The sequence below is a fragment of the Lepeophtheirus salmonis genome, chromosome 14, assembly GCF_016086655.4.
Source record: "Lepeophtheirus salmonis chromosome 14, UVic_Lsal_1.4, whole genome shotgun sequence".
Taxonomy (NCBI): Eukaryota; Metazoa; Arthropoda; class Copepoda; order Siphonostomatoida; family Caligidae; genus Lepeophtheirus; species Lepeophtheirus salmonis.
Genome location: NC_052144.2, coordinates 36,294,862 through 36,416,757, shown reverse-complemented (window position 1 = coordinate 36,416,757; position 121,896 = coordinate 36,294,862). Strand labels below are relative to the sequence as shown.

Sequence of the window (121,896 nt, the reverse complement as noted above, 5' to 3'; positions counted from 1 at the left end):
GCAGAGAACTCTTGGCACTTGGTGTACGTGTAAGAGGGGAATAGTCCTGAGTCCACACGTAGTTACCCTTTAGGTAGTTGGTCTTCAACCATGGCAAGATGGTGTACCTAAGCACCTTATAGTAGGTCTCATGGGCGATTTTCTACCCAGTCTTGAAAAAGAACGGAGGAATCTTCTTTCCATCAGAGACCAATTTGTTTGAACCGGATATTTTGTATGATAAATCCCTTGGACCTCTTCTTTTGTTTCCGCAAGCTAACAGTCGTTCCGATGGTTGTGGAATTGATCAACTGTGGAAATCTTCTTGTCCAAATTTTTTTTCACAATTCATCCATTTGCCTTGATCCATGTGAGGATTTTCTTGTAATAACTTTTTTTTAAAGATAAAAGTATTTAGGTAATACTTCAAACATTGAATATTCAGTCCCATCCACTTATTAAAATTCTTTATTAATGGAAAATAAAACTTGCATTCGTACCTATATGGTCTATCTCTCAATATATTATTCACTAATAATCACAATTGTTGTAACAGCTATTAACAGCGCTAACATTTTTTTTAAATAAAATGAAAGCGGTTTGAGATATCGACGAGTTCTTTATTTGCCGTTAAAATACATTCAAGTTAATTTATGAATGAAATTCGATGTTGTTTGAATGACCACCACGTGCACGTTTTACGAAGTCAAATCCTTGAACCCAATTTTCGACTACTTTTCCGCATAAATTGGCTGAAACTGCAGCAATTTCGCGTTGAATATTTGTTCTGAGCTCTTCTAACGTCGACGGATTATTGGTGTAGACCAGGGCTTTCACGTGACCCTAAAGAAAATAGGCTAGAGACGTTAAATCGCACGAGCAAGGCGGCCAATTGACTGGTCCATTTCTGGAGAGAAGACGCTCACCAAACTTACTCTTCAATAAATGGATTGTAAAATTTGTTGTGTGTGAAGTGGCACCGCACCGTCTTGTTGAAACCACACATCGTCCAAGTCCATATCTTCCAATTCAGGCCAAAAAAAATCGGTTATTATGGCGTGGTAGCGATTTCCATTCACAGTAACGTGGCGATTGTCATCGTTGACGAAAAAGTTGACACCACCAGCATGCAATCCACACCAAACAGTAATTTTTTCGGGCCACATAGCGCATATTTTGCTTGTTAACAAAGCCATTGAGCCAAAAATGTGCCCTCATCGCTGAAGATGATTTTACGTTGAAAATCAGGATCATTTTCGAATTTTCCTTCAGCCCATTGTACGAATTCCCGACGTTTGAAGTGGTCAAGGGGATTCAGTTCTTGTGTCAACTTGATCTTATACGGTGTAAGCCAATATCTTTTCGCAAAATTCGCCACAACGATGTCACAGAGATGCCCAATGATTGAGAACGACGCGTAAGAGACAAATTTGGGTCATCTTAAGTTGGTGCGCTTGCGGCAGCAATATTTTTTACACTTCGTGCATTTCTTTATCTCACTGGCACAGGAACATTATGTAGCGTGCATATGGACTCAAATGTTTTCACCAAACGTTGAATTGTTGATTTTTCAGATCGAGCACGTTGACCATAAATTAGCGTTAACGCTCTTAAAGTTTGGATCATAGACTCACCCCTTTTGTAATGAATTTTAATCATTTGCAAGCGTTGCTCGAGTGTGTACTGCTTCATGATGAAACTAAAACTATTTTTGAGCACAGCTGTCAAAGAAACAATAACAAATATGACGTCGTTTTCGAAACCTATCAACGTAAAATGTGTGCGTCTTTGTTGAAAACCCCTTTATATCCTAAGTATTTTTTTACGTGTGAGCGTATGCACGCTTTAAAAACAATATTTTTTGTTTTGTTAAAAATGTTCCCAAAATTTTAAAAAGCTGTTTCATATATATTGATGTAGTTATTTATTAATTTTGAGAGTAATAAAATTTTTCATCTCAAATTTTCCATTATTTTATTGGCTTAAAAAAAAGTTAGAGTTGAAATAAGTGGACAAAAACTCCAAATTTAAAGAATTTTTATCAAATCAAAAGTATAGTACTGCATTATCATTAAAGAATCTTAAATTTCCAATTAGAAATATCAAGATAAAAAAATAGAATATCTATTTTGTTTCTATTTTCTGGGTTAAATTAACTGTTTTGTTAAAAAGTAAATTTATTTATAAAATACAATGAAGTCAAATTCATTTTTTGAAAAAATAAATTTTGGAGAACTACACATAATATGTTATAATTATCTTTTACATAATCCCGCGGAAAAGGGGTTCTCACTATTCAAAAAAATGATAATTAATAATAATGCAAACGCTTTACGGTACCGCTTATAGCACGCATTAACAGCACAATTCTCGAATTAGTGAAAAATTGAAAATAAGTTATTGTTCCAATATAAATTAAAATTCATCTTTTTTAAATATCGAAAATTTTAAGACATTGAAAAAATTGTTTTTCTTGGGAATGGCCAAATCGATTTCCAATTGGTATATTTTCATAGCTCCGCACATTTACTTTTTTTTCTCTTTATATTTTATATATGTAACTGAGAACATTCCAAAAAAGCGTGTCTAATGTTACATAATAATTTATAACAATATTTTTATGGAGTGCTGAACCCATACCCATGGGACATACTTCATGTGGTAATTTGAAATTGAGATGTGAATGTTCTCATATCAGCTATTCGGGAACATAACCCTCTGCATCCAATCACTGGATAGATTTAATTTCCCAATCCATATTTTACCCCTTGACATTGCATTCCTTTGAACTAATAAAATTCATTTTCAAATGCCAAGGAATGGGCACATAGTATAGTTTAGCATGGATTTTATGTGAAAAGTAAACTTCCTGGTAAACAAAAAAAAAAAAAAAGTCAACACAAATATCATATGTTTTTAGCTGATTTTTTATGAGTGCCTCCCATTCCAAATTCACAGGGTCACACAAATATGTATAAAAAGCTTGATTTCGAAGATTTTTCGGGTAATATCAACGGTGGTCCACGATAGGAAGTGGGAGTCGCTTTCCAAAGAGCCCTTGGTGTTCCAGCAAGAGAAGAAATGTATTTGATACATCTATTTATAAGATATGTTCAAATCATAAATATTCATTGTAGGCACATAACGTTATCACATATATCCACTCTATGTTGTAATCATTGAGGATTTAACTAATGTCTATGATTGAAAAAAACACGAACTACATTTCAAATTATTTCATAATATAAATTAGTTTCATGATGCAATTTTTTCACAAATTCAAACAGCAAATTCTCCATTAGAATCTACAGAGTTTGAATTTTAAACTTCAACAAGATATAACTTATTAATTAACAATATAATTTAATTAAATATAATTAATACTGTCAATAGATGTGTGTCTGAGAACTCTTAATCATTAATGAAGCCGACCTAAGCAGCAATGAAGTAGTCCTCTGTCATGGCGTCATAGTACTATCTGACAGTGGATTTGATGGCCTCGGTGTTTGGATGAAGTACACACTGAGTGTCATCCCCAAGACATAAACCCAAAATGTGTAGTCAAGTTGGTTGACATTAGGGTTGTAAGAGGGCCAAAAGTGTCTTTAAAAAAGTTCAAAAGCCTCATTCAAAAGTTTCTTGCAACAGAGGAGATGGATTTCTGTCATGTTGGTGTCAAAAGTGGCCTCTCTACCCTCAGATAGTTCTACCCCAATTAATGTTAATAAGTTATCGTTAAAGCAAAGATCTTAAACAAGTAGTAGTTAAACCACAGAAAAAACTTAATTAGAAGCATTTTACCAACTACAAATTAATCGGCAAAGTGGAAAAACTTTGGATAGCCACCGATTAATCCGCGCATCCCTCATTAAAATCCCACTTCTAATATCTGGTATCAGAGTAATATTCTCTTTATTAATCTAGAAAAGTTGCATCATACATATATAAATACATTTTTTATTTTAAAATTACTTTCCTCGAAAAAAAGAACCACAAAATACTACAATGCACTCCAATACACGAGTTTAAAATAATGACTAACAAATAAGCCAAGAACAAGTGTCTGAAAGTTTAAAAAGTAACCATTAAATTAACAAAAAATGACTAGAATAATGAAGAAAGTAAACAAGCAAACGACTATTTCGAACTAATAGATTTGAACTTTTTAAAATTGCGAATAACCTTACACAAAACCCTCATGTATCTTGCTAAGAATGAAGGATGAAATTTAATTATTAGGTCATTACTTTTTTCTTTGCTCATTTTCTTTGAAAGACAAACAACTATACTTCCAACATGAGGTGGCTTTCGGTTTTTAATGCAAAGTGCAGCCTCAGTAAAATTGCTCTTCATTAAATTATTTTAATTTTATCTTTTTCTACTTTAAATATCATTCTAAAGGGCGGGAATTCTATTAAAAGAACAAAAGGTAATGATGGTGAAGTTTATTAAGTATGTTTATTTGGTTAACAACTTTTTAAATCATTTTCATATTGTTTATATATGTGCCTGTTTACGCACACACACACACACAAAATAACACAATAAGTTTGGAGGGATTCAACTATGTAAACACTTGAATCATCATTGTTGTTTAAAACTACGTACCTTTACTGACAAGCCTTATAATGATAATAACAGACATTATAATAATAATAATGGAAGCAATTAATTATGTGGCGCGTCAACATATAAGCAACTTTGAAGAAAAATAAAGAAAGTGAGACAAATAGAGGCTTTGACTTTAAATTTCTAGTATAATTTAAAATATCCAAGACTTTTAACTGTAGTTTAGAACCTTTATTTGATTTAAGTGACTTTTATTCGGCCCGATATGACCTATAACAAATGTATCAATTATGGCTACTTTAAGTACAATTTGTGACACACCCAAAATAATTGTAGAATTAAATTGATGATAATTTGTTGAAGGGTACAAAATGTATTTATTCTACACTCTATTCTGAGAATTATCATTCTAGCTTGCTTTTGTGTACACGGCCAACCAATTATAAAGTACTCAAAATATGTATAAGATCAAGTTCATTAAGCTATTTCAAACCATTAGCAAAGCGTTTATAATGGTGAAAAAAAAATATTCAGTAAATAATTAGCAGATTGTTTGCACAGTTCTTGCAAGGAGCATTCTATATTTTCGAAAAATCATAGTAAATTGACTGCATCCATATTTTTTATGTTTGTGAGAGCTCTAAAGATCATACGAATCTATAGCTTTCTGGATTATTTACTGTAAAAAGTAAAATAATTTCTTATAAAGGAGATAAAAAATTAAGGAAATACTCATAGTGCATGAAAGAAAACTAATATTTTTTCTTATCTTTTATGAATATGCCTAACAGTTTCACTCGACATGATATTTTCTCTTTCTATCTCAAAATTGGAGACAGCATAAGCACAAAGTTGAAATTCAATCATTGTAAAACTTTAATAATAGGTGAAGCAACGCTAATTATATGTTAGTTAGTTGTTTCTTTTTTTGATAATTATTACTTTAGAGGATCTTGAAAGTAGATGGAAGATCTCATTATGTATAGGTGGTTTTCAGTTTTCCATCTTATTGAGTATTCCTGGGAAGGGGGACTTGGAGTCGTTCTTTGACCTGAAATGACCCCGGAGACGAAGTGTATCGCCTATCATTACCTTGTATTCATCGTTTAAAGTGGGGGGCACCAACTTTCTTAATGCTGAAGGCTACCTTAAGATCCCTACCAGCTCAAAAAAGATGTATAAACGAATTAAAAGCATACACTATTTTTCGAACAAGTCCAACAGGTGACTAAGAAGAAGAAAACGGGAGACCGGGGGCCTGAGAGCATAGGGTGGGTGACCGATGGTTTATATATTAGTCTCTTTATTGTATCTATAATAAACCATGAGAATATAATTACTTTTATGAAACACTTCTATGGGAATTTGCTTTTCCTTAGACGTTGTCATTATTATTTAATTCTGAGTAGTAAACATCCTTTCCTAAATAGATTCAATTATAATCAAAACCTGATTGAAAATTAGTGTGTGCTTATAAAAGATGTTGATTAGTCCTAACGATTTGTTGTGGAGTTATAGTTAAAAGAGTTTGTAGGACTCAGAGTAGAGTTGGGGATCTACATCAGAGTAATTCTTGCCAAAATCCTAGTTTATTCCCTTCTCCCCGCCCCTTCCCTTGTTACAGCGGATTGTAGTTGATCCCCTTTAAAACATTCTTCAACTTTCCAGGGTTACCATGTGGATTTTCAGTATTCCATTTTCATCAAAACTCTCCATCGTTGATATTGATCTTTTGATCTTCTTCTCCATCCTTCTAAATAATACGAAATGGTTCTAAAAAAACTTTTAATTTTTAATCATTTATGTCATGTTTTTATGTCTTCTTTTGTTTATGTTGAAAAAAATTACCAATCAAATTAGTTTTGTATTTGTTGCCTCACTATTAATTCGGTAATCCACAAAAGTAACATTTGATTGAATATGTCAATTTTTTAAACATGGATGAAATATTTGCTTATTGAAAAAATATTCAGTTATGGAAATTGACTGACATATGTGGTGGAACCAGTAATAGTTACACCAAAAAGGGATGCAACAGGGCTTTTTTAACATAAAAAAAGCTATAAGTTCAAAAAATTTATTAAAGCCAGAAAAAAAAACCCACTTTTTTTTTTCCTAATATTGTGCAAGAAATTTTTAGAATATCAATATTTATGGAATTATGTTTTTCATTGTTCTGAATCAACTTATCTCATTTGGGAACATATTTAAAAAAAAAAAAATTATGAATCCTGGAAAAAAAACGAAATAATTCTTGTATTATCAGTTGTTATTTTTTTTATAAAAATTGAAAACTACCTTTTGAATGGAAAATTTGAGATATTGTAACATTCATAGATCAATTTTGAATAAATTATATAACTTCATTTGATATGTGAACATATCTAAAAGTCTAAATATACTAGCTTTTGTTCTTGTATATTTTATATACAAGATATATTTTCCACAATCATAAAAAATTAGAAAAGAAACGAAAAAAAAAGGTAAAAATCTAATCGGAAAATATATTTTGATATGTTCCCAGGAGATGGGTTAAAATTGTAATAGACAGAATTCTAAGGCATAATAACCTCATATATTTGTTGCAAAAACTGCTACTTCATAGTCACGGTGCTTTCCGTTCTTAATCATGCAAAATCTTTTTGTAAATACCTCTTCACAAACTCACATCAGCAGCTGTTTCGATACTGTCTGGAAGAAGAAATAAAATGTACTGTCTGTAAAGAACAAAGTGGAAAGTTCTCTCACTTCTTCGTGTGTTTCTGGGAGTTATCGAAGATGCGAGATATGTTCGAGGAAAGGGTTAAGGAAGGATAAGGAGTTACAATGATGAGAGGGACTGGCTTTTCTTGATGTCTTCAGAAGTTGATGAAGACATGAAGATAGAGATTAGGAGAATTTTTTTAATATATGAAAAATAGATGCTCCAGAGTCCAGTTAAACAGTAATACTGGAATAGATTGAAGAAGAAATGCGTGCACTCGCATGCCTCTGTTAACCTACCTGGCCAAAGTCAAAAATATTTTAAATTAAACTTTATTACTCGCCAAGTGCAGTAGTCGGCAATGCCCAGAGTTATTAGAATTTTGCTTCAATAATATAGAAAATAACTGCCCACTAGCCATGCGTGTTACTCTCTGTTTTTCATGAGTAGACTATCTCGTAGCTACTGACTCAGTACTAAGATATTATCTTCTTATGAATAAAATGATAATAATAACGGTTTGAAAAAAATATATAGTTTCATGATCCAGTGAGTACATTAGCTCGTTACTAAGCCTTATTTAAAGTCATTTACAGTTTTATATATATATATATAAAGTACTTCCCTCTTTATCTTTTTAATATGGGTTTGAACTAAAAACTTGCGAGATTTAATTCATTTTATACGGTGTTCTTTGAATATTATACTCACTTTTTTTTAATACTATATTAGTATACGATATATAATAATCGTAGTCAAAAGTTTTGAGCGTTTTTTCGTTTTATTTTCACAATATAATAAACATAGTTTGGATTATCCTATTTAGATCAAATATGCAACCGTTTAGTAGGATAATTTTTTCCCATTTTGAAGGCATTTTCGTGATTCCGTGATTGAATATGTCTTCGTCCCTAATGGTAAAAAACTTGACAGGCTCATTTTCACAAGCCTCTCTTGAGGCCAGTTTTGTACCATCAAGAAAATTTTGCAAATGCTTGAAAAGGTGATAACCGCTTGGTGTCAGGTCTGGACTTCATGGTGGTATGATAGAACCACCCATTCAAACTCTCAGAGCTTCTGGCTAATTTTCCGTTCCTGGGCAATAGATTAAGTGCTCACATACCGGTCCAACTCAACACTTCCCATTATTCTATTCATATTTTCGATAATTGGCCTACCAGAGTATGACTAATCTTCGACGTCCATTTAACTAGATTGGAATCTTTGAAAACACAGCTTTGCTATTGCATTCGATACTGTATTGGGTTCATAACCAGCACAATTTTTGGCCGCCTGCACAGCCTTTTCACCTTGGTCGTAGTGATACTCAAGAATGGAGCGAGTTTTCTCTTTTTTTACTTCCATTTTGGAACGCTGTAATACACAAATGGCTTCACCAAACACAAAACTGTACTAAATGTACGCATAACCTTTATGCATTTTTGAAGCTATTTTATGTAATTTATTAATGATGAGATATGTCACGCTAAAAACACATCTAGGAAAAAACGCTCAGAACATTTTACTTAAGCTAATGTGATGGAGCACTACATTAATTGCACCCGGTGACTTTCAGACACTCAGAATTTTATAAATTATGTTCTACTAATGGCTCTAAAGTTGAATCACTGTTACTTTTTAGGACTTTTTTACGATCATTACTTGTTGTTTTTTTTGTAATAGAGCAAATGATTCACTCAATTCAGTCAAATTTTATCTAGTCACCAAATACTCACATTGTATATCATAGTCACATAATGAAATACAATTTTCCGTACCTTATACAGGTTTAAAAGCAATAAATTTCCCCTCCTAGTGAAAATGAATGAATTTGTAAGAACCCTTTTATTAAGATATTTTATTTGTTTGTTGAAGTGTATTCTATTATTTATATGCATATTCTTTTCATTTGTTCATTGATATTGATTATTCTTGCCTATTTGGTTGAGAATAGATAATGATAATAAAAGAAAATTGTCAAATATAAAAATGTTGCTATACAAAAGCATTTTATATAAACTGTGCTAGCCGCCAAATTATTTTATTCTTCAAGACGTTTACAATGATTACCTATTGCTAATTTTAAAATAAAAAACAACGCAAAATCTGAGATAGATTATCTGCTATAAATATATTGAAGGTCATTTTATCGGAAACATATGGATAGTGCACCCTAAGACTTTCATAAGGTTGTACCCTTCATCCTCAGAAGTTTCATAAACATCTGAATGGTCAAGGTAGTAGAGCCCCCTTGGTAGATGCAAATGTAAGAGCTATTAATGTAACGTATCAATGATACCTTTAAAAATAATAACAAGATGTATGCAGTATCATAATTACTGATGAAATTCGTGTGTATTTTGGGCATGTTAATAAAAAGGAAATCAAAAATCAACAAGGTAACCTTTACAATTTATAGAACGTTATAAGAAGAGCAGTTTACCTGTCATGACTTTTCAGTAGATCAATAAGGTTTTTAATATAGTAGAAAATAAGTTCACTAGTCAGGAGTAAAATTAGCTACACAATTTAATTTTTTAAATTTTTGTTTTTCTAGAAAATTTTAAAAAGTTTTTTAAAAACTATTTATTTTTGATTTTAATTTTTTTAAATTTAATATTTGAATTTAAAAAAAATGGATTTTCCTAATTTTTTTGCAAAAAGTTTTTTTAAAATTTTTTGGAAAATTTATTACAAAACTTTTTTTTTAAACAATTCCTATTTATTTTGAAAAAAAAAAAAACCAAGCCAAAACCCAAAAATATAATCTTACAGACGCCGTTGATCATGTATGAAAATTTCCACAGTTTTCTTCCCAAACTATCAAATAATTTTAAACAAACAGTTATTCTTGCTTTTGTTAAACCATGAAATGAATATTGCACATATATTCATAAAAAATATGATGTAAATAAACAAACATGAATGCTATTTGAGATGCTGAAATTATATTTTGAAATGAATTATATTGAACCTCCTTAAACAAATTAAATAAAAGAAGGAGTAATTTATTAAATTTACAATCCCTTCATGTTATTGTAATATGAGAATGTATTGAATATTTAATCATACATTTATGTATTTTAATTCAAATGTTTAATAATCGTTCTTGTATTCAAAATGAAAGAAGTTTTTAATTTATCATTTGCTCTAATATACAAATATTATGTACCGAGTGGTCCATTGAAATCTGAACACTTACTAATTCAAAAATTTATTTATTAAAGCATTACCAAATATTGACAAACCCATACAAACCTGAACTCTCTAGCTTACGTACAAGTCGAGAAAATGACACAAATTTCCATTTGTGCACTCCGAGCAGTTGCGCTTTTGACACCAGCAATGAAAAAATCCCATTTCTTCCGTTGCAAGAGTCTTTTGAACTCTTTTTTGATACTTTTGGCAATCCCACAGTTCTGATGCCAACCTCCTCGACTACACCTTTTGAGATGTCAAGGAGAAGGCCTGCAGTGTCTGTCATTCAAACACCGAGGCCCTCATAACCACTGTCAGCCAGTACTGGAACGCCATGACAAAGTACTACATCCGCAGCAAGTGCCAGGCCTTCCGCCACCGCCTCTAAAGCCATCATTAACTCTATAGCAGGCTACATTAATTATTCAGATAGCTCAAACAGACATATATTAATGGTATTCATTTTGTTGAAATTATATTGTTAATTAGGATCTTGTTGAAGTTTAAAATTCAAAGTGTTCAGATTTTGATGGAACACTCGGTATATCTATGTTATAAGCCTAGCATATAGTATTTATGTAATTGTTTTTTCAAAGAGTTTAACTTTGATTGATTTTAATATTATTCAAGTAAATATACAATACAAATTGCTTTGTAAATGACTCAAATTATCTCTCTTTTTGAAGATAGTTTGAAAAATGTAGGAATGTTTTGCTTTATTTGTATTAATTATTAAGAATACTTTGTTGGTTGAATGCTGGCAATCTTTTGAATAACATCAAAATACTTTTTTAAATTCTGAAACATCTTGAAATTACTATTTGTTTATTCGTAATTGACTGTATAAATGATCGTAAACTCCTGAAAATATTATACAATCATTCAATTACACAAGAATAAGAGGATGGCAAATGAAAAATTATATTCAAACGTAGTATAAACAAAGTTTAGTTCACTTTATATGTGAAAAAAGCCCTTCATGATGAGAATCAATTACTGAAAAATCATGTTAGTTGACAAGCTGTATTATATATCAAGGGCTTCCGTAGGATTATATTTTGGGAATGGCTAAATTTTTCGATTTTTTTCGAATTAAATTTTTTTGGAAACAAAAATTCAAAAATTTGGTTTGCAATATTAAATTTTTTGGACAAAAATTTACAGCTGCTCACAAAAAATTAAATTTTATACGAAAAAAAATTTAAAAATTGAATTTGGAATATTCAATTTTTTGGAAAAAAATTTAAAAATTGAATTTGGAATATTCAATTTTGTGGAAATAAATTTAAAAAACTAACAAATGTTAACAAAAACATTAATTTTTTGTCAAAATATTTCACAAACTAAATCAAAACATTAATTTATTTGGAAAAAATGTCAAAAATTTACAGCTGTTTAGAAAAAATTTCGGAAGTGTTATATTTCAAATATATATATATATTTTTTTTTCTTCAAGATTCCTTAACTAGGGGAGGGCTACAGCCCCTCCAGCTCAACCTTTTTGGACGCCCCTGTATATATATATTTTTTTTTTCAAGATTCCTTAACTAGGGGGAGGGCTACATCCCCTCCAGCTCACCCCTTGCGGACGCCCCTGTATATATAATTTTTTTTTAAAGATATCATCATTTTTTCCTTATTCTTTTATTGAACACATCTATTAAATAAACATGTTTTGTTATGAGAAATAAGTTTTAAAAAATGCCTAAAGCATCCTTTGCCATAAAAAAAGGGAACAAATGTGAACATTTAACAGGGACCCCCTTTTTGACAAGGTTGGATTAATAAGTCGGATCAAAATAAATGAATCAATAAACAATAAAAACCTAACATTTTTCAATTTTTTTTTTAGTTATGTTACAAAAGACCGACTTATGGTGAGAAAAAAACTTGTAGCGAACGTGTATAGAAATTAAAAGAGTTTAAAGGATCCACATACAAATACTGGATTTTATTAGTTAAATGGGAGGAATCAATTTGATGTCAGAACTTATGATGTTGATAAATTCTTGATCTTTCACCCGGTGTAATTTTAGAGACTTCGTTTGATCGCACGATTCCCAGAAAAAAAAATTCACCTCAAAATAGCCTACAAAATCACGGATCGGGTGTATTGGATCGAATAAAATGTATAATAGACGTTAATTCATTTACATATATAGTATCTTCTAAAGTTTACAAACAATCTGTCGATGCAATGTATATTAATGTCAACCTGATATTGGCACCTTCAATCTTTATTACTTTCCAATATGAAAGTACTTTGTTTTAATATTTAACCCCTCAATTCAATTGCAGTTATTTAAAAGTAACATTTTTGTACAATACTGTATTTTGTAATTCCTGACAATTTAATTCAATTATCTAAATGTTTAAGAAAGTTGTGCTGTTTTATTAAAATATCCGAAAAAATCATATTAGAACAGAGATTTGGCTATATAGCAAAAATATTTTTGAAAGAAACAATATGAAAATAGCGATGATATTCCGAAGGTATATTGTTCATAACTTCGTTAATATTAAAGCTAAAGGCATAATTTTGGTTTCAAAATGTTTCTTTTTAATTATCTATCGGATAACACTACTTAAAAAGGAAAATATATGACGTGAATTTTTTGTAACATACAAAAAAATTGTTTACGTAAAAACTAACAGAAAAATTCATGCTGATATTTTAATTATTCTTGATTAACCAGCCGTTCAAATGAAACAAGTAGGTATTTTTTAAAACAAAAATGACCATTTCAAACCTCTTTTCATGTTTTGTAAGAGGAAAAAATCACTTGGAGTAGCCAGATGAGGAAATTATGGTTGATTGGGAAGAACTTCCTTAGCAAACCTCAGTCATCTTGGCTATTACAATGGTAGAATAATCGACAAGATCATTGTCTTGACGAACCTTAAAAAATATTATTGATAAGGTGAAGCAACTTTGTTTTTATTTCTTGTTCAAATGATACAAGAGTAAAGTTTTCAAAAAAAAATTCTTTATTTTTTGTGAATAGCAAGAGGTATTTTTTCAATTTTCCTGCAAAAAGATTAATATTTGAAATTTAACTTTTCAAATTTTTTTCCCAAAATTTTGATTTTGTTTTTCAAAAAAATACATATTTGAAATTTATTTTTCCAATTTTTAAAAAAAAATTAAGAAACCAGAACTCCTCTAGCCCCCTCCCCAAACAAAAAGAAAAGAAAATATATATTTATTTAATCCTGGAGACACCCTTGTGCATGCAAATATCTGTATTGAATCTCCATAGCTCATGGTCAGGACGCTCGAGAGTTATTCTCTTGAACTTGATGTGTGTACGTTCGCGTCCTGGCGATTAAAGAGAAAAAAATATACATGTGTATGGATTTTACCAAAAGATTCCTAGGTTAGATGGAGTAATTGTAATACTATAATGTTTACTTATACTTAATCAGAGCAACCAATTAAAGGAACATTTAAAAAAACAACTTGTGTCATCACTTTGCACACTAATGAAACAGTATGGGTTTTTTTTTCAGATCACTATCACGACCTCCTACTCACTGTTTAGACTCATGTTGGTTTATTTCTGATTTGTGAAAATGGATTTGTGCTTCATTTACAAAGATGAAACGACGCATAAACTAATTTGTAATTTGTTTTATCAACAGCAAGTTAGCCTTGAAACCTATCACTCTGTCATGTTTCTAATAAACTGTCAGAAAATGCAGGAGCCGTCCGACTGAAAGGCTTTTAATATGTAAATACTCACGCAAAATGTTCAAAATCGTTTATATTAGACACTCTCCATATTTTCTATATCTTGCAACTTTATTGGCCGATCTTACAACATGACATCATAGACTTTTGTGACCATTTCCGAGTGATTACTTCAATGGGACGTCCTGAGATTGGAACATTTTTATTTATTGTTTACCACAACAAAACTCTGTGAACACCATGTGAATCATTAAAGAGGAGGAAAAGTTTCACAAGTATACTTCTCAAGTGATTCGTTAGTTTCCATTTTGATTTTCTTTTATACAAAGTAATGATTTATTAAAGCTTTTAATTCAAACTATTTCTATATAAAATGAGAAAGAACGCCTCGTTTTATTTGAACGGCTGTCAAATCAAGACTTAAATATCCAGATGAATTTTTTTGTAATTTTTATCCAAACCATATTACATACAAACATGTTATGTTTTATTGATTCTCCAAGTTTTTTATTATTTGTTTATCACTAACTCGGAATCATCCTAAAAACCTGAGATGAAGAGTGTAGTAAAATAAGTTTCTATATTATACTCGTTTAGAAATAAATGCCTTAGAAGTTTTTGAAAATGCCCACAAATCCTAAATGATGTTGTATGAAGTTCAGTTTATGAATACTCACTCCATGTCCACAATAGAAATATAAAAGAACACATTTTTGAAAAAATTACTTATTGATTTTCACAAATCAATAATTGGCACAAAAGAACTTTTATCTCTAAAGTAGTACACATAGGAACTTTAGTACTATAAATATATCAAGATCAGGAAAACCCCAACATTTAGTGTACATATTTGTTATTGCAAACTATCTATAACCCCGGTTTATTCATCATTTTCCATATTTTGCAATTGTGATTAAAAAATATGATATTTTAAGTTAAAAATAGAAGTAAAATACTATTAAAATTTATGACGAACACGCTATTTGCAAGATAATCAATTAAGTTTTTTTTTTAATTAGCTTGTTGAGGTTAAAATTCTATACTAAAACGATCTATCATAAACTATAATTATAATATACATAGATAAATTTCTATAGTAAAACCTCCTTGTATACAACATTTTCTGTTGTTTTCTGTCAATGTGATGTAAATATAATCAAACCTGCACCCCCTATTGACGCACTTGAAAATCCAACATATAATTGACCATGTGAAAATACTGATTTCGGTAAATATAAAGCAATTTTTTCAAATTTTTAAGCTTGTGATATATTTATTGTCATTGTCATTGCTAGCTTGCCATGTTCCTGCATCAACCAAATGAAGATTGAAGATACATACTATCTTTAACCTTCTAATTTTCTTCTTTTTTCATTTAACTAATTCCCTTTTTAATTCGTATTCAAAATATATTCTCTCTTTTTTCGTTTTACAATGATTATTTTTTTGGATTTTATTTTTTTTTGTGTGTATTTTCAAATCTACAACCCACAACTTAAAATAACTTTGAGACACGGAGTAACATGGAAGAGCTCATATGTTTCACAACAGACTGTCCAGCGAGCTAGCGAAAATGTGGGCAGAAAGAGCCTTGTGAGGGTAGAGAGGCCATTTTTGACACCAGTAATGAAAGAACCCCATCTTCTCCGTTTCAAGACTCTTTTGCATTTTGACACTTTTGGGCCCCTAAAGCCTTATGCCAACCCCGTTGACAACACCTTTTAGTTGCATGTCGAGGGGAAAGCCTGCAATGTCTGTCATCTAAACACTGATGCCCTCAAAGTCACTGTCAGCTATGACAGGGAACTACATCTGCAACGGGTGCCTCACTTTGTGCCACCATCGGGTGCCTCACCTTCTGCCACCATCTGAAAGTTATTATTGGCACTAGAGGCGGCTACATTAATGAATAAGAGAGCTGAGACACACTTCTATTTATTGTATTAATTTTGTTGAAATTCTATTGTTAATTAATAAATTATTTCATGTTGAAGTTTAAGATTTAGTGTTCAGATTTGAATGGACCACTCGGTATACTACTCTTCCATATAAGCCAAAAAAAAATAAGAATCATCAATCATATAAATAATGTTTCGTACTATATAAATATTGCAAGTAATTTTTATAGAAATATGAAGAGCATGAAAAATATGTATCAATTACAAACTTCCTTCCGATAGTGAGGAATGATGATTGTGGAAGTAAGGATTTACATATGATTCTATAAAATAAGTTAATGATATAATTGATTTGGGAAAAATTATTACTACTTAATCTGTTTTGTTCTTTTGATTTAGCGTTCCCGGAATATGTTCAAAAAAATTCAAATTACCATAATTCTGGGAATATTATTTTTACAGAAAAGTAAAGCATAAAAAAAGAAAAAAAATCCAAAAATTAAAATTTATCAAAAATAATTTAAAAATACACAGCTAATCAAAATAAATTATGTTTTTTGGAAAAAAAAATTCAAAAATGTAATTACAAATACTATTTTCCTGTTAATAAATTTCGAAAATCCACAGTTATTCACAAAAAAAAGAAACAATATTTCAAAAATCCATATCTATTCTCAAAAAATTACATTTTTGGAAAAAAAAATTCAAAATACATAGTTATTTTCTCAAAAAAATTAATGTTTTGGAAACAAAATACTTTTCAAATATTACATTTTTTTTAAATAAATTTCAAATTTTCTAGTAAAAAGTAAAAAAAATAATTTTGTGTGGGGCCTATAGTCCCTCAGACCCATATCCTACGGACCCCCTTCAATGGTAAACATAAAAAATAATGTTTTTGAATAGATTGTATCATGGAAATATTATGAACTCTACCACAAGGCTAATAGAAATACAAGGTTATACCATAACGCGTGCACGACTTATGTTTGACTTCCACCACGCTTTTAATATTGACGTCATAGTAGATGAGTGGTTGTGTGTTTTGTCAAAATCTGTTTTTCTTACCCAGTAGTCAGTACTATATATAAAATTGAAAATTCTAGCTATAATGGCGTCATAGACTATGAGTGGTTGTGTGTTTTGTTCAAAACTGTCTGTATTCCCCAGCAGTCGCTACAATAGCTCAGTTAGAAAATTCTAGCAAGATCGATTACATAATAGTCTAACCTTGTATTTATATTGACTTTGCATTGCCCCTACTTTTAAATTATATTTTTTTTCTTACTTATTGTTTCTCATTCTCTTCCGGCCATATACCATTTTTGAAAATAATATTTAGTTATTTTTATTACCATTGGAGAGTAGCTACTTAATTAAAAGTAATTATTATTACCATTTATAAAGATATAATATTTATTATAAAAATATGAATTTTTCTTTCATTTCCGTATTATATTAATTATAAAGTTTCTAATTTATTGGTAGTAGGTATATTTTAGAACTAGGAGATGTCTAGATTGATAAATGAGGTATTGTGATCTTTATAAGTAATTACTAGATATAGGATTTGGAGCTATTTTTTTAGCCAGAATATGCATACAAAGAGTACTAATTTTTCAAAGAAAAATACAGTTGAATAAGGATAATTTAATGTAATTAGTGTTATTTTAAGAAACATAATTTATTGGTAAATTTTGATATATTATATAATCAAATATTTTCTTCGATAATTTTTGTATTTGATCAGTATTGGTAGTTTTAAACATACTTAAAGACCGTTCCATGTTCAAATAAGTAGTTGGATCAAATTTGAAGTTGTTGAGATTTTCAGAAGTCGAGTTAGCTCACCACCACTGATTATACGTCTAACCTTTTGCATAAATAGAAGATTTTGATTTATGTAAATGAAAGAATCTATTTTTCTTTGAAGTATTTCCTATTCTTTTTCAGAAATTGTTTTAATCTTTTTTTCGGCTTCAGATAGTATATATGTATAATCAGAGAATCATAAATAAATATTCCTTCTTTTTGTAGATTTGTAAAAGTTTCCAGGAAAAAGGACAAATTAGCTTTGATCAAAGACAAATCCAAGGCTGAGTCTTCAAGAAGTTGCTGTCCATTTTAAATGGCGAGGTAATCTTTTTGATTCAATTAACATACAATTTTCTTCATGTCTTCAAAAGATGTTTTATAGTAGATGGAAGCCTTAACCTATGACAAATTCAAGTTAAATTACACAAGAGTTGGGGAAAAACTCAACAAAACATTAATTTTGTACAAAAATTCCCCTTCTTCTCATTAGCTGTTGTCGGAATCTGGCTCCCTAACATATCTGATCATGTAATCATAACCCTGATTTCATGGGAAACATATTTTTCCTAATAAAGGATAGTTTTTGCTAGTGATATGAAAATTTCACATAAAAATCCTAATACCGATTCTGACGCGATTCTTATAAAAAATTCCGATTCTATAATATTTTTAATACAATTACAATTGATAAAATAAATTACCTTCCCTTAATTAATTGTGTGCCACGAGTGGAATTTGGCTGCATAATTATTTTCGAGTTTCTAAAAAAAAAAACACTCGAGTAATTACGAGCTTACTCGTTAGTCACCCTAACACTTTTTCTCCCTAAAAAACTCGTCAGACAAAAAATCATATCTTTAAAGAATGATTGAAACTTGTTATTTAAAAATTGTTTTCATAATTTATATTCCAAGACTAACTTAAAAATTAGTTTAACTTATTTGAATCCTGGTTATAAGCGTAGTTCAATAGTTTATATAGTCTACACATCAATATTTTACTATAATCTGTTTGTAACTTATAACCAATATGTTTTTAGTGTTACTGATGCTTATTAATGTGAATGCAAATGATAATTTGTAGAAAAAAAGTTTTTAGACGGCTAATATTTATTTTTATTTTTTACATCATTAAAGAGGGAAAATTGATTTAAACAAAAAAATATTTTTATCGAATACGAAAGCGTATTAAAATTTTAACCAATAAATTCACTTTAAGTTGTAACTACTGTTGAAACAAAGAAAATAATGATAGTTACTAAGATAATACTGTAGTACTGAAATGCTGCAAGGGATAGAGGAATGGGGATTAAGTTTAAGCTTAAATCACAAGAGATATGCCAAATGAATCAGTAGATAGTAGATTGAAAATCAAATTTCACCATTCAAGTTTATGTTTTATAGCGGCCCTCCCTCATGTATTAAGAAATATCCATTTATTAATTATCATTCATATATAAATATTAATAAGTTTGTCGTATGTATATTGGTTTGATGAGGACTTTTTAGTGTGTGCTTAATTAACTACTTAATTACTCCCGCTAGCCTAAAAATATCAAATAAATATTACTTTTCAAACGAACTGGGACTAAGAGTACACATTGTTCACAAGTCAACCAGTTTTCTACATTGTGTTGTCTATGGGTAAACATGAATTCAAAATGACAGGTTCCAAGGTTTTGTCAGATTTTGCAAAGGCAAGCTGTCTTAGATCCCTTTACAAAAACCCGATTCCGATTAATTGCCCCGTCACTATTTTTTGTAGGTCGATTTTCTCTCGAAAAATATAATTAAAGCTGTTGTGTAGTGGAACTAAAATCCACGTTTTATTTATTCATTTCATACTAGACTAGATCAATGAGTAAATTTCACACAATAAAGGGCAAACTGAACTACGTTCCCCCCAAAAAAAGTCAAAATGAACATTTTTTTGAAAAATTTAGCTATTGTTCACAAATCTTAAGTCTAGTAATTACTAAAATCAGTCGTAACTTTTTAAGGATAAGATTCACAACAAAACAGAGTGAGAAGGAAGAGTCCATTATAGTTTAAAATATTAAAGTTACAAAGTCTTATGTTCCATGTGACCATTGGCTACTGATTTTTCCACTAAGATTTTTGTATTCCCACATCTTTATATTGTATTGATCTTTACTTGTTGCTGGGGTCATCCTGATATAACCACATTTTATCACGTTCATTCAAATTGCTCATTTGTTGCCTTACATTTTATTATTAAAAAAACACCTGAACCCTCGAGTTGTAGAGGAGCTACATGATGGTCATTAACCACTACCATAGTTACACATACCTCTTCAGACCCCACTAAGTATAATAGCAAAAAAAAGTTCAATCCCTTGAGTTGTGTGAATAACAAAGGTTCCTAATGAAGCAGCAGTGGCTAATGACTCACCGATTCGACCAGCCGTTCACTTGCACAACGCTTGAGCTAGGATGTATTATAGGATATTGGAAGGAGTCCTTGATGTTCAAGGAAGGGGTGGCGGTGGGTAATGATCCCCCTTTTTGTACCAGAGGTTCACTTCCACAGCCCCTGTACCGGGGTTTATCATAGGATATTAAAAGAGGTCCTTGATTCTCAGTAAAAGGGTTACGATAGGTTTTGATTCCCCTTATGGACCAGCTGTTCACCTGCACAACCTGTTTGCCTAGGTATATTTTGCAAAATAATATGGGGTCTCTCGTGATAATTTCTTACACTAGTTTGATTGTGTAAATACAATATAAATTTCAATGAAAATAAACTAGAGTATCAAATTGCTTGTAATGAAATGCTATCATAATGAAATCCTTAATGATCAAATTGCTTACCAATGAATTGTTTAATAATCAAATTACTCACAATCATATTTCCTGACAATGTAAATGAAGTTAAAATTACCATTGACCACTCGGTTGGAAATTTTATAGATTGACAGGACATTTTGCATATTTCAAGCTCCAAAGGGCATTTTGCAAAATACCCGATTTTCCACATTTCCTGTTAAACTTATTCGTATGATTCATACACTGTAGATCAACCCACTAGCTATGGAGTATCTTCATTACCATGTTCTCAGCAATCAGGATATCAAAGAAATATTGAGATCTTTTGACCGAAAAGGAATAGATTTGCAAACTTTGGTAAATGTCTTTTAGATTTGTATTCAATTTGTGTGTGTGTGTTTGTGTGTACAGTCAATTCAATGAGGAAATCCGTATCGATTCTTTTTCCATTTATGAAAAGTCATTTAGGAAATTGAACCTGGAATCCATTATTATATGAAATAGTATGTATGTATTACACTTATAAACTATTTTTTAAAATGATATTTAATCTCAACTTGATGAACATGACTAGCAATTACTTAAAGTATATACATGTTATGCGAAAACGTATATTAATATTAGGTCGGGGAAAAAGTAATTTCATATTTACTACCCTTTTTTTTACTAAGTATATCTTGTTCATTCTTAGTCGAATTGGATCATACAGTAAGGTGGTGTAAAAGTGTGAGTGTATACTACAAAAGGTTTACGGAAAGTATATTGCTTGTTCGGTGCAGTTGGGAATTATCGTGTGTCAAGTATGGAGGTCTCAAAGGAACAAATTTGCCATAATTTAAAAATCTCAGGAACCGAATTTCTATCTACAAATATCTACTGAATCAAAACAAAATTGATCAATTTCTGAATCATATTCTGACTGGCTATGAAAAATGGATACCTTGCGTCAAGTTCAAGAGATGGAGATCGTGTTTGAAACCCAACAAAGCGGTCCAGACGGTGGCCAGGACAGTATCGATTGCCATGAAGGTGATGCTATGTGTTTTGCTGGTTTTGAAGACAATACTCCACTATGAGCTGCTCCACTAAAGCCAAACGCTCAATTTTGCCCTCTACTATGAACAACTCAAATGTTGAAAACTTACGATCAAACAAAAGCGTCCAGCATTGGTAAATAGGAATAGAATCGTGATTCATCAAGACAACACCAGGCTACACCCTTCTTTGATGACGTGCCAGAAGCTCCGGGAGCTCAGATGGGAAGTTCTTATGTGTTCATCCCTACAGTCCAAAATTGGCACCAAGTGACCACCCCCTGTTTCTGCCTATGACCATCGCACTTGGGGGTACAAATTCGGCTTCAATAAAGACCTGTATAAACTGTTTTTTTTACCAATAGAGACAGGGGCATGTACAACACAATTTCCTTAAATCGGTAACACATTTGAAAAAGTATTGAAATAAAGTGAAATATACTAATTTATTTTTGGCCCAGCCTATTATATTACACATACCATAAAAACAAAAAACAAATTGTGTCTCTGCTAATAATTTGCAGGCTATTTTCCTCCTATAAATATCTATCTAATTTCTTTTGATATGGAACATCTAATACAAGGATAAATATACACGTACGTATATTATCTATAATGAAAATTTCATGAAGATGATTCAATGAAACATTTTGACATTTAAGCAACAATAATCCATTCGCTTATCGAAACAAAATGGAACATGCCCGATGTAGTATTGTTATCAAATTGATGAATTTTCCATCAGTTAGATTATTTACTATAAACTATGGACATCCTAAAATTGGTTAAAAGAGAATACGCAGAGGAAACCACTGACTTGACTTCCTCGAGTTTTTTTGAGCTAAACCCCATGAATGCAATTATATTGGGAGGCTTAGCTGCAGTTCTTCTCATTGGCATTCCAATACTATATTTTGGTTACTTGTTCTTCTTCAATCGAGATGATAATAAAAACTCCGAGTTTCATCCGTCTCAAGTACTTTTGCAAAGCTACAATAATCCTTTCAAACGACATTCAGGTTCAATTTTTATATGTACTTTTGCTTAACTTACGTAAGTTGTATTAATCATTTTTTTTTTTTTTCATTTATACATTCAGATTTCCAAACACTTCTAACTCAACTTAATGAAACCTATGAAAAATATGGAATTGAAGATAACGAATGCAGGAAGCTTATTGCATGTCAGACAGGGAAATCAAATGGGAAAATGTACAATCAACTCTCACATGATGTTTTTGAAATTTTTGATAAGTAAGTCATAGAATTACACTCATTGTAATAATATAGTCATAGATGTAAAATATCCCACTCAAATTACACAAATAATTAACTAATTAAGAAGCTTTCAAAGTAAATACAAAAATATTTATCAATCAAATTGCACAAAAATTCAAGACAGTTTATCAAAGCTTCTGATTTGTAAATTCCTACTTAAGTTTGAAAAAAGTAGGCATCATTATGGAATATATATATATATTTAACAAGATATAAGTTATGGCTTTTCCATCATCCTGGGGTAGATTTGTAATGAAATGCTATCCACATCATATTCAATAATTGTATATTGGTATTTTCAGAATTATACCAGATAGTTACAACAGTGAAGAACTTGACGGAAGTTTTGATCTTATCTACAATGCCTTTGTTCGAGGTAAAGACACGAAATCTGATCCCAAATATTGTGTCAATAGTTATGGCAACAACTGTAGTTTTAAGTTATGAGAGACAATGCTCACATATATTTATATATAACTGAAACTTAATAATTATTAATTATAATTGTTTTCAAAATTGTAAGAGAAACAACTTAATTTAGTGCATAATATTATTTTCATATATAAAACTATAGTTTAAAATAAATTCATAATTCAGAAGCTTTTGCCAGAGAAAGGCTTAATTAAAAACTGTTTACTTAATGTAGTCACTTTTTTTTATGTAGCAAAGGTTGATTTATTATTTTCAAGACTCCAAAAGTATTTGGACTCTTGAGATACTTAATTTCTAGATTTATCTTTATCTAGAATATCATCACGACGACCATAATCCTGAGTCCTTGAAATAAGCTTTCTCTGTATTTTGACTTGAATTTCTTGAAATTGCGTGCTTTATAATTATAAACATTATTAGAACTTGACTTAAGAGGGGAAGGACGCAAAATCTCTTCCCTTACGAAATCAGTTATCACCATCAACATGTAACTTTTACTCAAATCATCATCAATACTCTTATTTGAGCTCTTTATTAGCTAGAAAGTAGAAAATAGTGAAATAAATTGAACTGAACAAACTATTTGAAAGCTAATACTGATTTGTTAATAAAACCCCAACTATCTAAAGTAGATATTTCATTTTTGAGAGACGGCAATAATCAAAGGCTATAACGGGCTACTTATAGTTAGTGTTTTTGAAATATACAATTCTTACTCTTCGTACAAATTATTATTCTTAATGAAAATAATACATTCAATATTGAAATTTTAAAAATAACATTATGGTGCAAATAAAACATTAAGAAAGTAAATATTTCCAAAATGTAAATAATATTAGTTTGTGGAAAAAGAAATTTCGTATTTCCTGCCCTATTTTTTAACTAATATAGGAAATTAGGTGAATAGGAGACATCATCAGGAAGGCGGCAGGCCGCAAAAATCTTTGATGGGGTGTCAGAGGGTTTGGTAGCTCGAATGGGAAGTTGTTATGCATCTACCCTACAGTTGGAAGCTGTCATAAAGTGACCACCAAATGTTTCTGCCAATGGCCAACGCAGTTGAGGGTACAAATTTGGCCTCAATAGAGGCCTGTAAAGATTTGTTGTCCGACTTTTTTTGCCAATAGGCACAAGGGATTCTAGAAATAGGACATTCTTAATTTGGAATCTCGTTGGAAACAAGTTATCGAACAAAACAGGGAATACTTGGCTTTAATCGGATGGTATTCAGAAAACTCATAAAAGGCAAAAACAACTGCTTAAATGGTCACAACAACAGGAGTAGTTACATTGGGTGTAGCATTATAATTAGCAATTATGTATATCCTTCATGATAATAGTATGTTGTTATGTAAGCATAAATAACAGGGAAAATATCTTTTTTGATGCTCTTAATAAGGAGATATTGCCGGACATTACTACATAATTAGCTTTTGCTCTAAATCTTTAAGATGGATTTATTTCAAACATTTTTTTTATTAGTATATTTATTGTCTAATTTTATGATTTTGACATTTACTTTATTATTAATAATTAGTTAGATCTCATCAGTAGAGATATATCTATCTAGTGCACAATTGTATATAGCAACTTTCATATGAAGAAGAGGGGTGATTATCTTTTTTGATTAAACTCCACGTCTCACTTATGTTTTGCAAACTAAAGTTATGACATATTGCAAGTATAAAAAAAAGATTATGCAACCCGCCCTTGTCAAATTTTCAATTATCTGACCCTAAAATGTATTAAAAATATGTAAATACATCATTACAAAAACCTTATTTTCATATTGTAAATAATAAGTTATATATTACAATTAGTGATGGGACGATTAAAATAAATAATAAATACAATTTTGCGATCAGGTTGTATTCAGAATTATATATATATATATATATTTTTTTTTGGGGGGCTTGATTTTCGGAATTTTTTTATAAAAATAAATTTTTTTTGAAAAAAATTTGAGATTTTTAATTATTTAATCATATGATTTCATACTTAAAAAATTTCAAAAATCCTTAATCCATGGCCATTTTCATAAAATTAATTTTTTGAATAAAAAATTTCCAAATTTAATGTTGTTAATTTCTAATATCTAAATTCAGAAATTAAATTTTTTGGAGGAAAATGTTGAAAATACATAGTTATTCACAGAAAAATAATTTTGTGGAAAAAAATTTGTAAGACTCTCATAGTGACTCGATTGTAACAAAAATTACGTCAAAAGATGCACAAGAACACAAACTATAGTTTATATTCAATCATAATCTTATTTAAAACAAGAATAAAAGTTTGGGGCTCTGGCGCAGCCTTCAAAATGGCGCCCCTGCCATGCAGCAACCCCGATTTTGTTTTAATTTTCGTAGAACATGTATCAGTATATGTTTTCAAACATATCCAAAATTCAGAGTGGGATCTTAATGGGATCACTTCCCACAAGAGCATTATTTAGAGTATATTGAGCCACTTTTATAGCATATTGATATGATTGTTCTATATTTAAACTCGTATTATATATATAATATACATATTTTCTGTTAATTAATGGAATAAATTAGTATTCCTATTTAGATCAGTACCATATAATATAATTGAAAATTTAGATATTTTATAAAATAACATTATGATATAGTCAATAATTTTCATTTAAACTTAAATTATTTAACAAATTCAACATTTGACTCCTCTGATTCACTATAACTCTAAGTGATTCGTCAATTTCAATAATAAATGAAATAAGTTTTTGTGTACCATAAATGGTTTTTTCCAAACTTAACCTTTTTTTAAATAATCTTTTCTTTAGATAATCTTGTTGTAGGCTCTCTTTCATAGATTCTCTTTTAATAGTACCACCTATACCATCTGAAGGTTCCTTGACGTAACTTGTGGCAAGAAAAAAAAATGCAACTCAGCAGACAATTGAATGTACTCTTGATGAAACGTGAGGCTCAAAATAGCTTATAGTTTATATATTGAACCATATACCCATTGGGAAAGCATTAGTGAGCTCTTTTGAGCTTCTCTCAAAATTATTGAGCAAGAGCGGGAGCGCGCTCATTGTTTTGAATAACGAGCGAGAGAGGGAGAGCGCTCGTCATTTTAAAAAGACGAAAAAATCTCTCGAATCTTCCCTCATCTATATAAGTTTTTATTACTTTTTCAGTTTTCTGCATCTTAAGCGATAACAGAGACCCCACCATCTCCTTTGTGTGTAGAAATTACGTTGGAAGATAAATTTTTCTTTTTTGTAAAACGAATTTTCCCAACGGAAATACGATTTTCTAATATTTTCTTAATTGTAATTTGAATATTTAGCACCATTGTCGTTAGATCTAATCAAGCACAAATGTTCCTTTCTGATTTATACATACATTCGTCTGAATAATAGATAATAATTCAATTTATTTATTACCGTTTTAAGGTTAGAAAATATTTCACAAAACTGATATTAGAATAAAATATAATTCATATAAGTGTTATCTCTCATAGTTTTTAGACGTATTTTCCATGAACATCCTTACACATCCTTAGCCATTGGGAGAAAAGAAAAACAACCACACAACTTATACATTAATCTGAATATGTAATGTTAGAGTTCCCACTAATTTTAAAATGAAATAGTATGAAAGTGCGCATTTAAAGGGTAAATTTGGCCTACCTAAGAGTTACAAAAATATTTTTGATTTCACTCTAAGTATCTCCAAAACTCGCCACGGTCATTATAAATATTTGGCCTAATTTTAGTCTGAGGTTGCAAGAATAAATACATTTTGATATCTCCCAAAACCAATTTCATTAACAGAAAAATAAGAAGCACTCATCAAAACAAAACAAATCTATATTTCACACAGTTTCAAAAAATCAATCATAAACTTTGAAAATGTCTCAAGAAAGAAGTAATTCGTGTAATTCATATCAAATTGAAACAAAATTAGGGACCAAATCCTTCAGATATCATTGGTTATTTATCTGACCATTTAACAATGATTAAGTTGTCGTCTCACATCGACATAGTTAAATATTATTTTTATCCTTAACAGCTTTACTCAAATTTGAAAAATTCTTGACAGTTATCTGACAAAGAAAAGGACATGATTCTCTAAACGTTTAAAGGAGTTTTGATTGCAATTTGGCACCACTCATCTTTACCTACTTTAGAACACAGTTACGTATGGGCAAATGTGAAAAGATCTATTTTCAAAGCTGAAATTCTGGCTTCAAAATATCGAATTCAAAAAGAAAAAGATGAAAAGTGGATTAAAAGGATGTCAAATTCATTCAATAATATGTTTGATTGTTGCAAATGCCGGTGTCTTAAGGATATACTAAAGTTTGAAGACATCAGTTTTGTTAATTGTATCTGTAAAGAAGATCAAAAGATTCAAAATTCAATGTTGATAAAGTGATATTGAGTTTTGTATTGATCAGAAAACAACTACAAAGTTATTAATAAGTTAGGAAAAAGACATCACTATTTCCTCAGAAATGAATGCGATTCAGAAAAAATAAAATGCAAACAAAAGAAAATTGTTACATGAGCCGGACTGTCAAAAAAAGATTAAGATCTTTTCAGTCCTATTGTTATGTATTGTCTTTTATTTACTTTTATCTGACGACGTAGGGATTTGTTTTAGATAGATAGTAATGTACTTTCTTATTAAGTAAAGTTGACATGTGTATACATTTTAGTAGTTATGTCTATGTTCATCCTTTTTAGTAATAATCCCTTACAGAATATATATTTAGTGTATGATTGTACCCCCAATCTAAAAGTCTTCTTATTGGCTCTGCTCTGGTCCATTTGGTAGTGTTCGCAGTACACTACACCTATGATGTTACCGAATTGAATTGGACTCCAAACATTGATTAGAATGCAATTCAATTTAGTAGCATTGAAGATGAGGGAAATTATAATGAAACGCATAAGGAACTTTCTAATAAAAGAAATAGGTATGCCTTTAATGAGTCAATGGAAACAAGCTGGAGATTCGATTTGAGCTATGGAACAACAACAGCCATGATTAACCCTACAATAAATGACTCCTATGAGTCTTTATATTCGAAAAAGACATAACGTGGAGATTGGTTCCAAGCTTTTGTTCAAGCAGCTATCGCTTGCAAGGGATATGTTTCGAGGATTGCCATCAGAAATGTGGACCTTCAAAAAGGTCTTTGAAAATAATTCATACTTTGCTCATTCTGAGGCAATTTTGTTGACAGGCATGTATGATTCTAACTTAGAAATAAGAAAAAAAAAAGCTCTAATACACATACTGGGATACAAAAAAAAGCAGTCAAAGACAAAAGATATTATAACATTCAAAGTACCAAAGGGTAATATTAACTTGATGGTATCAAATTATTTAGACATGTTGAATTGGGAAAAACTTAAACTCAGAGAAATTTGTCACCTTCTCTTCTAATAAAATATTCAAATGAAGAACCAGGCTTGTGAACGGAACGCAAAATTGAACGGCGTTCCATGGAACGTACATTCAATGAACTGAGCGCTGAACGGAACAGAATTTTTTTTTTTGAACGCTGAACGATAAAACGAGATTCTAGCGTTCCGTTCCAATAGATAATAGTAATTTCGGAAGGGGTGTAGGTGTCCACGGGATAAGTATTCTAGAAACTATGCAAATTCAGGGATAATTTTTGAAATTGGGGAGGCCTCTAAAGCCTTCATCCCTGCAGCAGACGCCCTGATATTAATATTGGTGTTAATGTGAATTAACCACTCTAAAAAGTACATCATTATTATTTATGTCCCTTTTATGCAGTCATAATTTAATTTCTCTTGTACTTAATGAAACGTATTCTCACGCTCTTAGTTTTTTATTTTTTGTTGTAATTTTTCGTAGGGGTTTAAAGTACTTCATATTGAGTGGATATTTGAGTTAGATATTATGTTTAACGTTACTGGCTGCAATCAAGGGTAACAATATTTCTATTAATCTTGACCGCAATGTATTTTTCCATGTCGCCTACATGTCGGGATTTAGTTTAAAGAAAACTATTTATCTTTATCAAAAATAGACGAATCATAACTACAAAGGTTCAATCATTTGTATTTATATAATGACAGACAATATTTCAAAGAGATTTTATGGTAAATTATAGGTATTGAATTCAAATTTCTGAGATAAATTGAAATACCCAAGATTGAGACCTGTATTTTAAAAACTCCGTTTTCTCTGTTTGACTTAATTTGGCCCAATATTGTCTCAGAAATATAATTTATTTGTGAATTTTGGCTACTTTAAGTACAATTAGCGGTGCCTTAATAGGATCAGAATAATTTGTTCGTTGAAATGAACTATAATTTGTTGGAACATTCATTCAATGTTCAATTTTGAGAAAAATTATTCTAACTTCTTTTTGGGTTAACGTACTACAAATATGCAATTTTATTACAATGCCTCAGTACAATTAAAAGTTGGTCATAAGTTATATATAATAGATTTTAATAATTAATGACTTAATGTATCTATATTTACATATGGGATTATTTGGAGATCGATATGAATCCAACGGACATAGCCATTCTGCTTCTGTGAAACTAAAAGATTGTGATTTTAGTCGGCTATTAGTATTTGGAACTTTAGTTTGATAATTTTTTTTTATGATTCCCATTGACATTTCTGACGAATAAAAAAGAAGCATTGGCACTCCAGACATACATGAAAGCGTTCTCGTTTTTCTACTTTTAATTTAATTTAGCAATTTCATTTGGAGTATCCGACTTTTTTATGCCTCAAATACTGTACAACTTCATTTAAGGAGTGTGCTAGTGTATGTATGCACACTGTACAAGCCTGGTACTACCTTATAATTGGAACACGGAACGAAAATAATGGCTGAACGCTGAACGAAAAATTGAACGGAACGCCAAAATAGCGGAACGCTTAGAAGTAGTGTTGTGTGAGTCCCAAATTATTTGGTCCGGCCCAGTCTTGGATCGTTCCTTAGGACTGTCGGTCCTTGAGATTATCTTTTGTCAGTCCTTTAATTTTCCATAAAATATTGAAATAGTATTTATTTAATACTTTCTAATATCCTATTCTTGTTGTATATATTTTATTATAACTTGGCGATAATTCAATAGCAAATAAAGGCTTTAATAATATTAATATTATACAATTTGGAAACATTTTTTTCACGTAATATAGGATTCTCCTATACAGTATACGGTCGTCGGGCATTACATGTTTCTCTAAAATAATTCAAATCAATCGATTTCTCCCTTGGGTGATAATTCTGCCAGCAGAAGAAAATAATCTTTCTAAAGGAACTGATGAGCCCGGTATACATCCATATTGCTTCTAAATATCAAACATTTTAGGAAATGAATATTTCCCCTTAGATGTCCCCCATTGCTCCGGGTTACCATTCCGTGAGACTACGAATTCCCGAAAATATTCAATCAATTCTCCTTGGAGAGACTCATTATTTGATGCCAAAAAATAAAGAAGAATTAGCGGTTCTGGCTGTTGTATAGGAGATGGCTTTCCAGAGACCCATTGCATTATCATCAGCAGGTTCTTCTACTACACTGGAAGACTCTTCACCACTTAATATAGGCTCTACAGCCTTAGAACTTGGTCCATGTTTAGAATAACATTGTACCTTATAAGCTTCCTCAGACCAGTAATAATTATACATTATAAATATTGTAATATTAAAATATGTACGTCCTTAACCTCTGAATATGGGCTAGCAACTGAGTATTTAAGAAGGATAAAACTTTATTTATGACGTCACAAAGGAACCATTTTTCCATTTTGTAGGACGGACTGGACTAAACTGGACTGCACTCCTCGGTCCTAGATAAGGACCAACACAACTCTACTTACAAGCCTGCGAAGAACTAATACTTACAGCCTAAGGAAAGCGAGATTTATAATTAAATGAAATCCCTAATCATTCTTAAAGTGTGGAAAGACTTGTTGCTCTGACTTCAAAGGTTTCAAAACATGAAATTGGATAGAAAAAAAGGTATTCTAGTATTCTAAATAAGGTAAAATCGTTCAATAAACTTCCATGTAAATTCAGAAAATTTAATTTTGATGACAAATGTACAAAGAAATAGTCGATTATCAATAAAATATTTTGTATACATATGATTTAGATTAAATATTACTTAATTAATAATCTGTGCTAAGATAATTTCTTTGGGGCATATCAAAAAATATATATTATCACAACCTCAACCTAATATTAGATCAAATCTTTAAAATGATCCTGGTGAGTTTTGAAAAGACATTGAGTGAAACCAAAACTATTTTTGTAACCCTTAGATATGCCAAATTAACCCTTTAAATGTGTACTTTCATACTATTCCACTTTTAAAAAAAGTGGGGATTCTAATGTACTGCATTGATTCTCCATCACTTTTTACAAATTTAAATATATTCATAATGTGGTTAAATCAATTTATGAATAAAGGAGAGAAATAATTAAAATGGCTGTACACCAGTTCATCAGAAAGAACAAATTCAAGAATATCCCTTCCCGAGGACGACAACAAAATCATATAGACTGTTCTATTGTAACAATGAAGTCCTTTTTAAGAAGGGAAGAATAATTACCAATAAATATGCTCCAATTCAACTAAAGCCGTAAAGGAAAAACTGCAATAATATATTATGGCCTATGGGTAAGATTATAATTGAATATAAATTATAGTTTGTGTTCTTGTACATCTTTTGACGTAACTTTTGTTAAAATCGATTCGCTATGTGAGTAATTATGGCCTTCTGAACAACTCTGTTCCAACCCATTAGGCACAACTTGATTTGCTTAGAACGGTCCAGGTGAGTCACAAAAACTAATATTTCACACATTCTTTTCTTTTATATAGAAAAGCCTCACCAAAAATTACCAAAATCGGTAATGGGGGTACCGGGAGGGTGAGTACACTTGACGTGGAAGGACCCATATAAAGTACTTTACATATAGATCATATTAAATAATAAGAAGGAGAGAAGAAGATCCTTAGAGCATACTCAACACTTCACAGGGAGTTCTGGCTGGTCAGCAGTAATGGATATGATGGATTAGAAATGACGTCATGATAAATCATCAGTAGTGAGTAGGAATAGAATCTCGATCCGTGGATTTTGTTCTTACCTAGGGAAGTAGAAGTAAATCTCTTAATTGATCTTTCCTGCAATCGTCTATCACTACTCCTTCCCATCATCTCTTTTTTTTTCTCACAGTTCAGATCTACGTAAATAATAAGCTAGCTTTTACGGGCCCCTCACATCCACCTCCAGGATCATTTATTCTCATCTGTTTTAAGTTCAGATCTAGATTGAGACCGGATATCACTAAATATCTATATTTAAAGTGGGAATAAAATGTCCTGGGATGAATTTTACAGAGAATGAAGTTACCTATCACCCTATCAAATACAGTATGTTAGAGATGATATTGCACAATAATAAATAATTATCTAAGTACTTCCTACTATGTTTTGCTTATTTGTGCTTTTCTAAATTACAGAGGCATTCCCAGTGAGGGATTGTTTTCCCTACTCATTTTTCAAAATAGTTGTCTTAGTTACAGAAAAAAATCAAAAAGTCATAACCATAAATGGAAATTTTTCTGGCAAATATATTCTGAGTGTTTTTATACTTAAATACATACATACAAACTACATAAATTTTTAATATAAACTCTAATATCTGTTTAAAAACAGTTAAACTCGATATTTGTCTTCTACGACATAGGATATATCCTTATCTGATCGTTCAATATTAATTGTAGATCCAGGAGGATCCCATGATACATTGAAAACAACATTGGGCTCATCAGTTAATTCTTCTTTAAGGGAATAAAGAAGATTTCTTAAGAATCCCAGGCAGACATTGGGTTTCCAGTGAACTCCTCGCATGCTAGGAATATCAGCAACTTTGAAACTTTTAATTTCATTTACAAAGCCAGCATTATTGCTAAACCCACATAGAGTTTCTGAAACACCAGTCAAGTAATTCTGACACCACCATTTCATAAGTCTTCTCTTTCGAAAATACTGAATTTGACGATGAGTACGTAAAGACTGGGTTTCTTTGAAATCTATGATATCTTCACATTTTAAAGGTTCATTTAGAGAATCCTTAATTGCTTTAACTGTTGCTCCATATATAAGCTTAATTCCATCCAGGGAAGAACTAAACATTCCTTCACAACTTTTATTGGTCCAGAGGATATTATCATAATCTGAATTTGGAGGTCGAGAAAGAATGTCATGAAATTTTTCTCCCCATTTTCTAGATTTTAGTTGAAAACTAGACATATTTTCTCTATGGTTTACATAATAAGGTGTATCGTTTGATTTTAAATACATAGTATCATTATAATTAACTATAGAGTAGCACCACGGAACACTTTCTTCATAAGGAGTACACATAAATATCATTAAATTCCCCTGACTAAGAACAAAATCAGGTTTCGTCGACGGAGGATAGCGATGAAGCCATTCTACATAATATTCAAAAAAGATATGATCAATCAGCAAATAAAAATGTGGGAGATATTAATTAATATTTGAACAAACCTAGAAAGGGACTAATCCCCTCTTCTGTATATCGATTATCATTTCTTAATATTACTTCTCCTTGATTTAAGTTTAGGGGTTCCTGGGTGAAATCATAATTTTTCCAATGACTTGTATCGCATACTTTTAGAAATAGAGATCCATCGTCTATATATTCACGAGTTTCATTAAGTCCATATAGTCCCATTAGAGAACGATTTTCAAGAGAAAAAGAAGTAGAACGATTACAATGAATAGGAATGAATTTCCGCACCATGTTGGAGAATGGAAACAAGTTAGTATAAAATGTGTATTGCTTACTTAATGGTACTGTAACTTCCTCTGCTTAGGAGGGATCACTAAACAGCGAACCGGATGTCCATAATGAAGGATCTCCAATGATATGCCTTAAACGTGTCCGCGTTGTAAGTATTTGCCCAATAACGAAGAACGAGAAAAAAAGAAGAAGGGTAGAAAAGAAAAGAAGAAAAAAAGAATTCATAGAATCATTTTATAAAAATCATTATTAATTATTAGGAATATTCATTTAAACACTCATTACTCTCATGGATGAAACTTACATTTTTTTCATCCCTAATCATTTTAGGGTGATAAAGACTAAAAGATGCTGTTCTGTAGTATTGGCAGAGATCATCCTCTCTAATTCTCCCTAAAAGAAGCCACTTCATTGGATTCATTAATTGAAGGAAACATCTAAGTATAAAGTGCGTGGATGTACTCATGATTGACAAAATTGAATGTAAAGGTGAAGATTTGTCAAGGATTAATAAGTGTAAGCCCTTGTTGTACTCAAAGTAGAATCCGTTTTGGATTCTCCGCTAAAAGAAAAATTTTTTTTTGGCTAGAATTCAAGCGTACAAAATTCCACCCCACCCTAATTCTTCCCCTGTATTATTTATTATTTGAAATCCTACAGCATTAAAAGATGCTCAAAATCAATTGTATTTAGGGGAACTAAAGCTCCTCTAGTCCACCCCTTGTTAACGCTCCTGACACTACATAACACTTACACGGTAACAAATTTATCAGTCAAAAAATCATATTTTACATAGGTCCTCGCCAAGGAATACTAAGTGAGATAGAATGTGCATTTCTTACTGCGCGTAATTTTTTCTTTCAATCGTAATGGATTCTTATTACACGTACTCAACTGATTTACTTGTATAATCGAATGAATAAATATGTTATCAGCATAGAGTATTTGTTCTAGAACATATCATATACATTTGAGATTTTCAAGCTTATCCAGATATATATTCCTTGTTAAATATAATGATTAATGAATAAATCAATGAGGGTCGATCTAGAAAAAAAGAAATTTGGTCTCTCAGAATACATATATATATGAAACAGAAAAAAAATCGGTCTATAAATTGAGACTGAAAAAAAATCAGTCTATAAGGTGAGACCGAAAAAAATCGGTCCATGGTCTGAGACCGAGGTCTGGACCGAAATATTGGTCCAGATGGGTCTAGAAAAAATTACTTAAAATCGAACCCAAAAAAAAAATCGGTGCTGGAGCGAGTCTCAACACTAGTATGTATGACCTTGATTGGGACCAAAAAAATTCAAAAATCATTAGCTATTCACATAACATAAATGTTTTCTATAAAAAATTCAAATATCAAATTTTTTGTAAAAAAATTTAATAACTTCACAGCTGCACACAAAAAATTTCAAAAATTAAATTTTTTGATAAAATTAAATTTTTTGATATTAAAATTTCAAAAATCCTAAGTTATATAGAGAAAATCCACAGCCTCACACAAAAAAAAATTTTAAATTAAATTTTTTGATATTAAAATTTCAAAAATCTTAAGTTATACAGAGAAAATCCACAGCCTCACACAAAAAAATTTTAAAATTAAATTTTTTGGTCGCAAAATTTCAAAAATCTTCAGTTATACACAGAAAAATAAATTCTTTGAAAAAATTTCAAAAATTCACACTGAACACAAAAATTACAAAAATCTTGAGCTATTCACTGGAAATAAATGTTTAGTAAAAAAAATTTTATGAATTAAATTTTTTTAAAAAAGATTCATCAACCCACAGTTGTACACAAAAAATTTCAAAAATTAAATTAACAACCGATGAAGCAAAAAAAAAAAAATCGCTCATATAACAAATGATTGAAAATATAAACATTTAATTATCGAGATTGAATTCCACTCAACAACGGATTATTATTGTGATTGACAAAACTTTTAGAAGATTTCTATGTATTTTTAGTTTAAAAATACCACAAAATACTTGCCCTTTGTGGTATTACTATTTGTAAATGTATAAGTATATTTACAAATATATTAAGATAATTAAAATATTATTTCGACGATCTATTTTCTTAAAAACCGTCAGCAAATAATGAAATTTTGCTCTCAAATTTGTCCAATATCGATATTAAAGTTAAAAATTCCATTTTATATACGTCATATATTTATAGCTATTTATTATGGGCGTTGACAGGGTACACAATGTAAAAGCAACAACAAATCCTCAGAACACCAACGCTGTCAGCAAATCGTACCGTACTTATTTCTTGTAAAGAAAGCCGTGGAGATACTTTACAGTATGTCCAAAAATTGATGGGGGTTTAAAAAAAAAATCATTAAATAACCTAAACAAGTGATTTTTTTTGGTGAAAATCTTTATTTACTTCCCAATACGACGACCTGTAAGCTTAATAGATTTGTTATGCGTTTTGGCATTTGGAAATAAATATATATCAATTGAAATAAACTCATGATATTTTTTTATGCTGTAATGCAATTTTTAATTTTTTTATATTCCAGCCCATAAGAAATATTCAAGAACGAGGTACTGAAACTTTGTGGCCTTTCACCTCATGAAAGAGTTAAGAAAGCACTCGACCTTTGTAAAGACGAGCCTATTTCTGCAACGAAGATTTTAACTCCATTAAACAGGCTTCTGGACCCTGCATTTGTTCCAAATGTTGGCAAAATATTTTTTTGACTGTATATAAAAGTTTAGTTCTGCACTGTCTATTAAATGATCTTAAAATTGTAACAAAAAATAAATATAAAATCTAAATTTTATAGATGTTTTTGTTTGAATTTTCTAGGTGAAATTAGTTAGTTTTGTTTTAGTCAGGCTAGTTGAGAAAAGATGACGTGTGAGATGCAGTCTTGTTCTTTCGTGAATCAAAAACTATATATAGCCGAATCTAAGTAGAATTGCGTTGGGACTTGGGTATCTGGAGATAGATATCCTCCTGGAGACCTAAGTTCAACATCCAAACCGACAACATACTCCAAGGTGGCCATATAATTGTTAATATTCTGGATTTTTAAATTGGCTACCTTCTTTATTATTATTACATATTTAGTGACGTAAGAACTATCGTAAATAGAAATAAAAAAAGGAATCAGGTAAGATTTTGATAATTATTGCACTCCCTCCAGACATAAATGAATATAATTTAGAAGAGAAAAGAAAAAAGAGGGATACAGAAAAATTGAAGGAAAAAATTATTGAAGAAAGAATAGAAATTCGGTTAGGAAACTCCATATCCAATGGTAACTTCTTACTCAAGCAATATCGAAGTAAATAATCCAAAAAATGAAATCCATGTGGACCCCATTTGGGGAAAAGTTTACTTGGATCTGAAAAATAAAGAAAATAAAAATCTCCAAGGGTTCATCCCGAAAGTCAACATTACAAAAAAAAATATTTGAGGAATTATCTATATGATAGGACGACGTTCTTAGAGTTAATGATTGTAAGACTGGGCTGGTTTTATATTAATGACCTTCCGAATGCCCATCAATATTATGACCAAATTTAATGGTGTTGTAGGGAAATTTGAAGGTGAAGATTGTGTTAAGTCTAACGTGAGAAGCTTAGAAAGTATAAGAGCCCTACAAATACATGTTGAAGTTGTTATTAAAAATGGCTCAGAAACAGATTTACCTTGTTTGAAGGAGATAATGGCGGAATCTGGAGAAATTGTTAGGGAAACAGAAGATTTTCCTCTTTCACTGGAACCTGAGAATGAAGAAGAAGTTAAATATCTAGAAAAATTCAGCAAAATGGTGTCAGACTTCCAGTAATGGGGGAGGGGGTAAATATTTATGTATTGAGGATGCTTGTATTGTATTTTTTTTCTATTTTAGGAGGATCTTTTTGGTCAAACTACTGGATTTTGTCTGGTAGGGTTCTATATGTATTTTGGCAGGTAAAAATCCTTATTCTAAGTAATCTTAGTGCCCCTAATAGTTGGAGTAGTTATTAGAATTATTAGGCTAAAAAGCAAATTTTTCAGTAGTATTCAAAATAATCTTTTGACAAGATTTCATCGAGGAAAATTAGAACTTTTTTAACTCCCGTACAAATTGAAATTTTCCTTGCTTCTATACCAGACGATAATTCTGATGGGAATCTTTTCGACATGGAAGAAGAAGAAAATATTCCTGGAAAATATTTAATTTCCCCCTTTGAAGATGAATATAACAATGATTATAAAGAGAGTAAGCCATCACTTTTTTATTTGTATATTTGAAAGTACTGGTACTTATTTGATGTTTATTGAAGTGGTTCATCTACTATTTTGAATGATTGATTTACATGGATATACACACATTATCAAGTCTAATAGAACATGAATGAAGGCCAGAACTAATCTCTACCATACCATTATATTCCTAACTCAAATGAAGAAAATTTGAAAGCTCCTGATGGGACTCAATGATTTGAAATTCCCTTAAAAGTATCCAATACTGTAGGACAATTTCGAACACAAAATATTCTCACTGAATCCCCAGGTCCTACTTCATATACCAAAAAAAGTGTCGATTATGGAACAATGATGAGTATATTTTCATTATTTACTGATAACTTTAGAAAAAAAAATGTCAAGAGATTTTTATAACAACATACTCCTGCAAACTTTTATTCTGGGGCCAATGAATATTTTGTCCCAAATATAACAATCTATTGAGAAGATAATGGGATTTTGAGTCAACAGCAAGCCAAAATTTAATACCAAATTTATCTAGTTCATTTGCCATGTATTGGGTAAATGGACATCTACTTGAAGTGGCAAATAGTTGTTCATCGACAGTGATATCCTCTCCGGGACGATAACAGGCTTGACAATTATTTATAAATCTGTACCATATTTTAGAAAAAAGGGCAAACTTATCCGTTTGGATTCGTTGACTTCGAGACGATTTTAAATCGAAAAGTAGAAACTGAAAACCCATGTACACAACGTATTACGGCGTGTTCGCAGAGGCAAAGGTGGTCAGTGCCTCCGGAATGCTATAACGAAGAAAACCAGGGAGTATAATAATCTTTTGAAAAATTCAAAGTTCTTACCTGGGGTGAGTATTGTACTCGATATGACAATATTAGGGTATCTAAAAATAACTGTCACTCTAGGACTTCTTTGTTATGTTAATGTGAATGCATTCTCAGTGATTCGCTTTAGGAGAGTGATGATTTGGATGGTGTTATCACGTTGGAAAGCCTAAAAACATCTGAGAACTCCTTTCAAAGCTTTAAGTTAGCGGGTCCTGATGGAATTTCTCCTTGTTTACTAAAATTTCTTCCAAATAAAATGCTGGAGTATCTTTGCCTTCTCTTTGTACGCTCTTTATGATTGAATGAGATTCCTTTTGTTTGCCAAGAGATGAAAGCAAACTTCGTGCCCAAACAAGTTTGAAAAAAATCGTCAAGAGATCCAAAGTATTTTCGCCCTAAAGTTATTTTTGTTCTTAAAACACTTGAACGGATTCTTCAATGGCATCTTCAAGAACAACTGCCTCTGTATCCACAAAAGGCTTTTATAGTTAATCGATCTACAGACTTACCTTTTGCTCAAGGAACCAACCTCCTTGAAGAGGCTATTTACAGCAAGAAATATGCTCTTGCTGTCAGTCTTGACTGTTGTTGAGCCTCTGAGAACATTTCCTTTGCTGCAGCTTTCACAGGACTCCAAGATCAAGTTGGGGATCTCCCTATCTGCTTTTGCTACAATAATATCCTGAAATGAAGAATTGTAAGCCCCACTCTTCGAGGAACTACATAGAAAGTTCGCCCAACCAGGGGGATACTAAAGGGGGAAATGCTGTCCCCTAATATCTGGAATATCATTATTAATTATATCTGAGTCAAGTTCAAAGATGCTAAGGTCAGGGTGTCAGATGATGTCCTCCTAATCGTTGTTGCACTTGATGTTGTTAGTATGGTTCATACTATGAACCAAGCTTTCTTAACTGTTAATCAATGGGTTCATGCCCATGGTCTAACTTTTAACCTCTCCATGACAGTGGCCACAGTTTCCACTCGTAAAACGAACCATTCACTTTCACCTTGGCCAACAAATACAATATTTTCAAGAGATGAAATATCTTCTGGTTATATTGGACTCAAAACTTAGATTTCACACTCATAAAGAGCAAAATCGTTCAAAGGCAAGAAGCTTCTTTATGCAATGAAGGGACTTATTGGACAAACCTGGGACCTTGGCCCATGCCAAGAACTCTGGGCTTACCTTAGTGTGGTCAAATCTTCCTTAACATATGGAGCTCTCATTTGGGCACACAATATTACGTCAGGGCAACAAACTCTACTTGACAAAATCCAGAGACTAGGAAACTGGATGTATTATGTATGATGATTTGAATGATAGTTGTTATTGTATATATATATTTATCAGATTTAAGCTATCATGAGTTATTGTTATTTTGATATTATGTTTGATGATAAATGATGTGTTGAGAGGTTTATTGCTGAGTTGTGTGTCTGGATATGATACGCGTATGATGAGTAATCACCAAGGCCAATCATCACATGCTGGGAGCATGTGATGAGGTGAATTGGAGAGTTCTAGAACAACTAGCATTAGACCCCAAACGTCTATAAATATATGTTATGATGTATGTAGGGAATTAATCGCCAGATTATCTCCGAAGAACTAAGTAATAAATAAGGCAGTGTGCAAACGTACTACGTGATTCTTATTATCAACCCTAAACTCCAAAACAACAACTTAAGGTAGGCCTAATAGTTATCCCATTGAACACAGCGGTGTTCTCATTTGACTCCCACTAAATTGTATCCTGAGAAGGAATGCTTATCAAATATTGATCTTATATTAATCCAAACTAAAAAATATAAGTAAACTTTGTAGTAGCCTTTTCCACGATTGCTAGAAAAGGACACTACAAATTGGCGCAGTCGGTAGGATGCTGTCAGTCTTGAGCAACTTTTGCTCTTGCTTTAGTTTATTTTTGTTATCGGCCGAAAATCGCAAATGTAAAGTAATGTAAAAGTAGATTTTGTAAACATCTCTCAAGATGTAAGTACGGTATAGGACCTAATATTTGAAAAGCCTCCCGAGGAGAACGGTAGTGACGTAATCTTAATGCGGTAGAGGACAGGGCAGGAAAAGTTTCTCAGTATTCCTTTAAAGTAGAATCAATGCGCAAAATCACTGTCCACCCTACAGTTTAGTGCAGTAAATTTACGGAGGGTAGTTATTAGATCTGACTGTAGATTTCTTAAAGAAATATGTAATTAGTAACCCAAAAAAAAAAATAAATTTAAGTCAATGATATAATTTAATGTCGGTTAAAAATTATTGAATTATCATGTGACTTAAGGGGAATGGGATGAGTGGGAGTATATAGACAAATTTATATATGTTATCTTTTTTGTATAATTATTTTGTGTTTATGTATTCAATTTTACATGTATATATTTATGTATGTGGGATCGAAGAATATAATCTGACATACATGTTCACTCCGTGTGGGCATCTATAGCAGATATATATTTGGAGATGAGTAATCAAATTGAAGGTTATATTATTAAGACGGGAATAAAACTGCCTAAATGCATAAATGCAAAGATTTAAATATAATATAAGGAAAGTAAAAGTAGAAGAACACAAGGGAGTAAAGATAATTATTAAACTCATGTATCTATATATATTTCTTTAGACTAAGCTGGGGTGAGACGAATAGTGATACGCCCATTTGATTCGCGTTTTGATTCTGAAATAAGTTTTGATTACGCTTTGAGGTCAGGATAAATAGTAAATCGCTGTCTTGCCAAATTAAGTTTTTATAAAATTACTGACCTATTAGTTTTAACAATTTAAAGGACAGAAAATGCAGACATCAGGCGACAATCTCAATCCATCGAGGTCACAGACCTTAACCAGGGAGCAGCTAAAATTGTATATTGGCCAACAGGTCAATAAAGCATCAAAACAATTTCAGGGGAACCAAAAGAACCCCCTGAAGGCGTATGATGGTAGTACTGACTTCCATTACTGGAAAATCGGTGCTTTGTCCCAGCTGAAAGATACAGGGGTGGATGAGATTCTCATGTGTAAATGGGCGGCGGAGGCCATGTGTGGTCCCGTGGAACAGACAGTCCGGCACATAGTCATGGACACATATTTTACCTTTGACGAGAGTTTAGGGGTCCCCCTGGAGATAGTCAAGGGCGGAACACATTTAATGGAGCGGTTAGACACCGCCATTAATAGTGTTGGGGGAAAGAAGAGGCGATGGCGGCCTTCAAATGAGATTGAGATTAAGAAGCAGTTTTTGCAGGGCCTGTTAAATAGGGTAATTGCAAAAGCTACTAGGAAAATAAATTATGACCATCCTGAGATGACGGCAGAAGAAGTGCTTCGACATGTAGAGCACTATGAGAGGGCGGATCAGGTCGATTATGTCGACCAAAAGGTATATAAGAGGGATTGGGGACGAGCTGTGCCAAGTAAAGCACCCAATGTAAATGCCCCAAAGCCCCATTACGCCATGGTTGAACCCATGGAGGTAGATGCAATAAGTCTTCCCACGCAAGGAGACCATTGCTTGATCCACCCTCAGGGTCGTCACAAAATGAAGGATTGCTTCATAGTAAAGAAGTATAAAAGGGAGGAAGAAGAAAGACAGGGCGCTACTGCGGCACCGAGGTTTAAACAGAAACCAAAGTGTTTTATCTGTCAAAAGGAGGGGCATATTAAAAGAAATTGCCCCTTGGCTAAAAATAAGCCGGGAAACTCCTAAGGGGGAAGAACCCCCCTTAGGTATTATTTCCCAAAGCGACGCCATCGCGGACAGCACAAATACCAAAGGGGATCTGACGCATCCAAAAGACTTTGGGGAAGAAACTACAATGAGCAAATTTGCTGAATCGAGTTTAGCAAGCTTAAATCTGCCAGGTAGTCAGCCAATTTGGTTCTGGGCCAAGTTGGGTGGTATGCGGTTTCAGGGATTAGCAGACACTGGAAACCGGGCACTCGATCTTATTGACGAGGCATTATGGAGGAGGTCAAATACTTGCAAGGACCTGAAAAAGGCGGACATTGTAGTGGGTTCAGTAGGGGATAATAGGTTAGATATTATTGGTATTCCTACTGAACCGGTTGTAATCATGGTGGAAAATTTAGAAGAACCATGGAAGATAAACCCCTAGTAGTTCGTGGGCTAGGGGTGCCATTTATACTATCACTGAAAACTATGAGACAGCTGTCCATATCATTAGAATTAGGTGAGGATATCATTGCTGGGGTTGGGACTAGCGGGACAGAAATTCGGTTAACAGAATATCTGGGTTCTGACGAGGCAATGGAACTTGTCTCCACTTTAATGTTAATTGACTGTGAAGAAGTTGCTGAGGTAATTATTACTGAGAAGACGGTAATTCCCGTAGAGAAGACGGTAATAATTGAGGCTACAGCCAAAGGGTACAAGGTAACTGATGACGGCACATCAAATATTGTATGGTTTACAGCAACTGAAGAAGATTGGAAAATAAATCTTGAGTCACAATTAACAGAAGTGAGGATGACGAGGCGGGGCGATAGTCGAGTAAAATTAGTCATTTCGACTGTTGAAGAAGAACCCCGGCGGATAGCTCCAGGAAGAAAAATAGGAACTATCCGACGATTGAAGCGTTACACGCCAACTCATGAAAATTTGTTAGCTTCAATGGAGATGGAGAAAATCTGCCCTCCATCTGAAGAACTTGAAAAATTAGACCCTAATATTAATTATTCACTAGTACTAGATAAATTGTTTCAATATATTGGAAAACCTATTAAAAGAGTAGCTAGTGAGGCGGAGAAAATTAAAAAAATGAAATTAATATTATGTTTGGGGGGAGAGTTCGAAAGAATGATTATCTGAGCGGTAATGAACGGGCACTAGTAGAAGAGTTATTATATAGATTTTATGGTATATTATCAAAAGACTCCTCCAATGTAGGCCGCACGGAAATATTAAAGTTGTGGTGGATACTAGTGAAAATGAACCGGTGAAGGCAAAGGTTAGACCTATGAATCCAGCTGTGAAAGAAAGTTTTAAAGGACAACTTCAACAATGGATTGAGGAAGGAATAATTGAACCGACCATAAGTGAATGGGGATCAGCGTTAGTTCCAGTAAAAAAGAAAGATGGAACAAGAGATTTGCTACGGATTATAGGGATTTGAATAGTATAACTAAATCGGATGCATATCCTATAGCTCATTCCATGGAATTGTTAACAGATCCACAAATTGGAAAGGCAAAGTACTTCGTTTCAGTGGATATGGCTGGGGCATACTTTGCAGTACCTGTGAAAGAAGAGGATCAGAACAAGTTAACAATTGTTTCCCCATTTGGGACTTATAAATTCCTTCGGATGCCTTTTGGACCCAAGAATGCGTGCGGGACATATGCACGATTAATGCGTCAAGTTTATGGTCCACAACTAGACCGGCGAGGACTCCTCGGATTCTTTGATGACAATCTCATCTTAGGATGTACGTTCATGCAAACACTATGTAGATTTGCTGAATTTATGCTCAGGACTGAGAAGGCTAATCTCAGGGTAAAGGCTACGAAAACAGATTTGTTTACGCCTATGACGAATTGGTTAGGGCACGAGATAGGGGAGGACATGTTGCTCCGGCTGATAGACTAGTAGAAGCTGTTCAGCATTGGCCTATTCCTGCTAACAAGAGGGATCTCCAAACCTTCTTGGGCAAGACCTCTTATTATCGTAAATTTATAGCATCATATGCTAAAATAGCTGAACCAATTGCAAAACTTCTCCGCAAAGATGTAGAATGGCAGTGGGCTAAGAGCCAAGATGAAGCATTTAATGAATTAAAGAAAAGGTTGCAGGTAAAACCATTATTAAATACCCCAGACTTTTCAAAAGAATTTATTGTAGAAACAGATGCTTCAAATTTTGCCATTGGCGCCGTGTTAACGCAAATAGGGGATGATGGTAAAGAACATCCGATTGCGTACGGTAGCAAGTCCCTTAATCAATCACAAAGAAATTATTCTGCAACGCAGAAGGAATTGCTAGCTGTAGTCGAGTTTGTAGAACATTTTAAGTATTTTATAATGGGAAGAAAGTTTGAAATCAGGACTGATCATCAACCTTTACAATGGTTCATGAAATCAGTTGCGCTTACTGGAATGTTACACAGATGGAAGGAGAGGCTTATGGAATATGAATTCGAAATTAAGTATAAGCCTGGAAAAAGAAATCAGAATGCTGATTCTTTGAGTAGAAGACCCGACCATGAAGAAGGTGTAACGGAAGAAAGTAAAAAGCCCAATGAATATGATTTCAAACTAATGAAAGCTATAGGCAAACCCATTGCAAATGTTGCTGCGGTAACAACTCGACGCAGGAAAAATAACTTGATCAAGAACAAGAAAGGATCAAGGTAATAGAGCAAGAGATGATTGAGGTACAAGATAAGGGAAAAGAAATCAATGAAAACGAAATTGATGATATCTCAACAGATAAATTTATAAAACTAGATTTTTATAAGTCACAAAGTGATGATACTTGCATGAAATATATTAAGGGTTTGTTAATGAAAAACAAAACGGTTGAGGAAATTAAAGCACAAGGTAATAAATTATTGTCGCGGGAAATTAAAGCTTATCTTAGAATATATAATCAATTACATTTAATTGATGGTAAATTGTATATGAAGGATAAGGAAAATGGAAATATGAGAATTTGTGTACCGGAAAAAGATATACGTACAGTTATTGCGACTGTACATGTACATCCTTTATCAGCGCATCCTGGAATGACAAAGTCAAAATTATTAGCTAAACAATATTTCTATTGGACAAATATGGATAGAAATATTGAGGATGAAATAAAAGGTTGCGAAGTCTGTGTTTGTGCAAAGGAAAGGAGACAAAGACCATTGGAAAAAATGGGACAAACTTCTACAGCCATCAATGAAAGATTCCTTGTATTTTACATGGATTTGATGGGTCCGATGTACAACGGTTATGCCAGTGATCCTAAGTATTTAATGACAATCACTGATGCATGTACTAAATTTCCAGAAGCGTTCCCTTTGAAGGAACCTACAGTTGAAAATATTTGTAAGATATTATTAACTGAATTCTTCCCAAGGTATGGAACGGGTATGAAATTAGTAACAGACAGGGGTTCACAATTTATTTCTAAATTAATGCGACAGGTGTGCGATGAGTTAGGAGTCATTAAAGCAGAAACTCAAGCTTATCAACCTCATACTAACCCGGTTGAAAGATTAAATAGGGATATTGGACAAGCTATTAGAACATTAATGGTCCAAGAAAATATCCCTGATAATAAATGGCATAAATGCCTAGGGGGAGCCTTGGCTCAAATAAGGTTCCTAATTGTACCGAGGTTAGGGTATTCTCCATTTTTCTTAGTAACTGGAGCACATCCAGTGGTTCCTGCAGTTCAATTAGATTCAAATATGCAAAATGCTCCTACATCAGTTAATGAACTGGTAAATACAGTTACTGATGCGTTAGAAAAAGTTAGAGTCCAACAATTTGAAAGTCATTTAAAGAATAGAGAGGCTTATTAAAAAAAAAGTAGTCCAACAGGTAATTAATGTTGACGATGAGGTGTTTTTGTGGGCACCACAAACTGACAAGAATCGTAAATGCTACTTATCAAAACGGACCATTTAAGGTTCTAAAGGTAATAAACGACAGAATGGTTGAGATTAGAACAAACAAGGGTCCTAAAAAAGTAGCTAAGGACAGACTACGGGTAATATCGGGAAAAGATATTTCTAAAGAATTGATTCCCTTTAATACACCTCTCTATAGAACAGAAAGAAATAGACCTTCAGACTCTAGACTAACGGAAGAGAACGAAAGTAATAATTTAGATCGAGTAATTCAATTTTCATATCCTGATTCTCCTGAAATTCAAACAATTCCTAAGATTTCTACATCCGTAAGTAATAAAGATATAGAAGATCTTCCAAAAAAAGGGATGATGAGGAGGAGAATGGAAAACAAGAGGATAAAAATGAAAATGGTAATATGGATGAACTCGAGGAGGCATATATGAGTGAAGCAGGAGCGGAAGAAATAAGAAAAGAAGTAAAGAATATGGAAGAATCGCCCAATAAGATGCAAGGATCTGTTGAGAAGAAGAATAAAAACGAAAAGCAACGCCTGAATATAAACAGAAGTCAAAGAAATTATTAAGTGCCGCCTTTGATGAACTAGCTGCGTTGCTAGATGGGAAAACACGCCCTAAGTCATATAAAAGGAAACCAGTCAGCCCCCACGCACAAGGTAAAAAGGAATCGCGTATAGAGTCAAGTGAAGAAGAGAGCTGAGCTGTACTAGTGAAGAAGAGGAACAGACTGAAAGAGAACTAGAAGATACAATTAATATATCTTCTACAGATGTTCCACAGGAGAAAGAGGGCGAGGAAAATAGTTTTCCTTAAAAAGGAATAAGTAATAAATATTTAATTGTGATTTGAACTTTAAAAAAGAAAAGAATTAAATATAATTAAATATGAAGTTACTTATTTTATTATTATCACTTACTTTTGTGTTTGAAGTTCTTCAAGTTAATTCAGAAAGTGAAATTAATGGAAAGGAAGAACTCGTCAATTCTATTCGAGGAAATGGGTAGAGTGGGAACTTCAGTACAATTGATAGAGGTCAGGACGGAATTACCAATGGTTAAAATCAACAGAAGAATTGAAAACGTCCTGGGGAGTATGCATGCTACAATTAAGTATATGAACATTGTGCGTATTCCCAAGTCATTGACGAATGCTCTACAACAAAGAATAGAATATATCCGCACACACATGAATGAAGTAATGATGTTATGTGGGTATAAGAATGACGGAAAAACGAAAAGGCAAGTGATAGTGGGCCTCGGAGTATTGGGAGGCTGGATGCTTAAGGGGTTGTTCACAAAGTTCTTCTCAAGTGATGATCACTCAAGGTATGAATCAGAGATATTGGATACCTTGGCACAGCAAGAAGAAGAACTAAGGGCAATCCGTGGAGCAATAAGAAACTTAGCCACAAAGTATGATATCCTTAAGAATGTCACAATGATGCTTCACAATCAGCTACAAGAAGTAGAAAGGGTTGAAACAATGATAATGGTGTTGACAACAATCTCAGAACAGATCAACAAATGGATCAGGGGAATACAGGCTGGTATGACCGGGAGATTAACACCAGACTTGTTATCAATCAATGATGTGGGGAAGATCTTGGATATGGTAAAAGAAAGGAATCATGATGGATCAATCAGTCCAGTTGAAAGTGAGAGTATTGGGAATTTTTACTCTCTGCCTGTGCAACTGGAAAGAACGGCAAACGGATTAGATGTGGCGGTTCGATTACCCTTATATTACAAAGATAATCTATACGAGTTATATAAGTATAGGGAACTCCCGATGACAATAGAAGAAGGAGTTCGGATGTCATATCGATCACCAATAGGAAAATATTTAGTGATTGATGACATAAAGGGTATTTATAAGGAAATTGAAACAGATGAATTAGTGGATTGTATTCATATTGAAGATATTCGTCTGTGTCCACATTTAAGGTTGTTCAGAATTGGACAAAATGGTTGTTTGCCTGCATTGATTCATGGTAACTTTAAATTGGCTAAGGGATTATGTGACATAATGTTACATAAATCGGATGACGTGTTTGTGTCGCAAATCAACGATGGAAAAATATTCGTGGATGTGCAGAAGACACAAAGGATCAAAGCGTCATGTACAAGTGGTTCTGGTAGGACAACAAAACGTCGAGAAGCACTTGGGTCCGGACAATGGATGATCACATTGCGGAATGATTGCAATGTGAGGATTGGTGATTACTTGATTGGAGAAAGACCAGTGACAAGTAAGATCAAGGTGAGGGTCGTGGAAATGATGATTCTGGATGAGGTGGAAGATGTTATTGCGGATTTAAACCTCCATGAAAGCTGGGTTTATGGTAATGGACAATCAAGCCTCAAGGACAAGCTAGAATTATTGACGGAACCTCAGAAAGCAATATCTATAGACAAGTTGAGGATAATGGCAAGAACTGCCAGGGTTGAAGAGAATCGTTTTTGGATATACGGTATAGTGGTTATTGAAACTTTATTAATCATTATATTTTCAGGATTCTTTGTGACGTTTGCTCTGTAAGGTACGAGCTAGAAGAGCTGTACAGGAGTGAGTTAAATCCTGAAGGGCCGTATATCGGGAAAGAAAGACGAGGTCGTCTTTTCCTCAAGGAGGGAGCATCTGTAGTATCACCAACTGGATGTATTATGTATGATGATGTGAATGATAGTTGTTATTGTATATATATATTTATCAGATTTAAGCTATCATGAGTTATTGTTATTTTAATATTATGTGTGGTGATAAATGATGTGTTGAGAGGTTTATTGCTGAGTTGTGTGTCTGGATATGATACGCGTATGATGAGTAATCACCAAGGCCAATCATCACATGCTGGGAGCATGTGATGAGGTGAATTGGAGAGTTCTAGAACAACTAGCATTAGACCCCAAACGTCTATAAATATATGTTATGATGTATGTAGGGGAATGAATCGCCAGATTATCTCCGAAGAACTAAGTAATAAATAAGGCAGTGTGCAAACGTACTACGTGATTCTTATTATCAACCTAAAACTCCAAAACAACAACTTAAGGTAGGCCTAATAGTTATCCCATTGAACACAGCGGTGTTCTCATTTGACTCCCACTAAATTGTATCCTGAGAAGGAATGCTTATCAAATATTGATCTTATATTAATCCAAACTAAAAAATATAAGTAAACTTTGTAGTAGCCTTTTCCACGATTGCTAGAAAAGGACACTAATGATACAGTATTATTCTAAATTTGTGCCCAATCCATCTCAATATACCTTTGAGCTGTATCCTCTATTACAGAAGCATTCCAAGTTTTCAAATAAGCCAATGAGGGGGGCTGGATTCTAGAAATCCTAAATGGAGGAGTTTTTAATATATCTGAGTACTACTGCAAGATCAAGGCCCCTGTAGATCCTGAAGCATTCCCATTTCTTGTTCGAAGTTATTAAAGATCAACAATTAAAAGACTCCCGTACTATGTCTTTCAAATGATAGGAATTTTGGAACTGATACTAGTTGGTTTTAACAATCAAATAAACTTTAGAACCGCCATTTCATCGGAGAACCTTCGCAAGATAATTTCGATGTGGCTCATAGACTGTCGCATCCTGGCTTTTAAATAACTCTCAACGAAATTACCAAACTTTTGTTTGGCCAAATTTCAAATCATGGATTCTGCAATATTCATACTGAATCCACATGGTCAACTCTTTTTGCGCAAAACTCTTGTCAATTTAGTACAATCAACGTTCACATCTTTGGACTAATTCCTCCTGGCATAGGCTTCCAATTCCTCTTGATTGTCCTCGACAGGGCATCAAGGTGGATGGAGGGTCTCCAAATGATAAATATCTCGGCTGAGACAGTCGACAATACCTTCTTTACTGAATATGGTGGGAGAGTCTTTGATAGAAGCCTTTCCTTTTGTTCCCTTTTAGTACCTTCAATCCTGGGCACGTATTCATCTCCTATGGCTGAGGTGCTGTGATTGGCTCCATTACTTTTCCTATCAAGGTTATCAATTACAAATATCTATTTGAAACCACATGAGCATAAAATATGAAACCCCTGGAGTCCTCAAAGTAGAATGGAGTCGGCAAATATGTCCCTGGAGCAAGCTTCTTACGCATTTATTGAAAACTAGTGGAAAAAGCCTAACCTTGGAACCTCAAAGTTTTGTCAAAGTACGGCCGCATATTCAAATTGGATATGGACCAACGCAAAGAATCAGTTTCAATATATCTTACGGAATTGAGGACACTCTCCAGGATTTCAAAACTAGTAATGAAGCATATTTAAGTTAGAATTAGGCTAAATTTTCTTCGACTCAGATTCTAGGTCGAATATTGTGTGAAATCTAGGAATTAAGTATTAAAAGGTTTCTAGTTTGGTAATTTAAAGAGTCCGAAATGAATTCATTCTCATTATAACTTTGTCAAATAAAGTTCCTTCATATGTACATAATATCTGAATGAAATCTTATTTAAAAAAACTTCACGAATTGAAATAGTATTTTTGGAGAAAATATTTATTAACATAAATCTTAGACATCACAAATAAAATTCTAATTATTGAATAAATAATGACCAAAAGGAAAGTTTCTTAATGTATTTTCTTCTATGGTAAGTATCATTTTATCCCTTTATAATGAAATCCTCATAGATTTCATTAAAAATCTATATTCACTAGATTTCTAAAGCTTTTTTGATTAGAAGTAAATAGAAAGAAAATATATTGAAGAAAATAGCATTAATTCTAAAATGTATATTTTATGCAATCTATAAAAATCAGCTGAGGCTTTCGATATTAACCTACTTCCTCTTCAAAATTGTTTCTAGAGAGATGACACCTTAGAAAATAGAATTGTTTTGTAAATCGTAAAGTTTTTTCAGCGTAAAATTTTCAAAATTTGAGTTTTTAGCTTTCTGTAAATTCGGATGATTCTTTGGGAAACCTAGTTTTTAATCATTCCATATAGTGAGTTAGGATTATAGCTACATCAAAACTTTATTAAACTGCTTCTAATTTGATTTAAAAAATATTTTCTCATCACCACTTCCAATCAGAATAAACCAGGGCGGCAGCTGAGTGGGTAAGTTCAATGTCCAGCCCTGTTTCCTGTACTTTAAATGTCACCGACTCTCACTCCAACAAACAATTTTACAAAAATATATTTTATTGCTTAGGTATAAAGTACTATTGAGTTATTTGTGTTATTTTGTTAAGAAAACTATTAGAGAATATGCAATATTCTTTGATATTGCATGTATTAAGTCTTCCAACACTATTTGCTGACTGGTGGGATTAGCAAATAAAGATGAATTGCTTTCCAAAAATATAATTAATTTTCGTAGGATATGGTTTTTCCAACTGTTTTCAGATAAAACTACATTATATAAAATTCAAGATGGCGTAGGAAAACCACATACTGTTATTACATAAAATAAAGAATTCAACATTGTATATTTCTTGATATTTGAAGGATAAGTAAGATTCTAGTTTGTATTCTGAACAGGATTTTTTATTATCAAAAGCTGATTTCAATATTATTTAATTCTTGAAAAAAGAACATTTAAATAATAAGTAATAACTAGTGTGTGAATAACGGCGAGTTACAATAAGGGATTTATCGGTAATTATAAGTGTAAGTCCTTGTTGTACTTGGACTAGAATTTAGGATCAACATCGGAGTAATGCCAGCCTACAGGGTGAGGACTGGAAAATTAAAATCCTCTTTGAAGCCGTCTAGCCTCAGTTCTAAAAGTTGTACAATTTTGTGCTGGACGCCATTCCAAAGAACTGATAAAGAACTACAATTTGATGTTTGTTTCGTTTTTGTACGATCAAAAGTGTCCCAGAAATAAGCAAAACCTCTGCATACAATAGATCTCAAACAAAGAGATCTTGACAGTGGACGCAATTCTGAACGGGAAAATGATTGCTTCTTGGCTAAATCAAGAGGTCGGGTAGATGAAACCTTCGGGACCTTCAGTTTAGCTATAATAAATTATATATATACCGAACTGTCAGAAAGTCTTGGAATCTAATAAACGATGAACAATTAGTTACACCTAGTTGCTTTCAGTGAAATTCAAGATAATTTTTATACGGTTATAACTTGTTTATTACTCATTTAGGAATATTATTCATGAATCTGAGCACCTACGGCCTCAATCACACGCTCCATGCGACTCTCGAACACTTTCCACACGTTGGCAATCAATAGGCCATCCAATCCTGCCCAATTTTTGCCGTATGTGCAGGAGTCTCGTCCTGTTGAAAAGAATAATCGGCTTTCATTGATTGCTTTGTGATCTTCCGAACCGTGGAAGCACTTTTGATTGCATAATCATCAAATAATCCAACCAAATTGGTTTCATTCTGTGACCTTCAGATGAAACAATGGAGAACATCATTACTGGTAACGAATGTTTGATGGTGAACACTTCCCGCAGGTTGCGATTGACTTTTCCAAAACATATGACCTGATAATTTCATCTATTGTACACGGGATCCACTGAAAATGTCTTCTCGTCGGAGAAAAAAATTCAGTTTCCGTGATACCTCAGGTTATTGTAAAGCTTTTTGCACCGATCAAATCGTAATTGTTGTTGTTGTTGAGTGAGCAAGAGTCGTTCAATATGTCGGAAAGGCTTGTCCCAGCTTTTTATACGGCATTGAACACCGTCGAATGGTTCATCGACCGCTTTTTCGCCAGGTCCATTATCGTCATCTTTTGATTTTTCAAAAAAGCTTTGATAACCGTTTCATGCTTTAATTTGATCGGCCTTCCACTTCTATGACGATCAGTGAGGTTTTTACAATTGTTGACCTTAACTCTGACACGCTAGACGGTAGTTCTGTAGACATTAAGGGTATTTACAACATCAGAATGGCTTTAATCCGGCGCGGACTAAACAAATCTGCCTTCCACGACGAAAAAATTTAAAAATTGTAAGTTTTGCTTACTCCAATGATTCCCTACAGGGCTCAATTAGATTATGAAGGTCATCAACAATAAAAATATTTTCTAAATAAGGTCATCAAACAAAATACATTACGAAAAATTCCCGATTTTCTATCAAAAAAGGTCATAAAAATGTTTTAAAAAAGTCCTAGATAAATATTTGGGAAAACGTACGTATATTCACTAACGCAAACACGCTATCTTAGAGATTAAAAAAATTTATATATATATTTAGCTAATTTATACCATAAACTATAAATATTTAATAGGTAAATTTATATTGTATACAAATTTTTTTATTGTTTCTGTCAATTTAATGTAAATATAATCAAACCTGTACCACCCCCTTTTGACACTGAAAATGCTGATTTTGGCTAATATAAAGCAATTTTTTCAAGAGTTTGACCCTGTGATTTATTTATTGTTACTGTCATTCCTAACTTGCTATGGTTGATCTTCAACCAAAATGAAGATTGAAGATACATACTAAGATTATCTCCATCCTCTTCTTCTTCATTCCCTTTTTTAATTCGTATTTAATATCCGTTCTCCCTGTTTCTGTTAGAACCATTATTTCTCTTTTGGATTTTATTTTTTTTGGCTGAAAGTTTCGAATTGACAACCCATACCTTACAAAAAACCTTTGAATTCCTATCTTGTTGTATGAAAAAAATCAACATATTAGCGAAATATCAAACTTGCCCTCCAGAGGCCAGGAATATGGTCTGATCAGAATTAAATCTCACATCGCATACGTGACTCAAACTTCTGAACAGTTTAAAGTCTGTATCCGTTTCCGTTTCACACAAATACACATATATAAACTATTTTAATACTATGTAGGATATATAAAATGCGCTAATGGCTCTGCAGGGATGAAAAGAATGGGGAACGCCCATCATCTTAGGATTCACTTCAGAAAGTACATTAACATCAAATATATTTAATGTATAATTCATCAAATACTCTATGTAAATGTATGAGTCAGTTGAGCAGCATGTATTACTTATAGTCGTCATCAAATATCATCTTCTGATTTTTGTTTTGAAGGCGTAAGTTCTGCTGAAAGTGCAAGTCATAGAGTCAAAAAATGTAGGAATACTTTTAGTTAGAGATAAAAATTGTGTATATTTCGGACATGTAAAAAAAAAAAAAAGATACTGAAAATCAAAATGGTAACCCTTTGATGGTGGAAGGTTTAATTTCTTTCATACCAGAAGGGAAAAAAGATCCGTGGTATGTACAAAATTACCGATTACTCTTTTAAATAGTAGTTTATTTATTAATGACGGGAATTCTCACTGAAAGATTAAAAATGATTGTCCCTCGTAGATCTATACAGGACGTAATGAGGAGTCCGCAAGACCGTTAGAGGAAAAATAAACTATTGGGATAGCAATTATTGAATGTAGCAGGAAAGGAAGTTCACTACTCAGTAGTTAAATAATAATGACAATAGTTTAGGAATAGAAAATTCATTCATAAGATTAGCAATTCCAAACAAACGGGTCAGATGAAAAATACACACGATTTACATCACTACTCATAGTTATGGTTAGTTATGAAAATTCTTTTTATAATGGATATGTTAAAAGAAAACCGAAAATCAACATGGTAGCCCTGACAATTTGAAAAATGCTTTTGGCTGAAATCATAACCAATCAGCTCTGACAAGGGAAGAAGGAGAAAAGAAAATGATCAATGCCAAAATTTCTTCTATGACAATCCTCAATTCTACTCTGAGTCCAAGGAGGAATTAAAATTATAATACCGCAACAAATTTTGAAGGTTACAACAACATAAGTATAAGAAAAATAAACCATTTTCTCATCTACGCATTCGGTGAGCACTCTACGTGGAGAGTAGACAATTTTGAAGAATATAAAATAATTTGTTACATCAATCTATCCTTCCGCACAAGGGATAAGATGGATCCGATACACATATTTAGATATTTAGATTTCTATAAATTTTATAAAGATAAATTAGTCTTAACAGATGTCCGTCTACTGTCGCTGTCTTTATTTAGGAGCTGGAAAATAATCGTTCCTAAATAAAAAAGTATTTTGACTTTTTTGAGAAGAAATGTTGGTCACTTCCCTCAATGCTCCTTGAAATTATTGGCATTCAAAGAACTCTATTTGAGTTAATCATCAGTGTCAACTAATAATTCATATACTATATTCATATTCTCTTGAAAAATCATGATCCAAACATATGTGAGCTCTTCGTTATCTTCGAAAGTCAGTCCTTAGTCACAAAAGAGACAGATTTCAATGGCTAAACTTCTTTGATATTACTATCTAAATAAGAATAAGAATACTTAGTAAAAACTCATCCATGAACTCTTTCCAATGAAACAAGAAGGTGTAGGCAGAGAGACAAACAGGTGAATTTATCTTGGCAAATGAACGTTTGAATACATGAAATAGATTCCCAAATAAAAATTATCTGTTAAACAAAAGCTTTTATTTTTTTAATCTTAGAATGTTCAAATAAAGTAGGAATTGCACTATGTACCAAAGCCACAGTCCTTCTGGAGACTTCCTCAGAAAAACTATTCTCAAAATAATGTTAAAATGAATAATTTAAGTAAAAAAAATTATAATATGAAATTATGTGACATCTTTTTAAAACAAGGAACAACAGATTCATTTAATTTTTACATCCCTCATATTCTCAATTAATATGATCAACTATTATTTACTAACTCTTGAGCTTTCCGTTGAATTCCAATTAGCACGTTTGATAACATTGATCCACAAGTTCCTTCCATTTATGTCTTTTAGAAAGTTAAATCTTTTCATGGACGAGAAGCCTGTACAGTTTTTATCCGTAACTGAAAAACATTTGACATTAGCATTATAAAAATAGATTGAATTATTATTTTTTGTGTACCTAGGTACAACTTTGTTCTACTTCAGCTTGTCTTAATTTTACAATATAATTTTTTTTCTGACATTCGGCTTCTTATCTCTTCAGCATGCTTACATTTTGAGAAAAAAATGTTCCGAGGTTTCTTTTATAATTTTACAGTAAAAAACATTGTCCTTCCTACGGTGTTTTTCTATATATGCTCCAAAGGATAAATTATTTGTTATGGTTCTATAAATGAACCAATCCTTGGAGAAGTACAATCTTTTACAATTTTATGACTTGCAATATTCCTCTTACAAAAGCCTTTTTGCCCAAATATTCCCCATTATTGTTTATTGATATCATATCTTGTGTTTTCGTAGATTCAAGGACTTTTAATCTCCGAATCTGTTGACTTCCTACTCCCCTGATAAAACTAAAAAACTATCCCTCAGTCTTCCACGTACTTTTATGCTTTTAAGAGCTCTCTGAATCTCCAATTCCTCGAGGTAGGTCACATCCCAGTTAAGGTTTTCATTAAAAATTTCACCAAATATTCAATTTTCTTTTTGATTGATATCTCTATCACAAAGTCCAGTTGAAGATTTTTAATAAAAGGTTCCTGCCAGCTTATCTTTGAAGACATCTTCCTATTTATTCTGGATTTTATTCTCCAAAAGTTATTAATTCGCTCAATGGCTCCCAATAATTTGACAGCGCATTTTATGTCTTTCTAAATTTATTTTCTTTCATCTTGATCCTTAGCCCAATCTGCGTGAGCAAGTTCTACCAATTCCTTCAAATTATTCCTTGGATAGATAATCTAAGCTCAACATAAATTTTAAATAACATAAAATTATTTTCAACGTAATCCAACGTTTTGATCCAGGAACATGACAATAGCAACTTACTGATCCAACAACATCACAATAGCAACTTAATGATCCAGCTACATAAATTATATTAAATTTGGTTGTAGTTGGTCGATAGCTTATATTACTGACAATTGATCTATACCAAATGGTCCATTAAAATCTGAACACTTTGAATTTTAAAATTTAACAAGATATAATTAATTAATTAACATTAGAATTTCATCAAAATTAATACTGAAAATATATGTGTTTTAGCTCTTTTAATAATTAATGTAGCCGCCCTTAGCGGTAATGATGCCTTCTAGGAGGGGGTGGAAGGCCTGGCACTCGTTGCAGATTTAGTGTCATCGCTGAATGACAGTGGCTTTGAAGGGCTTAGTGTTTTGATGACGGGCACTGCTGTAAGGAGCGAAAAGTGTCAAAAAAGAGTTCAAAAGAGTCTTGTAAGTTTCCTTCGTTGTTGGTGTCAAAAGTGGGCTCTACACCCTCACAAGTCTCTTTCTACCAACTTTTTTTATAGCTCTCTGGACAGTTTGGTGTGAAACCCCAATATATTTTGCATGGACCCTCATGGACTTGAGGGGATTAGCATTGGCTGTTTTCTTTAACTACTTTAGACTCAGTTTTGCCTTTTTAACAAAGCCCTTCTCATCTCCAACGTTTCGGACTTGTTGACAGTGGTCCTGGAGACGCCCAAATATTTGGATTGGGCGAATGGAAATTCGATTATCACGTTCAAGTGCCATTTTGTCGACTTCTACGCAAGTTAGAGAATTCAGTTTTTATTTTGTTTATTAGCTAATTGTTTTTGCTTCAATATTTAGTAATATGAATTAATTTTTGAAATTATTTAGTGTTTAATGGACCACCCGGTATTTAGAAGATCTCCACCTACATATGTAGTAGAGTGTGTCTTATGAAACAATGAACTGAACAATGTGTTTTTTTAAATTTTCTCGAGCCACGATCAGTATTATTTTCTTCTTGAATAGAGAACTTCTAAGCATTGAGTAACTACTAGTGTGTGGATCGATCTCATACCGTAATAATTTGTAATGGACCAAAGTAATTCAATCCTCTAAAAAAGTTCGGGTCGGACCAATTTCAAAGAAAATTCGTCCTATATGGGTTCCAAACAAAAAATCTAGACCATGTTTAGATAGATACTCTATCTATATGAAGTGGAGGATGTTATGTTTTTTTTTCAAAATGTTGAACATTGACATACAATGACGCCATATGAAGATAAATACATTACATAACTTATATTTCTACAACTTATGAATCAAGACAGGGGAAAAACCGTTTTATATATTGAGACTAAACCACATATTCACTGGTAACTACATGTGAGTGTGTACATTAAAAACGGAGATTCACATTAGTGATGTAAATACTTTGAATTTTTTAACTGGCCCGTTGTTTTGGAATGGGTAATATGAAGAATGAAGGTTCCTTCCCATATCAATTGTCATATTTATTTAATTCCTGAGTCGGGAACTTCCTTTCCAAATTAAACATTCGTGTGTGTTCATAAAAGACGGAGCATAACCCTGAGAAATATGTTGGGGAGTTATAATAGTAAGTCCTTGTTGGACTTGGAGGAATATTGGGGATTCTAGCCAATGTCTCTTTTATTTATTTCCTTATCGCCCTCCTCCCTTGTCACTGCTGTTTGCAATTGATCTTCTCTAAAACGTTCTCAACTTGTATTTTCATATTGTTTGAGAAGAGGGTGCAGGTTTGATTATATTTACATAAAATGGACAGAAACGACAATTATAGTTTATAGTAAACAGTTTCAATTTAAAATTTTATCAATAAATAAGCTATTTTTCATTTGCTATCTTTAAGATAGCGTCTACGTGCTAGTAAAGGAGTAGTTTTTTTTTACTACCTACATAATATTTTGTGCATCAAATGAGTGTATTTTCAATTTGATTTATAAAAAAAGTAAATCGCTATTAATTCCCAAACGTCTACTATGATTTATTTTGCATTTTAAATAATGCAACAATGGATCACAAAATCAATGCATTAGATCAGTGGTTCTCATATAGGGGTACGCGTACCCCTTAGGGTACTTCAGATTTTGAAATAATATTTTAAAAGTAGTTCATAACTCCGGAGCGTCCACAGGAGGTGGGATGTAGGGGATGGAGCTCCCAAATAGGATTTTTTACTAAAAAATTTAATGTTTGAATTTTTTTTCCCTAAAAATATAATAGGAATTTAATTTAATTTTCTATAAATAGCAATGTACTTTTAAATTTTTCTCTAAAAAGTTTAATATTTAAATTTTTTTTCCAAAATTTTTAAAATTAAATTTTTTTGGGAACAACTGGGGATTTTTCCAAAAAAGAAACTTTTTGATAATAAATATAGATTTTTCTAATTTTTTTTCAGAATAGTCATACCTTTTTGAAAAAAAAGTCGAAAAAATGTAATATTCAGAATTTTTTTTCCAAAAATTTAAAATTTTTGGATTTATTTTCAAAAAAATTTCAAACCTCCCCTCTCCAAAATATAATCCTGCGGACAACCTTGCCATTGAAGCTAAAAATGTTTTGTAAGGGTGTACTTGGGTTATATAAATATTTTACAAGTGGTACATCAATAAAAAAGGTTGAGAATCCCTGCAATAGATAATTACAAAAAGTTTGCATTAAATTGAATATGTAATGAAAGCTGTATGACACATCAAAATTTATTCAAGGAGAGTGATACTAAAAATTTGGGCACCCGTCAGCAAAAAATTAAATGATGATTGTTTTATAAAATGAGTCCGTATATGTCAAATAAACTCTTTTTCAATCAAAATAACTATATATTGATAAATTACTATCCATTTCACCTATTGTTAATATATATTTAAAACTTATTCCACTAGAGAATAAATTATGATCAATTACACTATTTTAAGCATAATAGAAAAACATAATAGGATTTGTAAATGTACTTATAAAAGTAGAAAATAAGTATTGTCAAAAAATATAGACAATAAAGTATGAATTTGATCATAGGATGTAGATGAAAAGAAGTTGACGACATAGTATTTGTACACTGTCGTTGGTAAACCTAATCTAAAGTTAAATTCATTATTTTATATTTGTCCTCCTTTTTTTTTAGTGACATGCTGAGTTTGAGCTTTACACGATCGTTGTTAAAAATGAGTCCTCAAAAGACAGACAAACATTGTTTTATTAATGTAGATGATGTTTTAAGAGGGTAACTGCAATTATCATGCGATACGATAATGGAATTTTAGACTCATGGAATACTCACAAATGCAGCTTATTATGTGTTTATTTATGTCTCCTTTTGAATGAATGGAGTCAGAATTACGATGACTCTTTTTTTCAACCAATCTCTCCTTTTATATTCACCTCATGCGGGATCACATTGATCAAAGAGGTTTCACTCAATCACAAAATAAAATAAATGAAACAAAAATGAAAAAAAAACATCCACAGTTTCGTTTTATTCTACTTGCTGGTATACAAGGGTTGTTTCAAAAGTCCTTGCAAATTCCAAGAGATAACACTACTGGTGTGTATCGAGGTCATGTTTAGTTAGTAGTATCTCTTGGAAGAAGAAACACCAGCTTTCAGCCAAATTGGTCGATTTCTTTCTGTTTGGTATTCGTTTGAATAGATGAATCTGCCGGAAAGATTATGGCAACTGTCTTTTGGATTCGCAAGGAATTATCCTCATAGACTTTCTGGAAAATGGTAAAACTATTACAGGTGCATATTATTCATGGATTACTGGATAGTTTGAAAACCAAGCTGAAAAAAACAAAAACAAAAAAAAAACCACCTACAATTGGCCCACAACAAATTCCTTTTCTATCACGAAAATGTAGAAACTCACACCTCAGTAGATGTGATTGCAAAGTTAATGGAATTAATGTTCCAACTCGAGATGCCCACAGTACTAGGAGTCTCACACACTTTTGCTCTTCTGTCATTCATTACCATATCATGGATTTTATCAATGATTTCTAGAGTAGTACCCTCAACAGGGAGTCCAGAACGTACAGCATCATTTGTCCTCACTCCAAAAAATTTGAAACCACCTATAAACTGTTCAAATCGAAGGTGCAAATTCTGAATAATTTTTATCAAGCTTCTTTTTAGCCTCCTGTAATGTTTTTGTTCATTTTTTTGAAATTTCGAAATTACTTCCTCGATTCAAACAAATGCATAACAGAAAGAAATAGACTGATCTGGCTGAAAGTTGGTGTATGTTCCTCCAAGAGATACTTCTAAATAAATATAACCTCGATACGCACCAGTAGTGCCATCTCTCGGACTTAGCAAGAACTTTTCAAACGGCCCTCTTATATCGAGGATAGCAACTTTTCAATGCAAATACAAACCTTAGTTTTCAATCTTATTTCAATGAGACATTCAAATTTTTCCTACGCCTTCACGCCATTAGCTTTTTGAAATGAACATAAAACCAATGCATTTTCCACTTTCAGTTTTTTTTTCATGGGACAATTTCATTATATTTTGAAATATTTTACGTTTTTACGTATCATGAACTCAATAATACTTTATACATAAATGTTCCCTTCTCAAGAATGTATAATAAAATAATTAAAGAAAAGTTTTGCATTCGTTTTAGGACATGTTTACTCAACTTTCCCAAATAGCCCCCAATATCATACTTTACATAATACGTTCCAGTTATATTGTATTCGTTTGCTCGTACGTCATACTTTCTTTTTCCTATCTAGAAATTGGAGACAGCGAGAACGGATAGTTGAAATTCAATCTGCATAACCTTTTAGTATTAAAGGAAATCATTTTGCAACGTGAACAATATATTATTGAGTAGGAGAAGAGTGATCTCGACTCAATCAATCACAAATGATCGAATAAGCTTCCACAAAAGATTAGACATTTATTAGAGTTTGTTCGATATATTTCTGTTTATATATGTTTAGAGTAATTTTCTATTTCAGAGTTAATGGATTTGATTATATAAAAGTTCCTCTCTATGATACCTCTTACGTTCATCCTGTAACTGTTCATGGTAGATAGAAGAAAAAGTTGTAGTTCTTTAGTTTATGACGACGGATCTCCTCCGGCCTCAGCCCTCAGGCCACAAATTGACTCACAACATCCTCCACGTAATGAGACCTTCCATTTACTTTTGCAATTCTCCTACATCCAATTAACACTAATAACTCGAAAAAGTCGAAATCCCTCTCCTCCTATTCCTATGATATATTCTTTGCTCTTCAAAGTTATTTTCTTATGATCATACATGTAAATCCAGTGTATTTTGTAGCTGGCCTGTGAATTTTTAATTGGTAGTATAGAGAAGGAATTTCCCTTTTAAGCTGTTTTCATTATTATTTAATTACTGAGAAGGTAAGTTCCTGTTCTATTTGTGAAAAATGCCAACGACTACAAGAGAATATAAAGTGACATATGATAGATCTTAATAAGTATAACATTTTCGATCACTCAAAAAAAGGGGGGGGGGATATATTTGGAGATACAACGATGCCTCCAAGTATTTTGTCATGCCACCTTTGTGATTTTAAGACCAAAACAGTGTCTAAATTCAACATTCTAAGTCATACTAAAAGTATTATTCAGTGTAGGAACTTGGAGATGTATTCTAGAAATCTTATTGAAGCAAATCCTGAAACGAATAATTTCATAAAATATAAGAGACCAAAATGTCAAGAGATCAATATCAATTATATACAGTTTTCACGAGAATGAAAGATGGTAGTTAAGGAATAAAGTGTTTAAATATGTGTATTAATTATTTTTTATTTCGTTACAGTTTTTAATTAGTGATCCAATAAACATTTTTATTTGTTTCTAAGTATTGTTGGATGATTTAAGTATTACTTTTAATTTATAATTTGTATTTTACGTGTTTTGAACGAAAGTACGACATTATTTTATGACATTTTAAATACTTAACATACGATTAAAATACTATATTTCATTGTAAGTACTTTAGTTAGACGTATGCATAGGAAATCGTCTAAAAACTACATCATCTTTCAAATGGAATATTCCTTAAATAATACTCGTATTTAAATAACAAGAGTATCTTATTTTGTATTTACTGGGATCGTAGCATCTAAGATGTTTAGGTCTTCCAATACTACGTATATATATAGTTGTAATTTTATATTGGAAAACGAAATATATTTAGATTGAATTTGAGTTCCAAATAGACAAGTGCCTTATTTTTCCATTCGTGGCAGTGAATTACGAACCCGTCTCTAGACAACCTCCGAATATAACAAAGTAAAATAAATAAATAAAAAATAATTTTGTATATCTTTCATCTAAGCACTGACCTGTTTAAGAGAGGTATTCTTCAAAATTTCATAGATTTCGAAGTTTTTTCAATACTTTAAAAACTGATTTCAGATATTTTAAATCTCAAATTCAAATTTTTGTAATATTTATAAGATGACCATTAAGGAGATAGACAAATAAAAACTATAAGCCGACGGCAGTTGTCTTGAAATATAGATATAATCAGTGTTTGAAACACAAAAGCAACTAATTATTATGATTAGAATGAAGTGGAATATAAGGAAATATTATCTTTGGCCACTTGCGCATAAATCTTTTGAAGACTTTATAAATGTGTTTAGGAAGGATGTAAATCGTTTAATATGGAAAAACATCTTACTTATCTCATACTAACGATCAAATAAATAAGAGATGTATCTCTAGTAGACTGTACAAATAACTCTCAAGAAGGAAATAAATAAATCAAAATCTCCTTTTTCATGTGTTAGTTTAAGAAACAAAAAATAAAGAAAACAAACAACAACAATCCGGATCACGGCGTTACCTAGCTAACACAAAAAATACGCTATGACGTATTTTGATACGTCATAGCTATTTCATAATTTATTCTTTTTGATAAATAAAATAAATAATAAAAAAGACTGAAATACAAAATCTTATAGATCCCTCGACGTATAAATAATTACATTTACAACTGACCATCTAATTATTTATATGAAGACATTTTGGTAATCTCCTAGTAATGCAAATGTATAGCTGCACTTTGAATATAATATTACTAAGTAATATACAGTATCGAATAAAATACTATGTAGGATTTTAATATTATGAAATATATATAAGTAATTCATTTTAAAAATTATAGATATATAATTTGACAATGATGATATTGGGATAGTTAAGAGATGAATAACAGTTGGTATGATTAACCTATTTGGCTCACTACCAAATGATTTCGGGCCTTATTTCTGTTTATTTTTGAAGGCAAGGTTGAGCACTACAATAAAGGTATTGTTAACGTGGTATACAGTATAGCTTTTTAAATGTTGTTCATGCCAAGTATTTCTTAAAGTAGTATATTTTTTACCCCCATTTTTTATAAGCTATTTATTGGAGGTACTATGTTATTTAGGTATATTCCATCAAGTACGACATATTATACATATACACGCATTATGAGCTCTGCAATGTTATGATGCGCTCTAAACTTTTTTTTATATAAAGTGTAGATTTATTTGATGATTAAAGAGTTTAATCAATTGCAAATGTTATTTGTCAGAATCTTTTATTTGTACAAAATTTACTACTTACACGCATTTTACTTGCTTAGATCCACATAATCCAGTATAGAGGAATTAGTTGACATGATATTTACTATTTTAGCATACTACTTAGTTTTTTTTTTTTTTTTTACTTTACCTATAATATAAAATAAAGGTTTGGCAACAAATTTTGAGGCCCATTGAGACAGTGGCGATTATCAATAAGGATTAACAGAAAATAAGAGTGTTTATAACTGTAATTGAAGCAAATGTTAAATTAAACTAAAAAATATATATATTAAATTATTTGATTAGAGATCCTTATATAATTACCGACCCTGTCAACATTTTAGGTTACAATCCCTTAGAAAATTAAACTGTACCCACTAATCCCTCTCTTTTCGTATATTGTATATATATATATATATATGTCATGGAAGTATTCATGATACATATCTTTCAAAACTGCCCTTTCACTAACTAATTAAAAGTGACATCGTTTGAACTGGGTATGTTTTTATTGATGACTAAAAATTATTAGTTTACCTTTTTGTAAATGATGTTCAGCTTCATTCTGGATGTGATCCACATAGTATTATATGAACTAGGTTTACACTGTATTTACAGCATAAACCCTTTGCAGTGCTGTTGTAAATAGATCCTGTTGTGTTCTACGTGTTAAAAAAAATCCGTCTCTCTTCGTTCAACTACGTTCTCGAACTATATCAAATAAAATATTAAAACAGCATGTATAAAGAATACAAATTAATTCACAGAAAGACTGTAAAAGAAATGTAAAAGTACAAGCCCCATGAAAATCACTTATATCAAGGTCTACTACAAGTCCCATTTCTATATTTAATTCCTGTGAACTTATATTTTACAGATGGAATTGTGTATGCCTTTTGGATCTTAAAAACTTTATATTGTTGTTCTTACACTAAAATGATGGAGAGATTACTCGTACGAAGACTTGAAAGTTTAGCCGATTCCTTTATCATAATTTTCCCTTGAAATGATGATGGCATTCTCTACTGAGTCCTCATACAAAGAAGGGATTGAATAAGTCAAATTTAACTCGCAAGTCCCAGTCGTGAAACGCAATTCATTTCATAGGTAGATGGTCCCATTCAAAGTGGATTCACACAACAAGTATCTAGTTATTTTTGAGCGGTATAATTGCCGTAGGAATTATACCGTCGAAAAGGAGTAGCTATCAACCTCTAACCACACCATTAAAAAATATCATTTTAATAAAATTTGTTACATATAACAAATTAAAAATGGAACACACCGAAGGAAGAAATGCATCTACCTCTGCAGACAAAAGCACTATCGTGGAACACTACAGGAATCAAGGGGAATGATAAATACATTTACATGAAAAACTTACAACCTCGATAAAGTCACAACAATCATGGAATCGATTGTAAGGTCGAGGGGTTTCTTGAGGAAAGAGTCCGCGGACTTTGATATGGTGATTCGGGAGGGGGAAACCTACAACCATATCAAAACACTAAGGGAGGAGGCAAATGATAGCAAAATGAGTGGAAGGGAATGAAAGATGAGTTATTGTCATACTTCGAAGAAGTATTTACTAAGAGCCTATAGTAGTTGAACCCATACGAAAATGACAAACGTTCGGACGAGTCATACCTAAAATTTTATAGGAGGACATTCAGATTAATAGTGACACACCCAGAAGCATAGCCACACTAAACGGTACGTGTATACCAGAAAATTTCACAATACTAGTAAACTTAGTCAGTGATATTGTGAGTAATTGTACGATTACAAAGTTCCCTAAAAAGATTCTGCACTAAAAACAGATCACTGAAAGGGCATCAGCACCTTTCAAAGGAAGGTTACGGAGATAACTACACGAACTGGGAATGAGGGCATTGTGGCATTAACCAAGGACATTGAGGCACTGTCTTTTGAGGGGTACCAGGGTAACCCTAATGGAAGAGGTAATTTAAATATAAATAACTCAAGAGAGTACTCAAATTTTAAGAGACCCTCATAAAGTAATTGCTTAAGAGGTAAATGCCCCTTTTGAGGGAGAGGGTCTGATAAATAGGGTAGAAGAAGTAATCTGGCGTACGTAGGCATATCAAAAGTCCATTATCTCCGATGATAACTATGGAGAAACTATACGGCAGACACGTGTAGAGTAGCCTTAGAAAACATAAAAGCCCAGCGATTCAACGTCGCCATAATCCAAGAATCGAATTTTTTAATAGTGAATGGAGGCGAAGCTGCAATCATCACTTCAATCATGACTATCTGCATCAACAGACAGCCGAAAGACCTACCCCACTAAAATATAGTAAGAAACAATCCTGCTTTATGCGATATCGGCACATAATTCAACTGCCTCCGTAGGTCATCCCTCCCGAAACTGAAAAATAAGAAAGTTAAAGACAAACAAAAAAAACCAACAGTTTTTAAAACAGCATCCAGATCTAAAATTGAACCAATAGGGAAGTACTCAGTTTCATTTAAGGTATCTAATAAGAATTAAAGGCACTCGTTTTTGTTTTTTTAAATTTGGATCAACGACCATAGTTGGAATATACTCCTAGAACGTCATCGATGTATGGATTAGAGGCACGTCCGTTTACATAAAAGAGATCCAGGGAGAGGAGGCAGAACCGGATCGTCATATAGTCGAAGGACGAAATCGAAAACCTTGACCACTGAGATACTCAACTCAAAAACGTAATGCAAGAATTGTTGACATGACATAAGAAAAACGATAGCTATTTGGGACAGCTAATCAAAATAGTTGTAGGGCAAGATTCTTGGAGTACGACCAAGAAAAAACTGTATACAAGTGATCAAAGTCGAGTAATAACTAATAAGGATATCCCTATGATAGCAGAAAGGCAAGGGTACCGTGATAGTCGCAGCGGAAGCTCAAGTATAATAGATATTGAAAACATTTTACGATAACGTGATATTGGCAGACAGCAAGGACTCCTACAAAATTTAAATAAAGAAATACAGTTCTTCCATATCCATAATGATAGCTCAGTGGTGGAAAATTAAGTCAAAACATGGTACTTATCTCAAATTGCGAATGTAGGAACGAAAATAAAAGGTTAAACCCTTTACCAAATCCAACAAAAGGGCTCATACAGACTTAATATTGATGGTCAAACCTTCGAACGGATATCACTATATATTGAACATCATTGGCCCATATTCAAAATATGGCACCCTACTTCTGCTAAAGAAGAAAACGGCTGAAGAAATAGGTGAAGCGCTCTTGTCAAATTGTGATAAGTTATTTTGTTGTTCCCTTCATAATAATAACCGACAGGATACTGAAAATGCAGAGAACACCGAAAAAGAAGCACAAACCCAGAGCGATTCCAGTGGGAATCAAAATTCGACTATCATCGGTCCAACAACAGACAGTCGTCATTTCAACTATCACAGGTCGACAAAGCCAGTCTTTTATAAGTAAAGTCAGATCAAAAAGACCCCTTCTGCGTAGTTAAAAATAACGTAAAAATCAAAGAAAGACAAAATATAGAAGGTCTTCTTCGACGATAGTAAAGAATAAAGATTAAATTAACCCTTTTTTACGTGTAAAATTATGTCTGCAAATAATAAAAATATTAAGGAAAGAAAGAAAAAAAATCCACAAATAAAAGTATAACCAATAAATACTTCTTAATCTTTTTAGAATGATGTTCCAAAGTTGTTCTAATATTATGGAGCGTGGCTGTTAATCTCCAGAGATGGCTTATTTCAAAGATATAGAAGATACAAAGTTGGGCGTGTTAACCTCAAAGAAGAAAATGATAATCGGCATCTCTTATACACACGTGGAGATCAAAATAGCCCTTCCTGAATTCCAAGAATTTATATACTCAATATCAACTGTGCTGCAGACCAAAACGTTCCTGAATAAAATTGAAAGACTGGTTCAAATCCTACGCTGGAAACGCTTGTCTATAGAAAAAGAATATAAATACATTTTAACTTGATTCAAATAAAAGAAGAACATAAGAACGGAGATTATACGGAGAGAGAGATGCTATCTTGGATTCAACCATGCTAGGATGAAGAAAATCTTCAATGTAAAAGAAACTCAAAATTATAGGAAAAAATATTATTAGGAAATAAACATGGTAATGACGCCATTAGAAAAAGTACAAAAACTCACTCTGAAACACTATCCAACAAGTCCAACTACTAGTAGAACACGCTATAAGACGGTGGTTGAGACCTCCATCAGTTAAACGGGAACTAAGGACATCAATCAGGAAGAAACTGATGAATAACTCACGCATATCGTGAAATGGTATGAGCTACAGAAAAAAAAAGATGAAAAAGCCATACAAGTGACAGATCCGTAATTTATTTACTTCGCACCTCAGAATAAAGGTCGTGAATACAACGTATAAACGGCATTACGTTTCTAGCCAAATATATAGGTACAAAAATGGTACACAGAAGAAATAATTACAGTAAACAATTTCCAAGATCAGTACCATTCAGAAGAATTTGATCAAAAGTAATAAAAATAAATATTCCGTGAAAAATGTTAACGAAAATTTTTTTTTCTCTTCGTTCTTTTCATTTCAACAATTTTTATTATTTAAAATTTAATTTAAAATGGACAGTGTATTATGTATATAGTTGATAATATTGTAGAGAAAAACGCGTGCGAGGAGACAGGGGGGAGAAAGACACATGGTATCATTGTTTAAAATACTGATGTGATTATCACTGATAATTACATCAGTATTTATCAGTTGCCTGCTTTATTATGATTTTTGAGGGTGTAACGAAAGTATTTATTAGTAAAATGTTTAATGAAGATATACTACGTATAATTGACTTAGACGTTTTTAATCCGTTACAGTAGATTTGAAAACGTCACACTCCATGAAATTGTAATTCATTATGAACCTTATTCTCAGAATAATAGCTAATGAAACGACAAAGTAGAGTATTTGAAATATATTTGAAGCTCAAAATTTACAAAAGAAGGCTTTAATTAAATATAATCTACATACTAAAAAATAAACCATTAAACAGTTAAGTTAAATATACAAAATTAAACAATTAAAATCATATAACTATTAATAATAATAAATTATAAATACAGAATATTGAAATAATAGATTGATCCAGATAATTTTTTCTTGTGCTAACATCGGAATTCAGTTAAATATGTCATAACTTTAGGTTGCAATACACAAGCGAGACGTGGAGTTTAATCAAAAAGATAATCACACCTCTTCTTTATGTGGAAGTTGCTATATACAATTGTGCACAGGATAGATATATCTCTACCGATGAGATCTAACTAATTATTAATAATAAAGTAAATGTCAAAATCATAAAATTAGACAATAAATATATTAATAAAAAAATGTTAGAAATAAATTCATCGTAAAGATTTAGAGCAAAAGCTAATTATGTAGTAATTTCCGGCGATATTACTCCCTGTTAAGAGCATCAAAAAAGATTTTTCCCCGTTATTTAGGTATGCTTATATAACAACATACTATTATCATGAAGGATATACACAATTGTTAATTATAATGCAACACCCAATGTAACTACCCTCGTTGTTGTGACCATTTAAACAGTTGTTTTTGCCTTTTATGAGTTTTCGGAACACCATTTCTTGGAGCCCATCAACCATAGCTAAGCCTTAAGTGATAAAAAAGTAATATTTATTGACTATGTAATATTGGAAAACCTAATTATCATACCCAAGTATTAAAAGCGAAGTAAGTAGTCTCAGACAAACTAGTTGCAAACCATTCAATGCTACTACCCCCGTTGTTGTGACCATTTAAGCAGTTGTTTTTGCCCTTTACTGAGTTGTGTATCATAATTCTTGATATGTTTAGCTAAAATAGAATCATATTTTATGGTTAGATTTAAAAAAAAATTGAGTACTTACTGTGAGATAGTACAAAATTCAGAGTTCCATTTCGATATTTGTAAATACTTTTTACTGATAACTTGATCGTCATTTGGTGTGGATGACTCAAACCATTTTTATATGTATTTCTATAAATGACATCAGTAACAACATCTTCCATTAATTTAATGATGGTTCCTCGGGAAGGGATATGTTTACCCTTGTATTTCTCCATAAATTTTTTGAACGTAGATAATTAGCAATGGATAAGGTTATATTACATGCAATAAGCATCGTTGTGAGATCAAAGTTAAAGTCTGACTTGATGTATTCATCGTTAAATTGATTTTATAGATGAATATCCATACTCTTGTTATGAGATGAGCATAATGAGTGGCGTGTAATTCTAGAAAGGGAACTAAAGGCACATTTATATCGACAAATCCGACAAACCATCTGTTTCTCATCCGGTAAGTATTTTCCAAATTCCTAGGCCTCCATTTTCAGAAATCCAGACAGAAGGCGACGTTATTTTAGGCATTTTATTCAGTTCTCTATCGACTATCCCCATCTAACATTATTATATTAATATTGAATAATAAAGGCGGGAATGATAACGTTCATGATTGATAGAAGAAGATGTATATTATTTAATCAATGATGCCATAAGTATTTCTTCTCTTCTTCTCGCACGCTTTTCTATTATTACCAAAATTATCACCCTTAAATTTATGTATAAACCTTTTTCTCCTTTTTTCTTTTTCGGAGTGGAGAAATATCATTCGTACTTTGATTGATGCCAAAAGAGGGAAAGGGTTGTAAGACGAAAGTACGACATTATTCTATGACATTTTAAATACTTAACATACGATTAAAATACTATATTTCATTATAAGTACTTTAGTTAGACGTATGCATAGGAAATCGTCTAAAAACAACATCACCTTTCAAATGGAATATTCCTAAAATAATACTTGTATTTAAATAAGAAGAGTATCTTATTTTGCATTGTTTGCATTTTTATGTCTTTCAATAATACGTATATATATACATAATTGTAATGTTATATTGGAGAACGAAATATATGCAGATTGAATTTGAACTCCAAATAGACAAATGCCTTATTTCTCAACGTGAATAAATTTAGGTTGAAAAATACGAAAGTTGTATACTTTTTCTGTTAATGGAATATTGTACCACACTAAGTTTGCAATTATTCATATTTATTCTCTTTTAACACAAATTGGTTTAAAAAATCCTTTTTTAATAGGATGTTATAAGATACATTGCAACATGCAGGGAAAAAAAATCTTAAGAGTTTACTTTCTTCATTTTATGTTTCATATAACATAGTCCGTTGTTAGTAAAAAAATTGGGTTTTTTCTAAAATAAAGTATTGTAGAGTAGAAATATATCTTTTAAGAATAAATAACCAACAAATGATTTAATTTGCTTCACATTATAAGTATATTTAGTCCTAAAGATGAAGCATGTAAATAAATATATTATTTTGGTACCGTATAATACGCACATACATTTTGATTTATTTCTTCATATTTCCTACTCAAATCTCTTTTTTTGACTCTAAGAATTAATTATTATTAAAAAAAAACATTTTAAACGAGTTCATTTGTGCCAAATAAGAAACACTATTATACATATTTATCATTTTGGACTATAAAAACTGTCTTTTAAATGCTTCAAAATACGATATTATATTTATATTCACTTCATTTGAAGGGTTGATTCGTTAAACATCACATATTTTTATTCCCTAATCCTAATAGTTATGGATGAATAATTGTTCAAATTACTTCTTTGTTTCATTGAATTCGGCCGAGTTCGAGCTTTAGAGAATTTCAACATTTTCATATATTAAATACCGGGTGGTCCATTCAAATTTAAATACTCACTAAATCAATAATTAGTTAAGGTTGAGTGATTTCAATTAATTCAACCTTCGATATATTAAAGCATAACAAAACAAAGAAAACTGAGTTCTCTAGCCACGTACAAGTCGAAAAATGACACTTGAACGTGATCCACGAATTTCCATTCCCGTTTTCCAAGCAATTAAGTGTCTCCAGGACCACAACAACGCCGTCAGCAAATCTGTATGTTGTAGAGTAAGAAAGGGTCTGTCAAAAAGGCCAAACGGGGTCGGGAGGAGTTAAAGAAAACGGCCAATGCTAATCGCTTTAAGTTCATAAGGGCCCATAAAGACATCTCGGAGTTTCAAACCAGGCTGGCCATAGAGCCATAGAAAAAGGGGATGGAAATAGCCTATTGAGGGTTGAGAGTCTACTTTTCACATTAGCAATGGAAGCAACCCATCTACTCCGTTGCAAGATTCTTTTTAATGAGTCTTTTAAGTTCGTTCAACTATTTTTCAACACTTTTGTCCCCTTACACCCTTGATGCCAATCCTCTTTACTACACCTTTTGGATGCATGTCGAGGGGAAGGCCTGCAGTGTCCGTCATCCAAACACCGAGGCCCTAAAAGCCAATGCCAGCCAGCACTTGGGACACCATCACAGAGGACTACATCCGCACCGGGGCCAGGCCTTCGGTGGCCCCTGGAAGCCATCATAGCCGCTAAGGGGGCTACATTAATGATTAAGAACGCTCTGGCATACATCTATTTCTCGTATTCATTTTGTTGAAATTCTTTTTTTCATTAATAAATTATATTTTGTTAAAGCTTATTATTCAAAGTTTTCATATTTTAATGGACCACTTGATATCTTTAAAGGGGTAACTTTTTAAGTAATCTATGAATATTTTTCAATATTTTATTTCAAAATCAGAACGGTAAACATCACAATATTAGGCACATTTTGCGAATAAATGATAAGCTAAAAATTAATATAACTTACTCACACTCTTCACGAACTTGTTTTCAATCAAGTTGGAAAAACAATCTGCATTGTAAACTTAAATAGGACACATGGGGTAAAAGAAGAGTAAAAATATCAAATATAAAGCGAATTTATAGAATCTCTATAGCCTGACTTCATAAAAATAAAACCAATGACATTGTTGTAATTAGAAATTCAATTGCTACCACATATAAAGAGTAAAGTATAGAATCTTTTAAATTTTTGAACATGCAAAATTTTGTTCATATGTGAAGTCTCAGAACAAATTTAAATTGAATGTAATGGCGTACGAGAGTGGTTTGAAAAGTTTCTCACCTCAACATAAGGATAGATGGGCTCGTAAATAAAAGCTATTCACATCTATTCAGCATCTCTTGAAAGTTGATTATTAGTTACAAAACAAACCTAAGGTCTCTAGCTGATGAACAAGTCGAGAAAATGAAACTTGAACGTGATTGACGAATTTACACTCGCACACTCCAAACAATTGGGGGTCTCAAGGACCATTTTCTACGCAGGCAACATGTACAAACTGTTGGAAAGGAAGAAAAGGCCAAACTGGACTCGGAGGAGTTAAAGAAAACAGCTTAGGGAAATCCTCTGATATCCATGAGAGCCTATGCAAGATATTTCAGAATTTCACACCAGACTGTACAGAGAGCTATCAAATAAGTGGGTAGAAAGGACCTTATGAGGGTGGAGAGGCCACTTAAGACACCAGCCATGAAATAAGCCCATCTCCTTCGTTGAATGAATTTTGAGAACGGAGAGGCCACTTTTCACATTGGCAATGGAAGTAACCCATCTTCTCCGTTGCAAAATTCTTTTTAATGAGTTTTGAAAGAGTCTTTTGAACTCTTTTTTTTGAAACACTTGGCCCCTACAGCCCTGATGCCAACCTTTTTGAATACACCTTTTGGGTGAATGTCGAGGGGAGGGCCTGCAGTGTCCTTCATCCAAACAACGATGCCCTCAAAGCCACTGACATCCAGCACTGGGATCCATAATAGAGGACTACATCCGCAGCGGGTACCAGGCCTTCCACCGTCGCCTGGACGCCTGCATTGCCGCTAAGGCAGCTACATTAATGATCAAAAGAGCTCAAATACATATTTATAGTATTATTTTTGTTGAAATTCTATTTTTAATTAATAAATGATATCTTTTTATAGCTTATAATTGAAAATGTGAAGGTTTTAGTATATCACTCGGTAATTCAATTAGAAATGCAAAAAGAGAGATCGAAAGGAGTAAGAAATCACGTAGGACCATAACGAAAATTACTTTTTTTAATTAATTTTATACTATGCAATGAATTAATGCTTACCTAAAAATTGTGCAAATCACCTTTATTTATTTAAAAAATAACATACTAATCATTATGAAAAATAAAAGGTTAGTGAAATATAGCATGTAGTTTTTATTTTTTTATGGGCCCCACAAAAAAAAAATTGTTGTTAAAAAAGCACATTGTGCCCTGGTCGAATATCATGGGAGTCCAAGATTAATAGAAATACAAGATAATGCCATTCAACAGGCAGGGCAGAATTTCCCAATTAAAACAACTAATGCTTTTAATCTAATCCTACCTCCAGCAATACAAAGAAGTTTTACAAATTTAGAGAATTTGTATCTTTTTTTTAAAAATCCATTAAACATTTTTACTCATCTTTGAAAATGTTGGGAAGTAGAGGTTAGAAATTAGCAAATTTGTATCAACAGCAAGCCTCGGTGATGCAAATTTTTATTTAATTGAAATAAAATACATTAAAAATAAAGATTGTTTTATTGTAAGTGTTAAATGAAAAAATTTCATTAAATTAGTTGGAAATGGAAGAAAAAGAGTTGAAAAAAATGGTAAAAATAATCTTGCGCTAAAGAAAGTATTAATAAAAAATATATTAAATTAATGATGAACTACATGTTTGACACATTGAAAGTCGGAGAAAGATAGATATAGTAAGGATATTTGTAGCGAAAAATTCCTTCAAAGAAAAAAATATATTTCAAAGTTTTTTATAATTGCTAAAAATAAGTTTATACGAATTTTGATTAAATATACATATGGAAAGTTTATACTTTTTAGCCAAGTTCATTGAAGGATTGAACATAAAAAAAACTCGTATAAAGAAAAAAAGTTTGTAACTTGGAAAAAAAATATTAATGAAGTACATTTTTGACATGTTGAAAGTCGGAAAATAATATTTGTCTTCGAAGTATTTTTAGCAAAACATCTTTTCTACTGAATATATAAAGTCGAAATGTTTCAAAGTTTTCTAGGATTGTCAAAAATATGTTTCTGCAAATTCTGATTAAATATATGAAAAGGTTATAATTTTAGACCAAGTTTAGTATATAGGTTGAATATCACCAAACCTCGTATTAAAGAAAAAGGGTTAAATAAAAAGAATGTAGGCTAGAAATGTCCAAGTGTTTAATATAATAGTCCGCATTGCCATTTGAAATATTTTAATGAGCCACATAAGATATTAAATTAAATTTAATGAAAAATGGCTTCATAAAACAAAACTATTCCAAAATAAAGTATGTTTTCAAAATATTTCTTAGTTTTTTAGAATTACCGAAAATAAATTTTTGCAAAAAGTGAAAGGTTGTAGTAGTCATAGACAACAATAAAGTAAGCTTGGCAAAAAACAACAACCATTAAAATAACTACAATTAAGGAAAATGATTCGAAAAAAAATATAGATATAACGAAGGAGGATAAAGATATATGAATAATAGATAAAGTTGAAAAGGAAAAACGGCGTTACAAGATCAAAGACAAAATGATAGGGAAGATGAAATATTTAAATTTTTTTTTAATACTGACTTATGAAGACATGACAAATAAAAAAGCTAATCAGTATTTTCTAACGGTTCAATGATTAAACGTCTTTTTGAAATACCTCAAAGGTAAAAAAAAGTATTTTTAACCTCATTTACCTTATGTTGATAGTCAGATTAACACAACAGGACCATAAATAAATTTAAGAAAAATTTAGTGTCGTTTACGTAAATCTTTATGCAAATGACCTCTATTTTCCGGGATGAAAATCAATGTAGAAAATACTTCCATTTTGTCTATTCGTAGAGGGTGTGCCGGGTCTCCCATAAGGATTGGATGATGTAAATTAGTTGAAAGCGTAAAGATTTTGGGAATTGAATGGAAGATAAATCAACCTTCTTTTTATGACTTTGTTAAGCTAAAATCTCAAGCCAACAAGTGGTGTCAGGCCTGTAGAGAATTTAACTTCCAAAAGAGAGTAGACTTATGCAATTCCAAATTAATCGCTCAAATGATTATATGTGGTCACATCTCTACCATTGGTAGGCGAGAGGCTCTTAAAGGAAGAGGAGGTGTGGTTGAATACATTATTTGACAGCAACTACGTCGTTACCCTGAAAAAACCTAGGTATAAACTAGGAGGAGGACTAGTACTACTTTCAATTACTTTTCCAAAAATATATATAAATACCTCACATCTAAACTTCATTTGGAATGGAGGTTATTTATCTCTCAGTCCTCCGTATATAATATGTTGATGTTTGGTTCAGAATATTCCATCGATGTAGTAGGATTGCACTCCATGTACTAGGGAGCTGATCAAAAAATTATATGGTGTAAATTACCTATATTTGATTCCAATAGATGTCATCAACCAAAATGCAAATAAGAAGTCATTCTTGAATAACCTCCAAAAATAACCAAGAGAGCTGGAAATAATTGCCATTAGCGAGGACGTTCTTACATTTCATGATATGGATCACAAATCAATTCTGAACACTGGAAGATTCTACTCTGCAGAGGTCAGCAAAGTGGCATCTTCAACTTACTCCTTTGTATCTGAAATTTAATTATGAAGTTTTGAAATTCTATGTTTGCGAGTCTTATCACTTAGGAATATATAATGAGCTTAGATCTTCCTCAAACATGGGAGATGAGGATTATGTGTTCTTTGAAAGGCATTTATGACGGTTGGAAGTTCAGTTGACAATTTTAAATATCATCTAGGTTGATTAGTTTTTCTCTATATTGTAAATACTGTGGAAGAATACAAATATAACTTTTGTTTCCTGTCCACTTTTGAAAAATAAAAAGGATTTTATATTACTTAATTCCATGTATATTTGAGATTTTGAGGCAAGATATATGGAAGCCTTTGTACTATTCTGTAAATCTTCCAAGGGGAAGCAGAGTTGAGTTGAGGAAAAAGCAATTAGTGTGGTTGTCAGTAACTGAAAAACTTTTATTGCCCGGTGATTTACTGAAGAAATCTAAGGACTATGTGAATATCGCTGCATTTGGATGGACCACTTTATCCCTGAGGATTCCCCAATTGCAATATTCATCGTGGAAATATGCCTCCGAAATATTAGATATTTTCTATCAATATCCCTGAATGTGTTCTAAGGATGATTATTCGGCGAAATAAGAAGTATTAGAAAGAAAATACGGATTGAGATGAATTTTTCTTTTCCTGTTTAGTTTATTTGAGTTGTTGCTGTTGTTTTTGTTAAGTATTGGACTATGTATATGTGAGTATGTGAAACGTCGTTTTTATTAGTTTTATTATTTGATTGTTTCGAGTCTTAGGTCTTTTAGAAGGAAATTAATCTTTAACTTTGAAGGATGCTTTCTATACAAATGCAAATTTCCTTTTATGTGTTTATTTTTATGTTTCTACATCAAAATATTCATAAACAAAGACCTTGCGGCCGAGAAAAAAAAGAAGTTAAGAAGTCATTTAAACCGGTTCAATAGTAAATGTCCCACTTTTTGATACATCTCTAAATAAAACAAAAAGTATTATTAACTTCATTTGCCTTATGTTTATACATAGTAGCACAGGGACAATTCCAAAAAAAAATCCCGATCCCTTTTCTGCTGCAATTCTAGTAAAAATTCCCCATGCCTAATCTTTAATATTTTCTAATAATAATAATAAAAAACCTATTTTGCTGTAAATTTATAAAATTTAGAATTGATAAAATAAAGCGCCATCTTTATTTAATGTAAATATTATTTACATTAAATAGAGTGAAATGATTTGTCTGCCCGGCCAGCATTTTCCAAGGCAAGTAATCCCAAGGCAAACTTTCCCAAGACAAATTTTCCAAAAGCGAGCTTTCCTGTATCCTGTTTTCTTTAACTCCTCCAATTCCCGTTTGGCCTTTTTGATTGAGCCCTTTTCGAACTTGCTGACGGCGTAGACACTGTAAATTGTATAGTTATTGAAGACGATCAATTTTTGTTTAAAAATAAACCTTTTAAATTATAGTTTAATACTTTGGCCATTATGTTAAGATCATTAATTTTATATAAAGCTTATTCCATGGGGGGGGAGGAGGGACATGATATGTTCTAAATTTATTCTTTTAAGAAGATAAGGAAACTTTTTTTGAATATATGAAAATGTAGATATTTTAAATTATTCAAAAAAAAGAGATAGGATTAAGTTTTACGACTATTACTTACGTTTCTACATAAATAGATAAGCTTAAATGTCCTAACAATTCTTTTATTACATAACGCATGGGCTGAAAAGTCCCTGGCTTAACAAAGATAACACGTTTTTTTTCTGGTCAAACTTGGGATTTTGATAATTTTTTTGTATCAAGAATCAGCTTAAAACTAAAATAAATTTTTTTTTTAATCCTTTGTTCTAAAAATATCAAAAGTACAAGCACAATAACTAACAAACTAAGGAATATATTGTCATGAAATTTTGAATGCTTTCTTTGAAGGTTGCAACTAACTGAAAATGAGTTCGATTAAAAAATAATAATAGTTTCATCTATGTGTGAAGCCATGGACTTGTACCCTCTCTTTAAAACATCACTAAAAATTCAATTTGCAAGCTACGAAGTTATAATCAATATTGTTTTGTGATTTGTACACAGATATATTTGGTAAGAATTAACACATCAATTTTTGGTCAATTTGTAACTTGGGGGTTTCAATATTTTAATAGTTTTATCGCGAGACATTTGGTACTACAAAATTAAAACCCTTGTTAATATCAGCTGCCTGTTGTATGATTTTGAGGACAAAATAAATTACTTGTATAAAGAAGAGAACCTTTTACTTTTAAAATAGCATTATTGCAGGAAAAATATCATAATTATATTTCAATTCACATATATTTATTTTATTATGTATTTTTAAATCAATTTACACCAAAAATAAACGAGAATTCTTCTTTAAAAGGGAAATGTTAACACATTTTCCTTTTCCAATCGCTATACATAGTTTTTTCTTTAAATAAATACCCACCCTTTTTACCTATTAGTCGTAATATACCCTGTTTCCATTCGTAAAAAAATATAAGATCTGGAAATATATAAATTTAGTACTGTAACAACTTTTATTCTAAATCTAACCACACATAACACACGTCTAAGTGCATATATAAATATGAGCCTTTATATAAATGATATTGGGAGAAGAGTTGCTTTCACAAAAATATTATTTATATAAATAGACAGGGTTGACCTTTTCTAGAGGTATGCATTTTATTATTTTCAATCCAGAATGAATTTCTACAAAATCACAAAGGTGGACAACAAGACATCTTATCTCTGAGCCCAGGCAGCTGAGACGATCGAAAAGAGAAACGAAGACTCTAAATTTTCTCAAGACCAACAAAATAGATGAAAGTTTTGTTCTGCTATGATTAATTTTTTTTGCCGAATATCCAGAACAATCTCTTCATCACAACTGAACGTCCAGACAATATCTCAGCTTCAGTGAGATATGTCTTCAGAACAAAACATCCAGTGGCCAACACATACGAAGTCTGCCCTCCCTTTTATGTGGAGAGGGAAGAGCGGTTCAATAAAGATGCTTATATCGAATTTCTGTATAAGAAAGTGCTACCGTGTGCTAGAAAAAAGTTCGGGGACAACTTTGCTCTGTCTTTTACTCAAGACAGAACTCTGTGTCATCGCACTGCTAAAACCCGGACCTTTCTGAGAGACAACATTCCAGACTTTTGAGACCTCAGCATATGGCTGCCTTCCCCTCCAGATGAGAACCCCTTGGACTACTCTATCTAGGCTTGTCTAGAGGAAAGGGTGTTCGCTACTTCTCATAGGATTGTACAGTCCATTAGATGGAGTGGGCCAACCTCGAGTCTGACTGCATAGTAAAGGTCTGCAAGGGATTTATGCATTGTATTGAGGCAATTATAAAGACCGAGGGCTCATATTGTGAATAAAAGTTATGCCCAGCACTATTTTCAGATAATTTTGTGAAATAAATATTCTTACAAAACCTCTTGTTTCAATTTTACTCTTGAAAAATTGAAAAAAAATAAAATGTGTATCACTAAATATGATCAAACCTATATATATATAATATGTATTTACAATAGACTTGGACGTGTACACGCTTGATAGACATGGTAACCCGCCTGAACAAATACCAGGTGTACACAAAGTTTTCCCTATGTTATAAAAATACATATATAAATATGCATATTAGATATTCAACTTTAGTTGACATCGAATAATCTAAACTAGAAACATTCAAATTCAATTAATTATTAGTCAAACTTCCAGTATCTCTCAAAAGGACAGTAATAAACTACAGACTGTTTTTTTCTTATTTAAAGCATTGTTGCTGTATTTAATACCAAGTGGTCCATTAAAATCAAAACACTTTGAAATTTAAATTTCAACAAAATATAGTTTATTAATTAACAATAGAATTTCAACAAAATTAATACTATAAATAGATGTGTTTGATCACTCAATCATTAATGTAGCCCTCCTTAATGGCTATTATAGCTTACAGGCGACAGCGGTGGCAGATTGCATTTCCCACTGTGGATGTATTCCCAGTGCTGACTGACAGTGGCTTTTGAAGGGCTAGGTGTTTGGATGACGAACGCTGCTGTAAGAGGGGGGGGGGAGAAAGTGTCAATAATTGAGTTCAAAATAACTCATCAAAAGAGTCTTGCAATGGAAGAGATGGGGTTTCTTCATTATTGGTGCCAAAAATGGCATTTCCACCCTCACAGGAATCTTTCCACACACTTTTTTGATAGCTATCTAGACAGTCTGTTGTGAAATCCCGAGATCTCTTCCATGCACCCTCATGGACTTTTCTTTAACTCCTCTAGGCCCCTTTTGACCTTTTCATCAGAATCCTTCTTCCTCTCCAACGTTTTGGAGCTGTTGACGGCGTAGACGGTGGTCCTGGATACGTCCAACTACCATGAGTGTACGAAGGAGAATTTCCTCGACTTGTACGTAAGTTAGAGAGCTCTATTTTTTGTAACTAATTATGTATGCTTTAATATATCGAGATATGAATTAATTTCAATCACTCAACCTTGATTAATGATTGAATAAGTAAGTGATCAGATTTCAATGGACCACCCGGTACATAGTAACTATGCTAATATTATATAAATTAAAATTAATTAATCATTATCAGTGTATAATTGAAAATTGAACGCACACAGTAAGGTTTACCATATTATTGTAAATCAATTAATCAGCATTGATTCACAGTGATGACTATTTTATGCCTGCCGGTATGTTAAAAAAAAGAAACCGAAAGTTAAAGTGGTAATCCTCACACTTTGAAGAATGTTTGAGAGTAGAGCAGCTTAGCTGTCATGACATTTTATTAAATTAACTGTGAGCAGCCCTAAAAGAGACGGAAAGAAATAAAAAAAACACAAATCATACTTCGTATGACCCAACCTCTGAAGCTCACCTTTTCAGTTAGTTATCCAAGGATATTGTTTATTACTGTTGTGATACTTAGAACTTTTAATAATTCCATTAATTACATGTGGTTGACTCGTAAAAAGTAAAGAAGTCAGTTCCTGAGGAGCAGCAATCCTTCGAGAGTCCTTATTTCTTCCTCAAATCACGAGGTGGATAAATATCTACTTCATTGTCGTCATATGGGATTCACGATGTCAAATTTTACTCCGAAACAGCAAGTGTATTTCCTTACTTATAGTGGTGGAGGATATCACCATCCTTAGGGAAGGACTTTAATGAGAGGAAGATGAAAAACACCAATCTGATCCCTCATTAATTTGGATGGGCCCTTCTGACCTTAAATATCATCAAGAAAGGATATAATAGTCTATGTTGGTTGATACATTTTAGGATAATTAGTAAACGAGTTTTCCTAATTTACATTCTACAATGTCAACATATAGGATTAAATTTACAACATCTTTATAAATGATCAATTGCGTTGCTGTTTTCGAATAAGAGTTATCAGCATAAGCGTACGAAGATATATCATATTCTATGCATATATAGCCTTATAAAGTTATAGGGATTTCCCAGTGGTCTGGTGGGATGGTTTCCCACGCCACACATGAAATAAGCCTGTCAATGACTCTTCCTAAGTCATTTTCCTTATCCCATTCATTCCAAACCTTACTTTCATCCTTTGGCCATGACTCCAAAACTTTTTTAAACATAACTTTATGTTTCTTGTAATATCTAATTAGGCTAAGGGGCTGTTTAGAACCTAGCCCAATTGATTTTTTTATTTATCTTTAAAAATTAATTGTCCTTACTAACTAGTAAGGATTAGAGTTGAAAATATTTAAGTAAAGTGTCAATAACCTTAGGCTTAAAACACAACGTTCATATGGTAACTCCTTTTGTTGTTTCCTTTACTGTGGATACCATCATTGACTTGGCATAAGCTTCATATCAATATTTTTTTATGAGTCGGAGCATCTTGATTGATTATCTCCTATTAATACAAATTTGACATTTCCACTTTTTTAAATAGTATAAAATTAAAGCTTAAGGAAAGACGAACTGAAGGTTCGGAAGGAATTGCTGAAGGTTATCGGATTATGGGATTTGTGAGCGCCTTAATTTGAAGTATTGTATTAAGATGATTATTTCATTACAGATTTAGGGTTGCTGAAATCTTCATAATGGACACTGTGACTGGTCATAGTGGTCAATTTAATTGCTTTCTCGAACTTCATATAGTTATTAAAAAACTTACAATGACTTTGCTTCATCAATAATTCAAGAAAGTTAGATGCAAATTGAGAATCCAACTACTGAGAAATATGGACACCTATTATAAACGATCGGAACAACGGGATAGAGTCTAATTAAACGGAGCGAATTCCCATTTTAAAAACGTTAATATTATATTAATTCAACTATAAACCTACTATTTATTATAACATTATTTTTTATTAAAAAATAGATGCATTCTACATGAATAGTTCTACCTATCTTGTAAATTGGAAAATTTTCTTGAAAATATGTTAAAGAGCGTAAGAAGCTTCTTTTCATCGATTTCCTAGCAAAAATGGAGAGCTATGAAAGTAGTCATTTATGTATTGTTTTATACAATAAAATTAAATTATTTAAAAAAACTTTATTAGACAATAACCTTCAAACACAACCAATCTGTTTTTAAAAATTGCATTATAAAAATATAAACAATAATCATCACTATATTATACACAAATTTCCTTATTTGGTTAGGTTTTGCAGTTTAAAATAAAATAATTAGAGACTATTTAGAACTATTCATGTAGAATGCATCTATTTTTTTAATAAAAAATAATGTTATAAAATTTATAATAAATGAATTTAGGAGACTTATACGTATAATTATTGTCATATATTTATACTGTTTATAAATATCTACATTAATTTTTTAAATCCAAAATATTCCAAAGTAAGACTTGTAGCTGTTTAAAAATTTAAATACGACTATTGATTTATGTCATCATTCAATGTATTTTTGAAGGACAACTAAAGAGATTACATATTTTTCCTTCCTTATTATTAATAGAAAAAGATGAGCTTCTGAGATTTCGTTGACTTTCAAAATTTCCACTCATCCATATATCTAGTAATTCAAGTATAAGGGTAATGCTCTGAACAAAGGTATGGAGAAAGTTGATTTTATGCGTAAGAAACTCTTGTTTACAGTTTATCTTTCGAATTCTAAGTCATCTACACGTTTTTGTTACAGAATTTGCGTTGATACCATTAATAATTTACTTCTTGTTAATTGCAAAATTGTTATACCCAAGAATCGGATTCAATATTATGAAGTGCACCATAAATAATTTCCATTGTCATCGTTGAGACAAACAAGATTATAAAAACGTAATTGAAATTTATAATTTCATGTCACATATTTACTCGAGTTTCATATAAACATAAATGAAATTGCTTATTTTACTAGTTAAAAATAGATCTTATGTTAATTTGAAAGTTTGTAATCTTCCTTTACGCATGTTAAAATAAAAAAGTTGTTATCATAATACTAATACATATATTTTCAAAAAAAAAAAAAAAAATCAATTGTGTTTATTCAAAGGCACTTTTCATTGTATTTACAAGTCGAATATTAGTTATTTTTCTATTGAAGAAAGTATAGTCCATTTAAAATAAAAATAAATACAAAATTAATTAACAATATTTTATTTCAAAATTATTTAATATTTATATAATAGCTTTTAAAGGGAAAGTTAATTGATAAATATTATTTGATTACTGATAATTTATGTAAAATACATGAAGTTACGACGAGGATTCTAGATTTTTGGCATGCCATCTTTTAATTATGGAAATATAGTCCAGAAGATGTTCAAAGTAGAACAACACAGTAAAAACCAAATTCACGAAAGGAATTTGAAACTGTATACAAGTCATATAATGAATTCCTAATATGAATATTCCAATTTTACAGAAGATAAAATCATAATGCATGTCTCCTGCAACATTCCACTCTATATCGTTAATCATCCAAATTTTGTTAAGTTTATGGAAATTTATACTGGAAAAGTAATTTCCTCTCGCTTCTCCATCACCAAGTCAATGGAGTCTCAAAGTAAAGTAGTATTGACCAAGATTTAAAAAAAAATTCAGGGGAAGGATATATTTCTTGCATTGGACGAAACTACTGACACTCGACAGCTGCCCATGACTGCAATATTAGTTGATCCTTTATATGGTTAATTTTTGGGTCATCCTTATCCTATTAATTTGGAAGGTATACAATGATTACGAATGTTACTGCAGAAAGTATCAGCAATATTCTTGTCTCTTATTTCATAGGGGAAAGACTGAAGATTTTCATTACCAACGGATCTTCATATTGTACTAAAGCAACCAAAAACCTTAAATAACATTTTACAATTATGTTGCATATCACTTGTTTTGCTCATTGGCTGAAGAGAATAGCAACGCTCTTACCTGATTTATTTTAAAACACAAACACTATCATCTCTGAAGTGAATATATATATTTTTTAATTTAGATGATCTAAAACAATTGACTACTACGCCAAGCACTTCAATTCAGTCAAAGAGTATATGAATGTTATGTATGGTAACTATCATGCAATCTATAAAACAAAAGATGTGTTTTTAAGAATGATCCACTTTTGTATGAAATACTGTTTATTCAACACAATTAAAATCCAATCCAGGTAACCAATAAAGCTTTGAAGGAGAAATTATCGCTACTCCCAAGTGTAACTATCGTAGAAAATCTATGCCAAGATATTACGTTTGAACCTTTCAAAATTAATGTCTGTAGATGCAGTGCCGTATGTCAGGAAGATTTTTCGGTCCGCTTTACAAGGGTGAACGGTTGATTTTCAGTGGTGAAGTTGGGATATTTAAACAGGGCAAATGCTACAGCATAGATTAAATCTTGCAAGAATATCGTCCAATGGACTGTCTGACCATTATTTTCTTCAGGCAAACATTGGGAAAAATAAAATGAAAAGGAAAAACTCTAGACGGAAAGTCAATGCCGACCTATTCATAAAGGAAGGAGTATAATGGAGTATAAAATGCACGGTGCAAGAATGAGAGAAATTTTTTGAACTATACAATTAAGTCAAACAATTTAAACTTACTTAAATATTTTTAAAATAATAACGGATGAAGATAATGAACGAGATTATAATATACCATGAAAGGGTTACATCGACAGAAAATAAATTATGCTCACAAGTCTTGATGTTCTTAACTCGCATGTATACGTGGTGATGTGTTTGAAAAAAATGAAGAAAAAAAATGCATGTGTTCTTTATCATGATTAGAAGAAGATGTTTTTCCTCTCTTTTCTTGACGCAAACTGTCCATGTCTTCATGGAGCACCTTGTCCACCATCACCCTGTCCATGTTCAAGAGGGTGAGGGAGGAGAGCCTCTCCTGGTCAATGGTGGTCCTCATGTGGTTCTTGAGCCTTCTGAGACAGGAGAATGACCGCTCTGCCTCACAGCTGCTGATGGGCATTGAGGCCAGGATAACGATCACCTTGTATAGCTCCGGCATCAGGCGGAACAATCCCGAGCTTATTAACTCCGCAGCAATTTGTGACGAAACCATGTCTTCTGTGTCAATATCTGCCTAGAGAAACATAAATTTTAAACATATAATGCAAAATGAAACATTATAATATTAACCTTGAATTGCTTGAAGATTGCATGGTCTGACTGGAGCTGCTCGAGTTCAAGTCTGTAGTGCTTGGCGACACGCTCAATGACACAGGTATCCACTTCACTGTCATTGACGATTGCAATGAGATCCATTGTGATGTTTGTATCGTCGGTGGCAAATCTGCTCTAAAGCTCTAATACAATCTTATTGATTGCAACATCGAAATGTGTTTCACGGAAGTAGGATTCAGTTGTTCCTTTCCACTTTATTCTCCTTGGAATCTTCGCCTCCTTGAATTCCAAATCAATTGAGTCCTCCTGGTCAAATACTGATTTCATCTCAGACGACTTCAACTCAGCAAGTTTCCAGATTGATTCAAGGATTTTCTCATTCTTAAGATCTTCAAGAGTCCTAATCACTAGGTTGACGTGTTTCCGGGCCTTTGTTAGGTCAACCTTTCTGCCTTGAAGTACATCTGACAAGCTAGATGTGTGTCTGAGGAGTGTCTTCAACAGTTCAATGCCGAAAACAAATTCGTGACTAAAGATGCTGTTGAGCAGAGAAGTTGCTGTTGAGCTCGACAATGTACTTTATCTTTTCTCATTATTATGAGGGTCGTCATGATTCTGACCATCCCTAGAGATACAGCGTGTACAGCATCGTAGCGGAGAATCCGGCGGGTAGCAGAATGGTTCTTCAGGGTCATCACCTTGGCATGCTCCTCATCTTTACTTGTTATCTTCATCGACTTGTAAATTGTTGACCTCTTTGGTGACCCTTCAATGAAGTTGTATAAAATTTGTACTATCCCCATTGTATTTCTCAACAGGGTTATATCTGAGAGAAGATCCTTGACTACAAGATTGAGGACATGGGCGTAGCAGTGGATGTAGACACCCAGTGGGGCTGCTTCCTTCCACCTGGCGGCAAGACCCTTCTTGATGCCGGATATGTTGGAGGCACCGTCCGCGGCCAGGGAGACAGTGCGGGCGGGGTTAAGGCCAAGATCCTTGACAGCCTCGTGAAGCTTCTCAAACAAATATTTGCCGTCAGTCTGGGTAACTTTTACAAACTTGAGGAAGCTCTCTTTCTTGATGCCATCACTCGTCAGATATCCCAGTGACAGACTGAACTGCTCCGTGTTTGACATATCTGATGTCTCATCAACAATCACAGGGAACCAGTTGTCATCATCGCCGGCACAAGTCTTGACATCTTCAATTGTATTTTCCGTCACTTTGGATGCTATAATCTTTATCAGCTCATTTTGGATGTCAGGTGAAGTCCATTTGGCAAAACCTGCCCCAGCTGAACCAAATTTTTTGACTTCGGCCTCCAGTTTATCTTTGAGAATATGATTGTCGTGTAAACGCAGGGACAAAAGCTCAAGAAGTTTCCTCGATTGTTTTCATTAGATTCCGTCAACTTTTCTCTTGTTTCGGAATCGCCCCTAAAAGCCAATCCTTGCTTTGCGAGGAACCCAACAGTTTGGAAAAGATACCTTAAATAAGCTCGCCACTTCACGACTTCCTCAGCATGTTGAGACTGAACATGGCCGAGAACCGAGGTATTCTTTCTCTTTGATGTGAGGAAATTGATCCACTTTTCCATCGACAGTTTGTGTTTTTTGTTGTTAGAATGAACTTTCAACGAGGAACTGTTTTTCCATGTTTTGAACTCAAATTTCCCAAGGTTGGAAATGGAAAATTTGGAACAAGCGAAACACTTGGCTGACTTTTCAACCTCGTCATATTCTAGCCACGGGAACTAACGGAACCAATCATATTGAAAGTCTTTGGAGTATTTGTCATCTATCTGAGGATTGTATGTTGGTAACTTGGGCTGTAGAGGATGATCTTTCTCGACTTTAGGTACAGTTTCCCGCTCAGTCTCCACTCTGGTTCTGGTCTGGATGTCCTTCCGCTTTGGCTCCCGTCCGGTAAGTATTGGGTCACCCAGCTGGCTCGTGAAGACGACAGGGTACTCTGGGCCTCCGTTCATAAACTCCATCTCCTCTGTCTTGCTCTTCTCACCTCCCTGGACATTGTCGCTAGTCTCAGAGTCCTCTGCAGAGGGAATATTGTTGTTGTTGACTACAGAGAGCTGCTCGGGAGAGAAGATTGGTCCGATATCGAGATTAGGAAGTCTTAGTCCATGAGAAATCCGTTCGCTGGGGTAATTTGATGAGTCGCCATTATTTTCTGTGTCTGCAGTAACTTTCTCTTCAGCAGAAACGGACTTTTCAGATCTTGGTTCAGGCAGTAAGGCCTCAACTGGAGCAGGGTCATCGGGACAGGAGGAGGCAGTGACTGAGGATGAGGATGTAGCAGAGGAAGTTTTCTTAACAGCAAAGTTCAATGTTTTCTGCTTCTTATGATCAATTTTCACTTGATACTTGCAGGTGGGGTCATTCTTATGGAGTTTAACTTTGTGATCATTAAAGTTGTCCTTCTGTATTTCCTTTTGACATATAGAACAAATCACCAACCCTCTGTTAAAATGCGTTTTCCGCTTCCCCTGATACATTTCTGATAATTTATAAATTACTGCAACAATCCACTCTAAAAAGTACATAAATATTATTTATGTCCCTTTTAAGCAGTAATAATTTAATTTATCTTGTATTCAATGAAACAAATTCTCACGCTCTTAAATATTTCAAGAGTACTCCATACGAAAAATGTTGTGTGCGTCTTTTTTTTTTTTTTTGGCTGTAAAGTACTTCCCATTTGCAACCAGTAACGTTAAACGTAATATCTAACTAAAATATCCACTCAATGTGAAGTACTTTAAATCCATACGAAAAATGTTGTGTGCGTCTTTTTTTTTTTTTTTTTGGTTGTAAATTACTTCACATTTGCAACCAGTAACGTTAAACGTAATATCTAACTCAAATATCCACTCAATGTGAAGTACTTTAAATCCATACGAAAAATGTTGTGTGTGTCTTTGTTTTTTATTTTTGGCTGTAAAGTACTCTTGAAATAATTGCAGTAATTTATTAATTATCAGAAATGTATCACGGGAAGCGGAAAACGCGTTTTATATTCAAAGGTTCAATCATTTATATTGATAAAATGACAGGCAATATTTGAAAGAGATATTACGGTAAATTACAGGATTTGAATTCAAATTTCTGCGATGAATTGAGATACCCGAGAGTGTTAACTGTAGTTTAAAACCTCCGTTTTATCTATCTGACTTAATTTGGCCCCAATATTGTCTTAGAGATATAATTTATTAATTTAGTAATTCTATAAATGTGCCGGTGAATTTTGGCTACTTTAAGTACAATTTGTGGTGCCTCCAAAGGATTAATCAGAAGCATTTTTTCATTTAAATGAACTATAATTTGTTGGAAAATGTATTCCATGTTCAATTTTGAGAAAAATTATCTAGCTTCCTTTTGGGTGGACGTGCTACAAATATGTAATTTTATTATAATGACTCAGTACGATTATGAGTTGGTCATAAGTTACATATATATAATAGATTTTAATAACTAATTATGACTCAATTCATCTATATTTACATACCTATATGATTGGTAGACGGTTGAGTAAGGTTTTTTTTTTTGGCGCAAAGCGCAATACTGACGTACGGCCCTGTGTAGATGATAGGGATACATCAAATTTAGATGTACCAAAAAAATCCCGTCTGACGAAGGCTCACGTCAAGAATATGATAATCAAATGGGACATTGGTATTGAATGATTTTAAAATTTCAAAATATAATAATATTAATAAAAAATTCTTATTTTAATTTTAAATAATAAATACCTATTACATTTTAATCTATCATTTTACAACGATTTCATTTTGAAATTTAACTACTTAGAAATATAAGAAATTAGTTAGATAAAGACTAAGTAAATAATAATAATACTTGTAAGATTTCTTATAACATTCACCTATCTTCATAAATCAATGTTCCATTTCACTATCATAATATCATTGACATCACCCTCCGTCAAACGGGACTTTTCAGTATATTTATGTCTGACATCACACAAAAAACTCTCTATACAGTTTGACTGAATTGAAGGGGTTGGCAAAGTAGGATAAGTGCTGGTGGGAGGGGAACTTGGCATAAAGCAGTAAGTTTACGTTTTCTATTATTTCTAGTATTATAAGAATTACCAACTGCAAAAGCTCGCTCCTGCTTTTGAGGACATATAATATTCATATCTGTTGATTCATCTCCTCAGTTTTTCTCTCACTCTCTTTATTCTATAAGACTATACTAAAGATTTACGTTATATATATAAAAAAAAAGTATATATATATTCTTAACTTAAATCAATAAAATGTTCAATATAAAATTAATTTCTGATATTTTTTTTAATTGACTTTCGTAAAAATGTAAGAAATAATATTTGTAGCATTCCCCGGTTGAAAAACTTACTTTAAGAAAGTTCAAGAAAAACTATTTTATTTCATTTAAAAATGTTTTCTTTTGTGAAAAAGTTATTCATTGTAGCATGCGACTTCAACAAAGCAATGATATTGTTCAAACTCAATAAGGTTTTGCCAATTGATTTTTAACTATAAAAAATACACTTCTTCCAACATTAGGTTATGTAATTGTCGATTGATCCTTGGTCTATTCCAAATAATAGTGGAACTAATCGATACAGCCAATAGAAAAATAATCGCAAATCAATATTAGAATATAACGCAACCTCACAAAACTCGAAATATGAGCATTTCTTTAAGTGTAAATTTAAATAAGACGCTTTGAGTAATTTCTAGACATTTTTCAAGTACGAAACATACTACTTAACACTAACTTTATATGTGGGTTGTCCAAAAAAAAAAAAAAACATTGCTAAGGTCTAAAAATCTTTTTTTTTTTAAAGTGTTTCAATCGAGATTGAAAAACCATCAGGTATAAAAGTATAATGCGTTTAAAAGTAAAATACATTCATTTGATGTGTGAGTGATTTTTCATTTCATACAAAAAAATCGGTATGTGTCTCTAGAGAAACTTGTGTGGCTCCAACGTTAATTTGATTGCAATTCTTTTAAGACATAAATCACTTGAGATTACTTGTTGTAACATTGAAAATGAATGAGTGTATATTAATAGAAAGATACATTTTACATTTGTACATAACAAAATTAAACTATGAGTATTTTATGTAAAATGTAAAGAGTTGATTTTATCCAGTGGTAAACATTTTTTTTTTTTCAATTTTTCAGGAGTCAAATTTAAAGGAGAGGTATTGTGAAGATATTTATTTTACAAAATCGTCTGAAAATAGTGCTTGGCACATCTTTAATTCAATATGTGAGCCTTCAGTTGTTTAATTTCCTCAATACGACGCATAAATCCCTTCCAGACCATGAATATGTAGTCAGACTCAAGCTTGATCCACTCCATTTTGGTGGAAGCCTCTAGTGACCGGACATTTTTGTGAATTGTAGCATACCCCATCTCCTCCAGACGCGTCTAGATATAGTAGTCCAAGGTGTTTGTGGAGGGCATCCACATGTTGAGGTCCAAAATGTATGTAAAGTTATCTTTCAGGAAGGCCTTAGCCTTAGCAGCGTGATGGCACAGAGCTCCGCCTTGAATGAAAACAAGGTTGTCCCCCAACTTTTCTCTGCCCTAAAGTAGGAATTTCTTATCCATAATTTCGACGTAAGCATCTGCATTTATCCGCTCCTTCCTCTCCACAAAAATTGGAGGGCAGACTCCACAACGCTCAAGACCAAGGTTCCAGCTGTATATTTTTTTCTGAAAGCATGTTTCACTGAAGCTGAGACATTGTCTGGATGTTCGGTTGTGATGTATTGTCATTAGAAGAGAGTAAAACTTTGCCTGAATTTTTGTTGGCCAATAGAAAATTTAGAATCTTCTTTGCTCTTTCCAGCCGTCTCAGTTTGTTCTGTTCAGATATAAAATACCTTGCTGTCCTCAATGATTTTGCAACAATACCATTCTGGATTGAAAATAATAAAATGTGTACCATTAAATATGATCGACCCTGTATTTGATTTTTTGTATTTTAAAATTTAATGTGTTTCTTCTCATTTTTTATTTATTATGTCAACTTGTTTTCAAAGTTATTTGATCTTAAATGTCCAATAAGTGCTATTCATTTTACTTCTAACTAAATATAAGTTCTTCATATGAAAAAATTATAATTGAATTAGAGAATAATTTAGTTTCTTTATGACATTTGGTTAATAAAAGATGAATATACATATTACAGCATTAGCAGCAGTATCCAATGTACATATCATGGCTCCTGATTTCTATTCCTTTACTATTATCTCCCATTTTAAAGAAAATTAATAATATCTGGAGAATTTATGTAGAGTTCATTTTTGTAAATTTTAGTACTGAATATCGATAATTGTCTGATGGAATGACCTAACTCAATGGATCAGTCGCTCATGATAAATAATTCCCGTGAACTCAATGTACGAGGGTTCGTTCCTAGAGAAGATAACATACATGATATATATGGACTTCAAAGAAGATTAGGTATTTGTTCGTAGCTTTTGAATATATAAATTAAAACACTTTCGATGCTCACTTAAATTCTTTATAGTATATATTTCAATTATATATTCGGGACAAGTACGAAAAACTTATTTACATTTTATATACATTAAAGTAGATAATCGAGAGATTACGAGTGAGGCTTCTTAGCAAAAGCTAAGAAGGGTTGTGAATGAACAAGGTTGATCACAACATTTATCCGTGAGCCCTGCTCGTTTCCTCATGTTACTCCGAAGATCATTCATACCCATAATTTCTTCTGAAAAATCATCTGCAGACCTTTTTCCATGCGACTCTCAGAGCATTGAACAAGTTGTACCATTTCCCCATAGCACTTGGCTCTTCCCTTCTCAGAGTATCCCGTCAGACTCTGAATTAGCTCCATTGGATTCATCTGTTTTCCACACTCAAAATATAACAAGTAGAATGATACTCCCAGAATCATAGAGAGGAGAAGACAAATGAAAGATGCAATCTATAGCTTGTTCGACATTCTAATGACTAATAAAACTTTATGTATGCTGCATTGGATTTGTAGACTAACCATTTACAACTGATGTTTTGTTCAAATGTCTAAGAGGCTTTTACAGATAGAGCAAATTATTTTTGCTCTCGTTGACGATGATGATTCATTAACACAAACACTTAAATTAACCTTCATAATTCCTTTTTCCAAAAATAATGAATTTCTTAAATATGTTTTTTACTTTTATTTTTTCAAACTTTAATTTCACCTCCTTCAGCGTAATTGAAATTAAGTGAAATGATAAAAATATTAAGGATACATTTTTAAAACTACCAAGATTATCATTCAGTTATTTTATTAAGATAAATGTAATCACTGTTTTATAAATTGATTTTATATATTGATAAAAGTAATTCTATTTTAAAATAATTTAGAAGTCCAATTTTAAAACTCTGTAACTTCTATGGGGTGTTTATTCTTCCAGAGGCAGAAATATAGTTGTTTTTGTTTTAATAAAAAACTTGTGGAATTAATTATGATCGAGGTTTCAAAGAATGATTTAGACGTGTTTATATTATTTATCTAATTCAACAAGGAATATAAATAAAGTTGATTGTGAAGAAAGAGTGGTGAATGTTTTATATACATATAAAAAAAGATTTTATTTGATAATTCGATAAGCAAAGTATATCTCTATGCAGGTACAGGGTTCCTACTTTTAATTATCACCTTACCAACAAAATCTCAAAAACTAGCTCATATCTTGGCAAAAAATCAATATATTTCCATAATTCAAAAATAGCCATCAACTTTATATAGTTCTTCATAACGATGCAAAGTCTCTGCACTTCATTAAATTCAAAATGATCTAATTGTCCGTATTATTTTGGATGGTTAATTCACAGATACATATAAAATATAACCGTAAAAATTATAAAAAATGATCAATGATACTTGTAGTATCATATGTAACAACTACTAAAGGCTAATACAGTTTTAAAAGTATTATTAAAATACGAATTTTAATGTTGCTGTGGGTAAACAGTTAAATAGTCTGCATATTTTTTGCAGTTATCCCATAAATGTATGCAGTAAATAATCTAAGCGCGGACGAGTGTCATCTTTGAAAAGACATTGAACGTCATCGTAAATGATTTGAAAGATTTGAAGAGGAAAAACCACATCATTAACGAAGACCCAGGTGGTAGATACATATCTGTAGTAAAAATAATTGCCTTATGTTTCCAATAGATGGATGGCTTTAGTCATGAGTATCTCCCGTTGTATAAGTGCAGTCTTATGGTGTGAGAAAGATTTTGTGATTCTTTGAACGTATAATACTAGAAAACTAAGACAGAAGAACTGATAAATTACTACCTTGGCATTTGTCAACTAATTGCCATATTTCTATGAAAAACACACATCTATTATCTTCAAATAGTCAAATGTATACTTATAGATAAATAAAAGGCTGTGATAGATTTACTTTTGGAATTAAATAATTTCACAAAAACTGCGATTTATGAATTTTAAAGGCTTGATTTTTTTGTATAAGTTTATGTTTGACAATTTAAATCTATTAAATACATAAAAATATGAAAAATGGTCCACAAATATACTTTTGAGCTTATGTTATGATATTGGGATAATTTTTTAGTTCATCTACCCCATTTGTAGGGTGAGACCTCCATATTCTGCGCACAATAATTCACGAGTGAATCGGGTTAGCGCAATACTATCCAAAAAAACTTTTGCAGTATACACTTACACCTTCATCGTAATATTCATCTGACCAATAATTAACAAGCTATTCTGAATCAAAAAAAGTGGGTGGGAATGAAATTACTTTTTCCCCAACCTAATATTATGTTCATAAAACGGTCTATATCGGGGACAAATTAAGCCTTATAAATCGAATGAAGGATATTAGACTGTACTTACCATTCATGTGTCATCTCAGAAATTTTAATACATATAGCCTACATATATTTTGGGTGTTTTGCAAAAAGCACAAAAAGAAGAAAAAATGAATTGTCGCAATAAAAGAATGAGAAATTTATAGATTTTAGTTGAAAGTCCAAGTCGGGGCAAATAGAATTATCTTTTATCAAATAAAAGAATTAAACTATAGATAAAATTCTTGAGTATCTTAACTCATCTCGGAAATTTGAATACTTAGCCCATAATTAACTCAAATATGTCTATGAAATATTGGGCTGTATGTACAGGGCGACGACTCAAAAATTAGAAAATTTTAAAAGGCATTTTCATTTCTCCATACTTTTATTTTGTACCATTTTTATGCCCAACTTTTGTAGCAAAATTTGATAATTCAATTTATTTTTACACTTTTTATTGAATATATCCCCCTCCACGCTGAATGATGGCTTCAATACGGGGACAAACTGAAGCGCAGCTTGCATTGATAAAGGCAAAGGACGAGTTGTTCTACTCCTCCGTGATCACAGCTTTCAGGGCATCGACATTCGAGTGAGAAGTATTTTTTGTCTTGCCTACAAGACACCCCAAACAGCCAAGTCCAGGGGTTCATGTAGGGTGAGGACAAAAGCTAGAAGGCAGCCAGGTTCTCCCTGCAAAAATTGCTGCACCTTCTTGGACGCGTGTGCCAGGGCGCCGTCTTGGATAACTCATAGTTGTCCCTGCGGAACGTGCTCTTCAAACATGCCAAGATGAACATATATTAGACGTCCGTGTGACTTTCTCATTGGCCTTGAAGAAGTAGGGAGATATTTTACTTCCATCAGACGCCACGATGCAGAGGACCATGACTTGAGCTAGATGTTCGGTCCTGATGGTTCCCTCGACCTAAGCTCTTGATTCCGCTCAGAAGCGATCATTTTTCCTATTCAGAACAGCATCCACTGTGAAGACTTGTACGTAGAGTAAAATTTGACAAAATTGTCAGACTTTTAGAACTGAGGCATCATAGCTTCGAAGAGGATTATAATTTTTGAGTCCTCGCCCTGTATTTATAATGTAAGTAATGGAATTTTCTCCTTTTCTGGATTTTGTTCGAAATTATTTTTGTACCATTTGTAATCGACCAAAATATGCTTTTAAAATATTGGGTATAAAATGATATGTAGTATAAAATTAAAATACCATATATACTTAATGAACTTCAAAGATAATTCCTATTTCAGATAGAGTAATTGTAATACTATAATGCTTACTTAATCAGTTAATTCCATCTATACAATTAAAGGAATATAAGTGTATATATATATTCAAATCAATACTGGATTATAACTAAATACTCTTTTGTAAATCAAATCCTAAATCTACAAATTATTTCTTTTGGTGTAAAAAAAAATTGAGAAATCGGGACAGGATTATATTTTGGGAGGGCTTAATTTTTGTAACTTTTTTTTTTGGAACAAAATTTTAAGCATTGCTCTGCTCTGCATACTTTGCCTAAATGACAAAACAAATTCTTGTTAAAAGTAAAAATTCTTTAATTTGTGTGAGGGGAGCTACAGCCCCCCCCAATGACAACCTCATTGTGGTTGTTTGACCTTCAAATTTCATTCTTCTAGGATTAGATCATCACATTTCAAATATAAACACATATTCAAAATCAACATAAAATTTAAAAAATTGAATTAAATTCTAGGATAAGTTACGCATCGTCGGACACATCGAAGAGGTGCTTATGTTCATATATTTCGTATAGACATTGTGCGTTATATTTGAGATTTTTTTAAATAAAAACATTATAAATATGTTAGTAAAATGTTTTGTATCAAAATATTTTCATTAAAAGATCGAATAAAGAGGTGATTAAAAATTTAAAAACACTATCAAAAATGCCCAAAATTTTTAAATTCCGACAAGTTTCAAATCAAATTTTTTAATTTCGGATCATACACCATGAAATAGCAAAAATATAGGAAAAAAATATAAAAAGGAGTGCAAATGCTGTTTGAATATTTATCTCTTGGGTAGATAAAATTCAAAATACAACGTAATTTTCTTGTACGCAGAGGAATCCTTGATTATTTGGCAATCTAGATGGAGGAACAGACACACGGTACATAACTTAGAAAAAAAATTATAAAAAGAAAAGGAAGAATGATCCTTTTGTCGTATTAATAATTAGTCTAATTTATAAAGGATCATGTCTGTGTTTCCAACTTCGTCTCGGGAAGGAATATAGCGGACCAGTTCTGAGATATGATTCCATGTATTACTTGGATACATTCAATATCCAATTCACTTTTAAATCTCTACTCAGATTCTAACTCAAGCCAAGTGTCTATGGAGTCTTTGGGAGTCCAAGTTGCTTCACTTCAACTCATGGAACCCCCGAAAGTTATCAACTTTGCAAAGCTCTGCTATAATTCTCGTGTCTTGCTTGCTCATATCGTCAACTTCAGAAAGTTAAATCCTCATTTGAATACGATCCTAAATTTTATTGACTCTTTCCTGTCAAAATTTATAATATCCTGATGTTATGTTGGATCAATTATGATGAGGAATTGTCTACAACTCCAAATCCTTCATTCACTTCAACAATCAAGAGTTATCATTTGCATTCCAATAGATGATGTTGATGTTCTAGCCTTTTACATTCTTTGTTTTTATTTATCAATATTAATGATTAATTACTACACCGTTATCTCATTAAGACATCTTTGCATTACCGTTCTACAAAATCAAAGTTATTCTTTTTATTGAGAAAGGCTTCAGTCACTAACATGGAAGATTCATGTTCGATTTATTAATAAGCAAGGAAGTCAATGGACAAACTCGTGCCTCGATAACTCTTAATGGCTTTAAGAATACAAAACGGCACTGAACTCCAACACGATAAAGGAACTAATAAATTTCAATTTTCGACTCCGTTATTTGCTGAATTCAGTTTCTCATTGACTCAATGATTAAAGATTGTTTCCATATTGTCTAATTCATAGGTTTTTTTCATAAATTAATTTAATATTATAATCTACAATTCATAAATGAATTAATCTGAGTTCTTAATTGATTAATTCGTTCGAATAAATCGCCTTGATTGTGCAATAAACCATTGGGAATGGTGGAACATAATATTGGCTAAAGAATCTTCTGCCGTCTTCTCATATTTTTCCCTCAATAAAATGTATTCATCCTAATGACTTCAAGATTTAACTCCCAACATTGACATTGCTTTAAGGGAATAGTCGCGTGAATCTAGTTAAATGTAATATTGCTATAAGTACCTAGATCTATAACAATTATTTATGCCTTAAAAAAGAAATGTATATAATTTCCCAAGGTGATGAGTTGGAGTGAAGCGACTCAAACTCTGAGATACTCCATACGATACTTGGATAGTTCCAATTCGGAGGGAGATTAACCATCAATCAAATATGTATTGGAGGTATCCATGGGATAAATGATATTATCTTGCCGAATATTCATTCCGGAGACGGAGTTGGATGCACGGGTATAAACGTGATCCCTTTTATTGATTATTAATATGATTGATGTGAGGCGTTCTTCCTGATCAACAGCTATTTGAATGATTTTCTCTTTGGTATCTAGCTATTTAGTGGGATATTAGTTAACACTGTTCGATAATATGAATTTGTCCATTATTTGGTTTATATATTATCAGACAGCGATTATTTCGCAAATAAATAGACAAAAATCCAGCAAATAAATAAAATACTAATGACAAAACTCTTATTGAACTTGAACATGGGAATTTTGTTTTAATATAACCAAATGGAGAGGAAATATCTTCATATTATCATACTCTATAAAATATAAAAGTGTTGAATTTTAACTATAAATAATTAGAACCTCGAACTTTAGGCTTTTGTTTCTCAAAAACTATACCATCAATCAATTCGAGGAAGGATAAATTGGGACTATAACGAATCATATTGAATATTGGCCGGGTTATTGGCTAAGCAAATCAAACCTTTATTAAATCGGAAGATAGCTCAGCAACAAAAAGGATTTCTAAAAAAATTGCACCAAACACATTGAAGCCATTTCCAAGAATATACAAGCTGTCATTTACTCAACAAGATTGAGGAACAAGTTTGAAGCAATTATTGCACTAAATTTCTGTAAAGAATTTGATTTGATCAGTCATAAATTTATCCTACAGGCCATAAAAAACAAGTTACCAAGACGTTTCTTCAATCGTATCCGTGCAGTTTTGCTCCATGGGACTTCATCTTTCTTGTTGAATGGAATCCAGAGTGATCCCATAAAGTTGGGAAGAAGGTGCAGATAAGGGTCTCCAGTTTCCCCCCCTTCTCTATGTAACTGCAATGGAGTATTTAAACAATTACTAGAATCGTTAATACAAGGATTTGGGGGTTCGTTTTGGTGATATATGCTACTTGGTTGATTTATACGTGGATGATATTACGATTAAAATTGAAGGAAGTTCAAGTAAACAATTGGAAAAGAGAGTTAAAATTATATTTTCTGCTTTCAAAAAGTCACTAGGGTTTCAGGAGTGAGTGCGAATTTCAACAAAATTTCTATCCTCTCTATAAGTTACTAGCATCCTTCTATTGATTTGAAAATAGGCGGTAGTATTGGGAGTTGAATAGAAAAGGGACCCGCTACTTCTAATGGGATAAAAGTCAACTCAAAGCCCGTAGGTGGTGTATCTAGTGGAGGAGATTTAATCTTCAAAATAGAATTGATTTATATAATAGCAAATTGATTCCTCAGATGATATATATTGCTACTGCTGTCCTTTCTGTAGTTGAGGAGTCATTACTGGAGGAAGATAAATGGCTTGGTACATTCTTTGATAAACGTTACACCCCCTCCCTAAAGAAACCATAGTCTTTATTAGGAGGAGGATTTGTATAAGTGGTAATGTTTTCCCTAAAGTCTATCTCAAAAAATTTAAAGATATAATTGCGAAGCCTCACCAGGAATGGAGAAATTTTAAAGACGCTTCTGATACTTTTAATTATTTAATGTTTGACACTGACCTTTCAAATAATCGCATTCTCTACCTATCAAAGGAATGAACAGCAGCACAGAGAATCATCTAGGAAAATACTCCTTGTTTTATCTCAAATAACATGAACGACATCATTTGCCAAAAACTGAACAAAAAGCCCTTTTTAAGAATCTTTGAGACCCAAGTGAGCTTGACAAAATCGCTACGGACGAAAACTCCTTGCACAGACTGTGGACGAATTTTTAATAAATGTATCCACTCTTTTGTTGACTGTCCAGTTCCTTCATTAATTAAGCCATTTATTAAATATATTTTCGAGAACTATAATGAAGAGATAATTAAAGGATATATTCTATTAGGTGGTTCCTTTCGAAGAACTGAAATTTCTCAAGAACAAAAGGTAATAAACGCGTCTCTTAGTAATTATAAGTCATTTATAGCAGAGAACATTACTGTATACCGGGTTGTTAATCTTAATGTCTATACTTATAGCTGCCTCTGCAAGGGACGCTAATTTTTTTTGAAGATTTCTACCTCCGATGGGGCTACGTGGAATTATGCATCCTATTTATTAAAATACTTCCTACAGATTTCCGCACGACATAAAAAGACTCTTCGGTTAATTATTCTTCCAAAAATAAAGGACATTAGTGGATGATGTTATTCTTGAAAGGGTGGTTTATGCTTTTCTGTATTAATTTATGTTATTTATGTTTTATTTTTAAAGTAGTTTTGATTGTTTTTGGTTTCATTTCTTTAGTGAACATCTTACTTAATTTTTGTTATGAATAATGTGGTTACATTTAAGGATATTGATTTTAAACTATAATGTTTAATTATATTTTTTTATATGAACGCAAAGATTCGTGGAATAATAACCTTGTTGGTGAGGGGGAAAAAACATGCTTTTCTTTTTCTGTATTGATTATAAGGCTTATAAGACTAAGGCCACAAATTATATTGTCAAGATTTGTGACATATCTTCAACAGAATCTCAAGCTTGATGTGGGATACAATTAAAAATTAAATTAAAGTCAACTGAATAACATTGAAGCATTTTAAAAGAGAAGATGAATATTTAAACAATGGGTGTTTTCTTTCTTCTCCTACTTAGGCTTGTATAGAAATAAAAATTTGTATGATTAAAAAATGATGAACTATAGACAATGTCATTATTTATTTGGTTAATTTATTCCAACTTTTCAAGTACTACCATTTATGCAAAAAGTTTAGATAACCCTTCTCAATGAAAGCTATTTTTATGTACTTTTTAAATAAAATACATTGTTTGTTCCTTTCCAAATTTTAGACGGTTCATCTTCCACAGTTTAAAAACTACTCAAATATATTGTATATACCAGTCTATGTGTCATTAATATTGACAAAATAATTATTAATAAAGTAAAAACTTTTCCTTCTCTAAAGGGTGATAATTATAACTTTGTTTAACAATCTTATAAAAATCTCATTCATTTATTTAAGTAATTACTTTTTTTTTGACCATGTATGAATTACGAAAGCTATAAGCTTTTATAAACTTAATTATATTTAATAGTTATACTTCATTTTGTTCTTAGGCTTAGAGAAAAAATTAAAATTTGAAACTTTTTATTCGACTCATAACATTTCCTTACTTTTCCTTCAACGTAAAAACTATGTTGTGATAATTCATTTCTCCTACTCACTACTTTTAGTATATTTGTTTTACAAGATATGCCAGATCAACGCCACCTGTATTTATGAGCAATTTGAGCATTTTCTACTTTGAATATGATGTATTTCTCGATAAAAATGTATATATTGTTCAGATTATAATACGAAGCAAATATCAACATGATAATTAGAATACCCCAGTATGCTTTAGTAGGCGGTCACACATTTCAGCCTGATTTTTTTTCAGCAGGGTTTTTTTGGGCGCACTTTTTACAGCACAGCTTCTTTTCAGCGTACTTTTTTTCCGCATAGGTCTTTTTAGCACCATCAAAATATTCCTTATTTATGTTGAGTTTCTTGCATAAATGAATACAGTAATACAATATTGATAACCTAAACTAAAGTTATATCTATTTTACGTTACTTAATTTCCAAAATCTAGTCAAAATATTCCAAATTTTGTTCCAATTTTAGATAGAAAATGGATAATATAATCCGTTTGAATTTATCAAATTTGCCGTTGTATTCCTAACATCGAAAGAAAAAACCACAAACGAAGTTAGATGGATCTTTCCTACGAAGCATTCGGTTATACTGGATATCGTTTCCATTCTTAATAATTAATATAATTATTTTTGGATATCTAGTCTTATGCCTTCTGATTCTTGCTTCAACTTCATGTTCTGTTCAAGGGATCTCGTCTCTTTTTCTTTGGAGGGATCGTTCATTGTGTAGATGTCCCTTCACATCAAGATCTTAGATAGTGACTTCTGATCTTGTGAATCATCGCCTTTATGCTCAAGAATACATCAATTCCTCTAGATCTTGTAAGGAATCATCTTATACTTCTTTAAGAACTAAGGAGTTTCATAAACAGACAGAATAATCGACTAAAACCCCAGTGAGGACTACACACGGAATAATCATCCTCCATCCACAACTCATTCAATGAAATTATTGAGTCCATTCCTCCTTAAGTCAACTCTGATTCGTCTCCTACTCTAAGAAAACATTCATTGATAAGAGTCCTTCAGTGTCCTGAAATGCTGAAATCATTCATATCTATCTCATGGATATAATTCAATTTATAAGATGGAGTTTGGGATGTGCGGTCTATAGGGCTAATTATATAACCTGAACACTTCAAGCTCACCCTTGATTTCTTTATTACTTTTGAGTCTATTTTGTCATTGGAAAACATGTGAAAGATAATTCTATTCTGTTATATTATTACATATAAATTGTTATTGGGAACTTTTAAGTGAATATGTGTTTTAAAAAAATATAAGTGACTTACGCGTACTTCAATTGGAATATATGAATGTCGTTGCAATTCCCAAACTTATTAAGTCGGGAATCCTTTTCTAAACAGCTTCTCACCATATTGGAATATTACTCTTGTAAAGATCTATTAAATTTAATACAGATAATAACTAAATGTTTTCCATAAGAACTAATCATAATGCGTTTTATTGAAGACAATAGTTAAAATGTAACAAAATAATAATACTATTTGATTGAACAAATAAATTAAAACATAAAATATATTCCTCAAAATTTAATTCCCTATTTATGAGCTACCCGTTATTTTATTTTTGTATCCTATTGATTCCTTCAACTTTATTTTGAAAGGAAAATGCTATTTAATTATTGTAATTGTAGACATACGAGTTATCAAAATTATTACTGTTATCACTTGTAGAACTATTATATTGGTCTGTGTATCAAACTGTTCAAACAATATGAATATAGGTATTATTTAGAAAATTTTATTTCTTGAGTATCATTTAAATATTTGCAAAAATATATATCTCTAAAGAAAGTATAGTCAAAATCACAAGACTTACTTAAGACATCATATTCAGTTATGTTAGCAAGATCATTATATTAAGCTCTATGTTATTATATTCAGCATAAATGACAAATTAAGATCTTATTATTAGTCTGTTTTTGACATGATCATTTCATGTTTATTACATAATATCCGATTATTCTTAATATACTACTTATTTCTCCACTATTTTGATAACTTTTTCATGACAAAATAAAGAAAATATATTGAAAATATTCATAAATGACGAGGATGCCGTCGATCAAAGTTACATTGTAACTAAAAGTAGACTACCATATTAATAATAATTTTTGTAGAATAATCGCGTTAAACACAATTTAGTACGTCCAAGGTATTTACCTAGACTAGATGAGATCTATCCCTTCGAAATGAAGATAAAGAATATTAATGCCATTAATGTGTCTATAGATTTAAAGATATTATTGTTACATCAATTAAAATTTTTAGTCAACTCATAATAGAGAATCTTAGAAAATTACATATTAAATATATTATGAATAAAAAACGAAATGCTTGTAGTTGTATTTGATAGCCAGTTACTATGCACCTACACGTTAAAGAAGGAATAAATAGCAAGAATACATGTAATGATATCTTGAGCTCGATTAGTATGGAATATACATAAGTGAAGAGGTTAATATTTTATTGAGAGCAAAAATTTAGTCGTGTAAAACCTATTCTTTAGTCAAACAATCTTATACTAAAATACTCCAGGACTGTTTTTTTTTTTACATTCAGATCAAATGGGTGATCGTCGTTCACAAAAAATGCTCCATAAATAATCCTTGCTATAATATATAATAATAAGTTCTGCAACAATTATTATCAAGCGCTCATCCTTTAAGAAAGACAAATCTATATAGACGAATCACACTCGCACTAGAAAGATTAATTGAATTGAGCAATATACTACCAGTACTAGATTTCTTGCGCAGATGTGCATTTAATTTTGAAATGAATGTATAATAAATATAATTTATGTTTCTAATTTAAAAAAATAAGACTTTTGACATTATATAATTAATTTTTGTGTTACTATAATTTCATTTAGTAAATTGTCTTCTGTTCTAATTTAGAAATGTAATTCTAAATCTATACAATTCCACAGCAAACATTTAATCCTATTTATTTCATGGACAATTTTCGGAATAGTTCATTTTGATAATAAGGAAGATTAATAAGTATATTGGGACATTTAGGCTAAATTTAGAATAAGAGTGGAAGGCTCTTGAGCACTTTTTTTCAGAGAACAAGTTTAAGAAGTTTGTTCTATATTAGAATATGCCTTTGACGAGTCTGTGTATAAGTATTCTTCAGTTATAGACAAATTCAACAAGAGTCCAAAGCATTAATTTTCTGACCATATTGTATCAAGCACCAAATCCTAGAAGAGTCAGAATTTAATCTTTTTTTGTAGAGTTTAAGTATGATGTACCGAAGGAGTTTAAAGGAGTTTAGTATTGGAGTAGATAATATAAGACAAGTGTTAAAGAATGAAGTAGGGGTATCATCTTTGAACGTAACATCCCTTAGAGGCAGTGCACACGAAGTATATAAAATAATTTAGGAGTTTATTCTAATATACCCTAGATCAACTAAATTATGGTAAGAGTTGAAGACGTCAGGGATCTTCTTAGTCTACGGAGTTGACCATCGAGTCTTGTTCGCTTCTTTCATCCCTTCAATACCATACTAAACTTCTTTTTTTTAAGAACAAGCTTAAGAAAAGCACACTCTGTGTTTGGAATATATTTTGACAAATCTGTGTATAATTACTCTCGAGTCATAAACAAATTCAAGAAGAGTCTTAAGTATCCATTTCCCCAATACATTGTATCAAACACAAAATCCTAGAAGAATCAGAATCAGTAAAAGATTATTTTAGAGTTTAAGTATGATTTACCTAAGTTTAGGAGCGTTCCTAGATTTCATCTTATGGGGGACTTCGTCCAAAAATTATCAACACCTTAATACAATACTTATATAAATTGTTTTATTTTATATATGATAAAATTTTGGGGGTAGCGATGCCACTCTTTAAGTCAATGATATACATATTAAAAACTGAATAATATAGTTGATTGCAGAGCAAGTTAAATAAGTTTAGTAAAGGAGGAAATTACTTAAGAAATGAGTTAAAGAATGAAGTACGAGGTTCATATCTTCAATCTGTAACATGGATAATCAAGAAATTAGATCTAAAACGAAGATAAACAAATAGATATGACTCTGTAGCTCAACAACAGTGAGTACTTATCAAAAATACGAAATTTTGAATGACAAAAAGTATCATGGAGGAACAGATCAATAAACACTCAATTTTCATGCAATTTCCATAACGGGGAGTCCCTATTCCATACTATAGGTGGAAAATACCTTGAATTTTGATTACAATTTTAAGAAAAGTTTATGCAAGTGTACATTTCCGTCTAATCGACGGTTTCTAATCCATGCTTCTGTCACTATAATCGTATTCCTCTTTAGAGAGGATAAATCATGTTCTATCCCACTTGAGAAAATAGATCAACTTATATAAACTGATTTTCAGAGTGAGAATGATAAATGATAACACTATGTTTTGCCAATTATCTCGCTCCCTTAGAGGCGGAGTACAAAAGTGTATAAAATGATATGGGAGTTTATTCTAAAACACCATAGATCAACTAAATTCAGATAAGAGTTGAAGACGTCATGGATCTTCTTAGTCCACGGAATTAACCATGGAGCCTTGTTCACTTCTTTTATTCTTTCAACACCTCACAAGGAGATTTACCACAAACAAGCGAGGAAGATAGATATAGAAACAATAAATATTATTCAATTGCTGAATTAGGGTTCTTGGTTATGAGGATATGCAATATTTGCTAAGCTATTCTACTGAGGGTGATAGATCAGCACTTTTCAACCTGCCAAATAGTGATGGAAAGACTGTTCCTCGTCTAGGACTAGTCTCTAGAACTGGATCTCCTCCGCAAAGTATCAACTTCTTATCATCTCACTTTGCACTCAATTTCTCCTATTAAGATCTTGGGCGAGATTTAACTTCGAACAGTCTCAGCACATTATAAGAGCAAAAGCTTTTCCAACACGTTGGTTCAACCCCCCTCTTTTGGCCATTGCGTTGGGTAAGACTCCTCCGGTATAATAAGAGAGTCTATTTCAAGGCTCAATGCAGGCATACTACATGCCATATACTAAGTAAATGGAATGCTACTCCTTATCAGAAGACTCCATGCGTGCTTAGTTTCTGCATGTGGATAATAAATTCTATTGTTATTGGACTACTAGTGATGACATGATTCTAACATTTTGATTGGAAGTAATTTCAATATTATATAAATAAATTATACACCAAAATGATACTACGCCAAATAGAAGCAAGATAAAAATAATAATGATAAAATGATCTGCGCTGAAAAGAGCCTCGCTAAAAAGATGCACCCCAAAAAAAATGCGCCCAAATGAGTGGACACGGCTTTAGTATATTTTTAATAAAATAAATGAGAAATAATATTTAAGTTGGGGGGGTATGGGGGGGGCAAAATATATAACTTTAACATATAAAGAAAAAACACAAACATAGGAACATATTTGGGTATTTTATACGTTTACTTGCAAAATTTCATACTGATTGGTTTGATCATTTTGGATTCCATCAGTTATGGTTTGACTGGTGTTTTTTCGTTCTGACATTTTGACATTGTATGGTCAAATCTGAAGCATTTAGAAGAATAGTTGTCTTCCCCCTCTCAAATTTGAGTTTGATTATGTAGCCTCTAAATGAAAGAAGTGGAGAAATAGTATTGGGTCACCCTGGACCTGAATGAGCAAGTTGCAAGATCCCAATGTTGCTCTCTGCTCCTTTTAGATCTTACCAGCTGGATAAATTTTGCATTTTTAAGATATGGTTCATGATTTTAAACTATTTCTGCTTCAGATGCCGTCATGACCTATCTTAATGCAACGATCTTGAACTTCAGCGAAATCTCCGTCCAAAAGCACTCTTTAACCCTGTTATGTATTGTCTTTTATTTACTTTTATTTCATGATGTAGGGATTTGTTTTAAATAGATAGTAATGTACCTTTTTATTAAGTAGATTTTACGTGTTTATACATTTTAGTAATTATGTCTATGTACATCCTATTAGTTTTAATCCCTTAAAGAATATATATATATAGATTAGTGTATGATTGTACCCCCAATCTAAAGGTCTTCTTATTGGCTTTGCTCCGGTCCGTTACTTCCGTCTGTTGGTAGTGTTCGCATTACACTACAAACCCTTTTATATCAATTCAAAATTCTTTGTCCATAGAGAATTGATCATTAATAAAAGAAATTTCCATACTATGTAACCTTTTGAACAATGTCAATTAGAACCTTAGATCTAATAATTGCCTTGCCGAGACTCATTTCTGCACTAATAACAATTTATATAATTAGGAATACCCATTGTGGATTTCAACCTCTACGACATCATAGTCGAGAAATTCGTCTGCATCTATGATAGAATTCTCAGGATTTATTACCTTAAATTGGAAGAAGCGCCAGGTGTTTCTCGGAGATACATTTATCTTTTTGGTATCCTGCTCCTTCTTACTTTCAGAAGCATAATCTTCGGGGGAAGAACAATCCTTAGCATCCTCGTGAGCCTTTAAGGTATAGGTGTATGTGTTGTACGTATGGGGAGGGGGCTCGGTTAATGGTAAGGTCATTATTTTAGTGAACTTATTATATTTTAAATATCGTAGCACGTATGACACTCGTTGACACGTCATGTCAAAAAATATATTACTACAAGTATTGATTACAAATTGTAGAGAAAAAGCAAATACAAAAAAAAAAAAATCTAAATTGATTCTACTTTTACTGTTATGAGTAAAGTATCCGTTTTCATTCCATCTCTTAGCCTTTTCTCCGAAGAGATAAAACGCAATATAGTTGCTAGACTATCGTAATCCATCGTAATATCATTAATAGATAGTGTTGACGTTTAATTGATGGTTTTTTTATTATTTAGAGATGACTATATATCATATAACAATCTGAAGAACATTTGATAGATGTCCACGTGAGCTGTCATAAAGTTTCAGACTAGCTTTGAGTAACTTTGAAAGAGCAAAAAAGTATATACACATTGATTCTAACACGGACTTAAACTTATTACAAGAAATCCTAGCGTTACCTTTTGTCATTCAAGAGCATATGCACTTTATATATATTATATATAGATGTCTTTTGTGAGCTATATCTCACCATTAATACATTGCATAAAAAAGCTTAATTTATACTTAAAGGTTAAGCGTACATTAAAAAAAGGTCATTTGTACAGTTTTGTATTTGGTGAAGCAAGTTGTGTGTTATAGTGTTCCAAAGTAGAAGTAAAAAAGAGAAAATTTGGTAGATCCTTGAGTATCACTACGATCAAGGTGAAAAGGCGGAGCAGGCCCTAAAATTTTGACCAAACATATTGACCAAAAAACAGTATAGAATGCAATAGTAAAGCAGTGGTTTCAAGGATTCCGCTTTGGTAATATGTACGTTGAATATGAGGCACGATCTGGTTGGCCAATGATCGAAAATGTCGATAAAATAGTTGAAATTGTGAAGCTGTACCGGCATGTTAATTTTATATTTTTGTCAAAATAAAGTGAAAACTCTCATAACTTTCTACTTCACCCATTATATTTTCGTTCCTCACGAATTAAAGAACAACATCAAGTTTGGAAAATAACAAATTATGTTTATATAGCGAAATAGAGAAAAAAACCCAGCCTATTTTTCACAAATATGTTCATAAGTTTAATTTTAAAACAAAGTATAAAATTAATTCTTAAAAAATATAGAGAGAGGAAATAAAATGGACCATAAAATGTTATTACACCAGGAATGTTTTCAATTAGTGTTATGTTTTATTTTTTGATCATACTGTTATTGGAAATTTCTTTGTTGGAGCGACCCCCCTCCCTGTGAGGATAAAGTAGGAACTAAATCAAATTTGATTTTTATTATAAGAGATAATAAAACCCATGGACATTTAATATAAAAAAAGCGTGCTGTTAATTACAATTTACATAATTAATAATGCATAACTATGTACTATAATAATGAAAAGATCCTATATTGGACCCACACTAGTCCTCACATAATTATACAGGGTTGATTTTATCTAGTGGTACACATTTTATTATTTTCAAACTGGAATCACATTGGTGCAAAATCACAGAGGAGGACAACATGACATCTGCTCTCTGAACAGAGGCATCTGCGACGGTTGGAAAGAGGAAAAAAGATTCTAAATTTTATTAAGGCCAACCAAAATTCGGCCAAAGTTTTTCTCGTTTCTGATGAAAAAATATTCACTGTTGATGCCCAATGTAAATAAGCAGAAAAGCCACTACATTACAGCTGAACATCCAGACAATGTCTCAGCTTCAGTTAGACGTGTCTTCAGAACGAAAAATTTATTAGCCAGCACAGGCTAAGTCTGAACTCCTGTATGATCAAGTGATACCTTGGATGAAAGCTGAGCCAAAACTTTTTTTAAAGAAGAGAAGGTATCATTTTGGGACACTCATACTTATCCCTTTAATTCCCCCTATATGAAGTCTATGGATTACTTCTTTTAGGGGAAGTTAGAGAGGAAGGACTAAGCCAATTCACACAACAGTATAGACTCCTACATCATCAAGTACTGGAACAAACTATACCTGTCAGGTCGTGGTCAAAGCTTAGAAATCCTTTAACCTCGTATCGAGTGAATGGTAGACAAACACATTTAATGATTTTATTTATTTTCCAATAGCAGAATTTGTTAATATAATTTACAAATCTCTACTTGCTTCCCTAATTGATCAGGAGGCAGTTCAATGTAATCTGGATTTATCTTAATAATCCTGTATTTCCCCACACTGCCCCTTCCCCAATACCTTTTCCACGGGGGACAATTTTGGTTGAGGTACAGCTGTTTCCTTTTTTATAAAAGATAATCAATTTTTTTTACCACCATTTTTTTGTAACTAAGGTTTAATTTTTCTATATTAATTCACTAAGTTACCATTGATAGAACTAGGAATTCAAAAGTCATCGAGCAAATCTTAAACATGTAAAAATTAATTTTAAAAAATAACAACAATATTTACGAATGAACCAAAAACTAATAAAGATTAAAAAGGACAGTATATATAAAATCTTATCCAAATACTTGTACTACAAGATAAAAGTGACTTTATAGGGAAAAAAGAAAACACTAAAAGAAACAATATCGATTTATACATTTTTCTCTTTCTCTCACTCTTTATTAATCCAGAAACGTTGGATCATACAAATATGAATGAGTATTTTAGTTTAAAATTATTTTCCTAAAAAAATAAGGAAAAAAATTTACTACAATGCACTCAAATACACGTGTTTAAAACACTAAATAAAAAATAAACCAATAACAAGTTTATAAAAATTGAAAAAGCAACCATAAAACTAAAAAAAACAAAAAACTCGAATAAAAAAAAAAAAAAAAGTAAAGGACTATTGCAATCAAAGAATTTTGATCTTTTTAGAATTGCTAATAATCTTATAGCAAACCATCAATGATCTTGCTGAGAAGGAAGGATTACATTTATTGAAATCTCCCGCAAACTTCCAAGTTGAGATGTTGTCATCTGGAATATTAATCGTGAAATCAGTCTAGTGAGCTGCAGCAGCTATAAACATCCTTCTTAATTCCCCCAATTTTATAGGTTTCGACTTTATTAGTTTCTCCACGATAAGAACTTTGCAGTTTAAAATGACATATTCTATTGCTTTGGTCTTTTCTGGAGCATTAATTTTTTTACTCGATACTCCAAACAGTCGAATTGGAGAGCTATTTTTTCTGTAGCTCCATTCAAATTGAGCAGAGTAAACTCTCTCAGTTTATGCAGAGCCTGACAATTGTTAAGAGTATGAACCACAGAGCTAAATAGTTTGCCATAGTCTTTACTAGGAGAATTGGAATATATACATCCTTAGGATATTTGAAATTTGTCCGTTAACTCTTTACCATATGCTATACTAGAAATAGATTTTAAAGTCGACTACACCCGATACTCTGAAAGCACAAGAGTATCTGAAAAACATGTCACACAATTTTCTTTACCTCCTCAAAATCTGCCGCTCAATTTTCAAGTTCATGATTTGGTAACCCATAAGAATACGAATACACTTTCATAAGAGAAAAACCGATCTGAATTAAAAATGGAGCCATTAATTTGGTCATGGATTCATAAAATATTTTTTGAGAGAGCTTCAATTTACCGGTATTTTTTCCTGCAATTTTTACTAATTATATCAAATGTTATCTGTAGGCTGACTTTTATAGACTCTCTTCTGTACCGCAGTCCATGTAGGGGAATAAAACCTTTATAGGGATCTGAACCCAATAATACGCAATTATAAACAGGCTAGCTGGAGACAAATGTTATTTCCTTTTAGACCGATTTAGATGAAAGATCAGTTATAACTTTTTATAAGAATCATTGCCAAGATAACGAGTCCTCCACATATCTTATTTCTTGGTCTACTTACACCATAAATATAAAATTTATGGAAGAAGCCAGGCAACCATTTCCTTTCTCCATTTTTTGCTTAATTGGCTAATCTAGGCAGGGATATTGCTTTATATAACACAAGGGGAACAATAAGGGTACTATATTGGTCAATCGAATTCTGAAAGTTTAAGTTTATCAATTTATTAGCATTATTAACTATCTTAACGTTTATAAAAGTTCAATTAGCCTTTGTTTCCCCATTTCTTTCATGCTTAATCCCAAGTACAACAGCCTTGTTGGTTACAGAACAACTGGCAATGCCATTTCCATCAGCAGGAAACCTAATCCCAATTGAGATAATACGAGTCTTCTTAAAATTTAAGCTGAACCCATATTTCAGCTCAAATTTCTCGAAATGAGAGTGCACTACTTCCAATCTTCGGACAAGCTGCCATTTTGAATTAGCCTCCATACATATACACTGTAACATCATGAAAGGTTTAGATTCATTAAAATTAATTCCAAATCCACGATATTTATGGATCCAGGTTAAAGCTGAGTGACATCCTTGGCTGGAGCTACGATCTAAAAATAAAAGACCACTCACTTTTTCCTCTATCGTAACGATCGATGTTCCGTTGATAAGGAGGGCTGTAATTGGATTGTAGAAACACTTTGGTTAAAAAAACGATTAACTGTCCAGAGAATTTTTTTTTCTTCTATTCACATTGTCAATTGTACATTGTAAAGGGTGATTCAAAACGAGTGGCTTTTGAATTGTAGAAATAAAAACACATAAAACATTATATTGTGGTCAAAACTTTATTATGAACCGAAAAAACAATCCTTTACAATTATTTCTAGAAAATAATCCCCTTCATATGTTGGCCGCAACTGGCCTTTAAATTGTCCATTCTTTCGCGTCAATTTTCGAGGACGCGTTCGAGCATTGTGAGCGGAATTTCACGAATAACTCGCTCAATATTTGCTTCCAATGCTTCAATCGTCGCTGGTTTATCCACATAGACTTTTGCTTTTACGTAGCCCCAAAGAAAAAAGTCAAAAGTTGTGATTCACCCGGCCAAAACGTGAAATTAATTGCTCACCAAAATGATGTCCCAGTAAGTCCATTGTTACGCGCACTGTGTGGCAAGTGACACAGTTTTATTGGAACCAAATATCGTTGAGACCATGTGTTTCAATTTGAGGTACCAAAAAGTATGTTACCATGGCGTGATAACGTTCGCCGTTGGCGGTAACGTGTTGGCTACACTCTCGACGACGGCCGCAATATTTTCTACGCTGCGAGCTGTACGTGGCCTACCAGACGACGGGACATCCCAGCAAGTTGCTGCCCCTTCAAAGTTTTCGATTATTCTGCGAATTGTGGATTCTGAAGGTCGATTATGTGGACCATAAGTTGGGCGTAATTTGCTAAAAACTTCTTTCTCAGAACGCTGATTTTCATAGTACAATTGAACAATTTGTACACGTTGTTGTGACGTATATCTTTCCGTGATGAATTGTAAAACAATACTGAGTAAAAATGTTTTATAAATTTTTACAGAACTTGGGCGCGCCTATCCAAAAATCCCTACTGGAAAAAACCGCTTGTTTTGAATCACCCTTTGTATTTTATATTTACATTGTATATTGCAGCGGATGGGTAGCTATTTTCACATTCAGTATTTTTTCCATTTGTTTAGTAATAATTTAATTCATCTAGGATTATTATTGGTGCCCAATAACAAATATCAGTTCCTTCTCATTTTTTCGGAGTTAAAACCATTCTGATGGTAATAACTGGTGATGTGTAACTGATCTCTGTAGCTTAGCACATCCTTCCATCGCTCTTTCAATACTAAATAAATAAGGGGTAATTTCACAGTTAAACGTGGTAAATTTTTTCTCTCCCATTACCGTCCAGACTGATCAACTTGTTATCTTTGTAATATTTCTTGATGTAATCAGAAATAATATTAGTTGAAAAAATATAGCTTGAAGTGAAAGATCTCCAAAATATTCAACTATTCCACAAAATGTCCTCCAAGTTCTCTGGTAACTCCCCTGACTTTTTCTTAAGCCTCTGAACAATTTTCTTCCTCGTTTGAGTTATGCAAAACTTAAAAACAGCAGCTGCTCTTGACTTAAAAATATAAAGAAAAATATCTTTTAATTCCTTCAGTTAAGTTATTTCAACACAATTAAAAAAAAATCAATGCAAATAATTTTAACGACGTTCATATGCATTTGTGGAAATTTTTGCTTGCTTCAAGGCACGTTGGTAATATAATTTTAAAATTTTTGTTGTCATTTGCTTTATCCATATAAGGAATTGAAATATTCGCAACGGGGACTAAACAAACTTAAAAATAAATTTTCTTTGCAAGGTGTTGTGACAGTATGTCGTTTGAGTGCGCAACACAATATTAAATTAATAATGTAATTCGTTTTTAATTTATTCTTCCCCCCTTTCCCAAATACAATTTTGAATTTGAATTTACAAATTAACAAGTACATATTATTTTATTTCATTTTTTGAAAAATATTCATTTAAAAAATAAATGTACGCTCATAATTAGTAATTACCACAAACAAATATATCAGTAACTGTTTTTTAATAACCTGTTAGTCATTTCAGGCCTTCTTATAATTAAAAATATTTATATAAAATACATTTGTAGGTATAAAAACAACTTATAACTAGAAAGTACATTATGTAAATATACCAATAGTCAACACAGAAGTATAATTGCTTATATCAATAGGTTTATTTTTGATATGGTATATATTACCGAGTGTTCCATTAAAATCTGAACACTTTGAATTTGAAATTCAACAAGATATTAGCTAACAATATAATTTCAACATGATTAATACTATAAATAGATGTGTGTATGAGCTCTCTTAATCATTCAAGTAGCCATCCTTAACAGTAACAATGGCTTTCAGGTGGTTGTGGAAGCTGCCTCTGAGGATGTAAGCGGGCCAAAAGTGGTCAAACAGTGTTTTTCAATAGAGTGCCACGGATAATTTCGTCCTCATAAGACACATTACAACTGCTACATATGAATATACAAAAGCTGGATGAGGTACTGCAGTTGGGTCGGTCAATGGAAAATGCAATCTCAACAACCGTTGAGATGGAATCAAAACCCCAAAACTTTGCATGACTAATAGGAAACCCCATACCCGTAATAAAAGAGAACCAAAACTTTGTAAGTTCTGCAGTTCGGTACATTCTTTCGAACGAGGAATTTGTCCGGCACTGGGAAAAGTATGTTCAAAATGTGGGAAGAAGAACCATTTCCGGAGCTGTTGTAAGGTGCCCCATATACCTACAGTTTCCACAATATTCAAGCTCTCAAAGGAACATCATATGGAAGATGGAGCGTATGCTTGGTTGCTCGAATGTGCGATAAAAATCAAATTTTTACTTGACTTTAGGGCTAACATTAACTTTATACAAGGTCATATGGTTCCGGGTGCCTCTCTTCTCAAATATAATTCTTATGTAGAAGTTTTAGGAGGTGGGAAAATAACCACAGTAGGTTTGGCGTGTTTCCCTCTTTCACTGAATGGGGATGAAGAATTTAATATACAACTATAATGTACTATTATTGGCCAACCTATGTATATTAGGATTTCGTTCGTGCGGGAATGGAAATTTGTCAATCATGTTCAAGTGCCATTTTCTCGACTTTTACGTAGGGTAGAGAGCTCATATATGTTTTGTTTTTTCGCAAATTATTTATGCTTTTATATATAACAAATATGAATAATTTACAGTCACTCAACCTTAACCAATTTTTGAATTAGAATGTGTTCAGATTTAAATAGACAGCCCGCTATTTATACTTAAATACATAATTTAATAGTCCTTCTTAATCATTTACTATTATATTGAAACGCATATGTACTTTAGCAGACTAAGGTTAAGTACATATATCTGACAAGAAGGTTTGTTATATATGATTGTACTTGAAACTCTACAAAGTACAACGTTGTTGCTTCTAGGCAGACATACAAAGGTGCACTAATTTCGGCAACTTAGTTTCCTGTTTCATAGGATTTAAGACGGCAAGGAATCAATATTTTAGCATAAGTAATATATTCATTTTAACATCATTTATCAACTAGCTCCTAAGTTTCTTGTAGAAAGCTAATGCAGTTTAATCACGTTAAGTGGATTTGAAATAAATAAGCTTTAGCTAAAGTCTCAATGAGTTATATCCTTAATTTTTGATAACTACATTAAAAAGTCAATTATGATATGATAATGTTTTTGGGGTAACTTTATCCCCTTCATCAAAAAGGGGATATCGACGACACTGAGGTCCACAATGACATGTAACATATCGAGTATCGGGAAAAGGGGTAAAGTAGAACTCTAAAAATATACTCCACAAAATCCATGAACAACGATACAGACAATAGGGAAGGGCTCATATGGTAATTAGGCATACTTCTACTTTCCCCCCTTACTCCACCAAAAATCGACCTAAATACATTTATACAGTTGTACACTTTTTTATGTATAATAAAAAGAAATCAATTATATTTCCAATTAATGGCTTTAGTAGTGTATATCTCACGTTGTATAAGTGCGATCGATTTACACTAGATGGCGTTAGAAAGATAAGACTTCGTAGCACAAAAAAAAAACCTTCTCAGACAGTTGTGTAATTGTTTGAGAGGCGGTCAAAGATGGACATCAGTAAGGGGAAAATAAGTCATGTTTTCTATTTTTCTACGTGTATGATCCTGATATTGTAACAGCCAAACACGCAGTATTTCGGTTTCGTCGATTCCGTTCTGATAATTTTAATGTCAAATATGCACTATCCTCTAGAAGGACAATTATCACAAATGTGGATGAAATACTGGAAATCGTTCAGTCTAACCGTCATGTTCGTAATATCATGGATGCCAAGGAAAAAAATATTAATGGAAAATAAAAGAAAAAGAAAATCGCTTAAAAATAATGAATTTATGTTCACAACGCATACTTTGAATGACTAAAAGTATATTTAGTTAAAAAAATAAATTAATTTAGTATGTGGGGTATGTCGAATATGTGCATTGTGTATTTATAAAAATAGTTGGAATTTTTGTGTAAATTTAATTGAAGATGCTGTGGTATGTTATAAATTCATAATGATAAAACGACTGTTGAAAGGTATACATACGTTTATGGCATATAAAGGGATGTTCACACTTTGAGCTTTTATGTTATAATGGATTCATTAATAAAAATCCATGTAAAGTTATAAAATAAAAATAATCAATTTTACGAAATATAGGTTCAGTAAAAAGTTCTGAGCGTATTTGCTAGATGTGTTTTTGTGAGCTTTATCTCACTATTAATATATTGCATTAAAAAAAAGGTTATAGTATGGTAAAGGTTTAAATATACACTTTAAAAAAGTACATGTACAGTTTTGTGTTTGGTGAAACCAGTTGTGTGTTACAGCGTTCCAAAATGAAAGTCAAATAAGAGAAAATTCGATACATTCTTGAGTATCACTACAACCAAGGTGAAAAGGCGGAGAAGGCGGGCAAAATTTTTTGTACTGTTGATTGTACGACTCCGTTCTGGTAATATGAACGTCGAAGATGAGGCACGCTCTGGTAGGCCAATCATCGAAAATGTCAATAAAATAATGGAAATCATTGAGTTGGACGGGTATGTGAGAATATATTCCATTGCCCAGGAACTCAAAATTAGCTAGAAAACCGTTTGGAACCATTAGCATAAGGCAGATCTTAAGCTTTATGTGCGGGTGCCATACGAAATAACGCAAAAGAACCTTTTGTATCCAATTGAAGTTTGCAACTCTTGCTTCAACGTCAACCCAATGAGAAGCAGCCCAAACGATTGTCATACCCGGATTAATGCCCAAAAAGGTGATTGGTAGGATTGGAAAGGAATCATCCACTATGAGCTGTTCCACTTGACCAAAACACTCAATTAAGTATTTAACGAAGCGCCAGAAGATCCACAGACCTGGCATCTAGTGAATATGAATTTTTCGCTAAAAAAAAAAATTTAAGTACAAAAGAGGCTTGTGAGAATGAGCTGGTCAAGATTTTTACCGATAAGGACGAAAACTTCTTCATTCGTGGAATTATGAAATTGTCTTCATAATAAGGAAAAGCTACCCAACAAAACGGTGCATATTTAATCTAAATTGGATTATTTATGTAAATTTTTTTGTCAAAATATTACAAAAACTCTCAGAACTTTTTACTTCCTCTATTATTATATAAATTAATAAACGATATATTGAAATAAAAATTTGAGTAAATAAATAACTCGATCACCAAAGATAAATAAATATCTTTACTCCTTTTCAGTGTATCATATTAAATTTTATGTACATTACTCATATGTATTTGAAAAAGTATACAGGGTGAGGACTCAAAAATTAGAATCCTGTTCGAAGCCGTCTAGCCTCAGTTATAAAAGTTTGACAATTTTGTACTTGCTACTATTTAAAAGAACTGACAAAAAGCTGCAATTTGATGTCTATTTTGTCTTGATGCGATCAAAAATGTTTAAGCAACAGACAAAATGGCAGAAAGTCTACGATCTCCTCCGCACACAAATCAATTTCCTACAAGAAGATCTTGACAGTGGACGCTGTTCTGAACAGGAGAAATGATCGCTTTTTTACTGAATCAAGAGCTCAGGTTCAGTTAACCTTAAGGGACATACATCTAGCTGAAGTAATGGTCCTCTGCGTCGGCGTCCGACAGCAGCAAGATGTCTCCCTACTTCTTCAAGCCCAATAAAAAAGTCAACACGTACGTCTACTACAAGGTCCTCAGGTACCATGTCTTACCTTGGTTGAAGAGCACGTTCCCAAGGGACAACTATGTGTTTACTCAAGTCGGCGCCCTCACACACACGTCGAAGAAGGTGAGGAAGGTGGTGCATTTCTGCAAGGAGAACATGACTGCCATCTGGCTTTCTCCTCGCCCGACATGAACCCAACATGAACCCCCTGTTTGGGGTATCTTGCAGGGCAAGACGAATATTACCCGAATGTTGATGAACAGGGTTCGCTTTTGGAAATAAACAAAGATCCCCCCCGTATTTTCCTTTCAGCTGTTTGCTTCATTTTCATAAAAATTGACTCTCGGATAATTGAAAGCACCTGGCTTGATGTATTGGAAACACACACACAAAAAAAAAAAAATACTACATTGGATTTGGATTTTTACATTAATTTAACTCAATCCGGGGCCTTCTTTTAGTATTTTTGTCACTAACTCGGTTATTGATAAATATTTTGATAAAATTGTCAAATCAATATAAATAATCATTCATTTCCATCTATTCTCTAATTACCATCAACTGTCAATCAAAAAAGGTTTTTTCTTTCTTTCTCATTTGCCAGTCAGAACAAGTTCCACTGTTCGTTCCGATTTATATAATGCCAGTCAGAACAAGTTAACACCTAACTATAAAGAGTAAAAACACTTTAAACACTTAAGGCTTGTTTAAAAAAAAGTTGAAGATATAATTAATATCATCAAACGAAGGTATTCAATTATTGGTGTATCTATGTATAAAATCCCAAGATTTCGACATTTTGATACAAATTATCCCTAATTTAACGTCAATATCCCAACATCTTTGGATAAATACCAAAGACTGGCCATTTGTATGTGTGATGTCATCGATTTTTGATATTTTCATAATCCTCAAAAATAATAAAAGACCTTTCCAGGGAAATTATCATACTAATTATATGTGATAAATAAATTGAATCATTTTTAATTGAATAACGTATTTTAAACATTCATAATTAGGATTATTTTTTTTAAAGTCAAGTTTTTATGGGACTCTTTTCCCAGATTTTTATATTTAAAAAAAAAATAAAAAAATCATTTTTTTTCTAGTCACTGTGTCAAAAAAACAAAATTTTCAACTGCCAACACATTATTTACAACCTTAATCAACCTTGGGGTGGGGTGGATTCCCCCGTGGAACCAGTCCTTGACAAACGTGATACATAATTCTTGCTTGCACCCACGAAGTACCTTATATTTATTCCTGATTAATAAATATTCATGAAGACTCTCTGCATCTCTTTTGAAAGTAGGGGGCTCATGACTAATTACCAGAGCAATAGTCTACTCAAGAAATCTTCACCATGCTCCCTTTCATTTTTTGAGCGGAATGAGCACGCTCCCACTCAATTTAAAATGAACAATGCTCATTTGTCCGCTATTATAGGTGTATTTGAATTTGACAAATCTTTATTGTTGCAATTAAATGCAACATATTGTAAGTTCAAGTGTGCCGTACGATTTGTGATAGCCATACATTTATTTGCAATAGCTTATAATAATCCAAATAATTGGTTTAATTAAAACAGTGTGTCAATAAATTTTTATTTGTCTTTTGGTGTGCCATTGGCACAACATTTTTTGGGAACTACTGTCTTAGGGACATGAATTTTGAGATTTCATGCACTATCACCCAGCTAAGCCTGATAATTAGCTTGAGCTTGCACAAAAGTTACTCTAGTTTTTGAACTTATGCATGCATGAGATTTTGAGATTTATGTCAATTTACTACATAAATATATAAAAAAATCGTATTTGACTTGGGCAAATTCGTT

At 32.2% G+C, this 121,896-nt stretch overlaps 3 protein-coding genes and 1 long non-coding RNA gene across 6 annotated transcripts; 2 read left to right on the top strand and 2 right to left on the bottom strand.

Moving 5' to 3' along the window:
• The first annotated feature begins 20,557 nt into the window (after window positions 1–20,557).
• LOC121129326 (uncharacterized) lies at window positions 20,558–37,000 on the top strand. 2 transcript variants are annotated; one of them, XM_071893400.1, is made up of 3 exons: window positions 20,558–22,693; window positions 22,774–22,927; window positions 36,737–37,000. In XM_071893400.1, the coding sequence occupies exons 1-3, from the start codon at window positions 22,441–22,443 to the stop codon at window positions 36,741–36,743; spliced, it is 414 nt and encodes a 137-aa protein (XP_071749501.1). In that variant the 5' UTR covers window positions 20,558–22,440; the 3' UTR covers window positions 36,744–37,000. The 2 variants fall into 2 exon arrangements, with proteins under 2 accessions (XP_071749501.1, XP_040580971.1); XM_040725037.2 differs by lacking the exon at window positions 36,737–37,000 and adding an exon at window positions 23,254–23,574 and having other exon boundaries at window positions 20,560–22,693.
• Window positions 32,984–34,308, bottom strand: LOC121129325 (decapping and exoribonuclease protein). Its single transcript, XM_040725035.2, has 2 exons — window positions 33,945–34,308; window positions 32,984–33,868 (listed from the first exon to the last, which is right to left on the bottom strand). The coding sequence occupies exons 1-2, from the start codon at window positions 34,198–34,200 to the stop codon at window positions 33,087–33,089; spliced, it is 1,038 nt and encodes a 345-aa protein (XP_040580969.1). The 5' UTR covers window positions 34,201–34,308; the 3' UTR covers window positions 32,984–33,086.
• A 3,583-nt stretch (window positions 37,001–40,583) lies between the features above and the next one.
• Window positions 40,584–49,883, top strand: LOC121128865 (uncharacterized). 2 transcript variants are annotated; one of them, XM_071893286.1, is made up of 2 exons: window positions 40,584–40,961; window positions 47,810–49,883. In XM_071893286.1, the coding sequence occupies exon 2, from the start codon at window positions 47,840–47,842 to the stop codon at window positions 49,415–49,417; it is 1,578 nt and encodes a 525-aa protein (XP_071749387.1). In that variant the 5' UTR covers window positions 40,584–40,961; window positions 47,810–47,839; the 3' UTR covers window positions 49,418–49,883. The 2 variants fall into 2 exon arrangements, with proteins under 2 accessions (XP_071749387.1, XP_040580396.1); XM_040724462.2 differs by lacking the exon at window positions 40,584–40,961 and adding an exon at window positions 47,587–47,702.
• Window positions 49,884–70,282: 20,399 nt separating this feature from the next.
• On the bottom strand, window positions 70,283–71,641 carry LOC139907207 (uncharacterized). The gene is made up of 3 exons (XR_011783661.1): window positions 71,065–71,641; window positions 70,871–71,011; window positions 70,283–70,808 (listed from the first exon to the last, which is right to left on the bottom strand). It is a non-coding gene; the product is annotated as an uncharacterized lncRNA (long non-coding RNA).
• Between the last annotated feature and the right edge of the window lie 50,255 nt (window positions 71,642–121,896).

Bases quoted from the DNA above. Each gene is read 5' to 3' on its own strand.
- LOC121129326 (XM_040725037.2), top strand. From the start codon at position 22,441: ATGGACATCCTAAAATTGGTTAAAAGAGAATACGCAGAGGAAACCACT. The intron at 22,694-22,773 runs GTTCAATTTTTA...TTATACATTCAG, and splicing joins TCCTTTCAAACGACATTCAG to ATTTCCAAACACTTCTAACT. The intron at 22,928-23,253 runs GTAAGTCATAGA...TGGTATTTTCAG, and splicing joins GTTTTTGAAATTTTTGATAA to AATTATACCAGATAGTTACA.
- LOC121129325 (XM_040725035.2), bottom strand. From the start codon at position 34,200: ATGGTGCGGAAATTCATTCCTATTCATTGTAATCGTTCTACTTCTTTT. The intron at 33,869-33,944 runs GTTTGTTCAAAT...AATATTATGTAG, and splicing joins GGGGATTAGTCCCTTTCTAG to AATGGCTTCATCGCTATCCT.
- LOC121128865 (XM_071893286.1), top strand. From the start codon at position 47,840: ATGGAAAGGAAGAACTCGTCAATTCTATTCGAGGAAATGGGTAGAGTG.